Here is a 144179-nt window from a genome sequence, read left to right as displayed (position 1 = left end):
GTGATTCTAATGAAGTCTCCTAGTAATGGGGGATACAGAGTCAACTGGCCATCTCTTGTCACCAAATAAGGCTTCCAGTACCAAGACTGGGCTGCATTAATTGAGTTGTTGGCCAAGGAGGTCCCATTGAAATTCCCAAACTACCCAGGCTGCCGCTAAGACAATGGCTTGTTTTCTGAATACTGACAACAGAGCCCCATGGCTGAGGACAACACCCACACAATTCATTGCATGTGGAGATGTTGAGCTGTTGCCTACCTGGAGCCTTCACCTCTGCATTCCAATGTCTTTGATGCCGGAAGATACTCTGCAAGCTACCAAAAGAGAAATCTAGCCACAAAGCCTTTGACCAAAATCTGTTCTGACTGCAAAATATGCTTGGGCAATGGTGGCACAAAAGCTGTGGAAGAGCTGGAGAAATGGCTCAGTGGTTAAGAGCACTAGCTGCTCTTCCAAAGGACCTGTTCAATTCCCAACACCCACATGGCAGCTCACAACTGACTGTAACTCCAGTTCCAGGGGACCCTTCACTCTCACACAGACATGCAGGCAAAAGACCAATGCACATAAAAAAAATAAAATAAAAGGAAAAAGAAAAAAAACAAAGCTTGTGGAAGTAGCCAACCAACGTTTGATTTGACTTAAGGCCCACTCTATAAGATGGAACCCACAATTGACACTGCTTGGGTGACCAAGAACCAGAGACTAGATAGCCCACAAGCCTAGAGTAAAACCAATACTACTGATCTAGAAAGAAAAGTATCAATAAAATGACTCCTAATGATATTCTGCTGTACTCATAGATAAGTGCATTACTCAGTCATCATCAGAGAAACTTCTTCTGTAGCAGAGTGCTGAGGCAGTAGGATCACAAGTTCAAAGCCAGCCTTCCCTAGAAAGCAAGACACTGTCTCAATAAAAGAAAACAAAACAAAACAAAAGCTATCTATAAGTAAACATTGGACCAACTTTATCTTCTAGGTAATTGTAACTTCTGAATCTATTGATGAATTGTTCTGCAAGTCAAAGCAATTTAAACATTGTTGACTCGGTTAGTAACACATTAGCACCAATTTTTAGAACATAAATCTTCAGGGCAACTTTGAATAAGAAAGTTCCTTGTTATGTTCTTTGTAAATTTTGTTTGTTTGCTAGCTTGCTTGGGGGGTTTAGTTTGTTTGTTTTTTACTATATTTGTTTATTGATTTTCAAGTCACATGTGCAGGGCCCTGTGCGGAGGTCTGTGGAGAGCTGAGGAAGCCTTGAGGGAATGTGGAAGGTGTGAATAAAGTCCTGAGTGAAATGTGTATTGTTTGACATAGGCACAGCCATATCAAGGACCAAAGGCTCAGAACCATGGAAGTCATAAATCTTCCTCTAATCTGGAAGGGGTGAGGCTCCGAGGAAAGGTAAAAGTCTTCCTCTGTTCTGAGTGTGAATGTTGACAATGTGTTTGAGAATGAGTGTTTACCAATGATTGGCAGTGTTTGTGTAAACACTAGCATCTGTAGCTATTTACAGCTGGAGACTGTTTGCCTACAGAGACCTCCTATGGAGACAACAAGTTCCTAGCAGTGGGCATGATAAGTTCACTGAGGTTCCAGGTAGTGGTGTAGTTGGTGCCACTCTCTGAGAGTACACAGCTTTTCTGTACCTGTCTGTGTGTCAGGTTTCTAGGACCAAACTGTAAAGACACAGTAGAGGTCAAAGGACAACTTGTGGGAGTTCATTTTCTCATTCCACCTCATGGGTCCTGGGATTGGACTCAGGCTGCCAGTCTCTGTGGTAAACGCTTTTATCTGCTGAGCCATCTGACTTTCATGACATTTGTTTGTCTGAGACAGGGTCTCCTGTTTCCCAGACTGAAAGCAGACCTGACAAATAAACGCTGGTGCTCAACTGCCTTTCTCTCTCTCCTCTTTTATTTAGTCCCAGAGTCATTGGGGATGCTGCCTGTATTCAGGGTAGCTCTTCCCTTCCAGTTATAGCCCCCTGGAAATTCCACAGTCCCACAGGCATAACTAGAGGTGTGTCTCCCCTGTGATTCTAGATCCATTCAGGTTGACATAGAAGACTAATTGTCAGAAAAACCTTTCTGATCATAATAGATATGCAAAAAAAAATGCTTAACTTGAACACAGTCATTGTCACTGCCCTTGCCTTTACACTGTTTGAGACATTAATGTGATTGGATCAAAATTGTTCCATTAGTTGCATGGTATTGGGGTGCATATCCAGGGCTTTCCCACTCCGCTCTGCAGTGCAGCTTTCTGCTGACAGGGGAAGCATATAAAGGATGAACTATAGGAAGAGCAGTCTCCAGACAACTCAACTGATGGGCAAATCCAAATGCTCAAGGCATCGTCCAAGCTCTCACCCCTTATCTCTCTGTCACCATTTGAACTCTGTGAAGGTCAATGTCGGGTGTCATTCCAATAAGGGTAAAATAGTTCTAGACTGAACAATCTTGACAGCTAGAGGGAGGCCTTGCTAGAACCAAACCCAAGTTTGGAGTTACTTGAGAATGAATTCATCTAGGAATCATCTAGGTTCTGTACTTATCTCTTGACCCTGACTCAGGAGTATATACCAGAGATAAGGTGTGAGAACCCACAATTCTCTCCACCCACCACTGTCAGTGTGCACAGGGTTGACTCGAGGCTAGAGGGGATGCCTTTGTCCGCTTCTAGAACCAAAGCCAACTGCCTCAGCTTTTCTCAACAAGCCCATTCACACCTTCTCTAATGGTGTTGCCGCTAGAGTGCAACTTTCTAAATACCAGCTTAAGCAGGTCACAATCTTGAGACACAACTATCTCCACTATCTCCGCTGACATCTGGAAAACAGATGTGTCTCCAGAAGAGCACACCTTTAATCCGTCCACAGTTCCTCCATGCACAGCGAAATCAACCAACAAGTTAGCACTGCTTCTTCACTAAGTGTCTCCCTCCTGGGTTCGAATAGATAATTTATATATTGTTGTTAGTTAGCTTTTTGTTATGTGACCAAAACAACCAAAGGAAGGGATGTCTGCTGGCTTGTGACTTCCGATCATCATGCTGAAGAAGGGGCGGTGTCAGCTCCCATGATGGTGGTTAGGAAGCAAAGAAATGGGGATAGAAGGGGTCAGGGAAAGACAGAACTCCCAAGGATAAGACCACCGTGTCCTATTTCAACTAGGTCCCACCCCCTCTTTTCTACCATTTCTCAATAATAGCACGATATTAAGAATCCATCAAGGGATTAACCCATTGATTATATTAGAGAACTCAAAGACCTGACACTCTCTCTTTCTCATACTCCTTGGCATTTCTTAATCCAATCAAGTTGACAGTCAAAACTAACTGCCTTGTGTACATTGATGATGTTAAAACAATAATAGAAAAACACAGTGAAATGTCAACCTTCCTTGTACATTCGTACCATCTGTTACAGATTTCAGGAAGGTTCTGTGTTTCTTTACTGTGGCAGCATAACAAATACTATACTTCCTATCTACTGTGTCTGCAACAAGGGCCCCTTCTGTTCAGGCATTTCTTAATAGCCAGAGGCTCTTCCCAACCATGACTTTAAAAAACACATCCAACTGTCTTGCACTAACTGGGTGGGTAGAATTCAAAAGGCAAAGGCCCTCAGTGAGAAGCCAGATAGTCAGCCGGGTATGTTAATGAACACTTGGAATCCAAACATGGATGCAAGAGGATCAGGAAGTCTGTCATTCTTGGCTGTGTAGAGGGTTTGAGACCAGCCCATGTTCTGTGAGACACTGTCTCAACCAACCCACCCACCAACCAACCAACTCACCAACTCACCAACGAACCCACCAACCAATCCATCCACCAATATAATAAAAGAAGCTATATAGTGCAACAGCTGTTGGATTATCTGATGCTCTAGCAAAAGAGCATTCTGTCCTCAAATTTGCCATGGATCAAGGGTCCATATGCTAGGCAAAGGGTCAGGGTCCTGCACTTCCCACCCCTTTGTTGAGGTCCCTATATTTTTGTGGCCCTTAGGAGAAGGGAGCAGACTAAAGGAGCAATTTGTCTGAACCAGCCCATATCCAGTTTTTAACTGTTTGGCATTCTACATTTCCTTTTAAGCTATGTCCCTTTGGTTCTGTTGTGGAGAAGCTGGGGTGATCAAGGGTTAAGGACATCAGGATCTAACATGAAATGTGAGGTATAAAACTTAAGGAAGGAAGCGTGCCCACTGCCAGAGGGGAAGAGAGACAAAATGTAGGGGAGAGGCAGGCCTGGCTATGAGGAGCCAGGGGTCCCTCAGGGCACAGCCCCAGCCCAAGCAGCCTTACTAATACAGCTGGTCCTATGTAACCTGTCTTCAGCTTCCACGGTCGGACACATGAGAGAGGTGGCTCCCCAGACTGAAGGGCATGACTCTTTTTTCCAAGGATGAGAATATCTGCCATGTTGTGAGTTCCCTGTAGACCTGAGAGACTGAGATATACTCTGTTCACACGAGCCCAAGTCAAGACAGTTGCCTGCCCCAACCCACAGCCAGCAAAATCACCACAGAAAAACATTGTCCTGGGTCTTTTGTTATATTGTTTGTATTTTGCTTTGAAATAAATTGACATAGGCCAGCCGGTGGTGAAACACACCTTTAATCCCAGCACTCAGGAGGCAGAAGCAGGTGGATCTCTGTGAGTTTGAGGCCAGTCTGGTCTACAGAGCAAGTTCCAGGACAGGCACCAAAGCTACAGAAAAATCCTGCCCCCCCCAAAAAAACACCAAAAAACAAAAACCCAACAAAAACAAAAACAAAATAAAACAAAAAACTGAAGATGGGAGGTTTTGTATTTTTGTTTTGTTTTTTTCAATAGAAAAACGTACTGCACTTAATTCAGGGGTCTGTATGTGGTCCAGTGGGCACTGTGTGAGGCAGGTGTGGCGAGGCTTCCTGCTGGTTCTTTCCTCAGCCTCCTTAACTGGCACATCTCCTTAATATAGTTGGGGGGCCCAGGGGCACTTGTGTGTGCAATTACTCTCTACCTTATGTTTTGAGATTAGCAGGTCTCAGAGACCCTCCTACCCTCCCAGCCCCAGGGTTACAGATGAATATGGCCATGTGTGACTTTTTATTAGGTGCTGGAGATGCGGAAATCAGATTCTCTTGTTGCCATGGCTCATGCTTTGTCAACTGAGCCGTCCCTCCTTGACCTTTGGGTATTTATTTAAACTTGGTCATTTTTCCAGACTTAGAGGGTTTTTGTAGGATATGGCTATTGCCAAGGGAATTGAAAGACCAGTGGGCTTGGGTCATCACAGTCACGTTATTCATTCTCTATCCATTCTGTGCTATGCTCTGTTGAAGGCGCTGAGATGTGTCTCTGTATAAAACTGACAAGGCTCTGCCCTCCTAAGATGGTGCTCCACCGAGGTAAACGAAGAAACAAAGAAAACTTGGGCAAGTAACATGTGAGCTTCACAGGATCAGAGTGTACTCCATGTACCGCCTAATTTTCTGTGAACATTTAAGGGAGGAGAGTTTACTCTGGCTCACAGCTGAAGAAGAGATACTGTTGGTCCTTGCAGGGAAGGTGTGGTGGAGGAGCATGAGGCAACTGGTCACATTGCACTCAGTGTCGTTGAGTTGGGGAATTAAACAGAAATTATACTGCTTGGTTAGTATTCTCATTTTTATTCATTTCAGGACCCCAGCCCACATAATGGTGCTCATCTATATTCAAGGTGGGTTTTCTATGCCTAGATAAAATTTTCTGGAAGACACTGTTACAGACATGCCCAGAGGTGTGGTTGGTTCCACAGTGACTCCAAATCCAATCAGGTTGATAACAACGGTTAGCCCACCATGAAAGATAACTTCCACAGAGAAAACTAGGACAGAGGATATTGGAGGGCAAGAGTTCTGTTAACACCAATTGGCTAGGGTGCCTCACTAGACAGGTGGCCTTCCGACAAAGATCTGAAGCCGGTGAGGAAGTGAGCCGGATGTGTGTAGGGGCAGAAGAAATCAGTGAAAGAGTTTCTGTCTCTGTTCCTTACAGGGGCAGAACAAGCAGGGCAGACACCCATGAGAAGCTGGTCTCTCCCAGGAGCAATAGATACCCCATCACCAGCCTGTGCTTCATCACTCAAGGGAAACAGGGCTTCCTTGGGTAATCAGTGATTCTGGTGCTGCGGCGAGAAATGGACACTTTTGTCCTACTAGAAAGCAAGGATGCTTCATAGCACTGGGATGTATCCAAAAGCCTTAAGTTAGGAGCCAATGGCAAGAGACTCCCACTGTTCAAAGATGGAATAATTTGAGCATCTGCAATGGATTGAAATAAATCAAATATGTTAAAATCCATGAGTTTATAATTATATCGGGGGGAAAAACCCTCTCATAGGTCACCTTTACAGGTTGCTAGGGAACCAACTCATTTCTCTGAAAACTAGCTTAAAAAGGGAAAGAAACAAGCATTTGTCTTTTCTATATGAGCGGTATTTTGGGGGTAGCTAAACTGTTGTTGAGGGAAAGGTCTCTTTTTAGAAACAGGGCAGCAAGCATATGAAGGAGGAATGGGAGGGGGACCAGGAGGCTGCGATTCTGCCATCATAGCAGCAATGGATATGAGAGATGTCAATAGCAGGCAAAGTCACTGGAGGCTGATGGTGGCTCTGTGCTGGGTGGATCAAGCTGGCAAGACCTAAACCAGCTGACTAACCTTAACATAGCAAAGGCAAGACAAACAAATACCATGTGTTTCTGATGGGATGCATCTGAAGGTCAGCCCCCCACCACCTCGGTACCTGTGAAGTATTACCATGAAAAGCAAACCTAATAGATCAAAGTTTTAGACCTATTGAACATTTCAGGCAATACAGGGCTTAAGGAAATATGCTGAATGACACCATAGGAGTGCAATCAGCCAAATCTAGAATGTGGAAACTCAACAGGACAAATGACCCAGTTTCTCCACAAATAAATTAGAGAGGAAAAGAAAAGAAGGCAGGGAGGCTTGTAATGAAAAGAGACCCGGGGGACATGATTAGCCACCTGCAGTGTGTGGCTCATGTGTGGATATTAATATAAACAAACTAAAAAAAAAAAAAAAGGCAGGGTTAGGACGATGGTGCAGTAAAAAATATGGCTCACATACAGAGCCCCGAATTCTATCCCCAGCACCCACAGAAAAAGTGGAGTGCTGTAGTGTGCAGCTGTAAGTCCAGCCCTGGGAAGGAGGAGACAGCCTGAGGGTGCGGTGGTCAGCTAGTCTGGCCAATCATCAAGCTCCAGGCTCAGTGAAAGACCCTGTCTCAAAGATAAATGTCTTTGTTAGGGTTTCTATTGCTATGAAGAGACATCATGGCCATGGCAACTCTTATAAAGGAAAACATTTATTTGTGGTGGCTTGCTTATAGTTTCAGAGGTTTAGTCCCTTAGTATCATGACAGAGAACATGGCGGATTGCAGGCAGACATGCTGCTGGCTACATCTTTGTCAGAAGGCAACAGGAAGCCGACTGTGACACTGGAAGTAGCTTGAGTATAGAACTCAAAGCCTGCCCACACAGTGAGACACTTCCTCCACCATGGCCACACCCACTCTAACAAAGCCACACCTCCTGATGGTGCCACTCCCTATGAGCTTCTGGGGGCACAATTACTTTCAAATTACCTCAATAAGGTAGACAGCCAGTAAGGAAGACTCTTGACATTGACCTCCCACACAGGCACACATGTACACATGCACGCATGCATGTATGCACACAAAAGAACTGGGGTAATTTTGTACATTAATCGGGTGTTTGTAATATTAAGGAAGTTTTGGGCATGATAATGATATTATGGCTATGTTTCTAACAGAGTCCTTGGTCTTACAAATGCCTTCTACAATATGTGTAAAAGAAATGATACAGATGTAGGATATCCTTCTCTAAATGGTCCAAGTGAGTCAACAAGGAAGTTAGGGGTAAAGACTGGGAGGAACGGGAGAAGCAGGTTTTCCACAGTTGATAATGTGACATTAATGACAGCCGGAAACATCATTTTCTATTTTGTATGTACTAGATGTTGCATAATGTAAAATTAGAAAAAGAAACAGCAGCCCATGGGAGGAGCCATCCACACGTGGGAATCAGAGAGAAAGCTTTCCTGTGATGAGTCATGTTAATGGTCCCTATCTTCCAGCTTCAGGGTTTAACAGCTAAGTCATCTTCTAGCACTGCTTTTCTCTAGGTCGCTACTAATTGAAGGTGGATCCTACAAGACCAGTCTCAGGAAAGGTAGTATTTCTTTCCATAGGCAGATAGCTAAAACACTGGGATTTGTCTTGGAATCAGATTTGTTGAAGTGTAGATAGACTCTCCAGGTCTCTTGGCAATGACCAAGTGCTGTGTTAACACTTTTCCGGGGAGGCACTACACACATGTAGTAGGCTCATTCCAGATAGGGAACCCACAATAAGAAGCTCACAACAGACCAAAGTATGGATATCATTTAAGTCCAGTTTTAATGAGTTTTATTGGGGTTTCTTACAGAAGTATGTGGTAAGGGTAAATTACAAGAGCAGAAACAACTCAAAGACAGCTGCAGTATCAAAGCCAGCACGAGTGACAGCTCGAAAAAACTAGAAACCTGGAGCACACTGCACAGCCTGTGAGCAGCTCAACAAGTTGTAGAGTGCCCCTTCCAAGTGATTCCTTTGGTCTGAACCTCTTCCAGGCAGCTGGTCTGGTGTCTTCTTTGCAGCCTGGATTGTCTGACAATGACTCTCAGCAGCTTTATTGCTTACTCTGAGAGGGAGGAGCCTCATGAATGTGGTCAGTTTCAGGAACTTCTGAAGCTCTTTTGAGTCCTTTAACTCTGTGCTTACGGAGCTTCTCTGTCATACAGACTGTTTCAATTGCAGCGGTAACTGTTGCATAAAGCTAAGTTACTGGATGAAGCCATGAGACAGGCCTACAGGGCTTCTGTGTCATTCTTCTCCTCCCTTTCCTACTTCTTCCTGCTGGATGTCCTTCCAGGAGCAGTTACTTGCACAGACAGGTAAGCTGTGCACCATACAACTCCAGAGGACTGTAGGGATGGTATCTCCTGGATTTGTGCAGAACAGTAGTGCTCAAGAGGAGCCTGGTCTTTTTATGCAATCTCTATGTTTGGACCCCTCTGTCTTCATCAAGGTGAGACCTTGGCTTTAGTCCCTGCTAAGGTTAGTGGAAAACAATGGCCTTTAAACATTAGGTTTTCAAATTGATGTTTTTCTAGTATTTCTAACAATGTCATTGGTTACTAGCAGAATTTCCACATTCGAGTATACTGACAAACCACTTGCAGAATTTAGCAAAGTGAAAAGTTTATTTCTGGTCTAGTATGGGACTTGGGCAGAATGGGCCTTTGGTCCCTTGTGCTATTGAGTTCCTTCCATCTAGCAACTCTATCATCACATGAAGTCTGTCACTGGGTGCAATGGAAGAAGGAACAGAAAAGTGTCATCCCTGAAGTGACCTTTGATCAGAGGTGACAGACATCACCTTCTGCCACAGTCCATTAGTGAGGGCAAGGAAGGGAGCAGGTGCTAAATGCTGACTGGCTGCCAGCCGGCTTCTGCTGCCTCCAAGTGTGGGACAACACCTAATTCCACAGGAGACAACAAAACTCTGCTTAGCAGCCTCAGCCCCAAAGGTAGCAACCCCTGGCCTCATGGAGAAGCAAGAGGTTGTGCTTTGGGTATAAAGTGTCCCCGACAGATGGTGCTATTTGGGGAGGTTGGGGAGCTTTAGGGGATGAGATGTAGATGGAGGAAGCAGGTCTGTCTGTGAGGATCCTTGGGGGATATCATCTACCCTCCCCCACCCTGCTTTCTGTTCAACATAACTTGAACAGTCTGTTTCACCCCATGCCCCTGCTGTGATGCTCTTCCCAGTTGTATAGGGCCAAGGGGCTAAGCGACTGTGAACTAGAACCTCTGAAAGCACAAGCCCTTCATCCCTTGATTTGTTTCTTTTTGAGCATTTTGTCTGCGATTGGAGACCTTTCTGCAACTGTGTGAAGTTAGGTTCCTTCCTCTCCCACCACGAGGAGCTGTCCTTAGGGTGAGGCCATTTGGAGACGAAGTGGGCTTATCCTTTTCACTAACTAGAGGTCCATGGTATTTTAATCTGAGGGAAGGGATCCTCAATTGTGCTCCAAATTTTGGTGAGTCCATGGAAGCCATTCATGTATGTATGTGTGTGTATGTATGTATGTATGTATGTATGTATGTATGTATGTGGTCTGTGTGCAATTTTCTAGGAAGAGGGTCCATAGTTTGGCACATTTAAAGCCCCAGGAAACATTCTTTCTAAAATTCACAATGAAGTTTGCAGTAGTCAGGGCTTCCCAGAGAAGCAGAGTTTGTAGGAACAGAGAAAGGCAGGTTGGAGAGGAGTTGGCTCACAGAGTTAGGGAGACTGGCAAGTCCACAGTTTTCAGGGTGTGCCAGCAGACTGGAGACCCAGGAAGAGCCAATACTGCTGTTTAAATCCAGAGGCCTCCAGGCTGGAAAACTCCCTCCAACCCTAATAAGGTGGGTCTGAGTTCTCCCCAAGCCTTGGGCTCACTGAGCAAGGCACCCTCATTAGGGATAACCAGATGTGTGCTCATTCTAGTCCATCAATTTAAATGTTTGTACTAAGCAGCCATATTCCCAGAGACATGCAGAATAATGGCTGACCATGCATTTGCATAGTTCAGCTAAGTTGGTATAAAAACATGTCTTAGGATCACTCAAGCAAAAAGGTAGAGATTAGAAACTACCATTCCAAGAAAAATTCTCCACTCCCATGTCCACCTTCACTGGTCTCAGGAGCTCTGGGTCAGGTCCTCTCCTAGCTTGTGTACTCTTGTGACATGTAGATTAAATTAAATCACTTTCTTCCTGTAACTTTCATATTTCCACGCTGAAAGAATTGGGGCAGGACTTCTCAACTCAGCTTGAATAAATGTTAATGTTAAAGCATTGTATGTCTGTGGGGGATTTTGGAAATTTACAAGTAGTTCAGTAATGCTGCTTCCTCAAAACTCTTTACCCCCCTTAAACGAATAGTGTAATTGGTGAAGTGCTATTGTCCTGTGTTCATCTTACGGCCTGTTTCTGGTGTTCATCTCCAAGTTCCCCAACAGATGAACTCTGCTGACCTCACAGCTCACACCTCATTGCTTTGCAACTCTCTGCGGTGAGGAAACTGCTATAGGCACAGGCCTCATTAGCTAATGGTGTGAGCACACTGCTCTCTCTGCCTTGAGTCAGCACAGCATACCCCTCCCTATTGGGATTGTCCCCTAACTTGGGATTGTCCCCTAGCTCAGATTCTCCTTGTTTTCACAGAGAGCATTGCACATGCAAAAGGCAGAGGCAGCTGGGGAAAACTGCTTCCTCCTTCCTGCTATTTTGAAGCCTGCCTCTGTTTGTCTTTGACGTCTGCGGTACCTTAGCTCTTTCCTGGTTTTGTCCCCATTTTCCTTTATTTCACATCCATGAAGGCTGATGGTTTGGTGCCAAAACTCTTCCCTCCACTCCTTCAGACAAGTTGATTTTCCTCTGCAGAGAAAAGCTTCCTGCCCATCATTCTGCAGTGCCCCCGCCCATTTGCCATTCTGCACTGCTTCCTCCCTGCCTCAGAAAGGGAGGATATTCAGTTGTGTCATTTTGAAAGATCTCAATGGGCCAGCAATGCCATGTTAATATAAAATGAGATTATTACAAGTTGTGTCTACTGCTTTCAGTAGTGTCCCTGAAACAGTAGTGAAATGGCCCAACAATGGTTGTTCCTCAGGTCTTAGGCCACACACCTGAACCCAGAGCCTGGGATGACTGTGATACTGCTGGTTACTAGCAACTGCTTCCTTATTTGGCCACAAACTTCCCTAAACTTCATGCAAAAGAAATTAGCAGATTATATTGAGCTTTAAAGAAAAATTAAATTACGAACCTCACAGGTAAATGGATGGAACAAGAAAAGATCATATTGAGTGAGGAAACCCAGACCCAGAAAGAAAACATTGCATGTTTTTCGTCATCTGAGGCTTGTGGCTCCAAATCTCCAGATGTGAGTACATGCCCTGGAGTAACTGCAGAAAGCAGGACAGTAACAAAGGACCATAGCTGGGGCAGTGGGGTTGGGGACCAATAAAGAGGAGAATAGCAGGGTACAAGTGACCAGATAAATGGGACAAGAAGGGGGGCTCTAATTAGAGATGGGGAGTAGGATAAATACAGAAGGAGGGAAGAGGGTAAAATAACATTAAGAATGTCTGAAAATGTCATAAGGAATCATACTATTAACTATCATTAAAAAGCCTATATTTAATACTCACAATCCTATGTATAAATATACATGTATAGTTTAAATGAAGTTTTCTCATCTGGGCTCCCTCTAAGAGCCATAGACAATATAACAAAAACCCCAACACCAGGCATGAGAAACCTTCTTTTGAGGTGTTAGTCAGGGTTATTTAAGAGACTCCCCCAAATTATAAGCTATTGCTGTTGCCCTTGATTGAACCAAGAAGTGGAAGGAAGTCTCTATTCCTGAAGACACCACGTATTTCAGATGCAGAACCCAGAGGCCCTTGAGCTGCAACTGACTTGAAGAGTCCTCCATGAGGATTAGCTTTTATGGTACCAAGATGCCATGCAAGCTTCCACATGAGAGAAGCCACCAGCTGTCCTACCCAGCTATGATGCCTATGGGTTACATCAATGACCAACATGGCACAATAACCCTACAGGCGAGGTAGTGGCATGAATACTTTGGGGGTAACCAACAGTTTTCAAATTAGACTTAAGGCCTGCTCAGTGAGAGGGAAACCATGTGTAGTATTGGAAATCTAGCCAGTTTACCTGGGGCTAGTGAGCTCATGGATCCTGGAGGAGAACCTACAACTGCCACTTAACTAAACCAGCATAATTCCTAACAACAACCTATAAACGTTTGTCCTTATACCAGTAAATAAATGTAGTCCTCATCTCTCATCAAGAAACTTCTTATCGAAACAGAATGAGACAAATAGAAAAGAGCCACAAACAACCAAAAGGCAGAGTTGTAGAGCCCAGTCTCAACAGATACATTTATGAAATACCCTGTACCTAAGGCTCAGGAACATTTGGAAGACAGAAGGATTGAAAGGGTCAGACGATAAGGGAGATAGCTGTAAAGTTGTGTCTCCTAGTTACACCCATACATTCTTACCAGTGTGACTGCCTAAACATGGGCTGAACAAGGACAGCAGCAATAGACAGGCTGATAAAGATGGGGAAAAGCCCATGAGGCTTCAGCCCTACACAAAGAACTTCAGGCAACTAAAGAATCCCTAGGAAAGAACACACCAATTGGTTACCTAATAACAAATGGTCAGCCCTGCAAACATACATACAAGTAACTTTACACAGTGAGCAGGCTGTTTTTCTGTGTTTAGGAATATATATGTCTGTATATATGCATATATGTATACAACAACAATTAATGAAAAAGAGATAATGAATTGGAATGAGAGAAAGGAGGGGTATTTGGGAAGGTTTGAAGGGATGAAAAAGAAGGGGGAAATGATGTAATTAAATCATAACTTCAAAAAGTAAAGGAAATAATAAAAATGAATAAAGTTAATTTAAGTAAAGAAATTAGTAGATTAAATTAAAGCCTGTTAAAACACAGACAGATTGCTTCAATCTAAAATTACTCTTTTACTATCCACAGTGTGTCCTTCTGGTGTGTTTGATTTTCGGGCTTCCTGGAACTTTCTCTGTGGAGGGAGGGAAGATGCCAGGGAAAGGGTTGAATTGAGCAGCAAGAGCCTTAAGCTCACTGTGTATCAGTTTCCCAGCGAATTCTGCGCCAAGAAGATTTCTATCATGTAACTGTGAGCCGGACTATAAGAATTGGTGTTTCTATCTGGCAATGCTGCCTGGGTGCTGGGAACTGAACCTCCTTTGCAAGAGCAACAAATGATCTAAACCACTGAGACATCTCTTTAGCTGGGTCTGAATTCTTAGGAAAGCTTTTTTCTTTCTACTGCTAGCTTTCATTGATTTTAGAACTTGATTTGTTTTTTTTTCTTTACGTTTTTTTCTGAACATCTAATGCAAGGAGAATGCATGCTAGGTAAGTGCTGCAGCTATCCCCCAGCTGTGGTTGTTGCTGTTGTTGTTTTGTATAAGCACCAGGTTGCGTTTGGCTCCTGGATATAATCTTCAAGTACCTTTCCTAGAAAAGTGTCTCTCCAGAGTGAATTTCCCAAAAGTTACCTTGGTCTTGTGGTAAGGAAAATTGTATCCTGACTTTGCCTGTTAGGAGGTGAGAAAACCCAGACAAGTTATTTAGCCTCTCGAATCTTTATAGTGTACACCTTAAGAACTTACATATGGGGGTTGGCAAGATAGTCTGATCATTACAGTGCTTGCTGCTTAAATATGTGACCCTGAGTTTGATCTCCAGCACCCACTTAAAAGCAAGGTATGGTGGCACACATTTACATATTGACCTAGCTGAATCAATGAGTTCAAGGTTCATTGAGAGATTCTGTCTCAAAAAATAATAAGGTGGACATTACCAGATAGTAAGATCCTATTGATAAAGGGTCTTTTTTGCTTCCTGGACATAAAGAAAACGCTATGGAACTGCCTTGAAACTTTTTTCTGCTGACCAGCTTTCATGGTGCTGGGGGAGAAAAACCATCAATGGACCCTACATACCACAATACTAACCTACCAAGCAAGATATGTCATTGGGGAAATAGTGGCACTGCTGTTATAGGAGTAACCAAGTACTTTCTGCTTGGATTTGAGGCCTGCTCTACAGGATGAAATTCATGCCTTGAACTTAGCAAAAAGCCCATGGCTGGGGTGGTCATAGCCCCAAAGATGGGGAAATCGGTTAGTATTCAGGCCTGTCCTTGGGGTTCTGACAGGATACGCTCTCAGTTGCAGCCAATAAGAGCATTACCTGTGCACATTCATTATGTTCCTTTTTAAAAGGGCCCTGTCCGTGTCCCACCTCTCTCTCTCTCTCTCTTTCTCTTTCTCTTTGTCTGCTTTTCTGTCTCTCTGTCTCTCTCTTTCTCTCTCTCTCTCCTCTTCTGCTGCTCTTGTCCCCAGAGGCTAGTCTCCCTTCCCCTCTCCCCCCTTTTCTCATTCACTTTTCCCAAATAAAAAACCCCTCCATATAAGTTCTGTCTCATGGTATCTTTCTCTAGTGCACTGCTTTTAAAAATTATAACAGCATCTACTGTTGTTGTTGTGTTAATCATGGTCACATCACTAAGCTATTTTCTAAATGTTGGTGTTTATATACACAGATTAGTGCTGCTCTCAGTTTATGTCAGAGAAGCTTCTTTTTGTAGTAGCAAGTTAATTCAGAGACTCATAACTGGTCAAAGTGCTAAAAATAACTGACTATGAGTCCTCATCCTTAAACAAGATATTTATATCAACCTTCCTTCCTTCAAAGGTTCAGGGAACATCAAAGAAGAGGGGACAGAAAGCACACATGCGCTGTCAAGTGGAGAGGAGTGCTCTGAAGTGCTGTCTTCTGGATGTGGCATGGCTGTTGCACTCATGAGCTCTCCACAGCTGTGGCTATCTGTACAAGACCAACCAGTCAAAATCCAGCCATGGGTAGGGATGGATCCCATGGGGCTCCTCTCCTATCTGAGAAGCTATTGGCAGTTGACTGCCACTGTGGGAGGAAGAGTCATTTTTCTTTTGGACTGTGGCCATTAGTGGGTGGTCCATGCTGTCATGGATAGTCCCATACCTAAGTGCATATGAACTGTAAAAACTGAACACTCGGTTATAAAAAAAAAAGAAAGAAAGAAGACATAAAGTTGGAAGGGGAACATAAATTTGGAGGTGGGTTAAGGAAAGGTGGAGGAGGAACTGGAGGTGAATATGATCAAACACATTGTATACACATGAAATTCTTAAAGAATGACTCCAAAATGCTAAAGAAAAAATAGTACTAGGAAATCAAGGAAGTTACTTGTTGTCAACTTCTACATATGTTTAAAGAGATACATGTGCCACACACATGCGCATAAATGTATGTGTGGAGGGGAACTTAAAAATAAAACGAAGATGCTGAGAATGTATCTCAGTTGCTAGGGTGTTTGCTTATCCTGTACCAATCCCTAGATTCTATCCACAGTTTTGCATACATTGGGTATAGTGGTGTATACCTGTGATCTCAGTATTTGGGAGGCAGTGGTAGGAGGACCAGCAGCTCAAGGCCATCCTCTGCTACATAGTGCTCTTGGGGATAGCCTGGGTGTAACAATAAGTCTTTACTCCAAAGCCACCCAAGCCCCACTGCCATGTGGGCACTTTCTGCCAGGCCACCCAAGTTCTGCCTGCCTCCATGTTAAGGTCCCAAGTAACACACAGAGACTTATATTAGGTACAAATGCTGCTTGGCCAATGACTAGGATTTCTCATCTGCTAGCTCAGTCTTAATTATCATAAATCTATATATTTTATAAGACTTATTGGATGCCAACAGAAGCGTCCTGTCTTCCCGGGCTCACATGGTGACTCTGCCCTTTCTCCTACCTTTCCCAGAATCCTCCTTGACTCCTAGTCCCACCTATCTTGTTTTCCTATTGGCCAACAGTACTTTATTTATCAACCAATAAGACAATCATATACACAGAAGGACCTCCCCCATCATATCCTCTTTTCTGTCTAATAGAATGAAGGGTAACATATCATTTATAATAACTGAAGAAAACTATAACCATAACTGTTTTCAACTCCATCAAAGACCACAGAAGGATAATATATAAACTCTAGAATTGACAGGACATCTTGCTACCTGGACAGTCAGTCACCCAAAGTTCCTTTGTAACCTTGGGCCATCCATCTTCATCCCATAGGCCACAGTGTGTCTGGCACACTTCTCCATTTCAACAGGAACCCTTCAGTACTGTCTTATTTTGTAAGTTCAGCAGTCACTTTCTTGTGGGTCCTACATGTCCAGTTTATACAGCAACAAACAGTCCAGTCATATCATGTCCAAATGGCTAATCTTGCCATGTTGAAGGCAAACTCCATAACGAGTTTTCTCGACGCCCATCTTCCTTTCTGAGGTAATTGGTGTGCCAGGAGCCATTGTGTCTCACTGTCAAGAAAAACCCTACATCATTTAAATGCCATATATTCTGAAGTCTTTGAAAGGTTTGAAGAATATCCATCTCAAATACATCTCTATATCTAGAAAACCTAACTAACCTAATTATAAGTTCTGACTATTATAGGTGACTATATAATCTGTACTTAATTATACATATCACAAAATTGACCTTAAATTTGTATCAATAAATGAAAATCCCTACCAATGTAAAGTATTCATCTCTATATCCTATTCTCCCCCCCCTTTTTAAAAGAGATTGACTGTGATCATTACCATTTATAACCAACTCCATTTAAATGAAAACAAATATTTATAAACAATATTTGGGAATTTGGGCATTGTTCATTCCAAATTGCTTCCTGCTGGTTGGGGGCGATGTCGTGGGAATCCTGAGAAGACCCAGAAATCCTGGCTGTAGTGGTCTATGACTTCATCATCTCACCTGTTTTGGATGTAGGATCGCTTGGGCCCTTGCTTCAGGGGGTCTTGTTTGATCAAACCATATTAGTCTGGAAGGAATCCACAGCTTTTCATTTTCTGTGGAAACACAAGCAAAAACTGTTTTCTCAAGTAGCTTGTACTTAGACTTAAATTTTGAAGTCAAAGCATTTTTAAAATGTTGGATTAATTTAGCAGCATTGATAATCAAATGTATTGTAGCAGCTTTTGCTCTTTCCTCAGCAATCAAACAATTTAAAAACATCAATATAGCATATAGTATCCAGATTCTGTGAGTATTTTCCATCTTTATGTGGCTTTTTTATTGTATTTCTTTTATTTCCTTTTGCTTCTTTTTTTCCTGAGACAGAATTTCTCTGTGGAACTTTGGCTGCCCTTGAATTTACTCTGTACACCAGGCTGGCCTTGAAGTCACAGAGATCTGCTTGCCTCGGCATCCCCAGTGCTGGGACTAAAGGTGTGTGCCACCACACCCAGATACTCTTATTTCCTTCTTTCTTTTAAACACAGCATAAACCTTTAGAGTTTTTTCTTCATCTGGATCTGTCTTTATTGTAAATCTTTACCTTTTTCTGGCCACCAGTCTTTTAACTGTTAAACAACAACACCAAAATTAAAGTGGTAGCTTTCTTAGCCACTGTCTTCCAAAGAGCATGCCGCCGGCTTGGAGATGTGGTCACTGCCACTGCCAGCTGCATGAGGCATGAACCCACATCAAAAGTCTCATGCTCTACCGACTGAGCTAGCCGGGCCTCTTAAAAAGGGAGCCCTGTGGGTTTTTTTCCACTTAGGAAGAGTCAGAAAACCTCTCTTAAAGGAACGGAGTCTCTGCTTGTCTCTAGCAAAACAGAGACCACCTGAGAAAATGCTGCTAACAAGAAGACGCGCTTGTCTCTGTTCTTTTGCTGATAAAATCCCTTTTTAAGCTTTTGTGAAGTTCACATGGAAGTTCGTAACACTACGACCAGCTGCCTGGGTTCTGCTTCTGCTTGACTAGTCTCGGAAAGGCAGCTCATGGCAGCAGGTTCCCCTCTTCCTCTGGGAACCTCGGGGTGTGGGGTCATCCCACTCACTGACACCTGGGCTATATGAGATCTTATCTAAAAAATAATAAGGGCTGGGAAGATGGCTCAGTGGGTAAAGGAACTTGCTTCCATGCCAAGTAACCTGGGTTTGATCCCCAGAATCACATAACAGAGGAAAGAGCTGACTCTGCAAAGCTGTCCTCGGACCCCACGTGAGCACTGGCACTGGCACACACATGCCCACACTCATGATAAATACAATTAAAAATATTAAAATTAGGGTGGAAAGATGGCTTGGTGGACAAGAGCACTCCTTGTGAAAGCAAGAGAACCTGAGTTCAAATCTCCAACACCCACATAAAACAGGCCATGGCCATAAAGCCTTGGGAAACAGAGACAGGAGAGTCTCTGAGGCTTGCTCATCAAGCAGCCTAGCCCAAATGGTAAGTTGCAGGTTCAGCCAGACCCCTGTTTCAAAAAATAAAGTGGTGGCTGGTTATAATGGTACTATGTACTTTGGAGGCAGAGGCAAGCAGATCTCTGTGGGTTCAAGGTTAGCCTGGTCTATACAGTGAGTTCCAGGCTAGCCAGGGCTATGCAGGAAACAACAACAAAATAAGTTGAAGAACAATGGAAGAAGGTACTTGATATAAACTGGCCTCTGCACATATTCCCATAGGTGTGGGGTAACACTCATTCACAGTTTAATAATAATGACAAGAAGGAGAAGGAAAATTAAAATATAAAAAATTAACCTTCTAGCTCACATGGTTAATGTAAGTTTTAAATTGGACAATGTATACAAACTACTATATTATCTGTGATAATATATATAAAGCCATGTACAACCATTGCTTCATAAAACAGGCTCAAAATAAAAAAAAATACTGAAACTGACATTTAAAACTATCAATTTTTTTTCCTGCAAAACATCTTGAGGTCTTCCAACCACCTTCCCTCTTTCCTTAGCCTGCCTTATTTGATGGAGCTTCTGAATTCCTCCTAGCTTTTTCCTTATGACTCAGGTTCTTGTTTGGAACCTGAGTGACTGCACTGTCCATGAAACGAGGATGACCTAATGTGGGGCTTTCCTGATATCTAGTCTCTTGTCCCTCTGCCCACTAGCATGCCCACAACCTCTGGTCACATGCCCACAATAGCACTTAACACACCAAAGGAAAGATATTTATCAAACTCCTTGATCTGGGACCCTTTTCTGTGGCTGGGCCAGGGTCCCAGGTGTCTGCTGCAGGGTGACACAGTTTGGGTCCTACATGATGGCTATGTATCCAGCACTTGGCATTTTCTGCTTATTCATTCAGACAGACATGGGCATGTGTCTGCAGCTGAGTGCTAAAAGTGCTGATCTATTTTAGCTTTCCAAGACAGCCAAGGACAGAAACTGCATTCCTCCTAGGACTGAAGATGAGTTTTAGTTACCACAAGGTCAGGAAAGTATCCCCTTTCTGGTGTAGTTTCAGCCCATTCTTTTTTCTTTTGGCCATTGATAGGGTTGTTCAGTTCATTGATAGGTTGTTCAGGGTTATCAACCCTGTGATAGCAGGGTTGTCGAAGCCAGACAGCCTGTGTACAAGTATTTATCTACAACTTAGTAGTACTGTGTGTATGTGTGTTTGCAGATGTGTGTGCATGGACATGAGGAGGCCAGATGTTGACATATGGTTTCTTCCTAAATCACTCTTGTACTGAATTTAGAGCTTGCCAATTCTACTTGACTAGCTAGCCATTAAGCCCCAGGGTCCTCTTTTCACCTCCTCAGCTCTGGGATTACAGGTGCATCACTGTGCCAGGCTCTTCTTTTTTTTTTTTTTTTCCTTAATGTGGATATGTGGGGATAAAATTCGGGTCCAGCTGCTCAGGGGTTTTGTTTTTTGTTTGCTTTTGTTTTTGTTTTTTTAAAAAAACAAGATCAATGTAGCCTTGGTTGGCCTAGAACACTCTATGTATATCAGGCTGGCAATTCACAGAGATCCACCTGCCTTTTCTTTCTGAGTGCTGGGATCAAAGTCATGCAGGCCTCCTCAGCATTTCAACACTGGGAAAGTCATTTTCAGATACCTCTGCCACATGGTCTTGTGTCTGTACTGGGATTCTCAACTCAATGGATTGTTCTAGTTCATCTCTGTTACTATGATTTAAAAAAATCTTGACAGGAAGCAAAATAAAGGAGGAAGGTTGCTTTGGTCAATATTCCATTGCTGGGAAGAGACACCATGATCACAGTCACTCCTATAAAAAGGAAGCAGTTAATGGGGAGCTGGCTTACAGTTTCAAAGGGTGTGTCCATGATCATCATATTGGGAAGCACATGACCATCATGACAGGAACATGGCAGCATACAGGCAGGCATGGTGCTGGAGAGGTAGCTGGCAGAGAGAGAATGACAGCAGGCCTGGGTAGGCCTTTAAACAAATATACTCCTAGTGACACATCTCCTCCAACAAAGCCACAGCTTCCAGTGCTTCCCAGACAGCTTACCAACTGGAGACCAAGCATGAGAACATGGGAGCTTATGGGGGCTAACCTCACTCAAATCACCCCAAAGGGCTTATACGGCTCAAAATAATGTCTTCGTCATTTTGGAAGAGTTAAGGCAGGAACTTAAAACCCCAGTCACATCACATGCACAGTCAACAGCAAAGCTAGAACAAATACATCTTTCCTCGCTTGCTCTCAACTATCTTTGTCATATTTATATGGTTCAGGACCTTGTCTAGGGAATGGTACTACCCACAACGGGCTGGGCCCTCCAACATCAATTATCAGTCAAGACAATCTCCCTTCAGACATGCCCATGGGTAACCTGATCTCGACAATTCCTCATTAAGACTCTTCCCAGGTGACTCTAGGTTGTGACAAGTTGACAGTTAAAACTCAGCAGCACACAGCCTGTATGTGTATGGAAATGGCAGTAGGGGTATCTCTGGGACTCCTAGGAAGGAGTGAGTGCTGGCATTCTCTGCTTTGGACCACAGGGGTTGCAGGGAGGGATGGCCTCTACATAGCCTTCCTGAAGAGTACTTTCGGTTGCTATTGACCTAACCTCACTGAACATGCCTCGGTGACATATGTACTTTTTTGCCTTGCAAAGTATAGAAGTGTGTAGCTGCTCCATGTGTTAGAGACTGGAAGTTCATATTTATGTTTTGAATGTGGGCACCAAGATGGAGGTACTATTTTGGGGAAGTTATGAAAACTCTAGGATGTGGTCCTGGCTGGCAGATATTTGCAAGGAGGTAAAGTGTAGTTGATTATGTTTTACTCTTTGGTGATGTGGGATATCCTTCTGTATGCTGTGAATATGTGTTGCTTTTATTGGTTGATGAATAAAGCTGTTTTGACCAATGGCCAGGCAGAATAGAGCTAGGCAGGAAATTCAAACAAAGACAGGGAGAGAAAGAAGGGGGAATCAGAGAGACGCCATGTAGCTGCCACCAAAGGAGTTAGATGCCAGAACATTACCTGTAAGTCACAGCCACCTGGTGATATAACTGGTGTTTAGTAAAATGGTTTAATTTAATTGTGAGAGCTTGTCAGTAATATGCTCGAGCCATTGGCCAAACAATTATAATTAATATTAAGCCCCAGAATGATTATTTTATAAGTGGCAGTGGGGATCAGTGGGCGGGAGAGAAATGGGTCCAGTGGGACTGGACAAGATAAAGAAAAGTATTCTAGCTACACTATGGTCTTTCCGGGGGTCCATCACCCAGCTCCCAAAGAATAAGTCTTATTCTTTCTTATGAATGACCAGCCTTAGCTTGGCTTATTTTTAAGCCAGCTTTTCTTAAATTATCCTGTCTATCTTTTGCCTCTGGAATTTTACCCTTCTATATATCTTTCTTTACTTCTTACTCCGTAGCTTGCTGTGTAGCTGGGTGGCTGGTCCCTGCTGTCCTCAATCCTTAATCTTTCCTTCCCAGATTTCTCCTTTTGTTTATTCGCTCTGTCTGCCAGCCCTGCTTATTTCTCTCTCCTGCCTTGCTGTTGGCTGTTCAGCTCTTTATTAGACCAATCTGGTGTTTTAGACAGGCAAAGTAACACAGCTTCACAGAGTTAAAGAAATGCAGCATAAAAGAATGCAACACATCTTTGCATCATTAAACAAATGTTCCACAGCACAAACAAATATTCTACAACAGGGAAGGCTTTTGAAGGCTATACTTTGTTAGCCTTAGTTATCTCGCTCTCTGTTTCCTGATGTACAGATATGTGAAGAGCTTCTGCAACAGGCTCCCAATGCTATGAACTGGGCTGCCCCACCATGCCTTCTCTGCCAAGATCAACTAAAACCACTGAGTCTGTGTCCTCTATCAGGTATTTTGGTCACAGCATGCAAAAGTGCCCTCTCCAGCCACCATTCTCTCTTCAACTTTCATCCTTTTGACCAGAACCCAGGACTCTAGAATCAAAACATCCTTTATTACTATTATGGAATGATGAATTTATATGTACAACTTTTACAATGTTTCTGGGGAAAGCTTTTCTTTCTGATGTTGGGAGGAGGGTAAAGAGGCATGTTCCTCTTCCTACTTTTAGATGTAGGTGTATGTGGACATGATTCTTACAGCTGTGGCAATCTTCTTGAGACGATGAGGGACAACTCTAAGAATAAGAAGCAATTGGCTGGAGATGTACTGATCATTTATTTTGTCAACTTGACATAAGCTACAGTCATCTGGGAAGAAGGAATCTCAACTGAAGTAATCGACTCCATCAATTGGCCCATAGGCAAGTCTGAGGCATTTCCTTAAGACTGATGTAGGTAGACCTAGCCCACTGACTCCTGCCTTGAGTTCCTGCCCTGGCTTCCTTTGATGACAGACTAGGACTTGAGGTTTATAAGCTGAAATAAGCCCTTTCCTCCCAAGTTTTTGAGTATATGAGTGTGAGTATGAGAGTGAATGTGTGAATATGTATATGAGTGTGTGAATATGTATGTGTGTGTCAGTGTGTGTGTGTGTGTCTTTGTGAATGTGTATTGGAGTGTGAGAGCATGTGTGATTGGGTATGTAAGTGTGAGTGTGTGTGTTTCTAGAGATGATTAGTTCTGGCCTAGTGATTGAATGAAATGTTCTGACCCAATGGCTAAATTTATCTATTGATGAGTTTAGAGTATGATGACATTACTGACAGGTAGTGAAAAGTAAGAGATTCCAGGGGTCAGAAGGAGCATGTCCCTGGGGGCTGTGTCTTGCCCTGTTACCTTCTTGTAATTTCTTCTTTTAAATTTTCTGTCACTAAGTGAGAACCCTTGCTACCGTACACCAATGCCATGCTGCTCTGCCCAAGAACACGGGGCTCAGTGATCATGAACTGAGCCCTCTGACACTGTGAGCCAAATAATTCCTCTCACTTTATGGGTGGAGTCAGGTATTTTGGCCACAATGCTGAGGAAGGTAAGTAACTAACATTCTTAATAAGTTTTGGGGGACTGGAATGTCTGACATTTAACCAAACCTGGTGCCTGATGGGAATAGAGAGTACCTGGGAATGACTACACTTTGAGGCACACAAGGATAGGAGTCTTAGGAGTTACTATGGTACTGTTTTATCTCCATGGCCTTAGCTTCTGATTCATAGCAGGAAAAGAAGCAGAATGCCCATGATGGGACTGAACGTGATGAGCCAGACACTGGTGCTGGCTGCAAAGAGAGGACTGCGATCCAGACTTGAAGAGGTGGGGATAAACAGACACTGACAGAGTCTGGTCCGTCACCACCCTTTAGCAGAGGGGTGGTCAGTGTCTCCAGCGACAGAGCATGAGGGTGGGTCTCCATTGCCAGGATGGAGGGTAAGTCTAGAGCTAGAACTCAACAGAACTCTGACCACTGGAGGGTGGATGCCTGAACTCTGACTAGAAAAAGCCTGGGCCCAGATCCTAGGCTGGTGCTATCGACCTCCATCAGAAGAAGGAAGTTGTGCTAAAATGGTCTGTTCGTGTGTGATTGTGATGTGTACCTATATATAAGTTCTCTATCTGACTGTTCCTAACTTTCTTTCTGTGCTGGTTAGTTTTATGTCAATTTGATACAAGCTAGAATTATCTGAAAGGAGGGAACCTCAATTAAGAAAATGCTCCATAAGACCTGGCTGTAAGGCATTTTCTCAATTAGTGATTGATGGGGAAGGGCCCAGGCCATTTTAGGTGGTGCCATCCCAGGCTGGTAGTCCTGGGTTCGATAAGAAAGAAGGTTGAGAAAGCCATAAGCAAGCCAGTAAGCAGCTCCCCTCCATGGCCTCTGCATCTGCTCCTGCCTCTAGGTTTCCACCCTATTTAAATTCATGTCCTGACTTCCTTCAGTGATGGACTGCAAAGAGCAAGCACAAGCCAATTAATACCTGCCCACCCCAACTTGCTTTGGTCATGGTGTTTCATCACAGCAATAGTAACCATAACTAAGACACTCTCTTTATATGTGAATGTCTTGGTCCAGTCTTTGCTGCTGTAAGAAAATCCTTGAAGCTCAGCATGGTGGCACAGGACTTTAATCCCAGCACTGGAGGGAGGCATTTCTTCAATTGAGGCATCTTCTTCTCATGTGACTCTAGGTTGTGGCAGGTTGACAATAACAATTAACCTGTATGGTATGTGTCTACCTGCTGCTCTTTTGAACCGTCCTTTGTACCACAAGGATTTTGTGTGCTTGGTTTGGGGAGGAAATCCTCCTGCAGTCATCTTGAATATGAAGACACACAGAAATAGAAGCAGAGTCTTCACTTGGGGGGTGGCAGAATGCCTAAGTGTGACTTTAGTGGTTATCCAAGCTTCATGTAATGAGCTGTAGGACTCAGCACTTCCCGTTTGTTAGTTGGAGGGTGGGGGCTATACTAAGGGTTGATGAGAGGATCTGGACTTCTTTTGGTGCTGGCTGCTGGCATTCCTAACGAGAGTATGCCCTTCTTCTGGGGCTGCTCTTTGAGCACTTGGGCCACAATGCTCTCACCTCTCCCTCTCAGCTTTTGATGCTGATTGGAAAGAATGGATAAGTTGAAGTATAACTTATATGGGTTTTATTTCCAAGGGAAACTGGGGGGCAGTGGCATGAGTTTTGCCTCAGTGCTCTGAAAATCAAACCTAGACAGCTGACAGATTTCCTCTTGTGTGAGTACAGCCATTTGCTAAACATGTTCCAGAATTAAATGTCAGGAATGATTTGGGTGGGAATCAAGAATTTTCTGGGTCAATTAATGGGCTTTGGCTTGAGATCTAGTTTCTCTGAGACAATTCATTTCTCTTTGATTGAAGGAAGAAACAAAAACATGCAGATATTCTATTATCATTCAATTAGCCAATTCATTAATTGTTTTAGAAGCATTCTTGCACCATAACATAGCCTGGCTCCAAACTCATGATCTTTTGCCTCCCAAACCAGAGTGCTAGGATTGTAGGTATGTACCACCATGTCCAATTTGTATGACATTTTAAATGTAATTTAGTGTGTGTGTCTAGCAGGGTTTGTTGAGCACTGAGTGTCTGAAGATAAAGTTCAGGTCTAATTTGAATCTCAAAAATTTTAAATAGTGTCTTAGTTAGGATTTCTGTTGCTACAATGAAACGCCTTGACCAAAGAGCAAGTTGGGGAGGAAAGGGTTTATTAGGCTTACATTTCAGCATTCCTGTTCATCACTGAAGGAAGTCAGGACAGGAACTCAAACAGGGCAGGATCCCCCAAAGCAGGAGCTGATGCAGAGGTCATGGAGGAGTGCTGCTTACTGGCTTGCCTCACATAGCTTGCTCGGCCTTCTTTCTTATAGAACCCACGACTCGCAGCCAAAGGGTAGCACCACCCCCATAGGCTTGTTCCTCCCCCATTGATCACTAAATGAGAAAATGCCTTGCAGCTTGATCTCAAGGAGGCATCTCCTCAGCTGAGGCTCCTTCCTCAGATGACTCTAGCTTGAGTTAAGTTGACACAAAACCAGCCAGTACAAATAGAATACCTTGTATTTATTCTTTAATACTTTAACTATTTCAAGCATATAAACAATGTATCTGTATCGTAGCAACCTCCAACTCTCCCCTCAGTCCCTGCAGGCACCTCCAAATCCCTCATCCTGCTTCATGTATTCTCTCTGAGGGCAACCATGAGCAATAGCAATAACCTATGTTGTTTTGGGGGCCGCTGGAAAAGTTTGAATTTCTGACCATCATTCATTAATAATTTTGTAAGCAATTTAAAATGTGTTGGGCATTATACCAAACACTCCACAAGTATTTGTATTTCTATTTTGTAGTTTGATTGAAACTTTGAAAACGTGTCCATTGTGGAAAGTCTAAGAAATCTGAAGTGGGGCTGAAAAGATGAAGTTCTTTCGGTCCCTATGCCTGTGTTCTTTCTAGGGCAACCATAGAATGTTCTAGGGAATGTTCAACACCTCTGATGCCCAATATGGCAGACATAATATGGAGGCTAGTGAGCACTTGAAATGACACGAGAATCTTTGAGGAGTTAATTGAACTTTATTAATTTAAATGTAACTAGCCATAGATGGGTACTCGCTGCCATAGTGGACTGCACAGAACATGCCACTACCTGTTCATAAATGATCTGACTATGAGATCTCACTTGAGGCACATCTTCTGAGCAAACAGGGAGGGTAGGGCAGAGCAGCTGGAGAAAAAAAAGTAACATTTTATCCATGTAAAGGCACTTAAACTCCATAATTTAAAGGGAGGAAGGCCTCAAAGTTAGAAGTTAGCTTGGCAAGACTTCAGGAAAACTTTCATTATCCATTTCACTCCAAGATTACCAATATGTGGGCGATATTGACTGTGGAGGAGGGTGCCTGGGAAAACAAAGTGAAGTGTGTACAGAACTGCACTGTTGGCACTGTTCTTTTAGTTCTTTAGGGTAGCCTTCCACCCGGGGGATTGTTAGTTCCCTCAAATAGTATGAAGGAAAGGAGTATGTATAGAGTGAAGCTAGTTAAGCCTCCTTTTTTGATTTTTCATACTCAAAATAAGCTAAGAAAACAAATACAGTGTTTAAAAAAAAAACACCATCAGGAGTAATTTCAGGACATCGAAGCAGTACCCAGAGGGATCATTAACAATGAGAAGCTCCATATATGTGGCCTTAGAGGTGATTATTTTCCAAGGTTGAAGGACTCCAGACCTGTAGGGGCTAGATGAAGTAAAAACCTGATGAAGTTAGCTGGGCGTGGTGGCACACAACTTTAATCCCAGCAGGTGGATCTCTGTGAGTTTGAGGTCAGCCTAGTCTACAAAGAGAGTTCCAAGACAGCTAGGACTGTTACATAGAGAAACCCTGTCTCAAAAACAAAACAAAACAAAACAAAACAAATCTGATGAAATTAAGGATGGTAGGGACACTGGAACCAGGGAACACAATGTATGGATGCTGAAGTCATCAAGGATAATGACAAAGAGTGAAAATGAACAAGTTAAACCTGAGCAAGAAGGAACCCTGCTTTGGAGTCTGCTTTTCTGTGACATTCAATAAGGAATTACATGGCACTGGAGCAATCTTTGGCTTACCAGGCTCTAGGATTCTGTGCTCAACCAGTCAACCCCACTCTTAGTTCTTAGTCTCTTTGCACAAGCCCTCTCAGACACACTCAGAGGTGTGCTTCACCAATTTTCTCAGTGTTTCTAAGTCCAGGCTAGTTGACAAGATAAAATGCCCATAGGAAACACTGTTCTTGGGCTGCTGACTGACCCAGCATACAGGCCTACTGCAGTGTCATTCTGAACAGAATATTAAGAAGTCAGGAAACTTAAATTTAAACCCAGATTTTTAGGTTATTATAAGGAGGTTCATTTGTCAGTGTCTGGAGCTATATTTTTATTTAAGTTTGTTAGCTTCTTTTGTAGCTTTCAAGCATATAAACATGACTTTCACTTGCTGTGTTGCTTGGAGACCCACAAACATTTGGAGCCTGAGGAATTAGCATGCTAGAAAGGTCATGTGAGCCTTGAGTTCCTTTCTCAATGCCTACCCCACCTCTGGTCTTATTACTTGTATCATCATTTGCCATTTCTGGCAAGAAAGAAGTGGGGTAGAGGCAGTAAGCATGTTGTTCTATTTACCTGGGGATTCTAACATTAGTGCAATGTCTGACACTTGGAAAGCACTCACTCCACACATCCTAGTTGTGAGATGCTGGGTAAAAAGAGGTGGCAGAGAGGATAAAGCAATCTCACAAAAGAATACCTGGCAAAGTATAAAGGAAACTGAGCAACAGTGCACATAATTCTTCCAGTCAATTACCAGTGGTAAACAAAAAAGTTCTACTAACGAAGACTGATAAGTGATAGCCTTCCCCCCCTTATTTTGTTTTATCTTCTTCAAATGAGTCATTTGACCAGATTCAAAGGACACGCTGAGGGCTTGAAGTCTAGAGAAAAATGTAAATTAATTAAAAAAGAAAAAGAAAGAAAAGGGGGAGGGGAAGGGGTACAATTAAGATAGTTAAAAAAAATAAAATAGAGAAAAAAGAGTGCAACTTTTTGTTTTCCATGAGAAAGCACTACTGGCATCAGTAGACCGACCATACTTCAACAGGGCAAAGATGGTGTAAGACCTTTCATGGACTTGTAGTTACCAACTGACCACAACCAGTGACTCACAAAACAAATGCAGGTGACAGCTTGGCCACCAAAGGCCTTTCAGTTCCTAACTCAGACCTCAGGTTCTTCCAGATTTCTTTTGAAGATTGTCTTAACTGAATTCTTTATGGTATATTTCTACCAATCTGACCTGGCTCATTTTGATCATATGTAGTACAACTGCATACAAGCTTATATCTGCAGAAGATACAGAAACGCAATATTCTTATATATAAACCAAGTCCACCTGCCCGGGGGTGGGGTGGGTGGGTGGGGTGGGGTGGGGTGGGGTGGGGTGAATAAAAGCTGTTATTGTTCCAACCTCTCTCTGTTATTTCTTCTATGACTTTAAAGGGAGAAGGCAGGCTGGAGTCTGCAGCCCCAGGGCCTGATTACAGCCTGAAGGCTAGATTGTGTGTTAAGGTGGACTAGGAGCCATGGGGGCACAGGAAGGTAGAGCTGCCAAAGTGACGATTGCACAAGGATGCTTGGGAGAAATCAGGGCATGCTGGAACGCTATTATTTTCTTTTATCGATGAGAACTTAGTAGGTACTGTGCTGACCTGACAGATTCTTGAGACCAACAAAGTCTCTGCACTCATTGAGCTTAATAACGGTGCAGGGAGCAAGGTAGCATAAGCATAAACACACACATCACATTCACATGTATCTGTGGAGTGGAAACAAGCATGCTATTTATAACACCGAGGCAGAGCAAGAGAACAGAGTTTGAGGGTGGTTGCTATTTGAGGAGACCCCAAAGAAGCCAAAAGCGCAGAGCACGCGTGGCCGTTCTTTTTCTAATTTTCCAAGCTGTAGGGAGCAAGGTGCGCCCCCAGGAGCCCCGCCTCTCGCTCCCGATAGGCCGCAAGGTGCCATCTCCGGAGATGTCCTGCCCACCACCCCGCCCAGAGGCGGGGCTTCGAGCCCGCGCTCAGAAAGCGCCGCGCCGAAAGCGCGCGCCCAGCCCTCCCGGCATGCTTCTCGTCCTCTCATGGCGTGGCTCAGACCAGCGCCTGGCATGCTGGGAACTGTAGTTTCCGCCCGCCGCCCCGCGTCAGGGGTGGTGGTAAAAGCTGCTAGGTCGGGCTCCATTTCTAGCACATGACTAGCGGCGGTCGGGAGGCTCTACGGTGGGGTGAGGGCAGGGTCACCGCGACAGCCAGCAGGCCAGCGCCCCGGCCTCTCCCGGCGCGCGCCGCTCCTCAGCGCCGCCCCCGCGCCGCGGCCACCTCGCGCTCCGGGCGTCACGGAGCGCGCGCTCCTCCCCCTCCGTCCCCTCCCGCTCGACTCGCCGCCGCCCCGCCGCCGCCGCCGCAGGAGCAGCCGCCGCCGGAGCCGCGCGCAGCCATGGCCGAGAACCCCGGCTTGGAGAACCACCGCATCAAGAGCTTCAAGAACAAGGGCCGCGATGTGGAGGCGAGTGTGCTCCGAGTCTGGCCGGGCCGGGCGGCCGGGAGAGGAGGGGAGGGGAGGGGCGGGGGCCCGTGGCCGCTGGCTCTCGCCGGCTGGCGGTCAGTCCGGAGTTGGCCGCCGCCTCGGGGGGCGCCGCGGCCCGGGCTGCAGCCGCCTCCTGAGCGGCCAACGCGGGCACCGGGGACCGCTGGGCGCTCGGCGCCGCCGCGCGGGCGCGGCCTGCTGTCGGAGGGGAAGGGATGTGGAGCCGAGGCGGGGTCCGCGGGCCGCGCGGGAGGACGGACCGGGATGCTGCCGCCCCGCGTGCCGACCGCACCGCTGGGGCCCGGCCGGCGCTCGCGTCCTCAGCCGGTGCAGCCTCCCGCGCTGCTGCACATGGAGCCTCAGTCCCCGCGCCTACCTTGTGCGAGCCGGGCCCAGGCGGGCGGTGGCAGCCCTTAGAGGGGGGTGGGGACCAGCCGGGTAACTGACTTGTTTGAGGGTGGTGGATGGGGGAGGGTAGGATGCGCCAAGACCATTTTCTTATATTCCAGTGCTGTCCTTTGGACCAGTCTTCCCGAGCTGTTGCAGCTCATAACCCCTGTGACTGCTGGCATTTGGAGCGAGCTAAAGGTGGACAATAGTTTACCATCCATTGTGTTGAAGCTTTGGGAAGGAGATTATGCAGACCTCTGATCTTGGGTTTTTTCTTTCTTTCTTTCTTTTTTTAAAAAAAGCTCATCTTGGAGTGGGAGCGTGAATAGTAGGAAAACAATTTCTTTGACCTGTTTTGCCGAAATAAATTGCATACATAGATTCCTACGTCCTTGTGTATACCACATGCCACCAGGCTGGTAGATTTTCCAAGTGGTTGCAAAACTGTAAACATTCATTGTGGTCACTCAGTTCGCTGCTACTCAGCATGTTGCCATTGTCTCATTAAGGTGACATTAGCAGCTACTATTTGCAAACTCTGCTTATTGAGGTAGCGCTAGAGGTCTCTCTGCTCCTACTAAAACCAATGAAGTGTAATAGCACAAACTTCACTGGAACTCGACCTCTGAATTTGAGGGGGGAAGGAGTTTTAAGCCTATACCCTCTTTTCTATTCTAATAGTAGGTGATGGTTTGTATAGTCCTGTAATTTTTGGTAAGAGGCTAGTAAATACAGAGTTTGGTTTAGTAGAGAAGCAGGTGAAGCTGGGACATTTCTCAGAGCTACAAAATTAGGTATGAATTGGGAAAAACCTGGGGGAATATCTGTGGAATTCCCATTTGAGTGAGACTACAGGTCCTTTATCTCTATCCTGATCACATCTAAGTTTCCTTTTGGAGAAGTACTTCCAAACAAAAGTGAAAGCTAACAACTGGAACAGCCATCAGTCTCTATTTTTTAATAAGACTTGGTTTTTATCTTTTCTTCACCAGTAGTTTTTCTGTGTGTGTGTGTGTGTGTGAGTGTTACACCAGTAGTCTCTGTTGCTTTTTGTTGTTGTTGTTGTTGTTTGTTTCCTTTTTGAGACAGGACCTCATTGCAGAGCAGTCTGGTCAAACACACAAAATAATTCTCCTGCCTCAGTCTCCCAAGTGCTGGGATTACAGGCATGGGCTACCACACCCAGTTCCACAAGTAATTTTTCTTGAGGCTATCTTTTATTACTGTAAGCAAAACTGCATAGTTTGTGTGGATGTATTGCTCCTATTGCTTGTACATTCTTTACTTTTCTGGATGTTGGTGTAAGTTTTAGTCACAATTCACTTCTAGTATGGTGTCCTATTTGTTTAATGATACCTAATAAGGACTTTTTCATGGAATAGATCCACAGCAGGTACTTGCATGAAAAGAACAGTATAGTTGCCAAGCCATTGATTTTGTTCACAACATTACATTTTAAGGACATGTTAGGATAACTAAGACATGAAACAACAGGCATTCAGATGGTAGTTCTTTGTGTCAGACACTATGTTGTACCAAAAGTTTGCTACCTCATTTAATCCTTACTAGTTAGGTGTGACATTGTCTTTACTTTATCAGGGAAAAAAGTACTTTGACACAGAATGTCAGCATCCATGTAATGTGCTGGTCATGTCTGAGCATTCATTTTCTAAATGACTATTAGGTGCCTATAATGCTCAGCCTTCTTCATACAAAAGGACCTAAGATTCAGTTTGGCTTGAGCTTATAGTCAGTGTGTGAGAAAAACCTACACTGGATCAGGAGTGTTGACTTCCAAACAGCAGTGAGATCTGTTGATTCCTAATAGATGAATGGGGATGAACTGATCCTGAAGAGTCAGAGAAGTCTGGGCGCACATTCAGTAATTCCAGCACTTGGAACTGGGAGGCAGAGTGTTAGGAGGTCAAGGTCATCTTGGGCTACATGATACCCTACCTAAAAAATAAGTGAATGAAGGGTTGTAGTTGGGGAAGGGTAAGGGCCGGAGAAGGTGGGAGGCATTTGGAATTTTATTAAGTATTAATTGAAAAGTCCCAGTTTATGCAGTCAGCTGGTAAACAAGGAAAATAAGAAGGCAACCTTACTTATGTGAAGGGTTGTGAGTGAGTGGACAGGGTTGTAAAGAGATCTTGTAGACATTCATCAAGAGTGACTTCATAAGAGAGCTTTGGAGAGACAAAATGAAGTGATGGATCTTACAGGAAATATATATCAAACTTGAGATGGGCAGATGAAAAATTAGTGAATAACATCACAGGTGAAAAAGAGGTGTGTCTCCAAAGCTACACAGAGAAGCCCTGTCTCGAAAAACAAAAAACAAACAAACAAAAAAAGAGGTGTGACTATATTGGGGATGAACCTGAGACTTACATATGGCTTGTTGGTGTGAGAATTCATAAGTCAGGTATGTCCCTTGGAAGGTTTTGCTTAGTTGGGAGATCTGAGAAATGTATTCAGCCCAGAGAGAGATGCGGTGTCTCGATTAGAGCAGTGGAAAAAGGCATCTACAGAAATGTTTAGTTAGTCAGTGGAATAGTCGTGATCTTGTCTGTAGGAAGGGATTTTCCAAAAATTGAGACTGGACATACGGTTATAACCTGAAATGAGGTCTTGATCTTCCTCCCCTTTCTTTCTCTCCCTCTTAATCTTCCTACTTTTCCTCTTCCTTTCTTGTGTCAAGTTCACAGTAGAGGGTAAGTGAGCCTGAGTGCACCGGGGGAGGTAGGGGAGGGGCTGATTATCATTTTTAGTGGCTTGAAGCTTGAGTAAGGGAGTCACATTTTTATAGCCAACCTAGAAAGACAGTGAAGAGGAAACAGGTTTAAATTTATACCTCAGTACAAAGTTGTTTTCCCTTTTCAAACATGGAAAGGTGTGCAAAACAAATACTCTGCTAGTGTATGCTTCTAAAACAGATGTTCAGGCAACTGGAACCCATGTTAACCTTGTCTTGTTTATGTACACCTCAAGCATATGACTTTTTGTTTACTCATCTATTTTAGTGTGCATGTGCCACAACATACAGATTGAAGGAATTGACCTTTTCTTCCATGGGCAGGGATCAAACTCAGATTGCCAGGCTTGTGGAAGCTACTTTACCCACTAAGCTGTCTGGATGGCATGGATCTGACATTTTTTGTCAGTAATTAATATTAATAACAAGTTAAGAAACATGGTTTGAATGAAGCTCATGTGTTTGAATGGTCGGTCCCCAGTTGGTGAACTGTTTAGGAAGGATTAGGAGGTATGGCCTTGTTGGGGGAGATGTGTCACTGGAGGTGGTCTTTGAGCTTTCAAAGGCCCACAGCAGACCTAGTTGCACTTTGTTCTTTCCATTTGCAACTTGTGAACCAGATATGCACTCTCAGCTACTGTTACAGTGTCATGCCTGCCTGCCTGCCTCTCCACTCTGGGACATGATGATCATGGTCTAAGCCTCTGAAACTGTAAGCAAGCCCCCAGTTAAAAGCTTCCTTTTATAAATTGCTTTGCTCATGATGTCTCCCCACAGCAATAGGACAGTAACTAAGACAGAAACCTTAATACTTAATGAGTGTTTATGATGTTAAGTACTTCATATGGATTATTTATTTGGTCATGGCCATCATATGAAGTGGGCAGTGTTACAATTTCTATTTGCTCTGGAGGAAGCTTGAGGCCTACAACTCTTCAGCAGCTAGCTCTAAGTCATAGCATGGTAAGGGACTGAGCCTGTCAGCACTGTGACTAAATCAGGAAGGAGTTTTGCTCACTCTGCTCTCCCCCATTGATGGAAATTACGACTTGACATGAGTGAAGCATACCTGAAGGTTATTAAGCCAGGAAAGTAGTGAAGAAATGCTTACTATATCATAAAATTCCTATTTTGGTGTTTTCAAAGCTTGCTAATAAATCATATACAATTTATCATTGAATTTGTTTGCCCCCCACCCCCAACTTTTGCAAGGTTTCATTCTTACTATCAGGGCATTGTTTTACCAAGGAAATGTAACCCAGATTTTTGGGTTAACAAACACTTGAACATTTATACTTTAGATTTAGTGCCAAGGCTAAAACACATTTTTCATTTTTCAAATTCAGTTAGCAATTCCAAGGTTGTTTCTTTCTCTGCAAGACATTCTATTGGTAAGTAATTCTCCGTGACTTCGTACGTGCAATTCTATTATATACTACTGGCTATCTTTTTAGTTGGGCTTACTCTTGTAAGCTCTTCACTCAGCCACCTTCATCTACCTCTAGAATCAATAACATTCAGCAGACCCTTCAGAAAGGCCCCATAAGGTCTTTGCTGTGTGACCTATGTTCTGTACTATTTGCTATTTTCTAGTGCTTTCCTAAGTGAATTTCTTTTCACTTGTATGGTATAGAGTGCCATGACGTTCAACAATCCAGTCTGTGTATACAGTTTTAAAGTGTGTGAACTCTGTTGAGATGCCTAGTGGGATAGAGACTTTGCAATGTCGCTAATCATTTAGTGCTTGGTGGGTAAAGTTTCATACATACTGTTTGAGAAAAGGGACTAGATAATATACTTTTTAAACCTTTGTATTTAGGGATGAAAGATCAGCTTTTATGAGAGTTTTAGAAAAATTTCAAAAGATGATGTATATGCGTGCGTGCGTGTGTGCGTGTGTGTATGGCTATGTGGATATAAGTGCAGATACCCTCAGAATCCATAAGAGGGCTTTGGATACCCTGGAGTTAAGAGTTACAGGTACTTGTAGCTGCCTCCCATGGGTGCTGGGAATTGAACTCTCATCCTCTGCCAGAGAACAGTTAGTGCACTTAACCAGGGAGCCAGCTCTCCAGGCAGGCTCTTATTGTAAGATCCTAATAACTTCTTTTGGATCAAACTTAATCTGCTCTGCCGTTTTAGAAAGGTGAACAATGTCATACTTGAATGTGAACTAGAAGAAAGATTAGTACAAAATTCATACTAGTTCATATTTATTTTTACTAGCACATTGATATTTAGCTTTCCTAAATAATAGCAATTGCACAGAGTGTTTTCAGTATTCACTCATTCTCCTTTTAGCTCTGTTTAAGCACATTCAATTGCCTTGAAGGCACTTAATTGCTCCAACCTTTCTGATACTTCTTTTTCCCTCACTAAATTTGCAGCATGTGGTGTTTTTCAGGGATCTCTGTCATGTGTCAGGCACTAATTTTCATGAATCTCCTCATGGGGAGGGAGTATGCTTTTCCTAGTCCTTTCACTCTTGGCTTCATTTTGGCATCACCAGCTCCACTGCCTAGCCATTGGGTGTAGGCATGTATTGGGATGGGATCTGCCTGTGGGTCTTCCTCTATGAACAAGTTTTCTTGTTTACACCAGCAGTGCATTCAGGGTTAGCCATCATTTCTCTGTCATGGGGAGGGGGATGGCAAGAGCAGGAGTGAAGCTATTTTAGTTGTCTGCTGGAGGGGTTCACACAGACACCTCAGCCGCTTCTCATGCTCAATGAGTGTAAAGCCATGTTCTGCCTTTGTGTTTTGAGTGCTGTAGCTGTGACTAAATTTGAAACCTGAGAGCCTTCTTGGACTCCTTCCTCACCTTCACCTTCACTTATATGCCATGCAGCATAGCTTCAGTCTCGGTGGGGTCTGGGTTTTAGCCTTGCCTATTTATTCTGTTTCCCTGTACATGAGGCCTTAGTACCTATCACCTGGCAGCATAAAAATTTCCCAAAGTGGTGTCCTTCCTCTAGTTCACTAGGATCTTTCAGCAAGCCTGATGCTTTTTTCCCTCCCCACTGCCCCTCCTCTCCCCCTCCCCTTTAAGCTCTGTAACACTGAACTTCTTATACGCTTATACATAATCTGGAATCCCATCCTCCCCTCTTTGCCAGGGCTGTTTCTATTCTCAGGGCTATTTTGCTGACTGAAATATCCTTCTCTGTGTCCTGCTGATTAGCTAATTCCTACCTCTTACTTTGGATCAAGGTACTTTTCTTTGCTCCTGAGGGAATTTGCATGTATCTTTGTTATTGTAGTAGAGGTAATATATTGAATTGTGTTTTGTCTGTTCTCCCAAAGCAAGCACTAAAACAATCCAGTGAATACAACCATTCTAGATACCATTGGCACAGTCATTTTCCCAAAGAGAGTGTGTGTGTGTTTAATTAATTTATGCATGTGGGTATTTTTCTTGCATGTATGTGTATGTACTAATGCATGCCTGGTGCCTGAGGAGTGGAAGAGGTTGTTGGATCCCCTGAGACTGGAGTTTACAGACTAAGTGGGTGCTTCGAGTAAAACCCAGGTCCTCTGCAAGAGCAGCAAGTGCTCTTAACCACTGAGCAGCTTAACAACCCAGCAAAATATGTGTGTGTGTGTGTGTGTGTGTGTGTGTGTGTGTGTGTGTATGGTCTTACATTTTTTATGTTTTATGTACAAAATCCAGCATGACCCCTTACTGGGTCTTAAGTGGTCTTAAATAATCCATTTAAGAAAGGTCAGTTAGTAAAACTTAATGAAACTTGCCCTTTGTGTTCTGGGGAGCCAACCACTGTTGACACATAATCAGCCCATATTTCCCTACAGACCTTAGTGGTTTAAGGAGACAGCAAGAGTGAGAACCCTGGCGGAATTCCGCCCCCCTCCCCAGGTGACTCTAGAGTTGCTAGTGACCATCTTGCCTTCATACCACCAACAAGGGAAAAGGCACAGTAGTCTTTCCCTTCTAATTCCCAAATAAAATCCAAACATTTTAGTATGACAGGTAAAGTGTTAGAAGATTAAGGCATGCACTTGTTAGATTAAGGATTCAGATACAAGCCTTTTGATACTGGCTTATTTTCATTTTGCATAATGTTTTCAAGGTTCATCCATATTGTAGCATGTATAAAAATTTACTCCCTTTACCACTCCATTGTATATATGTACTGCATTTTTGCCTATCCCAGTGGTTCTCAACCTGTGGGTCGTGACTCCCGGGGGACAAACAACCCTTTCACAGGCATTAGCTAAGGCCATCAGAAAATGCAGATACTTACATTATAATTTATAACAGTAGCAAAATTACACTTACGAAGTAGCAATGAAAATAATTTTATGCTTGGGGGTCAAAAGGTTCTCAGCATTAGGAAAGTTGAGAACCATGGTCTATTCATTCTGTCAGTGAGTACTTGGGTTACTGCCTACATTTTGGCTGTTATCTGGTCACCATTTTATTTATTTTGGCCGGTTTTTTTTCTTTTTTCTTTTTTTTTTTACATAGGACCCTTATGTATCTACCTAGGTTGGTTTTAAACATGTATAGCCAAGGATGACCTTGAACTCCTGATACTCCTGCATGTACTGCATGTACCACTGTATCCAGTTTATTTAGTGCTGGGGATCAAACCCAGGGCTTTCAGCATGCTGGGCAAGTACTCTTCTGGCTGAGCTGCATCCTCAGCCTTACTATTTTTTTTGTAGCCTGACCAAGAACTTCCATTGATGCTCCTATTTCCTAATAGTGCTGGTGTTACAGGTGTGTGCATCCTTGTGTTTCCCACCATTTAAAAGTGTCATCAATTTGTTGAAAAAAAAATTAAAGGTCACTGTTCTTACATTGTTCTGTACAATGGGAAATTGTCATTTTTGCATTTCAAAATAACCAAATGCCATCAGTTTCATGTGGCTGACCTAATAGAAGTTCGTGATACAGATTCCTCCCCCCCCCCCCAGGTGTTGTTTCATTTGTTCACCATATTTGGCACCAGCTCAGGATTTTCTGTAAGCTGGAAGTTATAGGGTTGGTCAGCTTCAGATGAAGTTTGTTTGTGACACTCTGTAGCTAACTAAGGTTGGCCTTGAACTCCAGACCCTCAAAAAGTGCCTGTTTCCTGAATGTAGGGTTACAGGTGTTTTATTAGCACTCCCAGTTTAGCATTTTTTTAGTTAAAAAACTTAATTGATGCTATATGTTTAGGATAATGCTGATAATGATATATGATCAGAGGGTTTACATATTATTATATAATAGTTTAATGTCACAAATATGAAAATTGCTATATTTGCTGAAATGAATTTTAGTTATTTTGGTGAGTTATGGCATACTGGACAACACTTGACTGAGAAAAAATTAACATGAATTTTTACTATCAAGTAAAGAAGTTACAAAGTGTATTTCTAGAAAGCCTGGCTTCAGAATCAATGGTAGATATTGTCTTGTGTAACTGGCGCCATTCCTAAAGTGACTTTATTTTGCTAGTACAAGGTTTGGCTGTGGCATCACTTCCAGGTGTCTTGTTTTATCTCGAAGGTAAGGGGACAGTAAAATTGTAAAGCAGGTGTAACTGTCATTTCCATGGTTTAGCCATAGTCTTTCCACATCAGTTATGATATTGAATTATTCTGAAACAGTGATTAAAAAGATGAAAACTAGGATGCTTTTCTATACTGATGCTGCTCAGGTGTTTAGTGCACAGCCTACCAGGCTGTGACAGTGATCATTTGCAAGTGGTGTCAGAGAAGAGAGAGGTAATGACTGAACTGTCAGACCTTCTGAGTTACAGAATTCTTTATCTACCAATTTTTATTTTCTTTGAAATGCCATGTTTCAAAAAAAGTCTTACACTGCTCTAGTTAGTTTTCTTGGTTCTTGAGAATATCCATTATGCGTATGGATATTAGAGTTTCCTTTTTATAAATAAAGCCTTCAGCTTCTTAGATAAGTTAAAATTGGATGCTTTTATTCTTACACCTGTGAAGTTCTTCATCACATTTCAGGGGCTGGATCTACTATTTCTGGTATTTTCAGCATGTTTTCCCATAGTAGCCTTCTCTTCCCTTTTTTATTTGAATCACAGACCCTAGTGATTAGAAAACAGATTTAATAACATTTCATGCTTTCCTGTGTTCCAGACAGAGAACTTGGTCATAAAGTTTATAAATATGAGGGAATAGAGAGATGATCACTGGTAAGGCGCACTGGCTGTTCTTCCAGAGGACCAGGGCCCGAGTCTATGCATGCATGGGACTGCTCACAACAGCCTTGTATTTGTAACTCCAGTTCTAGGGAATTCAGTGCCCTCTTCTGGTGTCTGCAGGCACTGCATGCATGTGGTGCTCAGACATACATGCAGACAAAACACTTGTACACAAAATAAAAATGCGTTTTAAAAAAGATTCTATGAAATATTTTTTCTTATGCAGGGAGTTTTAGGTGGGGACTCTTCCCTATGCTTATGCGTAATAATTCAATGTCATGTGCTAAATTACCTGTACGTAATTTGTAGCATGCTGGTGGAGTATAGACAAAGACTATGCTTGACCGTACCTGAGGGAATAGAGTAGTTTACAGGAAGGTTGTACTTAAAGCAGCTCTGGAAGGACAGCCTTCAAGGCCTAGCATTTGCAAACATTTGAAACAGGGCTGTTACATCTGTTGTACCTTTTCAGTAACAGTGTTTGATTTGATCTTTGGAGGCTACTTTCCTGTCATTGGTTAGCTCCTGGATTTTTGGTTTGTGCTTTGAGAAGAGAGTCTTAGGTAGCTTTGGCTAATCTTGAACTTCTGATCCTTTTGCTGCATCTCCCACGTGCTGGGATTACACGTTTACCACCATGACCAGTTTTTTTGGTGGGGTGTTTGAATCTGAGTGTGCCCATCTCTTTTGCTTAGTTAAAGTGCCTCACCTTTTTCTGGCTAACACCTGTTAGACCCATAAAGTTCAGTTCCTGTTGTTTAATTCTTTTCAAAAAAATTGAAAAGTTTTATTTGGGGTATTGTATTTGTGTTTGTTTGCACATCATGTTGAAAATACTGCAGTGTAAATGCATTGTGTACACCTGACCTAGCATGTATCACTGGGCAGCAATAAGGCACATGGAGAGACAATTTGTAGGAGCTGGTCATGGTGGTAAACACATGTAATCCCAGCACGTGGGAGGTGCAGGCAAAAGGATCAGAAGTTCAAGCTTAGCCAAAGCTACCTAAGACCCTCTTCTCAAAACACAAACCGAAAATCCAAGAGCTGTTCTCTCTTCACCTTATAGGGTCCTGGGATTGATCTTAGGTTGCCAGGCTTGATGGCAAGTGTTTTTACCACTGAGCCACCAGGTTGTCCTTGGGCATTTACAGCTTGAGTGGAAGTTCCCTTGGAGGTCTTATTAAGGTCTTGTTAGTTCCTGCCATCTACTTTCATCCCTATATTTTATTTTAGCAGGAGGCTTCAGATTATCTTAGTTCTGTGGATTGCTCTTTATCTTTCCATTATATTCTGAGTCTCCAGTCCTTCAAGTCTGTGATGTTTGAAACATAATTTTTAGGTGATTAACTGTCTTGGTTTGTGTGGATTTGAAGGACTTCTAGGGCACAGGACTGAGTGTTTAGGAGGGTTTTAGGCAAACCTTATTAACAAGACATTCCAACTGAAACAGCTGAGTATAAAGAGTTCTGGAATCTAAATGTTCATATAGTAGTATCAAGCATACAGCTGAAAAGAATGTGTGCTGAAGAAGCTTTTTGTAGTTCTTCCACTTAGCAGTTAGCTATTTGAATTCTGTTTGAGGGATAAAACATCGAAGATAACGATAACCAGTAATTGTGGAGCATTTAACTGTGAGCAAAACACTTGGCTTGTAAGAATACTCTTAATCGTCACAAGTGTTTTGTTACATGGATAAAGAAAGTGAGTTAGGCAAATTGCTTAAAAACATGCAACTAGGAAGGGACAAGACACAGATTTCCAACTTTACAGCTCTACCTTTTTAGTAATCCACCCACTCTGCCTCAGGGTTCTTACTTGAAGAATGAGATTAGTACAGGAACCATGGAAAGCAGAGATACACTTTAATGGAAATGTGTTCTTAGTACAGTGGGTCCCTTAGGGAAAGCAACTGTACCAGCTGGACTGGGCGAATTGGTAAACATGGAAGTGTGTCAGTTGGTAGTAAGGGTTGGATGGGCCTGGAAGAGGCAACATGGTGCATTTAGGGAACTAACATAATGGAGTATTTCTTAAACGTGGAGTGGTTAGAAATGAGTAGGATGGGTAGGAGCTAGATTGTGGAAACCCTCTCCACCCAGGTGGTAAGTGGAGTAATTTATGCATAGAGAACTGTTCTTAGTTTGCAAGATAAGAGGTGTCTTGTTAAGAGCAAAAAGACAAGTTGGGAATAATATACTTAGAAATCTCATAGATGGTCTGAAATAGCATTGGCATTGGGACTTAAAAGCAGGAATAATTACTAGAACTATTTATTTGGTGTATTTTATATTGTATAACAGGTTGACAAACTTTCTATAAAGAGCCATAATCTTTAAAGCCCAAATAATTTACATTTTGGAGAGCTATATTTCATCAGTTGTGGCTACTCATCTCTGCCTAGTGCACAAAAGGAACAGAAGGTAGTTGGTAAATAAATGGATATGTGGATGTACTCTGATAAAGCCATGCTTATAAAACCAGGTGGTTACCTGATTTCACTCATGGGCTCTGTGGTCAGTAGTGAAACTTCAAAAATGGTTAAAGCAATGAGAGAATGATTAAGATGCACGGTTCTCAATCTGTGGGTTTCTATCTCTGGGGGCCACAATTCAGATATCTTGTGTATTAGATGTTTATAGTAATGATGCATAATTAGTAAAATTACAATTTTGAAGTAGCAATAAAATAATTTTATGGTTGGTGGGGGGTCACCACAACAGGAGGAACTGTATTAGGAAGGTTGAGAACCACTAGCTTAGCAGGTAAAAATCTTATTGCTAACCCTGAAGACCCGAGTTCAATTACCAGGACCTCTATGGTAAATAAATGAATGTCATTTTTAAAACACAATATTGTTGATGAAAGCTGTTAGTAATAATGAAGGAAAAGGAGCCAGGAAGGGAAAGAACCCCTAGGACATACCAATTTAAGGACTTAGGGAAAATATAGTTGAAGAATGGGTCTGTTGGAAACTTAGCTGTAATTCAGAGATTCAGAATAATAGGGAAAAGAGTATCCTGGAAGGAAGTAGTTGGAAGTCTGCTGTCTTGGAGAAGAGGTCTGATGATCATCAGAAATGTAAGCCGTTTGTTTGGCACTTAGGGACGAGTGAAAAATGGAAAACCGAAGAGTGATGGTGGCTGGATGCTGCTGTAAGATGCTAGGTAAGGAATGAGCTGGAGTTGAAGAAGCTGAACTAGTTTAGTTTGTCCTTCATCTAAATAATTGGTAGTAATGGAAAGGAACAACTTCAGTCAAGAGAGAAGTAGGATTTACTGCAGGCTAAACTGAATAAAATAAACACAGAAAGAAGCAAGGACCTGGCTAGAAAAGAATCCCATGGTTAGGGGCAATTGTGAGCAGGGCTTGAAGGGGTCAGATCCTTCAGGGGCCTCAGGTGGAAAGGATATGGACAAATAAAGACATGAACATGCCCTGCAGCAGGGAGCTAACAGGCTACTGAATCCTTTATTTTCTTTCTTTGACATAGTTATTTCTGGAGCAGGGCTTTGTAAACTTTTCCTGCACTGTGCCTACAGGTATTATAAAATAGGCATGCAATAAAACAATTACTGATAGCCATAAAGAAACTTAGCTTTAAATTAGTTCTTTGGTATACATGTGATTTTACCATATGTTAAAGACAAAAGTGATTTTACATAGTAATGAGTTAGATCATCAATGCTGAGAATGACGCTTCATATGAATGTGTAGCATAAAATGGTGGAAGTATAGTTAAAGAAACTGTTGGAAATTCTGTACCAATCACAAGCCCCAAATCATTTGATGGCTTTTTGTGAAACTCAGACAAGCAGTTCTATTTTTAAAAAATTCACTTTGTTTGTTTGTTTATTTATTTATTTGGTGTGTGTGTGTGTGTGTGTGTGTGTGTGTGTGTGTGTGTGTGTGTGTGTGTGTGTGTCAGAGGACAACTTACAGAAGTCAGTACTATCTATCCATCAAGTGGGTCCTGGGATTGCACTCAGTCATAAGGCATGGCAGTAAAAGCTTACAGTTAGATCATAAGCCTTAGGAAGATGCAGAAATCAAAACCTTCATACACGTAGTAGAATTGTTAGCCACTTTGGAAAAAAGCTTAGTACTTCTTCAAGGTGTTAATCAGAGTTTTGACCTAAGATTTTATTCCTGTGTATATCTAAAAGATAGGAAAGCATGCATAAGTAGTAGCAGTATCACAGTTTCAAAGTGTCCTCTACCTGAAGAATGAGTAACTAGAGTATAGTGACCTGTGCAGTGGAACAGTGCATGTCAGTGTTGATACATTGCAATATAGAGGAATTCCACAGATGTCAGCCTAGGGCTGAGTAGATGGCTGCACAAGCATGAATGCCTGAGTTTGGAATGTTGGAGACAGGAAGATCCTGAAGCTCATTGGCCAGCATAACCAAGTTGGTAAAATAGAGTTTCAGTGGGAGACCTTGTCTTGTAAAGTAAAGCAAATGCTGAGGTTAGTGAGTTGCTCGATGGATACGGGCACTTGGCACTCCAAGTGTGGCAGCCTGAAACCCTTGTTCAGGTGGATGGAGAGAGAGAACCTACTCCACAGAGTTGTCCTCTGACCTCCTCATACATGCTGTGGCACACATGCCCCCTCATATATATACACAACAATAACAAATGTTTTAAGATACTGAATTTATTATTTTATTGTACTTTAAAAGGTTGAATTTTATGTTATGAATTACATGTGAATAAAAGCAGTTATTATGAAAAGGAAAAAGATAGTTAGGCCTAGTTGTGCTTACCCAGGATCTCAGTGCTCAGGGTAAAGCAGGAAGCTGGGGGAATTCAAGACCAGCCTGGGCAACACAGATGTACTGGCTAGTTTTATGTCAACTTGACTCAAGTTAAAATCATCAAAGGTCGGGGAGCCTCAATTGAGAAAATGCATACATAAGATGGGGCTATAGGCAAGCCTTTAGGTGGAGGGCCCAGCCTATTGTTGGTGTTGCCATCTCCGGGCTTCTATAAGGAGGTGGGTTGAGAAGCCATGGGGAACAAGCCAGTAAGCAGCACCCCTCCATGGCCTCTGCATCAGCTCCTGCCTCTAGGTTTCTGCCCTGTTTGAGTTCCTGTCCTGACTTCCTTCAATGATGAAATACAATGCAGAGATGTAAAGCAAACCATTTCTTTCCCAACTTGCTTTTTGGTCATGGTGTGAGAGCAATAATAACCCTAAGACAACAGATAATAAAAGCATTTTGGTTTATGTAGTCAAAGTAGCATATGGAGTTTTGACTGCCAGTGATTGATTAATAGTTGCTTACATTTTCCATTCCTCGTGTAAGACCTGGATAAAATACATTTATTTAAAACAGTGTAAAGCACTGGAGTATTAAAAAGCTTGTTTAACCTTGAGTGGGTCATATTCTTAAAAAAAAAAAGCAAACAGCTATTTGGTGAAATTATAAGTTGGTAGGGTTTTGTCTAGGGGTTCCTTATAATCCTGCTGCTTGGGGTAGAGTACACAGTATTACTGGCTTGAACTATAAAACTGGAGTTCTAGAGCTAGAACAGTGGAAATCCTGGAAAAGAGGATGCTGCAAAGGGAGCAAGCCCAAACAATTATGTATAAAATCCTCCAGATCCTGTCAAACTGCAGTCCTGTGTATGCAGTGGTACTGTGTACACAGTATGAATGCCAGGGCCTTTAGTGGTAGAATGTTCTGAATATATTCAGTTGCAAACGACAGTCTTTAATGAGGAAACCTAATATGAAAAGCCAGTATAGGCATTTAGTGACTACTTCAAGAAGACAAACAGTAGAACATAATAAAGCACAGCAGAATGTCTGTTTGGACTGTAATTACTTTTCATATAACTTTTCATAAAAATTACTTTTCATAAAACAAAGACAGATTGTCAGACTGTAAGGAGCAAGTAAGAGCAGCACTTATTAGTGCTGGGGCTTGAACTCAGGACCTCATGCTCTGTCTCCTGCCAAAACCAGCATTTTCTTTGATTTCTTTTTCTTTTCCTCTTGAGGCACAGTCTCACTGTATAGTCCTGGCTGACTGAGAAGTCACTATGTAGATCAGGCTAGTCTCTAACGAACTTTTAGAGATTCACTTGTCTATACTTCCCGAATGCTGGGATTAAAGGCATGTGCTACCACAGTAGACCCTCAGCATTTTTAATATAAAGTGAAAGAGGTCTGAAAATTGAAACAAATTTGTTGTGGTATGTATATTCTGGACCTTACTTCAGGTTTTTGTATGTAAGGTACATATATTTGATGTTGGTATTAACATTGTAATCGAGTAGAAGGATAAGGCATAAGTTGAATGGTCTGTACCTAACTACCGCAAATAATTTTTTAAAAGATGTTTATTAAAGAGCTATTGGGGGGGGGGCTGGGGAAAAGGCTCAACAGTCAAAGAGTACTTAACTGCTCCTGGAGAAGACCAGGGCTTGTCCTGATACTCACAATGTGGCTCACAACTGCCTATAATTCTAGTTTCAGGGAATCCAATCCCCTGGGTCTGTGGTCTCTGCAGGCTTGTACACATACCTATACAATAAATGCTAATAAGAAGAGCTATTAGGAAAAGTACTGGCTTAAAAGATAATGATTGTCTTATCTTTGTTTCTTAACTGAATACTCTGGTCCAAGATCACATAGCTAAAGAGTGGTAGTCTTACTCACGTCTTCACATTGCATTGATCACCCTTGACATTAGTTAAGATAATATATGTTCATACTTGGTACACGGTGGAATGACTATGAAGACATTTGTCATATTTCAAATTCTTCCAAAAAATTGAGTGCATCGTAAATCTAGATCCAGTCCTAAGCAACACCAAATTATAGCACTGGAAACAGCAGATATGGAGCCAGCAAGAGTTTTCAGACAAACTGGAGCAAAAGGCATTACTGTTTGTTTGACAGGTTGAGACAGGGAGGGTCACTGCATTTGAGGCCAGCCCAGGCTATTATAGTGGACCTTGCCTCAAAACTCTACCCAGACCCCAAAAGACAGTGCTTTCTTCTTGATACATTCTCAATCTTTTTACAAAAGGCTCAACTTGACAATCATCAGGAGTCTATAAAAGTATGGGTTCAAAGAAAGCATCACAGCAGACAGATGTCATGATTTCCTGAGAACTTCTGGGTTTTAAAGGCACAGAGTCATGTTAGTAAATTCATTCATTACTTGAACACTCAGCTGAAGAATGACATCACAAAGAATTGATTAAGTCAGAAAGGCTCCAGAAATATACTGTGGGTTGCAGAAGGCCTTTGTGGCCTATTTCAGTGAGAATTTGCACTGCTTATGCTCCTCATACTATTCCCCCCACTGTCACCATCTTCTTGCTGCTCACCTGTGGCATCTGTGCACTATCAGGACTTTAATGCAGAAGAAAGTATTTGGGTATATATCCTAGTTAGGGTTTCTGTTGTTGTAATGAAAGACCATGACCAAAAGCAAAGTTGGGAAAGGAAGGGTTGATTTGGCTTACATTTCCACATTATAGTCCATCACTGAAGGAAGTCAGGACAGGAACTCAAGCAGGGCAGAAACCTGGAGGCAGGAGTTGATTCAGAGACCATGGAGGGGTGCTGCTTGCTTGCTTGCTTCTCATGGCTTGCTCAGCCTGCTTTCTTATAGAACCCAGGATACTCTCAGAGATGGCACCACCCACAATGGGCTGGGCCTACCGGCATCAATCATTAAGAAAAATACAGGATCTTGTGGAGGGAGGTATTTTCTCATTTGGGGTTCCCTCCTTTCAGATGACTGAAGCTTGTGTCAAATTGACATAAAAGTAGCTTGCACAGTGTATGTGTTTTTTTTTTTTTTTTCATTTTGCATCAGGAATCATTCATTAAGCTTTATTTTCAAGTAGCTGTATTGAAAGATAATTAACATAATGATAAACTGCATGTAAGGATAAACTTATGTTTTGTCTCATGTGTACATCATGAAGCTGTCATCAAATCAAGATGACAGGAACACTCATTAATTCTTTAATTTTTATTTGTGAGCGGGGAGGGGAGAAGGGAGGCCAGAAATTGGAGTTAGAGTCTACCCCTCATCTGAGGTACAGGCAGTTGTGAACTACATGATGTAGGTGCTGAGAATTGAACTCAGGTCCTCTGTAAGAGCACCAGGTGCTTTTTACAAAACACTGAGTAATCTCTGCACCTCTAATAATCACACTTTGTACTTGTTCTATTTCTAATTTGATTAGCATTCTTCTCGAATTAAATTATTCCACGATGCCGCTGTAAGATTTTAAAATCTTGAGACACAGAGTCCTTTATGAGACACAGTGTGTCTGGTGCCAGAGTAGTTTATAAGAGGGTGTCTGATCTCCTGGGACTGGAGTTGCTGATGTGAGATGCTGTATTCTTAACTGTTAAGACATCTCCCCAATCCCCAAATCTTACTTATTAAAGGAATTCTGTACTTGTGCCCCTCCCTTCTTCCTTCTCTTCCTCCCCCCCTCCTATTTTCAGCTTTAGTTAGTGTCTAAGTAGAGATGCAGTTTAGTTATGGTAGATTGCAAATTGACATACTGTCAGGGTCCTGATGAGATATTATTAACTGCATTCATCACTGCTACTTTTTTTTTTTTTATCTATCTATAACTAATAGACCAAGGGACTTGATGGAAAAGGAGGCTTGAAGGTGTATTTGCTTCTTAATTTCTCATACTAGACAATACTTGTTGGATCAAAATGATGCTTATCTTCCAGAGATGACACTGTAACACCATTTTTAACAAAAAAGAGATAATTTTTACACCAAAAAGAATAATTTTAATGTAGGAAGCCCTACATGCATGGAAGAGGATGGGCTTCTAATAGTTTTTCTCATTTGAACTCTGTACTGGATACGTTTATAAAAATATTGTCCCAGTTAGGGTTACTATTGCTATGATGAAACATCATGACTAAAAGCAAGTTGGGAAGGAAAGGATTATTTGGCTTATACTTCCATAAGTACACTGTCATTGAAGTCATGACAGGAGCTTAAACAGGCAGGGCTAGAAGCTGGAGGCAGGAGCTGATGCAGAGGCCATGGAGAAGTGCTGCTTACTGGCTTGCTTCTCATGGCTTGCTCAGCCTGCTTACGTGTATATCTCTGGGTGGCCCAACCGACAATGGGCTGGTCCAGCCCCCATCAATAATTAAGACAGTGCTCTTAAGGGTTGCCTACAGCATGATCTTATGGAGGCATTTCCCCAATTGAGGTTCCCTCCTCTTCAATGACTCCAACTTGTGTCAATTTGAATAAAACTAGCTAGCACATTTTATTAAGCAGTTTTCATGCACAGTAGATTCAACTTGTGTCTGGAAATATCTCTTGCTGTTTTTTTGATTTTGCTGACTTTAAAAAGAATAATCTGGGCAGACATTATGAAAAGGAAAGGCCTTAATATATTTTTTTGAACTTTGTAGGACAAAAGACAACTGGTTAACCTTGAAGTGACTGTTGTACAGTGGTTATACACATGCTTCAAAATCATTTGTGAGGGAGTGTTTTCTGCTTTCCATACATGAGAGGGAGAGATGGTAGGCCTTACTACTCTACTTTGAAATATGAGCCTTCACTTTCCCAAAGCACTAGAGCAATAGTCCTTACTGCTAAAAGAATTGATTTCCCACGGATTTTCACTGATTTCCCGTTTGCATTGTGTACATTATCATTGCTACACCAGTTGTTACAGTGTTGAGAGGCTACCAGTTATATTTGCTGTTAATAGTCTATTTGTAGATTAGGATTTAAATGGGTTTAATCCATTTTTAAAGTTGTATGGATTTTTCTAAACAGGAACAGCCATTTGCAATATGAGTTTTCATAGAGATTAAACCAATTCTAACGTTTATCATTAGCAGTTGAGAGCACATGTTCATATAGCAATGTAAAAACACACTAATGAGATGAGTATTTGATAATTTCCCATTAGCATAATTTCATGTTGTACAAGTAAATTACAATTACATCTCTAATTTTGGATAATATTCATTGGTTAACAATAAAGTGACAAAAAGCTCAAAAAAAAAAACTAGCTAGCACAAATATTGGATATATATAGTGTAGAACCCACTGTGTAGCACCCACTGTGTAGCTCCACAGTTTCACACTGGCAGTTCTAACTATATGGAAGTAGTCCACTGAGATGTATAGACTGTGGGGGTGGCTTGATACTTCATGATGTCTATTTATTTACAGGTTCTTTACAATAACATTTTAAAAACAAAGACAAGACAGTTCATCATAATTAATGTAATATGTACTGACTATCCAGTTGTGTTGCTTAACTGCAGGAACATGTTCTGAGGCATATATTGCTAGCTAATATTGTCATTCTGTGAACTAGATGGTGTGGCCAGTGACACAGTATGGCTTCTTGATGAGGTCAAGAGCTAGTAAACATGATGTGTATGAGACTGCTGCTGATATGTTACAGTAGTTTTAGTCAGGGTTCTCTACAGGAACAGAACCAAGGGGATTTATTTATGAAGTCAGTTTTAAAACAGTGACAACAGAGCATATACCTGAGAGGCTGAGAACCTGGTAGTTTTTAGGTCCTTGAGATTGGTGCCTCAGCAGTCAAGTAATGCCACAGTAGCTGTTTTTCACTGGGCAGGGGTCTGTGGTGAGATGTTGTTTATGATTTATTAAAGTTTGCCTGAGGATTCAGAAAGCAGTCAGCTACAGGCCATAGAAGCCAGGCATACACCTGCCTGAACATACAACAGCCAGAAGCTAGGAGATGGTGGTATACTCCTTTAATCCTAGGACTCAGGATTTAGAGGTAGAGGGATCTCTGTGAGTCAAAGGCCACTCAGATCTACACAAGAATGAATCAGTCTAAAAGAGAATTATAGCTCACACCTTTAATCCCAACATTAAGGAAGTATATAAGACAGAAGCAAGGTCTCAGAAAGGCTTTTCGTTCTCCAGCCACACTGAGGAGAGGCAGTAGTTTGGGAATTGTGAAGAGGTCCTTCGTGGATCAGCCCTTTCAGCCTGAGCTAGAGCTGAGAGCTAGTGGCTGGCTGCTTTGCTTTGCTGATATTCAGCTTGAAGCTTGAACCCCAATATCAGTCTCTGGGTCTTTTATTTTTTGTGTTACATGGGTGGGGACAGCCTGTAGTTACTCAGTTCCCAAGGGTAGTACCTCAGCAGCCCCAGTCTGGCTTCTGAAGCCGGGAAGATTCTTGGAGAGCCACTGGTCCCGAGTCCATGAAAGCTTGGAAATGCAGGTGTGAGAGCAGGGGAGGGGGTCAGCAGCAGCAGCTACAGGGCAGATCAGCTCAGAGCAGCAACTATAGGGCAGATCAGCTCAGAGCCAGAGGGACAGCCTGCGGAGAAGGCAGGTGATCTTCCTGACAGACCCTTTTTATCTGCTGCTGCCAGAGGGCCCTGTCCATGGTCAGGGTGATCAGGATGGGCCTTCCCATGTCAATCAAGGCCTTCTGGAGAGTTCTCAGAGAGTTCTCAGATGAGTAATGAAAGTATAAATAAAAGGAGTACACTAAAAAATTATAGTAAAATAAATTCATAGACCAGTAATGTACTTGTCACCAGTAAGTATCAATGTGCTTACACAGTATGTATGTATGTATGTATGTATGTATGTATGTATGTATGTATGTGTGTGTATATACATATGTATATATATCCACCTGGTAGGGTGGTAGGTTTATTTACTCTAGTTAGCATCACCACAACCAAGTGACTATGACATTATGTCTTAGTTAGGTTTACTCTTGCAGTGATAAAACTCAGTGACCAAAAGCAACTTGGGGAGGAAAAGCTTCCACATCACAGTTCATCATTGAAGTCAGGGCAGGAACCTGGAGGCAGGAGCTGATGAAGAGGCCATGGAGGAGTGCTGCCTACTAGCTTGCTCCTCATGGCTTGCTCAGCTTGCTTTCTTATGCAACCCAGGTCCACCACCCCAGGGGGTGCCACCAGCCACAATGGTCTAGGCCCTCCCCATTCATTAACCAATAATTACAATATGCCCAATGGGGTTGCCTACAGCCTGTTCTTAATGGAGACATTTTCTCAATTGAGATTTCCTCCTCTCAGATGACTAGCTTGTGTGAAGGTGACATAAAAACTAGCCAGCACACATTGTGACAAATAATATCACATTAGACCTTGGCAGTAGATGATAGGATTTTTTCCCCCCTTATGTTATGGAGTGAGCACCAGATATGTGGTGTGTTTTTGTATGGTGTATGAGTATATATTCAAATTATTATGTATTTTGGTATTTAGGTTCTACATAATTTGTTCTAGTTACTATTAGAGGCTAAATGTTTCAAATTTTGTATAGTCCTAACTAGCACAAGCAGAGAACACAGACCATTCGAAGCTCATAATTCAAGATATGAAACACAAAGGAAATAAATCTAAGTAGTATGCAGACACCGAAACTAAAATACACCAGGCAGGTTTGCTAAAAATTAAAATAAAACCACTAAGATAAAAAGCTTAATGAACATAAGAAATGAGGTCTAAAGTTGGAAATCCAAGTGCCTCCTGTGGAGAACAAAAAGGGGGTAATAAGCATTGATAATTACCTACTTTGTAAAAGTGACAGGTGCTCTTAGTAATGTTTATCCCTTCTCAGAAACACTTTTTAGGTAGTTTAACATCTCTTTTGTTACAGATAGGGCAAAATGGATGAGATGAGAGGAAAATGATGAGTTCAGTTTGGACTATCATGGGATTTGTGGCCATTATCTGGGTGGTGATCCAGGAGATAGCTTAGCTCAGGTGAGAACTATAAGTCTAAATTCCTTAAGGTTGTTGGGCTTGTGGAAAACTCCCGAATCTGTTTGCATGAATAGAGTAGTTTGTTTAAAGGAAGCAGAACTTGAAGGGATGATTCAGGTGTGGATTTCAGATCTGTCTCTGTCCATGTTTATAAATCTGTAGATCCCAAAAGTAGATTATTGGTTTTTTTTTTTTTTTATGACACGGGGACTGACTTCACACAAGGTGTCTTTATGCAGTGATGGGAATATTCAGTAAAGTACTAACAAGTACTAGATTTAGGTACTTAAGGTCGGTGAATTATATGGTATGTGAATTAGATTTCAAAGGAATTAAAGTGTTTTCATATTTTGAAATGGATTAAACTCTGGAGACAGATATTTCTATTTATTAGGAAATTAGCTAGATGTTTCCTAATAAGTGTGTTTGGCTCATAAACTGCTTGGAAAGTGTACATATAAAACTGCAATTCAGAATTCATGAGGAAACATCCAAAATGCCTGTGGTTATTGGCATTGAAGGCATATATGATAACCTGAAATGGATTTTTAGTGCCTCAGGGCTTTTGATACAACTTAGGGGGAAGAGCAACCTGGATGGAAGAGGAAGACTAAAAGGAAAGAAAGCCCGGAGGTAGGGTATTGTGGAAGGTAGGGAAATGAAAATTAGTAAGTGAATGACTTGAACAGAGTTCTTCAGACATGCAACCCAAATAAGGATTGAGATCCTCAGTTGCAAGATTGCTGATGATATTGGCAAGAATAGTGTTAGTGGAAATTTGGATAGAATGAAAAAGTAAGCATGAATGGCTTTATAAAGAAATTTGACTAATTAGGATAGTAATCAGTAAAAAATTGGAGAACACTTATGTTTTTAATGAAAGAAACAAACTTGGTGTACTTATGATGGGATAAGGATGACAAAGAAGGAATAATTCCTAAGGGGACAAGAGGGTATTAGAGTTGGAGTACAGTTTACCATCCCTTGCTCTGTGATTTTCGTAGGAGGAAAGGAAAAAGGATGTTTGGGGTGCCTGATAGGAAGTTGAAATAGTTGCTACTATATGACAATTTCTGTTTGCTCAGAATGAGGTTTTGAGGCTGAAGAAATGGCCCAGTCAGTGGTTAAGAGCACTTGTTGCCTTTGCAGAAGAGGCTACTTTAGTGTCTGGCACCCACATTGGGTTGCTCACAGCTGGTTGTAACTTTAGTTTTGGGGAGATCAGATGCCTTTGACCTCTCCAGTCACCTGCACTCATCATGAGCATATCTCCCAAAGACATAGCACATATACACACAATTAAAATAAATCTTAAGAGTCATTGGGGACCTAGTCCTCTGCTATGAAGGAGGAGGGTATAGGAATGGGACCTTGAGAAAAGTGACATTTGTGTAAAATCAGATCAAAAGACTGAAGATTGCCCAACAGTGAGCTTTAAGAGTTTAACTGAGGTTAAAGACCTAGAAGTTTTAATACTTAATGGAAATTGAATAATTTCTATTGAGGTACTTAGCAGCCCAGCTTTTGGAATGAGAATGGAAGCAATCCAGGGCTAAATTCTTTGCCATTGCTAAGTAGAAGTAGAGAAGCAAAGGTATTGATGTATGGAAACTGTAAAAGAGGCATCCAGGACACAATGGATTGGCTGGAAGGAACTCAAGGAGATAAGGGTGTCAAGTAGTCTTTACCCTTGTAGGCCAATTTGCCAAATGGCTAATTAGCATAAAATTGTTCAAACACCTTAAATCATGTTTAGAGAAGTTCATTGTTGCTTCTGAGGACAGGGACTCACCAAAGTACAGTATCAGCAGTGTTTATTAGAAAATTGCCTATTTCATGTCAACTATTGCACACATCACAGTTGATCAATGAAATACAAAGCATGTAAAATTCATCATCATTGGAAGAAAACATCTGTAGATGTTTTTTTGTTGTGGTTTTAAATAGCATCTTATTGTGGTCTCAAACTTTCAGCAGTCTCCTACCTTGGCTCTGCCTGGGATTACAGGTGGTTGTTTGGGTTTTGAGACAAGATTTCACTCCATAGTCCAGGCTGGCTTTGAACTTGTGGTCCTCCTGCCTTGACCTCTCAAAATCTAGGTTCCAGATATGAGCCACCATTGCTATGCTGTAGCTGGTTCTTTTTTTTTTTTTTCCAGGTGAGGGTGGATTCAGACAGGATCTCTCTATGTAGCCCTGGCTGGCCTTAAACTCTCAAAAATCTTCCTGCTTCTGCTTCCCACTGAGGTTAAAAGCATGCACCACCATGCCCAGCCTGTAGCTGGTTCTTGAGGAAAAAAGTTGCCACAGAATGTTGAGTCATGGTGAAATTAAAACTTCAAGGGGAAGAGTGGAAGTATGTGTCTGGCAAGCCTCTTGAACAGGCTGTTTGAATAGTTGTTGAAGACACCAGTAATATAATCAGGATTTTGATTGGAAAGGAAAACTAAGCTGAGCCACTTGACAGTCTTTAGTGAATATAAGGGATATTTCAGAAATGAGAATGAACTCAGAAAGATGTTGGTAGATAGTGTTGGAGTGTGTGGAGATAGATGAGACATTGACCATCATAGGTGGAATGTTGGGAGCTTGAGTTGTGGCCACTACAGTGATGATTATAGTTAATATTTATTGGGCGCTTTCAGTGTGCCACAGGTACTGCTCCTGTTAGAAACATTTGCTATAACTTGATTGATTCATCTAAGGAACCTTATGAGGTACTTTCATAAAGTAAAGATGTTGTGCCAGGTTTGCGGAGCCCAGAGACTAACCCAAGGAGTTTTCACTCTGATGCTAAAGCAAAAGGTTTCTTTTTATTTCAAGCTGGCCAGCTAGGATTTCACTGCATGGCGGGCAAATGAGATGCCAACCAGCCAAAAAGAGAAGCTTTTAAAGGGGCAGACTAAGGTTGAAAGCCACAAATTACAGAGTTTCCATGGTTACTAAAGGTCATACAAAGTACAGAGTTAGTCAGTAACTATATATTTTTTAAGTGAAATACATTTGAGTGAGATAAGACAGGGCATGGGCTTGCAGGGTTACAGGGTCACAGCATCTGTAAGTTATCCCCTGGGCTGGGGGATCTTTATGACCAGCAATTAGCAAAGAAATGTTAACAGGAGTGGTGGACCTTCCCTTCTCTGAGAGCAGGGGATCAGGCACCAGCCATGACACTCCTGATTTAAAGAGTTAAATTTTCCTTTACCATTAGAAGATTCCTTTTCAGGGCCTACGTTTTTAAACTTTTATTAATTTTAATATTTGGTCCCTCAAACAGGAGGAGAGAAGAAAGGGTGAGAGAGAGATACACACGCACGCACGCACGAAGAGGGAGAGACAGAGACACCTCAGTAGCATTCCCCAACTATCAAAGCTTGTTCATGTGGGGATGAATGATACAGATCCAGGCTGACTCCAGAGCAGATTCGTCAACATAGGGCAGTGCACTAATGTGTTTGTCTTGTATATACACAATTAGTCTGTGTTGAATAATTCATTTGGTTTTGTAATTACCTTAGAGGAAAACAGTAGGATTTTGATGCTCTGTAATTTGGTGATGATTGTGTTATGTGTTTTGTGGGTTAACCTAGAGCCACAGGTAAATGTGTGGCTCCTTAATTAGCAATATCAGCATCTGTAATTGAGATAATTTTTGTTTTGTTTTTAATTTTTGTTATCTTTAAATTTCATGAACTTTTTTTTATCAAAAATAAGTAACCTTGCAAATAAATAAAAACATCACACATGGAAATTAACCAGACCAAAGTATATACAACTCAGTGAACAGTTAGAAAAGGTATTTGCAATGGAAACTGTGGAGCATCACATTAAATTTTATACTTTCAGTATTGAATATACTTTATGTACTTTTCTACTTGTTTTGGTTTGTTTTCAGTACTGAGATATTTTTAAAAAACAATGCTTTTATACTGCCCCAGACTTGGTGCTTGAGAAACATTCTGGATTGGAGCCAGTAGTCTATAGTTAATAAGCCATTCTGTGATAGGCTAAAGTTTGAGAATTTATACCCAAGCTAGATGTAGCATAGAAGATGATGCCAGAATAGTGCTAGTATTATCGGTAGGGGTTTGTTGTTATTTGTTTGTTTGTTTGTTTAGGGATATACTTTGAATTGAATTATAATGGGTACCTATTATTATTACTTCGTATTTTGATGGCTGTAGTTTGTTGGTGTGACTGGGCAAAAGTATCAGTGAATCACTATTTATTGTGCATTTCTTTTGAACCTTTTTGGGTACTGGGTGTTAAGCCTAAGGCAATTGCGTGCGCTAGGTAAGTGCTCTCCCCAAGCCCAGAACACAAGCTTAATACAAGATGCATGGTGGTGTATTATTAGTATTGCTTTTCCCCTTTAAACATTTAAAATCCATGTGTTATTTCATACACAAAATAGGTCACATAGACAATAATTCTTGAGGCAATAATAAGATTTCCATGAATCCAACACCCTCAGAACTAGAACCAATAAGTTATCTGTGTTTTCCTCTGTTACTATTGCTACAGAAGTAAACACCCATCACAATTTAAAAGAAATTGCTACTTTGTGTCTCTAGATTTACCGTATGTGCTTCTATACTGGAATATTATATTGAATAATTTTTCCCATAAAACTAATGTGAAGAAAAGGTTCATTAATTCTTTTTAAATTATTGTGTTTTGGAGGTTGAAGAGGTGGCTCAGAGGTTAAGATCACTGACTCTTCTGAGGTCCTGAGTCCAATTCCCAGCAACCACATGGTAGCTCACAACCATCTATAATGAGGTCTGGTGCCCTCTTCTGGTGTGTAGGTATACATGCAGGCAGAACACTGTACACATGATAAATAAAAATCTTTTTAAAAAATTGTGTTTGTTTTTATGTTTTGCTATTACATAATGATACATAATGATACCAGTGATACCCGCAAACTGTTTGTGTATGGGGCGTGTCTTTTAGGGTTATTCTTAGTGTTACCAAATTTTACTAGATTGTTCCTGGAAAGTGATTGTACAAACATATTATCAATTACTCCACATCTTTGTGAACACTTGGAGATATTATACTCGTTGAGATATAATTCACACTGTATTAGTTTATGGAGCTCTAATTTACATACTGTTCAGGTCACTCATTTATTGTCTGCTACTGGTCATTGTCTCTTTTCTTTGGAGAAATGGCTAGCATATCTGCTGTGCTTTAATAGTGTTACTTGTCTTTTTATTACTTTTTATTACTTTTTATTATAAGTGTTAGCTGTAAAGATCCAATTGTCTCTTCTATTAGATTTATACAAATCTCCCAATCTAGTGCTTGGGATGTAATTATGTTTTTTGTTATATGATATCAGATTCCATTTGTGATGTTAGAAATCACTGATAATCATTGCCTGGACCCATGGATTTACTTAGTTGTGATGACATTGAAATTCTGTCATTCCTTCACAACTGTTTCCCAAGCATTGATGTCTCATTATCCTATGGCTTTTGTTGCTTTCCAGAAGTAGCTTTGTCATGAATACCATGAAGCATGAATGCTTACTTGGTGGCAATCCTTAACGGGCACCAGCACAACACAGAACATTGTTTTCTACCTGTCACTACTAAAAAGGGCAGTTTTGTGTCCTTAGAAAGTCTAAAAAGCCAAATTGAATCTGGAAATTATTTTGTCTTTCAACTTCCTTTCCTCAAGTAAAATTTAAACATTTCAGTTACAATGCTTGGGAAACAGTTGATAAGCCAAGGAACAAATATATTGTGGCTGCTTATCTTTATTAAGGTACAGTGTTTATTCATAAAATTCATAGATTGTAGTATTGTTTTAATTATTGGTTTGCTTACAGGTGTGTGACTCCTGCTGTGATCTGTACTTTTCTGAACTGGTTGATTTATTGTCAGTGTAGACTTAGGCTAGGTTTGTCATCTGAGAGTCTATGGTAATGTTATGTTTTTATTTTAAGTTGATACTCTTTTTTTTTTTTAACAATTTCTGTTAGGGCCATTGTTTTTTTTTAATGTAAAACGTTAATAAACTAGACCAATAAAAATGGTATACTACAGCCCAAAGTTCTATCTGTGTGCATTTTGTTTTGTTTTTGCACTTGGAGTTTGTTGGCTTCTTTTTTAATGCTTGTTATTTTTAGTTTTCTCCGTGGAGCTCTGGCTATACAATAACTCACTCTGTAGACCAGGCTGGCTGTGAACTCACAGAGATCTACTGCTTCTGCTTCCTGAGGGCTAGGATGTTGACTTTTTTTTTTATTTGAATTAGAAACAAGATTGTTTTTTACATGTTCGGATGATGACTTCTTAAATGTGGTTTTCTTTTCTTGTATATTCTTAGCTGTTGTCTCATTAAATGTTGCTTTTGTTCATTGTCTTTTATCTCTTTGGATCTTGAGTAAACAGGATATAATAATTTTCTGAACCTGCTCTTTCTTTTCTATATTTATCATTGTGTCTTATATTTACCAATTGTTGCTCCCTCCTTTTTCCCTCTTCTTTTCTCTTTTTGTTTATTCATTCTCATCTCTCTTTCCTTTTTTCCTCTCTTCACCTCTTTCCACAGAATCTCAGCATATAACCCACATTTAGGATCCTCCTAATACAGCCACCAGAGTGCTTGGTTTACAAGCATGCATCTCTACATCAAACTCCTGATTGTTCTTTCTAACTTACTGATTTTTTTTTACTTTTATTGATTTCTCTCTCTCTCTCTCTCTCTCTCTCTCTCTCTCTCTCTCTCTCTCTGTGTGTGTGTGTGTGTGTGTGTGAGTGATCAGAGGACAGTATGTGTGTGATCGAGAGTTGGTTCTCTTCTATTATGTGGGTCTTTGTGAGGGGTCTCAGCAAACAATAAGGCCAGCAGTGTTGATCCAAGTGAGGCAAGAAGGAAGTCTGATTCAACATTACTTGGTAGTTGGTGTTGGTTCAAACTTCTGGAGTCTGAAGTTTATTTTAGGCATATTTAAGTTCAATTTGGAAAAAAGTTTCTTGCTGTAACATAATCCCATGTGCACAATAAAGCTTGAGGTGTAATTACATTGAAAGTTTTTTCAAAGTATATGTGCATCTTATGGGCCAAGGGGAGGATCTGGTGTGGTCTTGGACATATAGATAAGATAGTGCAGAGTTCATCAGGCTATACACTATCTCTGTTCCTGTTTGTGAGAGTCTGGAGGAGCCAGATGTAACCTCCAGCATACAGATAATGCAGAGTTCACCCATTCCCAGCCTTCTGGGTAGAAAACAGATTATATGTGTTTCCTCTGAAGAGGCAACTCAGTGTGTTTGACATTCCTGGTTTCCCCAATGCCCATCTATCTGTAAGCACAAGAACCTCATGCTTCTACAGGTTCTAGGGATTGAACTTAGGTGGCAAATGCTTTTACCTGCCAAGCCATCTTACGCCCTCTTCTGACTTAAGTTCACAAAATCTATATTAAATCTCACTAAATCTGTAAAAACTAAAAGGTAAGTTGATACTTCTGTGTTTTATTACTGTATTTCAACTTTTGTAATTTTTCTGTTTTTCAAAATTATTTCTGATCACTTCTTACACCCCGATACTTTAAATTGTGTCTCAACTTTAAATGTTTGCTATAGTCAATTTACATTTTATAACTCAATTCCAGATCCAAAAAGGGTGAGCTTGCATTCCCTTTTGGTTCTTGCCATTCATTCTGGTTTCTGATTATGGTTCTGTTTATTGTGTTTTATTTCCTAGTGTCTAGGGTCATGATTAATTTTCGGAGTCAGCTTTTCTGTAGTAAACATGCTCATTTACCTGAATAGAGCCATTTTGAAGTTCTGACTAATTTTCTTAGTGTTTAGCTCTGCAGTTTTCATCTGGGGAGGAACTTATTTCTGTTCCCTACATGCAATGGGTGTTTTGTTTACCATCATAACTTTCTTGTCACTTGGTTGTAAGTCTTTCCACCAAGCTGCCCGAGCCCTGCTGCCATGTGGGCGCTTTCCGCCCAGGCTGCCCAAGTTCTGCCTGCCGCCTTGTTAAGGTCCCAAGTAACACACAGAGACTTGTATTAGGTACAAAGCTGCTTGGCCAATGACTAGGATTTCTCATCTGCTAGCTCAGTCTTAATTGTCATAAGTCTATATATTTTATAAGACTTATCTTATTGGACGCCAGCAGCAAGTGTCCTGTCTTCCTGGGCTCATGTGGTAACTCTGCGCTTTCTCCTACCTTTCCCAGAATCCCCCTTGTCTCCTAGTCCCACCTATCTTGTTTTCCTATTGGCCAACAGTACTTTATTTATCAACCAATAAGACATCATATACACAGAAGGACCTTCCCCATCACTTGGTCTTAGAACTTTTCCTCAGGCCTTACCTGATACAGTTGCTGTCTAGGAGTTCAGCAGCATATTATAGCAAGCCCATGCCCCCATGACAAAATGTAGTTGTTATAGAAAAGCAGCCATATCAAAACTTTTCCCAGAAGTTACTGGTTTATTATTAAGAAGGTGATTTTACTAAAAATACAAGATTTCTTAAAACTCACTGCAGTGTCATTGTCACACTTCTCCACACACCCAAACTTCAGTTCTTCAACTCTTGTCTGTTTGGTGTGTGCTTAGGTTTCACTTCTCTGAAATTATGTGTTTTATAAGTTTGGAAAGTTCCCAACTGAGGTGTATTGCGGTATCTCTAGAGCGGCAGAACTGACAGGAGATAAAAGGTACAGTAATGGGAGCAGATACAGTAAGGCCATTGGCTTCATTTTGGAAGCTGAGAAGTTCCCCAGTGGCTTTTGCAGTGTAGAGAACCAGGGAAGCCAGGAGTGTTGCTCATACTGAAGCTGTAGGCTCATGAGGGGAGGCAAGGGAAAGGCAGGCATACTACTGTGATTCCAAAGGATGGGGAATGTGCTCAGAGGCAGAAGGAAGACACTCAGACCTCGGCTGGAATTTCCCATCCTTTCTGTTCTACATGGACACCCAACTATTGACTGGTGCCCACCTATGTTGATGACAGATTTTTTTTTTTTTCACTCTGCTTACCAACATAGAGGGTACTGTCCTTTCAAACACCCTATGTAAAGACATGCCCTAGACAGTTCAGTTGATGTATAAATGCCAAGACACCTGGAGAAGAATGCATTCAGTGCCTACAGAAGCACTGAGAATAATTAGTGCTTTACCAGCTACCTGGCCATACCTGAATTTAATAAATTGACAGCCAGATTTAACATCACAGGAATTCTACACAAAATTAATTGATAAGAGTTTGAAGTCTATTTTTAAATTGTTAATCAGTTTTCCTATACCATAACAAAGTACTTCAGATAATCAACTTCCAGGAGGAAAGGGTTATTTATATTTAGCTTTTGGCTTCAGAGTTGGAATTCACAGTCTTTTGGGCCTATAGCCACACAGTATATTATGTTGCGAGTGTATGGTGGAGGAAGGCCTGTTCACTCTTGGCAGCAGATAAGCAAAGAGTTGTTAGCAAGAGGCCATACCCCCAACGGCCCTTTTTTTCTCCCACTAGATTCTGCTTCTTAAAGACTTCTAACTTCTGAGTAATACCATAGGCTAGGCTCCTTTGGGGAATACTTATCCAAATCATGCTGTTAGCCTGAAGCTCTTTAATCTCACCATCTGACTTTATTATGTACTTGTTACTGGCTTAGAACAGTGTTCCATGATGTGTCACAGTTTAAGTGTGGAAAATACTTGGTTTGTTGTTGTTTTGTTGGTTTGACTACTAGGAGTAAAGCTGTTGTAAACATGGGTGTACAGGTTTCGAATGAAAATAAGCTTCTTTCTACTGGGATAATAAATACTTAGAAATTCACTGTCTGGGTCCTATGGTAGTTGCATGTTTAGTTTAAGAATGTCAAATTGTTTTTGAATTATTGTTCTGTTGTATATTCTCCAACAATGTATGAAACTTTTTCTTGCCAACATCTGGTGTTGTCACAAGCTTTTCTGTTTATCTGTCTGTCAGGCCATGGGAGAATCCCAGGGATTTTGATATGAATTGTTCTATAAACCTGTATGAGTATGAGAAGAACTAACTTCACCAAGTTGCGTCTACCAATACATGAATGAAATAATATGCTTCTCCATTTATTTATATAATCATTGGATTCATTTTAAACTTAAAAGAAGGTGTGTGTGTGTGTGTCAGTGTGCACATGCATGAGTGTGACAGAGAAGTGGTGGGGGGAAATGTGCACCCAGGTTTGGAGGTCAGAGAACAACCTTGGGTATCGATCCTTTCAAACTTGTTTGAGATTCTCCTGGGGATTCTCCTGTCTCTGCCTTCTGTTTTGCATAGCAGTGCTAGGATTACAGATTTATACCTTACCTAGACTTTATGTAAATTCAAGGGTCTTGAACTCGGGCATGCCTGCTTGCATAGTAAACACTATCCACCAAGCCATCTCCCAGCTCCATTGATTCCTTTTTGTCAGTGTTGTGTAACTTCCTTCCCTCCCCCTTTCCTCCCTTTCTTCCTGTTTGTTTTTGCTTTTCCGAGACAGGGTTTCTCTATGTAGCTTTGTAGACCAGGCTGGCCTGGGACTCACACAGATCACTGGCCTCTGCCTCTCAAGCGATGGGATTAAAGGCGTGTGCCACCACCACCCAGCTTTGTGTAATTTCTCCATACTAGTCTTGTTTATGTACTGTTAAATTATAGAAATCCAGCTTGATTTGACAACTGTTGTCTTGCTAACTGCCCTTTTCCCCACCTTGTGGTTTTGTGCCCCACTGAATGGAACAAAGTTAACAATTTTAGGTGCTTGGGAGATGGCTCATTTGGTGTACATGTAGGGTTTATGTGTGAACCTGTACACACGAGTAACTGTGTTCTAATGGAGAAAGAATGGTTCTCTTCTATAGTTAGTTATTTGCTATATCCTTTGAGATGGTCTGGTACTGAACCTAGTGTATGCTGATTTTTTAGCTAAACTGCTGGCCAGCAGGTGCCAGTGATCCTCCTGTCTCTACCACTCAACACCCCAATGCTGAGGTTACAGATGCAGGGAGCCACTCCTGACTTTTTATGTGGGTGCTGAGAATCCGAACTCTTCCTGCTTACACAGTCAGCACTCATATCCGCTCAGGAATATCCTCAGTACCTCTTTGTTTTCTTATTTAACTAACATCGAACATAATATTTTTTTGAGAAAGGTGTATGCCCGGTGTCTGTGGCTCACTTTTGTCAGGTTTAGCAAATAAACATCTACTTTTGGGTGCAGGAGTCTGTATTTTACTGCCACTTAAAATGTGTTTTTGTCTGTGAGGCTCCAGTAAATTGTAGTTTGTATAATCCTGGATATGTAAATTTTTCAAAGGTTAAAACTAAATTTTAAATTTCATTATGTTTTCATTGCTAAAGTAGAGGTATAGTTTTGTGTTTTTATTTTTTGTTTTATGATTTCATTGGAATTACCAGTTAGATCCAGAAATTTATGTAGGTTATTTGGGGTTTTCTGTATTGACAATCATGCTGGCTGCAAATAAGGACTGTTTTGTTTGTTTTTTGTCTTGTTGCATTTTGATCTGTGTGTTTACTTCCTTTTCTTACCTTATTTTACTGCCAAGAACTCCTGGCATTATAGTGTTGAGTAAGAACTGTGAAAGGGAAATCTTTGTCTTGTTCTCAGTCTTTGCAGGAAAATATTCAGACTTGTGTTCTCAGGTATGTTAGTAATAGTTTTTGATTTTGTTTTTGTTTCTTGTAGTTCTTTTGTTTGATTTGAACTTCCCCTTTGGCTATTTTTCTGAAAGATTTTTATTATGAGTACATTTAGTTTTTGTTTTACTTTTTTTGTGTTTTGTTTTTTGGTTTTTCGAGACAGGGCTTCTCTGTGTAGCTTTGGAGCCTATCCTGGCACTCGCTCTGGAGACCAGGCTGGCCTCGAACTCACAGAGATCCTTCTGCCTCTGCCTCCCGAGTGCTGGGATTAAAGGCATGAGCCACCAACCCTCGGCGTTTTACTTTGTTTTTAAGGCAGAATTTTGGTATGTAGCCCTGGCTGTTCTGGAAACGCCAGAGAACAGCCTGCCTCTGACTTGTCTGAGTGCTAGGATTGAAGGTGTGTGCCACCATGCCCAGCTGGGTATAGAATGTAGTCAAATATTTTATGATGTTTGTTTACTAATATGATTCACAGTGATTAGTTTTTAAATATAGAACCAGTCTTGGATTCTGGTTAAAGTCCATTTGATTATAATTCTTTTTGTACAGTATGTCATTGTGTCGTGTCCCCCCCCACCCCCCATTCTCATTCTCAGAAACTATGTTCTAAGACCTTTACTGGTGCCTGAAACTATGATATGGATAGTATTATACCTTGTATATAACTTACTTTTCCCCTAGATACAAGCACTGGCTATCTGAATTTAAATGAACAAATTAGGAACAGTAAGAGATTAACGGTAGTGAAACTGCTGTAACAATATATTGTAATAATTTTATGTGGCTCATCACTCTCCCAACATACTGTATCTCATTGTACTTACTCCTGTGATGATGATTGAGGTGGTTCACTGCCTACATGATGAGATTAGATGAAGTGAGGTGAGGTGGATGAAGTCAGTTGGTCATTTTCATACAGCATTGGAATACCATGTAAGGGTTACCTGAGCATAGTACAGTGCCACCCACACAGTTAATGTGATAGCTAACATGGTGTTAATTAATTACCAGACAGAACAAAGGGATGATTTGTATGACGGGTGGCATTTTATCATGCTACTCGAAATGGTACAGAATAGTTTATTTTGTGATTTTTCTCCATTGAATTTGTGTGCATTATATGCATTTGTGCACACATGTATATTCTTATTGGCCTAAGCAGGAGCAGAGGAGGACCTAACATCTTCTGCTGTATTACTGTCTGCTTTTATATTCCCTTGAAACAGAGTCTCTCACTGAACCTGTAACTGGTCAGTTCAGCTTGGCTGGCTATTGAGTTGCTGGGGTCAGTCTGTCTACCTCCTAATAATGATGGGGCTACAGGCATGCATGGCCATGCCAAGGGTGTGTGTGTGTCTGTGTGTCAGGAGTAGGTCTGGGGTTTTAATTTCAAGTCCTCATGTTTGTGTAACCAACATTCTTACCCACTGACCCATTACTCCAGCCCCCATTTAATATTTTTAGATGCAATTGATGGTGGGTAAAAACTTGGAAAGTAAAACTCCTGATATGGAAGAACTACTATATATTGAATATTATTTGGCAATCTTTTGCTTAAGAGTTTTCACATCTATACTCATAGGGAATATTGGCTTGCAGTATTCTTGTTACTACCTTGTCTTATTTTTGGAAAGGGGCAATGTTATGATTTCCCCCCAGACATCAGAAAATTTCTCCATCTTCTGAGACCTGATAGGAAAAAAATTAAATTACAAATTTCATTATTAGTTGTAGTATTGTTAACTTTTCTGTTGGTTAAGACATAGTAGTTTGTTTTTCAGAAGCTCATCCAGTTCATCTAAATTAACAAATTTATGTATTTCCAGTTATTCTTTATTCTTGTGATGTTACAGACTATGTGTTAACTGCTGTTTTGATTTCCAGTATAAGTAGTTTTTGTACTTCTTTCTTTTTACTTTCTGTGTTTTTCTTTCTGTATTTTGTCAGTTATGCTGATTTTGCTTTCAGAGAGAATGAGAGCTTTGTTTCTTCGTTCTTTTCCTTTTATTTTTCCTTCAGTTTTATCAGTTTTTAATCTTTATTTTGAAATTGTTTTTTTATTTTATGTATGAGTGTTTTGCCTGAGTGTCTGTGTTCTACATGTGTACAGAGTCAATAGGTAACAGAAAAGGGCATTGGATTCCCCGGGACTGGAGTTACAGACAGTTGTGAAGCACCTGTGTGGGCGCTGGAAATCAAATCTGGGTCCTTTACAAGAGCAACAAGTGTTCCTAAGCACTGAGCCATATCTCCAGCCCGTATCCGTTTCTTTGCTTTGTTGTTTCCTCCTTGTTTTGTCTGGTCCCCAGCCCTTACTTTAGCAGCTCTTTTAAAATAAAAGAAAGTATTTTTAAAGTCATCTTTGTCTTTAAATCCAAACGAGTCATTTGAGGTATATATAGTTGGACCATTTCTAAAGTTCATTCTGACAATTTCTGACTTGCATGGAAAGTTAAATAGTGACAAGCTGAATTTAGCAGTCACATGAGATTGTCGGGGTTATTTCATACTCAAACCATAACATTCTGGCCGGGCAGTGGTGGCGCTCGCCTTTAATCCCAGCATTGGGGAGGCAGAGGCAGGTGGATCTCTGTGAGTTCAAAAAGAGACGAGCTTGGTCTACAAAAGCTAGTTCCAGGACAGCCTCCAAAGCCACAGAGAAACCCTGTCTTGAAAAACTAAAAACATAACAAAACAAAACAAAAAATCCCATAACATTCTGTTACTGGCTCCTCATGGACTTAAGGTCAAATGCATTCAGCACAACTTTGAAAGCCCCTATAGTCTACAGTTTCAGCTTTGTTAAAAAATCCAGCCTTCTTTGAGACTCAAGGTAATCTCTTAACTGTGAGTCCCTGTGGAATTAAAAAGAAATGAACTTTCAGTCTACAGTGGCACAGACTAAAACTCCTATTCCAAAGGGAGGAATGGAGACCTAGTATGTAAAAGATCAAAACACTGAACCCTGAGGGTGAATGCCAAGCCCAATAGCCTGTGTCTGGCACCTGAGCATTTATGTGGATCCCACTGGGTGGCCTCACTCTACAACTCTACTACTTGTAGCATACATGCTCTCTTTTTTGGACCAGCTTCACTCAGCCTTTATAGCTTCCTTCTGTAGACATCCTGCGTTCTGACATTTCCAGTATGCTGGGGTCATCATTGTAATTTAGGCATTACCTTAGCTTTTAGGTTGTCTTTGCAGTGAATCTGACCCTGCCACACATTGCATGACCTTTTCTTAAACATTGGCATAAGACTTCATGACCTTTGAACCCTTGTATTTTTTTTCATGCCTGCAAAATTGGACACCTAGTTCTGCTGTACTTCTTGGCAACCTTTTTTTTTTTTTTTCTTGAGCAGAGAACTCTTATAGAGGTGTTCTTGTTTTTCAGGCACTCTGCTGTCAAATGAAAGTTTTCCTAACAGATTCTCAGTTTTACAACTCTGAGCCTTTGGTGGATGGGATATTGCCTTTAGGGCACCATGGCTGCTGCGTAGGTGTCTTCAAAAACCGAGAAGAGGGTTTTGCATTTCTTGGAGCTAGAGTTACAGGTGGTTATGAGCTGCCCAGTATGCATGCTAGGAATGAAATCCTCATCCTCTTGAAGGTCAGCAAACACTCTTAACCCATGAGGCAAGTCTTAAGCCTGACAAAAACCATTTTTAGTGTGAGTACAACGTGCAGTTTCTTCTTTACTGCCCTAACCTCCTTAACGTTTGTAGCAGCTTTGTCGTATTTCTGTCTGCCACTTTTAACACCCCTTTCCTCATCAAATTGCACATTTTCACATATTTCTGCCCTGTTTTCTGCTCAGAATTTTTGCTAGAAATCAGGCTAAAGGCAGTGAGCATCATCTATGCGATAGCCTGAATGCTAAGAAGTCTTAAAGTTTCCTTCAAACAAATTAGTTACTTTTGAAATCAGCCTCAGGAAAATTTCCAGGCCACAGCCAGAGTGTAGCCAGATTTGTAACATGAATAGCTTTTGGCCCAGTTCTTGGTTCCCTTATGACACTTGAGGAACATAGTGTTTACTGTCTGTATTTCTGCTGACATCCTAATGTCTAATTTCCCAGGCTCATAACAGAATGGCTGTTTGCTCACTAGCACCTATTTCTAAATTCTACATTCCTCTTGCAAACCAATTTCAACAGCCTATCTGCATCACATGGCTTGCTACAGTAACTGTGCCCAAGAATCTGAAAGAAGTAACCTAAGGAGGCAGAGTTTATTTTGATTCATGGATTGAGGGGATGTAGTCTGTCATGGTAGGGAAGGCATGGTAGAGAAGCATGTGGCAGCCGCTCATACAGGTCAGGGCTGTAACCAGAAAGCAACATGTTATTTTAAAATATGAGTAGTTAAGAGATAATTTTGTTGGTTATAAGCCTCATCTGACTGGCATAAGCAAAACTATAATCTACTGGAAGCGTGAGTTAGCTTACAGATGACGGTGTACGAATTCTTGATTCTATATACAATTTCTTCCTAGAGAATTTAATGTCAACTCCTTGCTTAGAACTCAAAGTTATTATAGGTGATTGTTCTGCTTTCTGTGGTATTTGTCAAGAAACAAGATAGGAGAAAGTGAAGCAATTTAGATTTCCTACAGAAAATACACAAAAGAGAGGATACAACTCTGGATGCGCACATTTTCGAGTGTACACACACCATCACCACCACCACCACCACCACCACCATCAACAACAACAACAACAACAAAACATACACACACACACACACACAAATCCTGGGTGCAATTTGTATAGAAGAATAGATTACTGATAGCTAAGCTAAGTTTATACGAATCAGCCAACAGCTGTCTGATAAAACAATGTCAGCTCTGTGTAACCCTGGATGTCCTGGAACTCACTTTGTAGACCAGGCTGTCCTTGAACTCACAGATAACCACCTGCCTCTACTTCCCTACTGGGATTAAAGGCATGTACCACTACTGCCTGGCATAGTGTCAGCCTTTAATTACAATAAATTATTTAAAAAAGAATTGATCTGTTGTTGTTTTCTTTACTCTTTACTCTTTTTCTTTTGGGGTCTGCCAGTAGCTCCCAAATCATAACATAGAGGCTTATTATTTCTTATAAATGCCTGACTATGCTTGGCTTGTTTCTAGACAGCTTTTCTTAAATTATCCCATCTACCTTTTGTCTCTGGGCTTTTCCCTCTTCTTAATCTTTCTTACTCCGTGGCTATGTGTGTGGCTGGCTGGATGGCCCCTAGTGTCCTCTCCTTGTTCTCATCTCGTTTCCTTCCTTCTTACTTTTTTCTCCCAGATTTCTCCTATTTATTCTCTCTGCCTGTCAGCCCCACCTATTCTTTTTCCTGCCTCACTGTTGGCCATTCAGCTTTTTATTAGACCATCAGGTTGTTTTAGATAGGCAAAGAATCACAGCTTTACAGAGTTAAACAAATGCAGCATAAACAAAAGCAACAATCTTTATATCATTAAACAGATATTCCAGAGCATAAACAAATCTAAGACACCTTAAGATAATATTATACAACATTGATCGGGTGCAATGGCACATGCTAATGATCTTGAACTTCAAAGGAAGCTGAAGTAGGAGTTTGAATTTAAGACCAGCCCTGGGCTATGTAGTGTAACACAATTTATTTATTAATAAATGACAGAGACTGATATTGGGGTTCAAACTTTAAGCTGAATTGTAGTATGAAAAATAAAAGACCCAAAGTCAGGTATTGGGGATTCAACCTGAAGATCAGGGAAGCAAAGCAGCTGGCCACTAGCTCTCACCTCAAATTCAGGCTAAAAGGGCTGATCCACGAACAGACTCTTCAACAAGCCTCAAACTGCTGCCTCTCCTCAGCATGGCTGGAGAATAAATGCTCCTATCTTCAGTGTGGCTGGAGAATGAATGCCTCATAGTGACTCCTAATACTGACTTATATACCTTTCATGAGTCCTGGAATTAAATATGTGAGCTATAATTCTCTTTTAGATTGATTCAGTCTTGTCTGTGTAGATCTAGGTAACCTTGTGAGTCCTAGGATTAAATGTGAGTACCACCACCTCCTAGCTTCTGGCTGCTGGGATTAAGGTTGTGTGCCTAGCTTCTATGGCTTGAGGCTGACTTTGCTTTCTGAATCCTCAGGCAAGCTTTAATAAATCATAAATAATATATCACTACAATGTAGTAAGATCCTGTCTCAAAAAACAAACAGATTAAATAAATACCTGGGTCAGTTTTTAATTTTTAGGATTCAATTGGGGGATTGAAAAGATGGCTCAGTAGCTAAGAGCATTGGCTGCTCTTCCAGAGAATCTAGGTTCAATTCCTGGCATCTTCAGGGTAGTTCAGACCCTTCTGTAGTCCTAGGAGATAAGTACCCTCTTCTCACCTCATGTGGCACACATACACTCAGGTAAACATATATATAAAATAAATCCTCAAAAAATTGTTTAAAGAAGATTAAGTTGGTTCTAAAAAGAGACACCAATTTGCATATTAGCAGTACTAATATTTTAATACTAATGTAATCTTTATTTTTCTCTTTAGACAATGCGAAGACACAGAAATGAAGTGACAGTTGAACTCCGGAAGGTAAGGGGGGTATGCATCTCAAGAAAATCAGTTAAGAGACTATTGTAGATCACTCCTGTGGTCTCAGCACTTGGGAGGTAGAGGCAGGAAGACTGAGGGCAAGGATCATCTACTACCTAGCAAATTTAAGGCTAGGCTGGGTTACATGAGACCCTGTCTTAAAAAACTGGTACTCAGAGCAAGGGGTGATATTATTTTTTCTACGTTAAAATTGTGTATAACTTGAATTATGAAAGTACTGTGGCCAGCTAGTTATCCCTAAAACCACCCAACATACAGCCACATGGGGGCTACCAAGATGGCTTAGCATGTAGAGGCACTTTCTGTCCAAGGCTTGCAACTTGTGTTTGAACCTGAGAACCCATGTAAGGTAGAAGGAAAGAACCCATTCCACAAATTGTCCTCTGATTTTAATACATGCTCCATAGTATACTTTCCCACACATAATACATACATATATGAGCACATAATAATATTAAAGAAAAGTCCATATGATTAAATAGTTCATAATTGTATACAGTCACAATTATAACAGCCTCCATTTTACTAAGAATACTAGTTATTTTGAGAAATACTTTGCCATATTGAAATTCCAAAACATTTAAGGAAGATACTCTTTTCTTGATCCTCTTTGGTCTGTGTGTGGTAGGTGCCCTCTCTTTTCCCATGTTCTGCAATAGGAGAAGCATTATTTATTAACTAATTGTAAGTGGTGTCAAGATTGTTTTCTTTTATTTGGAACACATTAGAGAGTCGCTTTGGTGGTTTGAATAAGAATGGCCCCCATAGACTCATATTTTAATGCTTAGGGTATGACATTAGGAAATATAGCCTAAATTGAAGAAAATATCACTGGAAGTGGGCTTTGGGGTTTCAAATGCCCAAGCCAGACCCAGTGACTCACTCTTCCTGCTGCCTGCTGATCCACATGTAGAACTCTCAGCTCCTTCTCCAGCACCATGTCTGCCGGTGTGCCTCTGTGCTTCCTGCCATGGTGATAATGGACTAAATCTCTAAAACTGTAGGTTACCCCAATTAAAAATTTTCCTTTAAAAGAGTTGCTGTGGTCATGGTGTCTCTTCACAGCAATAGAACTTTGACTGAGACACCTTCATCAGATTCTGTTTTCATGTGAACCTATTTTATAGGAAACAATTTAAATTGCCTATCAAGAAAATAAATTTGTTTCTCTATATACTTGTGCTTCCTAAGACTAGATTTGGAACTTACTTCAAATCTTGGTATCTTAAATTAGATCCTTTTTTGAGTGTAACTCATTCTTAAAACTCCTTTCTCTATTAACTTGCCTTGGTGAAGCTTTTCAGTCTTAAAGAGAAAATGTGTCTATATATACAGTTTGCCTGACCTCTGGCTCCTGTTATATGAACCCTTGTTTCCGTCTTATCTCCTTACTCTCTTCTCTGTTAAGTCTGTATGTAGTGATGTACTAATGATCCTCAGACATCTGTACTTTTGGTTTCTATCATATTGTGGACAGAGTTATATAGGAATGAAATATTTTATCTAAAGTCACCAGCTGACAAATGACAAAGCTTATAACTGTCATGCTATAATATGTCTGAGTGTGCATGTTCAAGGAATAATACTTTGTAAGTTGAGAATCAACTTAAAGCTTGTTACTGGTATTTCCCACTTTTACACATTATATAAAACTTATAATCTGCTGTTGATGGTTGATCAGTCAAGTAAACTGAAAATGAGAGAAGTCTCATTTGGCTGATCAGATTCAGTATTATTTCAGTTAGTTGTAGGCCAGTAAGGTGGTTCAGCGGGTAAGGGCACTTGCCACCAAGCTTAACAACCTGAGTTTGAGTTTGATCCCCAAAACCCACATGTGGAAGGAGAGAACTAGCTCTCTCAGTCTGTCCTTTGACCTCCACCTGAGCGCCATGGCATGACCCTCTACACACAAAATATTACAAATTGAACAGGGTGTGGTAGTTCACACCTGTAATCCCAATACTTGGAAGGTTGAGACAGAATTGCTAGTCTGAGTTTGTGGGGACACCTTTCTCAGAAACCTGCAAACAGAATAAAATGACTTTCTTAGTCAGTGTTCTATTTCTGTTGTTAATTACTATACTGTTGGAATTATATTTATATGTGTTATATATTACATAATAGTTATAATTATTGCTCTAATCAATGCTAGAAAAGAAGGAAGGAATAAGAGGAAGGCTTTTGGGACGAGGAATGTAAATGAGTTGGTAGGTAGAGTGCTTACTGGTATCTAAGAAGCTCCACATTCTGTCCCAGAACTACATGAACCAGTTATGTTGGTGTATACCAGTAATCCTAGCATTTTCAGACAAGAGGATCAGGAATTCAAAGCTGTCTTCAACTACATAGCAAGCTTAAGGGTCAGTCTGGGAATATATGAGACCCTATCTATAACTGGTCTTTCTTTGTTCTGCCAGCTCCCAAATAAAAACACAGAGACTTTTTGTTACGTGTGAAAGCTTGGCCTTAGGCTTGTTCCCAACTGTCTCTTAAAACTGAAATTAACCCGTTTATATTAATCTACATCTTGCTACATGGTTAGATACTTTCCTCAGTACTGTGCATCACACTTGCTCCGTGTCTCGCTCGTGAATCCCTGCCTCTCAGATTATTCCCTAGAGTTCCTGTCTCTCCTTGGATGCCCTGCCTGTCCTCTTCTGCATGGTTGTTTGCCGTTTAGCCCTTCATTAAATCAATCAGAAGGTGACTTAGGTTGGTGAGTTTAAATAGAGACACATCTTCACCCAATGTACAAAAAGATTATCTCAATACCTATCTCAAAAAACGATATTAGAAGGTTTAGACTGTAAATGAATTTTATAAGCATAAAGATTAGTTCATAAAAATCAAAATCAATCATAAATACTGTGCAGAAACAGGATTAAAAACAACAACATTTATAGTTACTCCAAAGAAAAGAAAATTCTTAAAATATGGGAGATGGCAAGATGCTTAGTGTGTAAGGCATTTATTGACAAGTCTGATAACTAAAGTTTGACTTTCAGGACACACAAGGTGGAAGAGAACCAACTTGTAAGCACAAGTTCTAATAGGTCTTAATAATAAAAGCCTGGAGTCAGATATAGGGGAAAGTGCTGAAAGATCAGAGAGACAAAAGAGCAAGAAGCCACAGCCACCTTTACTTCACTAACTTCCCAGCCGAAAAGAGACTGAGCTCCTGCCTCCTCCCGCCTTATCACTTCCTTTCTCTACCCAGCCATATCTTTTCTTGTCTGTCTATACAGACCTCCAGACCTCTATGGTTAACTAGTGGCTAGCTCTGCCCTCAGATCTTTAGGCAAGCTTTATTTGTTAGAGTATAAAAGATATTACCACACCAACTCCTGTGAATTGTCCTCTGACCTCCTCACCTGTATTGGTCTATGAGAGTGTACACACACACACACACACACACACACACACACACACACACACACACACACTCACACACACACACTAAAAACATGTACAAGTTTTGTATACTGAAAACTATGACATGCTAATGAGAGGAAGATTTATGTAAACAGAATTAAGTATACTGTATTCATAGATTGTAAACTTCAATATAGTAAAGATGCCATCCTATATTGATCTATTGGTTTAATATCTATTAAAAAATCTTAGCAAGGTAAACTTCAATATAGTAAAGATGCCATCCTATATTAATCTATTGGTTTAATATCTATTATAAAATCTTAGCAAGAATTTTTATAGACATAGAAAAGCTTATTTTAAAATGTACTCTAGGATAGCTAACACAGTCTTGCCAGAAAAAAGGAAATAAGGAATTGGTGTACTTAGTGTTGAAACTTACAGTATATAGAGAATAGTAACCAATACTTTACTGCTATCAGGGCAGGTACACATGGAACCCATGGAACAGAGGTTAAACTCTGAAATAGACCCAAATCCATTAGCAGGTCCCAAATAGATTGCTTGCTTGCTTATTTGTGTATTTGATAGTTTTATTAATTGAGCCTAGGTAGCACATATTAAGCCTCTACCACCAAGCTATAGCCTTAGTCCCCAACTGATTTTTGGCAACATACAAAACAATTTCAATGGAAGAAGGATATCCTTCTCATCAAGGGGCACCAAACAGCCTAACATCCATATGGCACGTGAGGAAGTTGGCCAGATTGCTTGGTGGTTAAGAGCACTGGCTGCTCTTCTAGAGCATCTTGAGTCTCAGCACCTATGTGGTAGATCACAGCCATCTGTAACTCCAGCTCCAGGGCATCAGATGCTCTATTCTGGCCTCTGTGGGAATCAAGTACATACACAAACATACATGCAAGCCAAACATCTATGCACATAATAATAATACAGTTTTAAAAACAAAAAATATACTTCAACCCAGATATCACACTAAATTCAGACAATACATTTAAACACAAAACACAGTAGTATAAAACTTCTAAATAAAAATGTGAAGGAAATGTTCAGAATCTAGGGCCAGACATAGATTTAAGAATGGGCTACAAAAATATAATCCGTAAAAAGAAAAGCTGTGGGTAAGTCTCTGGCCTTTCCATCCACACCTTCTCCCCAACCTAACAGATCTAGCCCATTTCCCATATCCAGTACCCTAGCCTAGTCTGACCACTGCAACTGTGCCTGAAGCACCTTTTAGGCTTCCACCTAAATACCCAGCGAGAACTCCATTTCCTTTTCTAGGCTCTAACCAGGTGAGTCTCCCTGACCTCGACATATAGTGCCCTGTTCTAGTCTGGCCTCACCTGCCTCTGCTACACTGATTCCTAGGGTTCTTCCAGGACTCTCCCTAACTATTCTCCAAACCATAGGCCCTTTCCATACCACACCCAGCCTTTCTACCCACACTCTACACATGGGCCGGAAAGCACATCCTGTACACCAGCCCAGTCCCCTCAGTCCATTTAATTTCCATTCTTCCCAAGCCATTTCCGACCTCAAAGCCCAACCTACCCACACATCCTATGTTCTGCCCCAACCTGCTCTTGTCCATGTTAGACTCAGAACTAACAAAAAAAGTCCATATATGACAGATCAAGCCAATATCCTCTCCAAAACTTAACCCATTTCTTATAGAAATGTTTGCCAATGAGAATTGCCTAGATGAACCCAGAACCCAGACTTCCAAAGAACAATCATAGACCTTATCAAAGAATTCAAGGAAACAGCTCAATAAAATTAAGGAGAAAGAACTTGAAGGAAAATAAATGGCTAATGCCCAAGAAAACACAAATACAAAGTGATGGAAATAACAAAAACAATCCAGGACTGGAGAATGGAATTCAATAAGGAGATAGAAATATTAAAGAGGCTCAAGTTGAGATAGTGATGGAATTGAACAACATTAATAACTCAACTAAAAAACTCAAGGAAAGACTTCAAAGTAAAATGAATCAAACAGAAAAAAAAAAAAGAATATTAGGATCCACAGAAGATAGAATATCAGGAATGGAAGATAAAGTAGAGGGTCTGTATCAAATAAGCAAGGAGTTTGAAAAGAAATTTAAAAGAAAAAAGGAAATGTTGGAACATACAGGAAATGTGGGACACCATGGAAAATGTTAAATCTAGATGAGGGAGAAGAATCAAGTCAGTGACATAGAACAGAACATGAACAAAATCATAGAAGAAAACTTCCCTAAACTAGGAGACACACACCCATACAGACACAAAAAGCACATAGAACCCCAAATAGGTAAGATCAGCAATGAAAATCACTGTGGCATATCGTAAGTATTCAGAACAAAGATAGTATATTGAAAGCTGAAAGAGAAAAACATACATTATACATAAAGAAAAACCCATCAGAATAACAGTTGGTTTTGCAATAGAAACTTTGAAAATCAGAAGAGCCTGGAACAATGTATTTCAAGTCCTAAAAGACTGTGTATTGACCATCCCAGCAAAGCTATCTGTCATAGTTGAAGGAAAAAATTTTTTCCACGACATAAGCACCTAAAAAAGATTATATTCAGCTAGGCAGTGGTGGCACACACCTTTAAACCCAACACTTGAGAGGCAGGTGGCCTCTGTGAGGCCAGCCTGGTCTACAAAGCTGTCTCGGAAAACGAAGAAAAAAAAAAAAAGACCAAACAAGCCCAAGAAAATATAGGAAACAATATTTTGGGCTGAAAGGAGGAATGAGTGTAGCAGAGAGATTTGGAAAGATACAAAACAATAGTATTAAAACACAAAGTACTATTGAGAACAGAAACATCAGAAACCAACAACACAATGACTAAATTAACAAACATACTCCTATGATAACTTTACATATCAAAAGACACAGGCTGACTGAATGGATAAAGAAACAAAATCCATCCATCTGTTGTTATACATCTTAGCCTTAAAGATAGGCATCACCTTAGATTATAAGAGTGGACAAAAGTACTTTAATCAGATGGGACCAGTAAGCAGGCAGAGATATCCTAATATCTGATGAAATAGACTTCAAATTAAAACTGATGAGAATAGATAAAGGATATTTCATTTGAATCAAACAGTTAACCAAGAAGACATTACTATCCTTAACATATGTGCCAAACTCTGGTGCATCTAATTTTATTTAAGAAAACAAAACAAAACAAAAAAACAACAACCTACGGGAGGTGGCTCAATGGTTAAGAGTAACTGGCTGCTCTTCCAGAGGACCCAGGTTCAATTCCCAGCACCCACATGACAAAACACCAATGTATATAAAATAAAATAGATTAAAAAAAAACCTATTACTGGTTTAACAGTAGTTTAACATCAATTCATTAATAGGTGTTTTTAATACTCTGCCTTCCCCCATAGATAGATAGGTCATTTAGACAAAAATAAACAAAAACATCAAAATTAATTGACATCCTACATTAAATGGGTTTAACATGTATCTACAGAATAATCCACACAAACAACAAGAAAATGCATTCTATTTAGCAGTGCACAGATGGATTTCTAGAATAGACCACAACCTGGAACTAGAACAAAAAGGTTGAAATCACTCCCTGTATCTTATCATTCCACAATGCAAAAAAACTTGAAATACTACATAGCAAACAAATCTCCAGTAAATGTACAAACTTACAGAGATGAAACAACTCATTATTGAATGAAGAATGGGTCAAAGAAGAAATAAAAAAAGAAATAAAAAAATTTTGGAACTAAAAAACCTCTAGGACACATTAAAAGCATTCCCATAAAGACACTTTGTGGCTCCAAGTTTCTACATTTAAAAATCAGAAAAAGCACAAATAAAGCTGGGTGGTTGTGGTGCACGCCTTTAATCCCAGCACTTGGGAGGCAGAGACAGGTGGATTTCAATGGGTTCAAGGCCAGTCTGGTCTACAAAGTGAGTTCCAGGACAGCCATGACTGTTACTCAGAGAAACCCTGTCTGGGGGCGGGTAGGGGGAGAAGCAGTACAAATAAATGACTTAATGATATATGGAAAACAAGAACAAACTATATCTAAAACTAGTCAGCAAATCAGTTGAAATTAATATATGTAAAGGAAGCAAAACAACAAATCTGAGAGTTATTCTTTGAGAAGATAACAAATTGACAGATCTCTAGCTCAATTAACCAAAAGAAATTGAGGGCCCCCAGATTAACAGAATCAGAAAGGAAAAGGAAGTACAACAGACACCAAAGAATTCAGAATGTTATAGTGGAGTACTTCAACCTGTACTTTATTAAGCTTGAAAACCTAAAAGACAGGGTTACATTTAAATTTCTAGATTCAGCCAAGCCAAACTTAAGCCAACAAGTTAGCAACCTAAACAGACCCATAACAAATGAGCAAATGAGGAGGCAAAAATAATAAAAAGCCTTCCAGTTTAAAAAAAAAGTCCAGGGCTAGATGGAGTCACAGCAGACTTGCAAAGAATATTTCCAACCAATCTTTCTTAAGCTATTCAAAATTGTCCCAAACCCCTCAGAAGCCAGTATCACTAATACCCAGACAATATAAAGGTACAAGAAAAAAAGCAAACAAACTAAAACAAAACTACAAGCTGATCATATCTCTGATCAACATAGATTAAAAAATGCTGAACTAAGCTTTCCCATTGCATTCCCTGGGGACCCCTCAGATGTTCATACCCAGTAGTGCTCCGTGACTCCATCCCTTTGTGTCAACCTCTAGTACTCAGAGGCATTCTTTATCTGGGAATCCTCTAGCCACTGGCCTGGGAATCAGGTAGGCATTCTTCATTCTCCTTCCTATCTTCACTTTCCAACTCCCTAGTCTTATCTGCTGCCTCGTAGCAGACCACTTGCACGGTCCTACACTCCCTCTGCCTCCATTCTCTGAGTACTTGGTAGAACTTAGCAGCAGACTCAGCCTTTCTCCCTCACTCTGTCCCTTTGTGTCAGGTACTAATATCCAGAGGGACTCTCTACCTGGTATAGCAGCGGCATCTATCCTTGCCAGCGTGTTTGTATTAGTGGCTGTGGACCCAGGAGAATACCAAATATCGTTGTTTTGCTAAAGGAATGTAGCAATAAAATGACTCCTAACGACATTCTGTTATACCCTTAGTTCTGTGTCTTCCTCAGCCATGATTAGAGAAGCTTCTTCTTACAATAGATGGGAACAAATTTAGAGACCCACAACTGGACAGTGTGCATAGAGTGAGAGACTTTGGAACATGTTGTCATAAATGGGATGTCTTTGTCAAATGTTTCCCTTCAGGGCTCATGGAACTATGGAAGAATAGGCAGAAAGATTTTAAGAGTCAATGGGGATGGAAAACACCAAGGAAACAAGGCCTTCTATTCATAGCAGGACTGACACACATATGAACTCAAAGAGACCATGGTAGCATGCACAGGGCTTGCATAGGTACAAGTTAGATGCGGTTCTGAGTGCTGAGAGTGGAAGTGGACACAAGTCCCCATTCCTAACCCAGAAAGCCACCCCTATTCTTAATTGCTTGCAAAGGAAACATTAGTTTTCTCAATGGAGTTCCACTGGGTATACAAATCAAGCTTAAGGGCAGGCCCCATGTCCAGCAGTAGATGCCCAACACAGATCAAATGCAGTGGTATTTTTGGTGGTATTTTACTATAATGATTTGCCTAGGGTGCCCCCCTCATCCATCTTTTGCTTATATGTTGTGGTTTCCTATTTTGTGTTTTAATGGAATATCAGTATGTGCAAATGTGTCTGTTCGAGCTGCCGTGTTTCTTGTGCTTTTTCTTTGGCTTATATTTTTCTGTTTGTATTGTTGTATTCTGACTTTTTAATGTTACTATTTTTAGATGCCTGTTTGTTTTGTTTGTTTTTCCTGTGTGTGTGTGTGTGTGTGTGTGTGTGTGTGTGTGTGTGTGTGTTGAGACAGGGTTTCTGTATATTCCTGGGTGTCCTGGAACTCACTGTGTAGACCAGGCTGCCCTCTAACTCAGATCTGCTTGTCTAGAGTGCCTAGTTACTACCTCTTGGTTACTGATATCTTAAAAGGATCACATGATTCCTTGGAGAAATGCTCATTTAAAGTTTGGTAAGGTGGAAGTACAGAAGTTACACCCAGCCTGTAATGTACCATGAGAAAGGAGAAAGACAACACTTAACGGGTTCCAAAGACTTTTAAGAATCCACCACATAATAGGTTCACTGATTGATCAGGGCTGCAGGACAAGGATTCAGGATTCTGCCCCAGCAGGGGCAGAAAATAGGGTTTATAAGCACAAAATTAGAAACATTTGTTTCCAAGGTACAGTTACAATTTTCACCAATCAGAAGTCAAAGATTAGGGACTTGCTTGTGTGAAATGATATACAATGCAAGCCTTTCAGTCCAACCAATCAGATTCATTTGTTCTTTTCTGTTGTTAGGAACAGCCATAATGTTTCTAAAGAATCAAAGATACATAATGAATATTTCTAGTTTAGGGAGGAGGTAGTCAGCCATTGTAAAGTTCTCAACTCCCTTAGGGCTTGGAAACTTGAACTTTATTTCACTCTACAGGTAAAATGGAGTCTCAAGTCAAAATGGCAATACTCAGGCCAAGGTGCTTTTGCCTGCTCCCTTCACACATAGGCCTAGAAAATTAATTTGAGTGTTATAAACGGCCATTTTCTTTCATGTCAATGCAGTTAACTTAAAAATTAATGAATGAGTCAAACTTGGTAGTATATTCCTGTAGTCCTACTCTTATGGAACAGGAAGATCACCACAAATTTGAGCCCAGCCTGTTGCACACAGTGAGTTCCACACTAGCTGGGGCTACATAGTGAGGCTGTCTGAAAAACAGTACTAACAACAAAACCACAAAAAGAAAAAAAAAATGAGTGAATAAGAAAAAAACTTGATAACTAAAAGTTTTTTAAAACTCTTAAATACATTTGGGTATCAACAGATCTCATGGCAGAACCTATAGAATGTTGCTAGTGCTCTGTTTTAAAAAGTTAGGGAAAGTCAAATTAACAAATACTAGGAATTCTAACATTTTAATTCTCAAATTCTAAATTTTATTAATTTAAAAACAGCATAGATGTAGAACAATGAGTGTATCAGTTGAAACCAAGTGCTTCAAAACAGTAGTCATTTTGTCCATTGTCTGACCTGAGAGTGGTTGCTTGCTTCTAGATTCCCTATTTCTTAGGTTAGTAATTAATGATCTAGGGTCATCTGTGTAAGTGTCTGGAAGTTGGTTGTCTGGATATAGCCTAGTCCTCCACTGTGCTCACATGGTAGGTTCAGAGAGAACAGCCGGAGAGGACAGTCTGCAACATCTGAGTATTTTCAAGCTTTCTTGTTTAATGTTCCATTGCCAAGGCAAGTTGCACAGCTCGACCTCTGATCAGCGGAGACTATGTACTATAGGCATGGAAATGGGGAGATTTTGTAGTTTAGTATCTAACTGTCTACACTTAAGTGAAATGGCCAGTTTAGATGTGGATTTTCCCTTTTGATTTGGGAAGATAAGAAAAACCTAGTAAGGTCTAAAAACAAAATAATCAGTAGCTAAAAAAAGACTATTTTTTCCCACTTTTTTTTTTTCCAAGACAAAATAGTATTTATAGGTGAACACCAACAGACATTCAAAGAAGCAGGTAATTCCAGTTTGTTAAATGATTTCAGATTAAGAAAGATGACTTCAGCTCCTTTTATGAAACAAGAAAACCTATCAGCTGAGTACCAGATAAGACAGGTACAGAAAATATGCTTGTCAGCCAGTTCCACTTGGGAGAGGAAGAATGAAACCTTAATAAGCTTAATCCAAGATTTAAAAGGATAGTTTAACATTGAAACATGTATTATTTCACATTGGCAGAGGAAAGTGGGAAGTTGCTTGTAGGGGAACCTGCTTAGGGGCTGGCTACAGGTCTTCTTGACCACGCCTTCAAGGGTGTGGTCAGGGTGACATAGAGTAAGAGTTTCAGGTGGCTGGGTTTCACTTTCGGTTTTTCCCTTTCGGCTTGCTGTACAGACTGCTGCCATGCCAGCTGGCTAGGTCGCTCTGTAAGTAAGGCTTTTCCCTAATAAATACCCTTATATTTCTACCTGGCTCCGTATTGGTAATTTCCCACTTTAGTTGCTAGAAAAGGAACATGCCTTAATGAAATTAAACATCCATTCATAATTGAAAGGGAATGTAACAATTTAATAAGTATAGAAAGGTTCTTTCTGTGGTGGTGCACACATTTATCCTAGCATTTGGAAGGCACATCAGTCTGAGGCCAGTCTGATAGGGATAAGTTCCAGGTGACTACCTAGTGATACACTGTTCCCCCAAACAAAAAATATGAGGAATGTTCTTCCTATCTACATAAGGGTACACCTGTAGAGGTACAGATTAAGATACACTGGACTAGGATAAATATAGCTTAATTTTATTGGAGAAGTCACTTACATAAGAAACTTATGACCCACAAGTTCCAGCTCCAAGGATCCGCACCCAGCTGCTCTCTGTCACCTGATCGGAACCCAGAGAGAGCAAGCCTGACCTGGACCCCAGACCAAATCCCACACGCACACATATGCACCTGGGACCACACCCAAATGGTCGTTGTCGGTGCCACAGGCTGGTTGGATCTCTCACTACAATTCCCATTTTAGTCTAAAGAAAAAGATTTAGACTTGATACAAACTATATAGAAAGATAGCAAATATCAAGTATGCGCTAGGAGAAGGAAAAGTTAAGTACACCCTCAAGATCTATTGGCAGTGAAGCAACAAGAGCAAATGGCAAGAACACCCACCAAAGCTGACACATTGTGGTATATCATGACTGAATGTTGTCCTAAGACTGGGGAATCTATGTAGATACCTGGAAGAATAGGCGTGATGGATGGAATGTAAGATTCCTGAAAGACTTTGGGAGCTTAACTTTTCATGTGCTGAGCAGCTGGAGTAAATCAGTATGAAAATAGAAGGGATCAGGGTTAGAAAAGTTTGGGGAATGGGTGTTTCTTAAGGTTTCTAAATACCATGACCAAAGCAACTTGGGAGAAAGGAGTTTATTTCTTTTAGTTTGTAGTCATGTAGGAGAAGTCGGCAGGAACTGAAGCAGAGGCCATGGAGGAAGTGCTGCTTGCTTACTTACTGGCTTGCCCCTCATAGCTTATTCATCCAGCTTTCTTAGAGCACCCAGGACCACCACCAGCCTAGCATTGCTAGCAGTGACCTGGACCCTCCCAAATCAACTGTCAATCAAGACAGCACCCCACAGACTTGGCTCCAGACAAATCTTATGGGGGTATTTTCTTAACAAAGAGTCCCTCTAGATTGTGTCAAGTTGACAAAAAAACTAGCCAGGGTGATAGTTGTGCTGAAAGTTAATTTGTTTGAACTTTTAAATAAAATTAATTTTAGTTTTGGGGATACAATTTCAGATTTGTAGTTTGAAAGTTAAAACTTCAAGAATAATACAAAAACCACTCTACACCCTTATGGCACCTAGCTTCTTTGGATTGTTAGCACTTTTCCATATTTGCTTTCTTTCTTTTTTATTTATATATTAGACACATGCACTTTTCTTTGAACCAGCTACATATAATAGCAGGATTTCCTATTAACTTTAGTATATCAGTTCATATACCATAGAAAGAGACTTTTCTATGTAATAGTTCGTTTATCATGTCAAATTAACATAGAATTACATCATCAAATCAATAGAGTCAACTCAGTTTGCAAATTTTAAGTCAGAGCCTATCCAAGACCAGACACTGAGTTTTGTACCCCAGTCTTTCTCATCTTTAGTGACTGCATCTTTGAAGCATACAGGTTTTTTTTTTTTTTTTTTTAATTCATTGGTAGATTAGGGTTTGTTTGGTTCTCTGCAAGGTAACCTAGTTTAATCAGGAATAATGCCGAAGGTATATTGTTTGTTTGTTTGTTTCCCCCACCCCCCCTTCACCAGACCATGGAGCACACAGAGTTAATTTACTGCTGGTAGCACATTTTGTCACTTGGCCAAGAATGCCATCTGAGGGTTGCATGTATGGCTTAGTGGTAGAGTGCTTGTGCAAACACTGGGTTTTGTCTCTAGTAACCACCTCACACCAAATAAACAAAAACCAAAGAGCGCCATCTACCATTTTTTCACTATATGTTAATAAATATTCTGTGTGAAGCAACTTGAGATACATAGATATCAGTGGCTTTGCCATCTGTGAGGTACTATAGTTTAAAAGATAACTGGTATTGGTTACTTATGTAGTTACTAAGGAAGAATGATGTTTCAAAAGTGGGAATGAACTGACTATTTAGACATAATTGTGTTTAAATGTGCTAGCTTGTACATAGGACAAAAGTGGATGTTATGCACATGTGTATGTCATTTTTATTTTCTGTTTGATCTGAATTTTGCCATGTATATTAAGACTTTAAATCACTTTCAGTTGGAATCATACATCCACAAATACTGGGCACCAGAAGTATATTCAAAATTTAAGTTGAAAAATTTGTTGCTGTTAAATAATACTTAAAATGGCATAGTTAGTATTCTGAACAATTTATGTGTGGTTAAATAGAGGATGGGAAGAGTTCTTGTTTATAAAATTCAGGTAGCAAGAGTATAAGCTGGGCTGACAAGATGATCAGTCAGTAAAAAATAAAAGTACTGGCAGTACAAGCCTGACAACCTTCATTCAATTCCTGGAAGCCATAAGAGACTGTGGCTCATGCCCCTAGGAATAGTGGTTCTAATGATAGTAGAAGTGTAAGAGATAGTAAAAGTTTAGTTTAAACTGGTGCTAATTTATGTGACATTTAGTAAATTCCTATTCCTTATGTCTCCCAACTTGCAATTAGGTATTAATATTTATCCTTAAGATCTTGTCTTTTTAATAAATTGCCTCAGGCATCTTTTAGCAGTAGGTAGATGAAAACTGCTTGATGCATAGTACTGTACTCTAAGTACCCTTGCAGTGTTGATCAAAACACTTGTGCTTAATGGACTGGGGGTGGGGTTCCACACAATTAGTGGAATTAAACCAGTTAGTTTATTGTTAATTTTGGCATCAAAGACAGTTTCATTAACAACAGCCTTCAAGAACTCTTAAACATTTATTGATTACCTTTCAGAACAAAAGAGATGAGCACTTACTGAAAAAGAGAAATGTTCCCCAAGAAGAAAGCTTAGAAGATTCAGATGTTGATGCTGATTTTAAAGCAGTAAGTTACCCTCATTTTTATAATGTGCCTGTAAATATTTTTGTCAAAACCAGGGGACGTTATTGTAAATTTAAGAGAAATTAGATAATGATAATTACAAGGCATATTAATTCATAACCAGATAGACTAGTAAATATTTTTGTTAATATTCTCTGCTGAACTACCTTTCTTTCTTTTTAAGCAAAATGTAACACTAGAAGCTATATTGCAGGTATGTTGTTAATTTAATATTACCATCCTGAAATGGTTTAAAATCTTTTTTTTTTTTTTTTTTTTTTTTTTTTTTTTTAATGTCTGAAATATACACTTCTTGTTGCAGAATGCCACAAGTGATAACCCTGTAGTCCAGTTGAGTGCTGTCCAGGCAGCAAGGTAAGAGCTGAACCATACCTTCCTTTGGAACTAAGCATGCAGAAGTGGGGTAGTGTTCAGAGTTTGAGAACAACAGCAATTAATTTCTTATATTTCTTTTTATAGGAAACTATTATCCAGTGACAGAAATCCACCAATTGATGACCTAATAAAATCTGGGATTTTACCAATTCTAGTCAAATGTCTAGAAAGGGATGATAAGTAAGTCTGAATTTGTCTACTTACTTTTTTCAGTTAACTTAAAATTTAAAGCCTATATTTTACCAAAGGGTTCAGTGGTAATTTGCTTTCACTAGGCTTAGATTTATTTTTGTTTTAAGGTAGTATAGACAGTAAGCATTTAAAGCAGGTGCTCTGTCACTGAGCTGTATGCCTAGCCTATGTTTTTTAAATTGTCATACATTTCCTTGTAATTTTCTTACTTACTCTGATGGGATTTAAACATCCCAAATAGTGTTTGAGTCACTGTATGCTTATGAGTCTATATATAGATTAGCCTCATGACTAGTCAGCATGAATGGTTTCCAGAACCATGTGGCTCTTCTTGCCCTGGGAACAGTCCCACTGATCACTGATCCTCTGGGTAGTCTCTAATAGCACCCCAGCCATAGTTAGTTGTTCTGTATCATGTGACGGCACTCTGCTTACCCAGAAGAGAAGGGAGGGATGGTAGTTCTTGACATCTTGGAAACATCTGTCCTCATTCCATTTGTATATAGACACTTCTCAGGGCTATGTATTAAATTCCATCAGTTCGAATTAACTTGGTTTGAACTCCAGAATTCTTTAAAATGAATACTATTTTTGCATTTTGAACATATGGCCTGAAACAAGATATTTTGCTAAATATCCAAGAAATTTTTGGTTGATTAAATAAAAACAGTGGTGTATAAAGTGCTGTTGCTAAGGGTATTTGTATTTAAGAACACCTTATACCTCCACAGTAGCTGCAATCCTCCCTCTACCTCTAGGCCTAACTGTGTCCGTTAATGTATTTAAGATAACCTCAGCAAACACTAAAATGCATTGATGTGCAGTAAGGAATGAAAACAAAGCCACTTCCTTTTAGATTAATTTGACAAAGAGTAAGCCTAGATTTGAATTTTCATTATTCTCCTAGTGTCTTCCATCTGTCTGTACAATGTGGTTACAGGCCTATCTGTATTCTGCCTGCTGTATATGTCTGATTTGTCCCTGTTGCCAATCTGCTCTATATGTGTTTGAATATGCCCCTGTCCTTGTCTGTCCCAAACAAAGGGCTTTTGCTCTGTATTGGTCAGTACATAAAACATGACATTGGAAAAGGGATGAGGAATTTAACATTGTTCTCTTACAGGCAAATTATGTTCAAGAGGCAGAATTCCTAGTAGGCTAGCAGACCAAGTACACCGTCTTAAGTGATCTCAAGGGGGATTATCCATTGAGCTGTGAGGTCTGGAAAGTCTCAGTCTCTTTGGGAGCAAGAGATACTTAGATTAAGATGTGTGACTATACTTAACACCTTTAAAAATGCTGTATATTTTCCATAGCAGAGTTTATTTGAATAAAGATAAATTTTATTCCAGCTGGTTAAAAGATTAAATTCCATATTACATCTGCCATTAAGTCTCCTTTTTGTTCTTGGTTCCCAGCTTTGGTCCTCCCACTCCTGCCAGGCATCCCATCTGTAAAAATTAGATGGTTGTGAGAAAATGTACATAATTTATATAAAGTATTCTGCATTGTTTATTTGTTTCATTCAGCTGTTTTTATATCTTTATCTTTTTTCTACATGATGCTTTAGAAGACTTTCCTTGGCCTTGTATCTTCCCATTTTCCCATTCATGGCCCCTGTTTTCAGTGTTTTCTTAGGACTCCTTTAATAGTTTGCTAACTCTTCCCACTTCCAGTTTGGTGTAGTGTATATTATTTGTTACTTCCTGTCTCATCATCACGTTAACATCCCCTAACCCCAGTCTCTTTCATACCTTCTCATCCCCTGCCTTCTGCCAGAATTGATCCTGTCATCTCTTGTCTACTCCACTTTGTTTGTTCTCTCTGACATGTAATAATCATTTTCCATCTGCACTGCTGCTGTAACTGATCATTTGTTTCCCTTGCTTCTTCAGTGTTTGTATAAAGATTTTTCTTTATATTCCCTAGTTTTTGGCTCATTTTGTTTTTTGTTGGCTATATGCCTTTCTTCTCCAGTGTTCTTTCCGACATTATATTCTTCTATCTGTGTTACTTCTTTTTAGTACATCTCTCCTATACCAACCTTTAACCTCTTTTACCTATTTGCGTGCTGTTGATTCTGACTCTGACCTCCCCTCCCCCATCCTCATGTAGGGCAGGCAGTACTCTGCCACTGGACTATGTCTCCAGCCATTGTTTCTGCTTTTGCTTTTGAGTTGAGGTTTTGTTCATTGACCTGGATGGGCCACTTTGAATTTGCTCCTTTACCATCTCCCCCACTACCACCTACACCACCCAATTGCTTTGTATCTAAAATTGCAGGCCTGCACCTGGCTTTACTCCCTTCCATTACCCTTTCCTTTCTTCTGTCTGTGTCTCTTTTTTTTCTTTTCTTTTAGGTTTTTTTTTTTTTGAGACAGGGTCCTCATTGTGTAGCCCTGACTATCCAGGAGTTCACTATGTGGACCATGCTAGCCTCCAGTTGACAAAGATACACTTGCTTCCCAAATGCTGGGATTAAAGGTGTGTGTTACTGTAGCTCTGAAGCCTAGAATTTGAGATACAGACCATATCTCTCCAACAGTCACAGTTTTATTTTTGTGCATCCTTAACTTCAGCTTTCTTGACCTGTTTCTTATTGCCTATACATATTATCAGCCCACCTATGATAGCATTTTTATCAGGTTGTCATTGCCTGCTGTTTAAAGTCAAATTTAGAAGAGTAAATTTGATTTTTACTTTCTTTGCTAGATCTCAAATTATAATGCTTTAACAGCAGAATTATGCATGCTTGTAATAGCTACAGTTTTGTAATGTAACCCAAATGGTGTAGTGTACTCAGGTTGGGCTCCCAGTTTTAAGACTACTCTGGAGGCCTCAGCTGGTATTAAAGTGATATGAAAATTTTGGCTGCAACTATCAATGGCCATCAAGAAGGCAGGTTGGTGGTGATTTTGGAGAAGCAGTCAGATGGTTAGGTAGAGATGGGCAGCCAGTGACGAATATAACAAGTGAAATTGAAAGATCAGGTAAGATGCTTGTGTAGGTTTGAGTTAATAAGTTAAGGTGGTAGTTTCATGTCTAAAAGGATTATTTTATTTTTAACAGTCCTTCACTACAGTTTGAAGCTGCTTGGGCACTAACTAATATAGCATCAGGAACCTCTGCACAGACTCAAGCTGTTGTACAGTCTAGTAAGTCAAATCTTTCTTTTTAATGATGACAGTGGGTTTTGTACTAAAGACTGGATTTCATCTTAGAATATTTTGAAGTTACAGTATAAGTATTTATGTTAATGATTTTTTATCTTTTCCATGAGAATACACTTTTATCTTTCAGGGTAGAGACCATCCCCTGATAACAGGACTGAAATATCTTGTTTTTAATATTTTCTAAGAATGACAAGGAGCTTAGGCCTTTCATGTTACAGCATATACTTGTTTTGGGGAGTAGGGTGTGGTGGTGCAGGGTCTTGGTGTATAGCCAGGTCTATCTTTGAGTAGTCCCTGCCTGACCTTAAACTCAGGATAGTCTGGCTTTAGCATTCTGAGTTCTGGGATTACAGGTGTTAGACCTGACTCACATACACTGGTTAAATTTTTTTTTTCTTTAATTGTGATAAATTGTGAGACAGGTCCTCAATGTGTAGCCTTGGCTGACCTGAAACTTGTTGTATAGACCAGGTTGGCTTTAAACTCACAGAAATCAGCCTACCTCTGCCTCATGACTGCTGGGATTAGAAGTGTGTGCTTCTGCACCTGGCACATTGGTAAACTTGCTTATTTCAAGATAAACCACTATGATTTTATGGCTGAAATTAACATAACTTTTCTGATCTGGTGCTGGTTGTAGTTGTAAACAAGTTTTAATAGAAACTATAAAGTTAACATCAGCATTTTATTTAAATTATAAACAATTTAAAAGTGGTGGGAATATAAAATACTTTGAACATTAGGTTTTTTTTAAAGCTACTCCTGGAATTTGCCATGTGTCCCCAGTTACACCTAGATGAAATGGGGAGAAAAAGCATGTGTGCAATGATTGGTACACAGATGTTCACAGCAGCATCAGTCATAGTTACAGAAGACCCTTATTAATGGAACAATAAAATGTATGCAGCAGAATGTTACTTAATAGTCTAAAAGAATAAAGCATTGGTACCTGTGACATAATAAGTGAACTTCAGAGTCACGAAGTAAAAGAAACCAGACATTTAAAAAAAAAAAAAAATCACATTTGGTGTGATTTCTCTGAAATGTCCAGAAAGACAAATGCATAAATAAAAAAGTCATCTATTGAATGATTGCCTGGTTCTGGGGTACGAATAATGGAAGGGTAAGTGGTTAGTAGTTAGTCAAGATAGGAGAGCTCTTTGAGAGGTGATGAACATGTAGTTCTGCCAAAGTCCTAAAATGTAATCTGTACTGACAGTGATACATTCTTTTATTTTAAAGCGAATTATTTTTAATAAAAAGGCTGAGTAAATTATGTGTGACAAGTAGAGCTAAATGTCCTAGAGCTAGCACAAGAGTAGAAAGTTTAGTGTGTAGTAAGAAATTTAGGGACTAGAGAGATGACTACACAGTTAAGAGCAGTGGCTGCTTTCCCCAGGAATCCAGGTTCTGTTCCCAGCACTCACATACATAGTAGCTCACAGCCATCTCTAATTCCAATTCTAAGGGATCAGATAACCTTTTCTGGCATCCACAGACACCTGTGGTGCCAAACACCCATACACACAAAAAATAAAGATAGAAAGAATAAGAAATTTGATTATTTTAAATTATAGGCCCTCCCTCCTTCCCTCCCTCTCTCCCTTCTCTCTGGTTTTATTAGATTACATCATTTGATTTCATATGGAAGTGATAAGGAATAGTATGTCCATCACCCCCCTACACACACACACACACACACACACACACACACACACACAGAAGTGTTAGCAGGCAACAAAACCATCAGTTGTCTACGTGTTGCATGTTTGGGATGGGAACATGTAACAGGAACTTTTTGTTGCTTTTTGTTCTATTGTTTTTCAAGACAGGGTTTCTCTGTAAAATAGTTCTGGTGTCCCAGAACTAGCTCTATAGACCAGACTGGCCTTGCCTCTGCCTCTGTCTCCTCTGCCTCCCAAGTTCTGGGATTAAAGGCGAGTGCCATCATGGCCTGGTTGTGGTGGGAACTTTTTAAAAAGTTGATTTTTTTTTTTCTTTTTTTAATGGCATAGTAGCATGTTTTGGGCTCTGTTTGGTGCTTTATTACTCAAGTATTATCATGTTAAAATGCTGAAATTAGTTATTTTTATGTATGCATGCCACATTTATGCATGGACAACTATAGTATGTGTCTGACTTGTGAATATTAAGTTACTTGGGCTGAAATCTGTGAACATATTAGATAACCCAATTTTTCTTACATACAGATGCAGTGCCACTTTTTCTGCGACTCCTCCATTCCACACATCAGAATGTTTGTGAACAAGCGGTGTGGGCTTTGGGAAACATTATAGGTAAGCTGAATTTAGGTTTGAAAAGGCTTTAGTTGAGAATCTTAAATTAACTTTTTTCCTACATTGGCATGGCCATTACTCACTATGTTTCCTCTGAATTTCATGTGAGTTGATTGTATTCATAAACATTTGTAAGGTTGTTACTTAAGTGTAAAAGGAATAATTTATGTTGTAGTAGTTAAATTTGTATTCCACAAATCAAAGTCACAGACACTTGGTGTCTGACTAATGGTGAGGAAACATAGGACATCAGTGTCCCAACATGAGCCATTGCACACATTTCAGACTTTCTCATCCTGACTGTAATTTTTTTTTTAAATACAATTTTCATTTCTGTAGGTGATGGTCCTCAATGTAGAGATTATGTCATATCACTGGGAGTTGTCAAACCTCTTCTGTCCTTCATCAATCCCTCCATTCCCATCACCTTCCTTCGGAACGTCACATGGGTCATTGTCAATCTCTGCAGGAATAAGGACCCCCCACCGCCTATGGAGACAGTTCAGGAGGTAAATGCAGAATTGTAAAGGCGAGATGGTTTATATCCCTGTTTATGCTTTAGGTATTAGTGTACAGGGAATATAATGAGCATATACTGATTTCTTTGAAAGTATGAAGTTTCTTCTGTTTTAAGTATAACATACCATATGTCAAAATATTGAGTGTTGTATAGTAGCAAAAAGAAGTCAGTCCATTTTAATGCATATTTTTCATGGCTGTTTACATGAATCAAAAACATGAATTCAAATGGGGGGAGGAAGTCCAGTTTTGCTGTACTGCCTGATGGATTTAATAAGAAATATGCAAGTAATTTGAGTGAATTTGCATTCAGTCCATTGATTTCTGAGAAAATTGATGTTCTTAGAAATGTGGTCTACTTTAAATTTTAAAAATCTTACATAACCTTTATTCACTGGACTGTATAGAGAGTCAGTGACTCTGCATCTTTATAATCTGTGTCTTTATCCAGTGTCTGTCCCTTTTTGTTAAGACACTTTACTGAGTGTGAGTCCCTAGCAGCCATTCTTAGTTGCTCTAGATTTATAAAATATCTGTTAGGCTCAGGGTCAACAAACAAATCTTATACTTGGTATTGGTTGCAATTTTCTTGACTAAATCTATTGTTCTACTCAAACAGTTTATTAGATAAAAATTTAGATGATAACTGAAAAGTAATTTCTCTTAACTGTCACTGTATGCCTGTGTGCTAACATCTCCATTCTCACCTAACATTTTATGTCATAAATAAGGTTTCTTGAAATAATTAACTTTCTTTTAAGGAGTATTAAACTTTGTCAGATTTATTTGGATCTTTTAATTAGACATTTGAAATTCTATTTTTGATTTTTCAGATTGAATTTACTAAAATAGATATTCAAAATAGTTCACATTATGTTTTAAGTAGTTACTACTTTCTGTGTCACAGTTTGCTTTTATTAAGACATGTCCATCAACTAGTGTTGCAATTTATCTTCTTTCCTCAGATTTTGCCAGCTTTATGTGTCCTCATATACCATACGGACATAAATGTGAGTAAAGTGTGTCATTGTGGGATTTGTTTCTTGATGGGACCAGAAGGGCTTTTTAAATGAGTGCTAGAGTGCTCCCCCTTCCCCTGTGCCCCCCCCCTTTGCCCCGTGGTTTTGGAGAATGAGAGTAAGTTTGAATCAGATTGATACAATTTTTGTCTTTAATCTTCCAGTCAGCAAATACACTGGATGGTTAATCTGTGAAGTGATTAAGGATAGATAGTGCGTGTCTCTGTCTCTCTGTCTCTCTGTCTGTCTGTGGTTTCACTTTTCAAATTTTCAGTCAACTGTAGTCAATTGCAGTCTAAAATGTTAAATGAAAAACCAGAATAAATTATTAATATGTTTTCATAATTTTATAGTACATGGCCATCATCGCTCTATTTTATCATTAATTATTGTTAATTTCTTAATCTGCCTAACTTGTGGATTAAGCTATCTGATATGTATGTATAAGAAAATACAATCTATCTGTGTATGTGTGTAAACATACATATATGCTGTGCTATCTCAGGAATCCATGTGGAGGGGGCAGAGGCTGCTGTAGTATTTTTTTTTTTTTAACTACAAATATTTATAAAATGGTAGAATTTTATGAACCACTCTGATCATACAATAAACAGTTGCCCATAACAGACTTGAAGCCAGATCCATGGCCTCTACCATGATCTCAAAAATATACGACATGGTGTAAAAACAAACAAGAAAGTATAATAGAGAAATAGCCAAAATCCTGATTATGGAAGTCCATATAATTTTATTTGGCAACTTTAAAAATAACACCAAGGAAGTAACATTTGAAACAAACAGTATAAGAGCCAGGTGTGGGTGTTATATGCACCTGTAATCCTAGCACTTGGGAGGCAGAGGAGAAGGATTAGGAGTACAAGGCCAGCCTGAGTTACATGAGATTTTGTGTCAAAAGAAAACAAAACCCATAACAAAATAAAATATTTACAGTGTTATGAGTACAAGGAAATTGAGGCAGGCATGGTCAAGATGACATCTCTCTTTGGTTTAAAATGTATGGGATACGATTTTATGTTCTTGCTATATATCAACCCGTTTAGTTGATAAAAAGTCCTATGAGGTGATATTTCTGCCTGAAGTCATAGAGTTGACTCCAGTAGTATTTTTGTTTGTTTGTCAGCTTGAGCATCATTTCAGGAACACCAGGAAGAGTGTTGAAAACTTGAAATCATTGAGGTTTTAGAGAGTACAAGTAGACAGTGTCTCAAAAGCTTGATGTCAAGTTGATCTGAAGTCTTGGCTCCTGTGTTTAAAAAGTTGGGCTTTGCCTGGAAATGAGTGAGGCTGTGAATGGTTTTCAGATGGATCAGTGACACATTTATATGTGAAACACATGAGAATTGATATTTGTAACAGACAGCTAAGAAAAAGTTTTACATAGGCAGAGCTATTTTCTTAGAATAGACTTGAAATTGATGATGAAAGCATGAACAATAGTAATAGGCACAGCTAAGGAAAGGAAAGTGACCAGAATTATAGAACTTTTTCTGTGAGAGTATTTTCCAGCATAGATGAAGCTTTGCAGATTATAGGGGACTGATGAAAACACGGACATTGAATAAGAGTCCATAGGTGAGGCTGTATTTTAGAAAGTGCTAAAATTCAGCCCTGAGGAATTCCTTGTATTTGAGGTTTAGAAGCAAGGGAGGAAGGACCAACAAAGCAGTGTAAGTGTAACAGATGTTAGATCCTAGAACCTGTGTCTGCCTCCCTCTCTCTCCCAGAAATTAGGTCATATCCCTCTGCTGTCCACCCCTAGAACAAAGGACTGACAGGCACCTGCTGTGTCTCGAGGATAGGGGGGGTAAGCAAGCCCCCTACCAGCCACCCAAGTGGAAAGTTGGTAAGAAAGCACTCTCTTGTGGCCTTCATACCCTTTCACCAGCAGCTGCAAGAGAAGCTTATGGTCCTGCCTAGTTCCTGCCTTGTGTGCACAAGGTCATAGGATAGGAAGTCTGCCTGCCCCGCTGGCAACCTATAAGAATCAGAAACTCACTTTGAGGATTTTTGAGGCTCTTTGCTTCAGATCCCCTGTCGTACTTTTTATGTCCTCTGACTCTCCTACTGAGACTCCTTTGGGAATTGAAGGGGAGGCTGTCTTTGTTTAAGGTCCCATCATGATGGCCTATGCTCTGTCTCTCTTAATGTGTTCCCACTTCAAGGCCTAGTCATGCAAACACACCCCCCTACCCCCCCCCCCCCGTCCCATTTGTGGTTGTGAGGCTTTCTTGTTCTCTTTCCTAATTAGTAAAACTCATTCTGAAAGGTATTCTTATGTTGGCTCCTTTGATGAACCCACTCATTCTTTTTTCCCTTTAATCAGAGCAATAGACACAAAATTTTAATTGGATAAGGCAGAGATCAAACAGATTGTAGATCATACAGGGCCTTGGATAAAATATTAAGACTCACAGAACCATTTTATATTGGTGATAACAGAGTTAGAAGTAAGTGGTTGAAATTATATTCTGGATTTATAACTCATACTTTCATAAGGAAAGTATAGGTTTTAGGGGGATTGTAGAGTTGGAAAGACAGACTGGTAGTGCATTTTTGGTAGACATAGGAGAAAATTAGCCAATGCTAGAGCTAAGGATTAGGAAATAAGAAAAGCGTGGAAGATATGCTTTAGATATGCTTAGATTGAAAGTTTTCTGGATTTGATATGTATAGTGAGAAGAAGAAATGAGGAATAACAACTTCTAACTTAGATTTTAGGATGGATATGACAATACACCAGTATTAGCAAAAAAGAGGCACAAGGCAACAGGACTAACACTGTGTGAGATGATACCTAATGCGAATGAGAGAGGGTTATGGACAGTTAGGTGTGTCTATACCATTAGTTGCCTGTTGTGAGGCATTAGAAATCAAACCGCACCTGCTGTTGAGGAGCATGAGAGAATCTGCAGGGCCAGTTTGTATGTCCGTGTCTTACCTGTTGTGTTGCTGAAAGTTAATTTGCAGTTGTAATTCTAGAGTATCTGGCTTCTTGCCTGTTTTGAATGTGTTCATGGACAACGCAGTGTCACATAACATCTGACACCAACCTAATCTCTTAATACTAGTAATATACAGGAAAGTCATCAATTTTAGCACATCATTTATGTGCTGACACTTGGTATTTAGTGACAGTTGACTTAGGGGTCCAAAAAACCACCTCACATTTTTTGATTTAATAGAATGACTCATAACTCACAAAGGTGCTTACACTCATGCTTGTCATAAGGACACAGGTTAAAAATCACCAGGATATAAATTTCAGTATGCCTTATAAACCTATAGCTGCTGATGCTTCTGTTTCTTTTTGTTGGTTTGATTTCCTGGTTACTGAAAGTAGTATGTTAAAATTTCCTAATTTCTGGGTGTTGGTGGTGAATGCCTATAGTAACCAACACTGGGAGGTGAAGGGAGGAGGATCAGGAATTTAAGGCCAGCCTCAGAGACCCTATTTGAAAAACAGTTACAGAGACAGGGTAGTGGTGGTGCATACCTTTAATCTCAGCACTCGGGAGGCAGAGGCAGGCATATCTCTGAGTTCAAGACCAGCCTGGTCTACAGAGAGAGCAAGACAGCCACAGTGGTTCCACAGAAAACCCTGTCTCAGAAAACCAATAAATAAATAAATAAATAAAATAAAACAAACAAACCAACAGTAACATAACAAACCGCTCTTAGTATTATTTTTCATATATTTTTCTTGTATATTATCTATTTTATAAAGGCATTTGCAGTATTATTTGGTGAATAGATGTTTGTAACTGTTGTATCTTCATTGATTTAATGTCATAAGGTAATGGGGGATGTCCGTCTTCAATAAAGTACCTTTGCATTGGTTTTTAGCTGAAGTCTACTGTTCTCTTAACAGAATTGCAACCTCTATTTTCTTGTTTATTTAGTGTAGGTATGCCCTTAGTTTTATTTTTAGTCTTCTCATATTACTTTATTTAGATGTATCTTGCAGAGTTTGTAGAGTTAGTTTTCATTTAAAAAGCTAATTGAGGGCTGCACTCAGGATGTTGTTGCACAGTGGTAAAGTGCTTGCCTAATATATGCAAAGTCCTTTGTTTATCCCCTAACAACAAAGAGTTTACTTCATGTTTTGTTCCAGTAACCATCTGTATACTTACTTCTTTTTAAATACCTTTCCTTTCCTCCATTTAACTGTGCTGGAATTAGTGAGCTTATTCTTTTTGCTTAATCGTTCTGTTTTTGCATCTGTAGACTTAAGTCATTTGCACATTTGGGGTATTTTTCACCATTGTGCACATTTTTCTTCAACTCTTTTTTTAATAGCTTAAGTATTTGTCTGCAGCTAAGCTTGTTAACCCTAAATAATGAAAATGTACAACGAATACTATTGTAATTTTTGGTTAGATTTAAGTCAGACATTCATTAACAAAGAATCTTCATATATGAGTACCCAGAAATATCTGTAAGCCATTGGTCGCAATAACTGTCTCTGAATATCACTTTACTTTGGAAGGTTTTGGAAAACATTTAAATTAAAATTCCGGAGTTTTACCAAATAAAGTTGTAACTAATAAACTATTCTATATTCAAACTAAGATGATTTTTATAAAACTTTCCTTTCTAAAGCAATAGTAAAAGAAACACGGCATTTTATAAAATGTGGTCTGAACAAGTAACAGTAAAAGTAAATGTATACATAACTCCCACCTCCTTAAGACAAAGGCTGATGTCTTCTCACAGTCTTGGGACAAAGGCAGAGAACAGCTAATAAGCTACTTCAGGCAGGGAGGTACTGTAACCAAGCTCTAACAGTTGAACACGGACACTATAGGTGAGTTTGGGGAAATCTGTACAAAGGATCCAAATTCTTCATAGAAACTGATGAGAAGATGAAATGGCTCCTCCCAAGTAGCCATGCTGCAAGACCTGGCCCAGCCCTGCACTCCCTTTTGTTACACTCCGAGTACACCCTTGTGTTCCGCTCCAGGGGAGAACTTTTCCCTGGAGAAGTCCAGTGTCCAGGGAGTTCCTTGACTGTGAATGAGGTGAGCTCAGATTCCACAGGGTATTTTAAGGCTTGGAGTCAAAGTATTTTTCCAGCACAGCTAGGCAGAGTCCATGTGTTGATGACCTGTCTCCAGTTTGTTCTAATTTCTCACCATGTATGTGCAAATTTCATACTACAGACCTTCCCTGCATCATGGTAATCATGTCTATTGTCCATCTTAACTTATGATCAAATTTCTGGGCCTGGAAACAGTCTCTGCATTTAACAATAATACCCACATACAAAACAATCCACTGTTACAACTTACATGGTCACCAAATATTATTGACCTTCTGAAGGCTGAGAAAATGTTTTTAACCATAATAGTTGTACATCAAATTCACACCCAGACCCCTCAAGATCAAAAAAGTTTTGCACACAAATAATAACACACAGACACACATGCATACACTCTTAACACACTTCTCACAGAACTGCACTTTGGGAAACTCAACATGTTGAATGCCACTGAAGGTATTCTTTGCTAAACTCTTTTTCCAGGTACTTTTGTTTGGAAGACCTATCATCATGGGGCACAGCTGTTTTCAACTCTACTTTTTACTGGGACTTTTGATGACACAGATGTCAGCTTTGTTGTTATGTTGCATGTTCTTTGGCTTTGCTCCTTTCAGTCTTTTTGTTACTATTGTTACTTAATGTCTTAGTGTTCTATTGCTGTGAAGGGGCACACAACCACAGCAACTCTTATAAAGGAAAACATTTAATTGAGGCTTGCTTACAGTTTCAGAGATTTAGTCCATTGTCGGCATGGTGGCATGCAGGCAGACATGGTGCTAGAGAAGTAGCTCAGAGTTCTACATCCATATCCTCGGGTAGCAGTATGAGAGAGACACTGGTCCTGGCTTAGGCTTTTGAAGCCCCAAAGCCCATCACCAGTGACATGGTTCCTCCAACAAGGCCACACCCACACTAACACGGGCATAACCTCTTATTCCTTTGAAAGTATAGGCTTGTAGCTGTATCATAATATAAAAATGCATTCAATCCAGCTTCAAAAGTCCCACAGTTTATAAGAGTCTCAACACTGTTTAAAAGTCCAAAGTTCAGCTATGCAGTGGTGGTACATGCCCTTAATCCCAGCACTGGAGATAATACAGAGGCAGGTGGATCTCTGAGGTCTAAGCCAGCCAGGTGTACAGCGATAGTTCCAGGACAGCTATGGCAACACAGAAAAATCCTGTCTCAAAAAACAAAACAAAAAAGGCAGATCCTGTACTTCCAACACATAGTGGCACAGAATATACATTACCATTCCAAAAGGGAGGAAAAGGAGCATAGTGAGGAAATACTGTACCCAAAACAAGAATGAAAACCAGCAGAGCAAACTCCAGATTCTGCATTTCTGTGTCTTGACGTCAAAGGGCTCTTCAGAACTCCAAATCCTTTCCAGCTTTGTTGACCACAACACTCTTCTATCTTGGGCTGGTTCCACACCCAGTCTTCTCTCTTCAGCATGTATCCCATGGTTCTGACATCACCAACATCTTGGGGTCTTGTAACACGAATAGTAAAAACCCAGAGACAGATACTGGGACTCAAGCTGAAGATCAGGAACGGAAAGCAGCCAAGCCAGTAGCTCTAACCTCTATCAAGCTGAAATAGTAATCCTGTCTCCACGAGTCCTCAGAGGCAAATGCTCTTGAGTTCCTGTCTCCTCCTGCCTTACATTCCTTTCTCTGCACAGTTTATCTTCACCTTCCTAGTGCTGGGATTAAAGGCATGAGCTCTGTTACTCTTTTGGACTGATTCACTCTTGTGTAGCCCAGGGTGGTCTTGGACTCATGGGGATCCATCTGCCTTTATCTCCTTAGCCCTGGGATTAAAGGTATGTACCACCATTGCCTGGCCTCTGTGGCTAGCTAGTATAGCTGCTGGGATTAAAGGTGTGTATCACCCTTGCCTGGCTCTATGGCTGTGTCTGGCTTTGCATTCTGAACCCTCAGGCAAGCTTTATTAAATCATAAATAGTATATCACCACAGGGTCTCCAAGGTAATCCAGGCTTCACCTTCACAGCTTCACTCAATGGCTTCCATGCAGGAATACTCTAGGGTTCAGCAGCTTTCCTTAGCCAAGGAGGAAGATTCCACAACCCATCTTTTGTATTCTTGATACTAAAGCCAGAACCACATGGCCAAAGCTGCCAAGTTCTGCTGCTTGGTGGGGCTGGAGCTTGGCCCCCTGTCCAATTACATTTGCATCAGCTTTCTATTTTCAGTGGTTTCCTTCACTTCTTAAGGTTTTCTTTAATTTCTTGTCACAAGTTGGAAGCTTAGCTGGGTGGGTCCTGCCTCTAGGTCACCAGTTCCTTTATTCCATTTAGCATCATACTTTAAACTTCTTATGTCCTTAAGCACTGGACTTAGCCCCATTATATTTCCTGGTGCCCCTTTTCAAACTGTACACGTTGTATTTCTCCTTGTTCAGCTTGCTTGTTCATCATAGGTCTGCTTAAGAGTGACTACTAATAACCACACGACACATTCAGTACTAGCCTCTGTTAATTGAAAACTCTTCAGTCTACTATCAGGCAGATGTGGGGAGGGGCAAGGCTAGAAAACAGCCACATTCTTTGCCAGAATATCACAAGAATGGTCTCAGGGCCACTTACTAATATTCTTCTCTTCTGAAACCTTGAGCCAAGCCATCATAATCTACACTGCTCTTAGTACCACTGTCTTCCCTGCTCTTATTAGTTTGGCCTAGTAACATCTGCTTAAAGCATTCAACTGCTTTCCTAATCCAAAGTTCACATTCTGTGAACAAGCTACTGGTCAGGCCTGTCACAGCAATACCCCAGTTCCTGGTACCAATTTCTGTGTTAATCACTGTTCTATTGCTATGAAGAGATATCATGAGCACAGCAACTCTTATAAAAAGAAAGCATTTTATTGAGACTTACTTAGAGTTTTGAGGTTTAGTCCATTGTCACCATGGTGGAGAGCATGGTGACATACAGGCAGGTATGGTTTTGAAGGAGTAGCTGAGAGCTTGCAACTTGATCCACATATATGAGACTGAGAGAAGAGAGAGACACTGGGCCTGCCTTGGGCTTTTAAAACTTCAAAGCCCACCCCCAGTGACACGTTTCTTCCATCAAGGCCATACCCACTTCAATGAAGCCATACCTCCTAATCCTTCAAAAGCAGTACCACTCCCTGATAACTAAGCATTCAACTATATAAGCCTATGGGGGCCATTCTCTTCAAACCACCACACCTAGACTGTATTCTGTTCAAACCACCACACTTAGATTGTATGGTTTCTTTTGATGTAGTTCTTGAGTTCCTTCTGATTTTCTCCTCTGTTATGTTCCCTGTGGCAGTTTCTGTTTCAAACAGAAACAGAATTTTTCTGTTTGAAACATAATTGCTCCCCTTCCCTCCCATTCATTACTCTTCATCTCACACAGGCTTAGAATAAGTCCAGATCCACACTAATATTTAAGTGGTTTCTTCTTATAGGTAATTTGAAAGAAATTGTGTTCTCATGATTCTTAGCAATACTAATCGTATAGATTATGCGTGATTTTGTCTTCTCCTCTGACTTGTATGCCTTCTTGAAGGATATTTGAATTCAGGTGGCTGCTTTTAAAAATCAGGCAACAAGATGTCTTTAATTTGGATCATCTATAGAAAGGCCTCTGAATTCCAAATGGGTTAAGAGTAGTACTTAGGCAGCTTTGAAGAAACCAAGGAGAACCATATACAAGCTCTGTCCAGCATCAGTTAACCAGATCCCATTGGCTGTCACCCTGTTTGGTTTAAAGTCGAAAACTTCAGGTGGATGGGAATGCGGCTTAATTTGGGTTTGGGGTTCTTGTGCAGCCTAAGCTGCTCACACTATATAGCTGAAGGTGGCTTTTCCTGCTGGTTCCATTTCCCACATATTGCACCATTTACAGTCAGCCCAGTGTGATTGTATTTCATGCTTTTCCTTTGAGGGCCTGCATCAAGGTTCAAGGGCTGAATCATTCCTTAACCTCTTCACTTTAGTAGTCTGAAAAATTGTATTGCTGAACATACTTAAAAAACAGTAAAGTGGCCCAGGTGTTGATGGCGCACACCTTTAATCCCAGCACTTGGGAGGCAGAGGCAGGCAGATCTCTGTGAGTTCGAGGCCAGCCTGGTCTCCAGAGCGAGTGCTAGGATAGGCTCCAAAGCTACACAGAGAAACCTGGTCTCAAAAACAAACAAACAAAAAACAGTAAAGTGGATACATGATTATTTTGGGGTCTAGACTTGAAGTAGCACAGTGCTTTGACTTCATAATTGTATATGAAATAGATCATAATTATTTTAGTGCCTAATTTTTGGGCTCAGGGAGAATTTTCTGCTTATTGAACAATCTTATTTATTTTATGTTTGTGTATTATGTATATGTATGAACACTGCACCTGTGTGGAGGTCAGAAGATGACTTTGTCTAGTTGGTTTTCTACTTCCACCTTTATGTGGCTTTCAGGGATTGAACTCAGGTCACCAGGCTAGCTTGCAAACTCTTTGCTTGCTAAGATGTCTTACCAACCCATTATTTCTATTTTTATCTATCTTGTATATAAAATCAAACACTGGAAAACAAGTATCCTAGACTTCTGTCTCATGTTTATGAAGGGTGATCACAGGTAAGCCCTGAGAGAAAAATCGAATTTATATGTAAAAGGATGCCTTTGTCACTAAGTTAAAACAGAAAACTTATTTTTCTGTTACAACTCCTGAAATACCTTTTTCCTATTTGTACTTTTTATAGATTCTTGTAGACACTGTTTGGGCTCTGTCGTACTTGACCGATGGAGGAAATGAGCAGATACAGATGGTTATTGATTCAGGGGTTGTACCATTCCTTGTGCCCCTTCTGAGCCACCAGGAAGTGAAAGTTCAAGTAAGTATTTTTATTTTATTTTTTCTAAATCATATAAACCTTTTCTTTTTATGATCAACCTTTCTACAACCAACCTTCAGTTAAGTCCAACAATATGTACCTCAGGATTGTTCTAGCTCATCTCCTGAACCCAAATTTCTTCATTTGCTTAATTTTTTAGCATTTCATTTATTTATGCCGTTAAACATAGACTTGGATGATTTCCATTGTCATTTCAACTAGACAGAAATGAAACTGCTGGTCTTCTCATATTGCTTCTCTTCTAGTATCCTGTTAGGAGACAGCGTTGTGCTTGTCTGCTGCTTACATTCCCCTTCATCTCTTCTGTTGGATCCTGGGTTCTCATTTGCTGTTGGATGCTTAGGTTCTTCCTTCATCCTCTTCTGTCTTCTCACTTAAGCTCTCAGTCTGCCTCTCCTTAACTGTCTCTGGCTGGGAGAGTCTTAGTAACCTTCCAACTGCCTACTCTCTGACTGCTCCACATGCTACTCTGTCACACTGCTGACCTAGGATAACATTAAACATAGGACTTTATTAAATGATAAACACAAATGTGTGCTGATTCAGGACCATATTAAAATCTGTGGTGCTGGTTTGGTCATAAATAATAACTTTTTTAAAGTTAGGACTTTATGATTTTTAGTTTCCACTTCTCAAAACTTTTTTAAATTCTATTTTTGTGTGGTGGTTGGGGGAGTTGTTTTTGTTATTTTTTTAATGTATTTTTGAGACAGAGATTCCTCTGTGTAGTCCTTGGCTTTCCTGGAACTCTGTAGATCATGCTGGTCTCTGAACTCATAGAGATTGGCCTACCTCTGCCTCCCAAATGCTAGGATTGAAGGCATGTGCTACCATTGCCGTGCCTAAAAACCTTTTTTCTAACAAATTTTCACATAATTTTTCTGTGGGGTTCCATAATTTTCCACATGAGATTACTGTTTTAAAAGTCATTGCTTAGTTTCGTTATGGCTTTGTTGTAGGGATGAAATGAATGTTAATCATTTGTGCCTCATATTCTCTCAGAGTTATGAAAAATATAGAAATGACAATTTCATCATTAACATACTTAAAATGTTTCTCCCAACTCTAGACTGCAGCACTCAGAGCAGTTGGGAACATAGTGACTGGCACTGATGAGCAGACCCAGGTGGTTCTTAACTGTGATGTGCTGTCCCACTTCCCAAACCTCTTGTCACACCCAAAAGAGAAAATAAATAAGGTAAAGGCGCACACTGTTCCTCCTTTTGTCTGTGACTGTTTCTTTGTTGTTATTATAATATGTTTTCTCATTCAGAGTCATGACACTCAAGATGAGAATGATTTTTAAGTGAATCTTTTATAATTGTACAGTTTCAGTTTCCTTTATTCCTACTATCATCACAGAATAAAAAATATTTATATGTTTATAGGTTGAGCAGTATCATTAAATTAGTAACCAATATGCAAAAAAAAAATCTCTCACTAAAATAAGTGGTATATAAAAAAAAGAAAAAAAAAAAGCCTGATCATTTACTCCCCTACAAAATTAGAATAGACATTAGGTTGTCATACCTACTTTTACAGATCACAAAAATTTATTCTTTTAAAAGTTTTGAAATTGATTTAAAAATTTATTATTAATTGTATAATACATAATTAAGTATTTAAGTAGTTTTATGGTTCACTTCACATAGCATGTTTTTAAAGTTCATTTAATAGAATGTTTTAGAATGCTCTGTGTGTGTCTAGAACCAAAGATTACTTTTATTATTTTTGATTCTGTGTATGGGTGGGTGGGCATGTGCATGAGTTCAGAGGCCAGGAGAGGCCAGAGGCATCAGCACTCCCTGAGCTGAAAGCACAGGTGGTTGTCAGCCACCCAGTATGGGTAATAGGAGCTGAGTTCTGGTTCTGGAAAAGAGCAGTCCATGTTCTTCACCATGGAGACATCTCTCCAACTTCCCTACTTTGTATTTTGAAGCAGGGTCTCTCATTGAACGTGAGCACTACAGATCCTTTTGTCTCTGCCTCAACAGTGCTTCAGGTACAGAACATGCCACTAAGCCTAACTAACCTGGATGATGGAGATTAGTCAGGTGATCGTCTTTGCAGGGCAAGCATTTTTACCAACTGAGCCACCTCCTCTAGCCCTGACTTGATTTGCTTTTATGGCTAAATAAGTTATTTTGTTGTGTGTATATACCACATTTTTTCCTCATGTCCCTGTTGATTGACACTGGGGTAGTTTTCACCTCATGACTGTTGAAATAATGTTGCAGAAAACACTGACATATCACTGAGACTTCACTCCTTGATTTAATTTCCTTTCTGACATAGCTAGAAGTTGCTGAGTCATGGTAATTGTATGTAGCTTTTTGAGGAACCTTCAAATTGAGTTTTGCTTTCTCTGTAGCTGTGTTTAGAGATGCTTGTCACCATACATCTCAGCATAAGTGCTGAGCACCAGAGCCTAACACCTTACCTACTGGTCCTTGTCCCCCACCTCATGCTTTCAAATAAATTAAAGCTCCTTACCAGAAGTAGTGTGACAAGTATTTGGAAATCCTATTCTTCAGGCCCATCTTTCACAAGGAGCTAATGTAAAGTACCCCAAGGGTAAAGATTTGGGTCTGTTTTATTTGCTGCTGTATCTCCACTGCTAGAATAGTGCCTAGCTTATAGTAGTAGGCTTACAGATTATTAAATAAATACTGGGTTAAGTGGATGCACTTAATTAAATGGGAGGTCTGAACTGGCTAAGTCCCAGGTAAAAATGATAGCCAAGTAAACCTGACAGCATGAGTAGGAGCTCTGGAACCACATGATGGAGGAAGAGAACCAAATCTAAAAGGTCAGAAGTCTTCTGACCTGCACATGGGTGTCATGGCATGCAAGTGCACATCTGTTTACTTGTGTACAAACACCAGACTCATATAAAATGATAGTAGGTAAAGTAAAATGGGAGGTCTTAACCAGTCACGTTTTAGACACTACTCAGGTTAGACACTCCTTGGGAGATTTTGTTACCAAATATTTAAAACATTAAAGAGAAAACTAAAACATTAAAGGTAGTTTTTCCAATAAAAGTGGCCCATATTTTGTTCATTTCAGGAAGCAGTATGGTTCCTTTCCAATATAACAGCAGGCAATCAGCAGCAAGTTCAAGCTGTGATAGATGCTGGGTTAATCCCCATGATCATTCACCAACTTGCTAAGGTCAGTCATATCATGGATCATTATTTATTTTAATTGATTACAACCCGGACTTTTGGATAAAGAATTTATTTTGTGAATTTGTTTTTACTCTTCAGGGGGACTTTGGAACACAAAAGGAAGCTGCTTGGGCAATTAGCAACTTAACGATAAGTGGCAGAAAAGATCAAGTAAGTTTGAAAAAATTTAACTGGTCACCGTTACTAATTCCAACAAGCGTACTTCTTTCTTAGTTTTAGAAGTTACTGAATGTTTTCGTATCTGTACTGACGTTTTTAGAGGGAATAAAGAATTACACTCATAAAACCCTGTCTTATGTTGTATTGTCTAGGTTGAGTACCTTGTACAACAGAATGTTATTCCACCATTCTGTAACTTGCTGTCAGTAAAAGACTCTCAGGTGGTTCAGGTGGTTCTGGATGGTTTAAAGAACATCCTGATAATGGCTGGGGACGAAGCAAGCACAATAGCAGAAATCATAGAAGAATGTGGAGGTAAGTGGAGTTCTACAGTACTAGTTCCTTTAAGCTTAGTTTATTAGACAGTTGTTATTAAGTGTTCAGAGGATTTTGCTGGTCTTACCTTATTAGCATTACTAAAGGATTTTCACAAAAAATACAGTAGTTCGTACTTTAGAAATACTGGTCATGGGGCTGGAGAGATAGCTCAGAGGTTAAGAGCATCACCAACTGCTCTTCCAGAGGTCCTGAGTTCAGTTCCCAGCAACCACATGGTGGCTCACAACCACCCCTTATGAGATCTGGTGCCCTCTTTTGGTGTGCAGATATACATGGAAGCAGAATGTTGTATACATAATAAATAAATAAAATATTTTTTTAAAAAAGAAATATGACCAGTATGGAGTCAATTTTCCTGGAGATTGATGAATTTTAGAAAGTACTCAGTATTACACTGATTTGTTTTCCATTGCCATATCAAAAATATCTGAGGCTGAGTGCTTATAAAAAGGTTTATATAGGTCAGAATTTTAGAAAGTGAAAGTGTAAGACAGAATGGTTGTCCCAGTTTGTGTATAATTTATGGGTATGCATGCCTCTAGTGAAGTCTTCCTGACTGGGGCAACAGGACAGAACACATGGGAGAGAATAAAGGAGAGACCCAGGGACAGATTCAGTGTTTTGTAATAGCTTACTATTGTAAAATGAAACTAAAGATGGTTCTGCAAAAGTTTTGCTAATTTTTCTAAGTACCAGACCCCCAGCATTGAACCTTCTTCAGTAGGCCCCATTTCTTAATGGTTTTCAAAGCCTTCCCAACAAATCAATAGTGAGGACCAAAGTACTGCACAGTGTACAGGAGCATGTTAAAAAGTCCAGTGGACTACTAGAGTAGATAAAAGCTTTGTTTAATCCATTTCTCAACTCTAGACAAAGCCAACACATTTTTTTATGTTGTACATATTACCATGTGTCTGGGTGGACCCTTCTTTGAGAAGTGGTTGCTCAATTGTGTGTCTTGTTTAAATTCTGTAAGTTGGAGAGGCTTTTGGGTTCAATACAAAAGTGTGTTGAGATAATAGGACTGAAGTCATTAAGTATTGTCATTTCTAGTAAGGACATGATGAAACTTGTACTTAAAAACTCTGTTCTTAAAAGGTACCATATGTACTAAAAAGTTTAGTGATTTGTTTGATTGCATTTTTGTTGACTATATGGATAGTTTATCCAGGTTATGCTTTAGAGAACATAAATGCAGTAGCACCACAGATCAGTAAAAACAAAAAGGTTAATGGAAATTTTGCCCAAGATCATATAAATAGCATTTATATAAGCAAAACTCACATGGAGCTTATCGTACTATTTGTGCTCATTCTTGTGTTAAGATGTCCTATTTTTGTTTTTGTTTTTTGCCATATTATGTATCTTAATCGCTGAGCTTTTTTGTTTTGTTTTGTTTTGTTTTGTTTTTTTTCGAGACAGGGTTTCTCTGTGTAGCTTTGGAGCCTATCCTGGCACTCGCTCTGAAGACCAGGCTGGCCTCGAACTCACAGAGATCTGCCTGCCTCTGCCTCCCGAGTGCTGGGATGCCTAGCAAGATGTCCCATTTTTAAGATAAAAATTAGCTTTATAATCAAATTTACAGAAAATTTGAATAACTTAGAGAATTCTTTCTCTTTAATGTTAAGCTGTATTTTTCCCTATTGGAGTAATAATCACAATATATACTATAATCTCATAAAGCATTTTTTATTTGTTAGTGTTGATTCCCATTTCTCCATTTTTTTTTGATTTGTATATTATGTTTTAAAAGTCTGCTATTTCAATATGTTGAAAAAGATACCTCCAGGATAAATAGTAAGGTTTTAAATTTATAAACTTGTACATATGGTACATGAAGTTCATGGTACATTGGAAATATAAAAGATATTCTCAGGTGAGCACAGGTGTGCAAGACTATATGTCGCACTTGATAGAATCAGAGGATCTGAGGTTCAAGTCCAGACTGGACTACAGTCTTGTCTTACATAACCTGAAAAGGAGATCAGTCATGAGTGTTACGGGAACTTCCTTTTCCTGCTCCCTATACCTGTAGGTCATAACCTTCACTTTTGTTTATTCGTTTGTTTTGTTTTGAGACAGAATTTCTCATATAGTTCTGGCTGTTCTCGAACTCACTCTGTAGCCAGGCTGGCCTCAAACTCACAAAGATCTTGGCTATCTCTGTCTCCCTGGTCCTGGGATTAAAGGTGTACGCCGTCACTACTCCTGTTTACTTTTTTAAATGCAGTGTTTTTGATGTAAAGCTTCTATCAATTAAGTTCTCAAAACTTACATTCAGAAAACAGGGGAAGAGGAAAAGATACTATATGAGATAGTGTGATTATATTGAAACTTTTTGGGAGGTTTTCAGACCTTGTACTGGCATTAACTTGTTGCTCTTTGACCAGAAACAAACTCTATTACATCTCTACTGGATGGTTTTGGTGGTTTTTTTCTGTTTCTCCAGAGATCAGGGAATCTCAAATGTTTTTAAGGAAAAAGGAAATAATGGGATGGTGGTTTGGTTTTTATGTGTTACTTTAGACTGTCATCTTTTTTTTTTTTTAAGATTTATTTATTTATTTGTATCAGCATGCACACATTTATTCCAGAAGAGGGCATCAGATTCCACTATAGATGGTTGTGAACCACCATGTGGTTGATGGGAATTGAACCCAAGTCCTCTTAACTGCTGAGCCATCTCTCTAGCCTATAGACTGTCATCTTTAAGTGGAGACAAGGCATATTCTGAGGTTCATAGGGTTTTTCTATAATTAGATTGTGCAGATTCGTGATTACCTTAATTATTTTTATATTCTTTGTCAGGTTTGGAGAAAATTGAAGTTTTGCAGCAACATGAAAATGAAGACATATATAAATTAGCATTTGAAATCATAGATCAATATTTCTCTGGTGATGATGTAAGTAAATACTAAAGTACAGATGTCTGCGTGTAGATTGATATAATGGCCATTTACTTAGAATTTTTCTCTTATTGTTAGTGTGCGTGAAATTTGTAATGTTTTCTGTTAGATACTCCATTAATCACTTTTCTTACATACTTTATCCAAAATTTCACTATAAGGTAAAATTATAAAAGCATTTCTTGTTACAGTTTTAATCTATTTTCTGGAAAGAAATAATTCTGGAAATGACATTCAGATAGATGAAGTATATCTGCAGATATAGGAACTTAAGCCAGGCACTTTTTAAAAATGCATATTGAATTGTATTTGTTTAATTTCTCAATAAAATTATCACTCATTTATCTGGGTGTTTTTAGGCAGTTAAAATATTCATTTGGAGTTTCCCCTTTATTTTTATAGATTGATGAAGATCCTAGCCTCATTCCTGAAGCAACACAAGGAGGTACTTACAACTTTGACCCAACAGCCAACCTTCAAACAAAAGAATTTAATTTCTAAGGTCTATTAAGTGCAGCACCTTTTATTCAATACAAACACCACCAGATGGCCACCAAGCGATAAGACAGCAAGCAACAGAAGGCTCCCAGCTCTCTTGCCTCTTCGTTTTGATGCTTCTAAAGCAAGCCATGTCTCAGTCACTTTGCAGTTGCCAAAAGTCACTCTCACATGGACTGTAAATGCATATGCATGATTTCCTAAACTGTTTTAGAATTCTCCTTAACAGTCTCAACTACCCTATTTTTCCATGTTCCCTGGTGCCACATGCTACAACTGCAGTCTCCAGTTAGAATGTTCCATAGTGGTGGCAATCGGCTGTCCACTGATACTGCTTTGGAAAAAGGTGCGCTGTGGATCAAGACACTTTGGTATGATGCTCATTCATATTGGAAGACTACAGAGGTGCAGTGTGATCTGAGCCTCCATTATTGTCCTCCACAAACATATTTTCATATTCTTATGTGGAAGAATTAAAGTACAAACCAAATGATTTTCATTGGTGGAACTGACAAAAAAAAGTAATAACTTAAAAACAAGAAACTTGGTTATTGATTAAAAAGATAAGTTTTTTAAAACTGTACTTCACTACCATGAATTGATGTGTTTATTATCTGCCTCAGAAGCCAGGGTTGGAGCAAGAGCTTTAGATATAAATGGTAATTAATGCTTCCGCCATTATACCTAATTGTTGAGAACAGCAAACCCTATTTGACCACTCACTTCAGCCTGTGTGTTCCTGCTGTTTTGAATAATCAAATGCTGTGCATGGTCTCTACCTGAGCTGCAACCTGTTACAGACTTGAACTTCTGTTAAGTTGAAAGCAAGAGTCCCTGACTACAAACCATAGGTAAATAAATGAATAAGTCAAAGCAAGGATGGAAAAGGTCTAAAATACTCATTGCTGATGTTTTAAGATAGTCTTGCTTTCAGCTTCCGGGAGTTAATTTTGTTTTGTTTTGTTTTACTTTGATAATCGGATATGGTTGATTTATATTGGGTTTAAACTGTGGAGCTTTCATGTTTACTGTAATTTAGTCTTACAACATTTTTTACTTAGTAACCAGTACTTTTGATAATGTGGTGGCAACAAACCAGCAACTATTCAGAAGTGTTACAAGACTTCATTCTTGAGTATTGGGGAGCTCATTCCGATCCCACTCAAAGCACCTGCACATGGTAAAGAGAAACCAAGGATCTGTATAGAGGAATGATCTGCAGTTATTGAACTAGCCTGATTTGCAGTGATCTTTAGCTCTGCAAAATCTCATATTACTGTGTAAAGTCATTGCTTTTGGCAAATTGTCTGGCCCAGTTATTAATGAATGAATATGGATTTGAAATTTTTTTAAACTAAATAATTTGTGCTGTCACAGAAATGGTTTTGTTGCTCTTGTTCACTGGGTATAATTTCCCAATGCATTGATGTGAAGGGATAGAAATCTAAACTAAGTTAGTTTTCAGATGGGGGGTGTGTTTACTGTGATGAAGAGGAGACAGATGCCATCAGAGCTTTGTGAATCAGCTGGGGTGTTTTCACTGATAAACAACACATAGCAGGTGTGCTTCATTACAAATATATGTATCTGCCAAGGTGGAGCCACTTTAAAGAGTGAGTTTTGTCTTGTATCTAAAATGGATACAAGCGTATGTTTAAACTGCAAGATTTTTACTTGCTAGAGAATCTGTTTTAATATAGTGGTTTGGCCTCTGATTATTTATAGGTTTTATAAATTTTAGAATCAATTTCTCTTTAAGGTGGCTCAGATTTTTCAACTCTTGTGCACATAAAATTGAGTTGAAGTTCATTGTGCCTTTTTTCTTTACCCAAATTTTGAGTTAAAGCTTCATATGGTAACTGCATCCTGTTCAAACACTTGTCTAAATTTTGAAACTGTGTAGTGTTCACTAAAAGTAGGAATAACAAAGTTGGAATGAATTAAGGTCACAAATTTTGGTGAAACCCTTAAAGTCCAAATCTTCTGGACAGTGTGATTGTCCCCTTCCAGTGTAGTTTCTTCTGGACCCTTCCCACTCAACTGACAGTTACCTTTTCAGATTTGCACACATTGAGATTAAATTGGGCCTCTACTGTGATGATTCCCATTTCCTCTCTCGTCCTAAGTGCAAACTAACCTTTAAATAACATTAGCATCAAGTAGTGCAGACTTGTGTGCATCTGCTTGATTCAGTTTGCTGTGACCTTACAGTTTTGAATTGGAATCACACCATTTCGTAGATAAAGGAAACTGAGTGTATTGCTGCACTTTTAAGTTTTCAAAACAGTGTTTTAAAATTGCATTGTTTTTATTTTTTTTTAAACTCAGTTTAAAAATGACTAAAATGTTCTTTCAAAAGAGGCATCTAAACGTGTTCCTAATTTTGTATATGGGCTTAGGTTTTGTAACCAATAAAAAAGCTGCTATCAAATATGATAAAACATTGAAAGATTTATTTCTGAAAATAAGTGTTTAGCTTTGTTTTCTGTGTGGTTAAATTTAAATTTGAAATTATCTTCAAATGCCAGCCACAATAATGGTAAAGTATGAGCGACTGTCACTGTATTTTGATACCACCTTTATGCCATAACCGTGACCAACCAATAGCTACTCTAGAAGTATCAACATGTGTATAATTCCCTAAGCTGTCAAAACACTGAACCAGAGAAGTCAAGTCCAGGTGCTGTCTGTACTGATCTCTCTTCCACTCTCAGCCAGGTTCCTTCCTGGCTTCTGGTGGTGACAGCAATCCTTGGTTTATAGGTTCATCCCTCCATTCTCTGTCAGTTTTTGTGTATTGAAACACTGTAAGTTGGGGGGGGGGGTGGACACTTGTTTGAAAAGATGATGTAGTTATAGTTTTGATGAAACAAACCAACCATTCAGATTAATTCTGCCTAACCTTTGAAGGCATGAAATTGTAACAGAAAGTAGTCATTGAAGCAACCCTGGAAGCGTTCCCTGTAGAGGTAGACGTGTAGCTCTGAATGAAATTGTGGATTAATTAGAAGAACAAAGGAGCAGCCAGACTTTTGAGTAGGAAATATTCTTCTGTATACTGCCACTCCAAACTGCTTTAAAAGAAGCCAGTGTACAAGTAAATCAAGAAGATACTACTATTTCTCCATCATTTCCTTAGGAGCTGCATCCATTAAGGGCTTTCATTCCAGGTAAACCAACAGCACCTGGCTTTCAGATAGCCTTTCTGTGATAGTTAAATTTTCAACATTTTTTTGACCTGAGTTTTAATCCTCTGGAAACATTTAATTAACTCTTGGGGGTGTAATTTCTCTTTGTTAAGGTGATTCTTAACTCAGCTGACCCCTAAAGTGCTCATGGACCCACCTTGAAGCTTAAAAGAAAAATTTTCATGCAAGAGCAGAAGACTGGGACAGGAAGACTCTCAGAATGTACATAGAGACCAGTCATCAAGAAGGGTTTTCTGGCTGTTCGGTGGTGGCTCACACCTTTAATACCAGCACTTTGGAGGCACAGGCTGGGAGTTAGAGGCCAGCTTTGCTCTACAAAGCAAGTTCCCAGACAGCCAGGATTTTACACAGAGAAACCCTGTCTTGAAAAACCAAAAAGCGGGGAGGGATGATGGGAGGGCTTGGGAAAAATGGGTGTAGGGATAGGGGATACAATCTGTCCCCATTATTGCTTGCCTCAAAAACTCATTTCAGGACATTTCAGGGTGTTGGGTAACTGTTCTGAAGGTGTCTTCCTGTGCACTGTGAGATGACTAGCCTCATCTGTGACTTCTACTCAGTAGGTTGTCGTAGTACCTCATCCTCTTCCGGTCCTGACAACTAAACATAACTGAATATAGACATTGCTAAATGTCCCCCAAGGGCCCAAACTTCCGGTCTAGTACACCATTAGTCCAAGTCAACTCCTGTAGAAAAGGCCCAGCTGAAACAGTTGCACAAATGTGTATGTTGTGTGAACAGTGGTAGTTTATTGTCAGCAACTTCAGTGAGTTAGTGTTGGCCCCAAAAGTCAGCATAGTTTGAAAACTTTTGTTTTATGTTCATCACTTCCGAAGGCACACAAGAAAGAAGTTCCCTCGGGAAGCTTAAAGTTTATTATGTAATACAGGAGAGACATAGAGAGCTTGAGTGGCATGCTCTAGGTCCTATTACAAATCCCAAAACCATTAAATAAGTAAAAACTACCATTCCTAAGAAACCACATTGCCAAAAAAAAGGTAAAAGAAAGAAACCACATTGCCAGGCAGGGGTGATGCATGCCTTTAGTCCCAGCACTCGGGAGGCAGAGGCAGATTTCTGAGTCGAGGCCAGCCTGGTCTTAAGAGTGAGTTCCAGGACAACCAAGGATACACAGAGAAACCCTGTCTCAAAAAAATCAAAAACGAGAGGCTGGGGGGGGGGGGGATGGAGCTTGGGTTGAGGAGGGGATGATAAATCTCTGGAAAGGAGTTTCTTCTGCAGTGCCCCTGCTTACCATAAAAATTATCATCTACCTCTTGAAAGGCTCCCTTTCAATGATGGTGTCCAAAGACAAGACCTTGTATGTAAAGCTGAAATATTAAGGGAATGTCTTCAGGGAATAGCAGCTTTTACCAGTTGTATGTAACTGTAAACCTAGGTGTGTGTTATAGAACATACATTTACATTTATGTGGTAGTTTAGAGATAAAATCAGATTTTTGAGGCAGCCATTTTATGGGGTAGGGTAGAGAAGTAATGAGTCACTCCAAAGAACTTAGTCTTCGTTGTTGGCTGCTGTTGCTATGGAGTTCCTTCCTATCCCTGAACAAACTCACCTCTCTTAAGTGGCCATCATTACAAGTGTGCTTGGAATTACAGTTTGGCTTTTTTCATAGTACAGAAGGCACTGTTATTCTTACAAGACCCCCCACAAACACCAGAGCACCCATGTGTGACACACACCCCACACACACACCGTAAAGGCCTTATTGAACCTGCTTCCTGTCAACTTAAACAGTCTATGGACCCAGTTTCATTCCATCCTCTTGACAGTTCTAGTGTGGGGAGGAATTTTCAGTTACTGTTCACCTCTAACTTAGACTTAAATTTACAACCTAAACTTCCTTTGCCTTGCCTGTCTGAAATTTAATAAATTTCATACTATTTCAGTCCAATTTTCCTTATAAAATGTCTTTATCTATGCCATGTCAGTGTCTTCGTTTTTTTGTTTTTTTAATTATTTTGACTAAGCCTTAAGAAACATAAAATCATTATTGAGCATCCACGCTAGGTACTATTCGAGAGCATAAAATAAACATCAGGAGTCGGCCTGGTCAGAGAGGTCAAGGCTACTGAGTGTTTCCACAGGTCAGCTGTGCTTTTGATTCACTGCTGTCCTCTTGACCTGGGAAGAAGCTCTGCTCAGCTGTGTTTTCTCCAAACTAGGAAGCTGACTGCTCAAAAGCAGGGGTTAATTGGGCAGGTTGGCTGGAAAATCTGAAGGTGGGAAAAGTGCACAGAGGCATTGTGGTGACCACAAAAGGGAGTGAAGGATTGTGATTAAAGACCAAGGGAGAGGAGAATTAATAGGGCCAAATGGGCCATGATAGCTAGGGGCAGACAGCACAGCCTGGTGGCCATCCATAGGATTTCATCACTGTGAGCAATGGGAAATTGGCACAAGAGGGCTAAGAGGAGATGGTTTTGGGGCTGCAGAGATGTCTGAGCAAAGAGCACTTGCTCTTGCAGGAGTCCTGGGTTTGGTTGCCAGCACTCACATGACACTTTACAGCTGTCCATAACTCCATGTCCAGTGGACCCAGTGCCCTCTTCTGGCTTCCGTGAGTGGCAGACACAGATACCTAACCCACTTACTTATGCAAAAAGATGAATGTTTAATAAGGGCAGTAGCTGGTAACAGTTTGATGATTAGATGATTAGTCACATTAGTGAGGGCGAAACAGGTAAAGATGAAGTGCACGTGTCAGAAGGTGCTTGCTTGGCAGCGGTACACACTGGGGTGGTGATGCCTGGGATGTGCAGTCTGTGAAGAGGAAGTATTAGGGTGGTCCTTGGTTTCTGGATGTTTCTAGATCTGAGGGAATGGAATTAACTTGAGACACAGGAAAGAATCAGACCTAGATGTGCCAAGTAAATTAAGTTGATTTGAAACACTGGAAGGACTGATGAGGAAGTCACCGGTCAGAAGGAGCTGTTGCAGTGTGGAGGTGAAGGCAGAAACCTCTGAGACTGAAGAGCAGGGGCAGACTAGGATGACTTTTAATCTAAGCTTTACAATTTTTTTTTTTTTTTTTTTTTTTTTTCCGAGACAGGGTTTGTCTGTGGCTTTGGAGGCTGTCCTGGAACTAACTCTTGTAGAGCAGGCTGGCTTCAAACTCACAGAGAAACAGCTGCTGGGATTAAAGGCATACCCCACCACCACTGAAAACTTTTATATTTCTTAAACTGGGTATATATGTATGTGAGTGCTGTGTGGCAGTGGCCAATACAGGTCGTTGGACCCCCTGAAGCAGGAGTTACAGGTAGTTGATGAGGTGGGAACTGTACTCACACTCTCCGGAAGGGCAGGAGCCATCTCTCCAGGCCCTTAATCTAAGCCCTTTCATCTAGCAGAAGACAGGTTAGTTAAGTGTATTGCTTTTCTTGCTGATGTGATAGAAAGACTGACAGTAGCAATCTAAGAGAGAAGGGGTTTGCTTTGGCCCCCAGTTCGTGGGCACAGTCCATTGTGGCAGGGAATTCGTGGCGGCAGGGGCTATTGGCAGCTAGTGAAGCTTGCATCCACAGGCAGGGGGCACAGTGAAGCATGCCAGTGCCTTACTTCTCTTTCTTCTGTCCTGATCCCACCCTGTGGAATAGCACCTTCCCACTGTCACTAACTTAATCTAGAGAACCCATCATAGGCATGCTCAGAGGTTCATCTCTCATGATCTTAGAGCCTGGTTGAGAAATACACCGACCAAAGTAGCAATCAGTTTTCTGTTGACTGGCAGGATTGGCTCTGCTCCCGCAGTCAGCAGTTCTTGGACAGCTGGAATATGCCAGATCTGCAATAGGTGTCAAGTATCCCACACCAGACAGGCTGGTCACAGCTGCCGCCCTTGTGGAGTTTATGTTCTAGTGCAAGGAAGTAGTAATAAGAAGCAAAAAGACCGTTTCTGCAGATGTTATCTGCCACAGAGAGTGACTGGGGCGAGTTTTTTTTGTTTGTTTGTTTGTTTTTGTTTTTTGTTTTTTTATCTTGTGCCAGCAATCTTTTTGACAAGGTGTACATAACAAAACTCACCTCCTAGCCAACCATTTTAAGGCATCCAGTTCAGCAGTGCTCACCTTGTTCACACTGCCATGAAGCCAACCTGCAGAAATGTCTGTTGCAAAGTCGGAATTAATTCCATTGAACAACTGCCCTCCCCTCTTTCCCAGAATCTGCCTCCAACCCGGAAACCCGGGAATCTAGTGGGTGCTAGGCAAGTGCTGTGTTGCTGAGGCAGGTCCCCAGGGAAGGCATACAGCTTTTGACTTCTGAGGGTTAAATATTAGAAACAGATCAGGCAACTGCATGAGATTTAGAAGCTCTGAGGAGCGCAGGGCAGGGATGGGGGTAGTAGCAAGGTGATGCTAGCCTGTGGTTGCTGCTCTCAAGAAGTCAAGACAGGAGGATAATCTTGAGTTTGACCAGCCTGGGCTGCCTACTGATTTCCATTTTAGCCTGAGCTATGTAGCTAGACTGCATCAAACACAAACGAAACAATGGTTGAAAGGCGGATGAAGACTGTAAAGATCTTTGCTTTGGTCTCTTTGGCAATACTTGCTAGGCCTCTACATAACTTTTGGTCTCAAGATTTAGAGTCTCTGGGCAAACTCCCCACTATCTGAACTTTCACTTTGTGGCTTAATCTTTTTGAACGTTGTTAGACGTTAGACTTGTATATCTTGTGGAAGCATGAGCCTGGGTCCGGGAACAATCAGGAAGGAACTGGACTGCACAGGCAGGCCAAGCAGGATTGGCGGGCTATCCCCCTCGGAGGCATGCCCTTGAGTAAATTCCGCCCACAGAAGCCCGCCCAAGAGTAGGTCCGCCTACAAGAAGCCCCGCCCACAAGAGTAGCTTGCCTGCGGTTCTGGCGCTTGAATAAGCCGTGCACCCATGGGTGAGGACTGGGCCCTGGGCCCCGCGCTGGGCTCCTCTTTGCTTCTGTGCTCCGCGCTGCTGGCCGCGGGGTGCGCGCTGGGCCTGCGTCTGGGCCGCGGGCGGAGCGTGGTGGAGCGTGGTGTGCTCGCCTGGCTGTGCTATGATGCCCTGGTGCACTTCGTGCTGGTAAGTGTTGCCCTGTCGCTGCCTGCCTCGGGTTCCGCCCCGGGGAGGAGGGCTGGGAACCTGAGGGCCTGACGTCCCAGGAGGCCTGAGGGAGTCACCTCTGCATAGGCTGATTCCCTGTACAGACTGAGCCCTACCTCCCATGTGCTACCTGGTCTACTATCAAAGGTATCCCCCAGCTGAGAATTGCTAGGGAAATTTCTCCTCCTCCTCTCCCTGAACCACACTCCTCATCTTATTTTTGGGGGGTAAGATGTATCTAGAAATGCATTTCTTGTAGCTTTCCTAATTTTGTATAATATAGGTTTTTAAAGTATGTCCCTATGAATATCTGAATTTCTCTGAAGTCTGTTAAGGAATCTTTTTCATCTCTAGTTTTATTATTTTAGGTCTGCTGTCTTTTGGTCAGTTTGGCTAAAAGTTTGTCAATCTTGTTAATCTTTTCAAAGAATCAGCTTTCTGCTTTATTGGAACTTTTTTATTTTTGTTGTTTATTTTATTAGTTTTTTTCCTGGTTTTAATTATTTCTTCCTATCTGCTATTTTGGAGTTTGGTTTATTCCTGTTTTTTTCAAACTCTTGAGATGCATCATTAAGTTATTTATTCTAACTTTGTTTTTCTTTTTAACATAGGCACTAAGAACTTTAACTTTCCCTCTTAGGACTACTTTATTTCATCCCACAAGCTTTGGTATTTTGTGTTTTCATTTTCATTTAATTCTGAGATCATTTTTTAAAATTTCCTTCTTGATTTATTAACTACCCACACATTCAACAATCTGTTGTTTAATCTTTAGTGTGTGCATTTCTGGTCTAGTGTACTCAAGCTGCAACCAGAAAGCAATCAGATTCTGTTTAAGGACATAACCTGAATGGCCTCTAGCTCAGTTTCCCGGAGAGGCCTTGTCCCCTCTGGAATCTCACGAGCCAGGTTTCCACTCCGTCTTTTCTCTCAGTATTCTAGTCTTCCAAACCTTTGCCAGAATGGCCTGTTAAACTTGGCTTAGAGCATTGTAGGACTTTTCTAGCCAAGGTTTCAAGCCATTCACATTCTTCTTACACTGCAGTTCCAAAGCCCAAGAACCACAGGGTCAGGTTTACCAAGTTTCTGTATTAGTTACTTGTGTTATTGCTGCAATGAAATTCTGATGAGAGAAATTAAAGCAAGGGTTAGTTTTGACTCACAGTGAGGGGCTGTGGTCCACTGTGGCAGGAAGGAGTGGCAAGAGCAGGAGAGCAGGAGGCAGCTGCAATCATCAGGTCCACAGCCAGGAAGTTCAGCCCATGGCTCATGCTGACAGAATGGTACCACCCTGGTGTACAGTGGGTCTCTTCATCTCAGTTAACCTAGTATAGATAATCCCTGACAGGGAATGGTTCCCATGGTGATTCTAGATCCCATCAAGTTGACAGTTAACAGTTAAGATAAACCATAATGTAGCCTTAAAATTCACCTAAAATGAAGTGAATCACTTTTTTCATTTCTTTACTTGGTGTGGGGGTGGGGGATGTACCTGCCATGACATTGCATATGGAGAGCGGTGGACAACTTGAGAGTCTGTTCTGTCCTTCCCACTGCTGGGTTTTAGGGATCAAACTCGTATCCTGAGGTTTGGCTGAAGGGCCTTTATCCACTGAGCCATCTCGCTGGTCCCTCACCCCACTTTATAAGTAATCAATTGTACATAGGTAGTTCTACTGAAGTATACTCCATCCACAGGTAAAAATATAATCTTAAATACCTTTAAAAAAATAAAATCTGATCTACACTTCCTCTATTGTGAAGCTAAAGTCCATAGTCTTGAAATAAAAAGAAAACCCTGTGTTGGGCAATGGTTTAGGTCAGTATTGCCAGTTAAAGGTGCTAATGCCAGGTGTTTGCAAAGATGAAATTCCTTTTTCCCCCAATGATTTCCTAATATTATGTGCAGAGACTAGAGCAAGGTTCTTTCTCTCAAAGCCTTTGTTTAAAGAATTGACTTTTAAGCTACACAATCTCCCAAAGAACAAGGGTAGTAAGACAGGTACAGTGCGAGTATCTGTCACCCCAGCGCTTGGGAGGGAGGCAGGAAGATGAGAAATTCAAAGCCCTCTTGGTTACATAGTAAATTCAAGGCCAACTTGGGCTACATGAGATCCTGTCTCAAAAACAAACAAACAAACGAAAACAGTCCCACTTAAGGAAAAGTTATAGCTGTAACACTCCAGAAATATAAAAAGGTATTAAGATTCTCAAAAAATGTATTTGTCTGTCACCACCCTGTTTAAGTTGACTTTTCAAGCACAGATGGAGGTAACATCGCACACGCCTCAGTCCATGGTACCTGGAGGTCTGGTCTGATGTGTGGAATGGGTCTGTTCCCCCTGCTCCAGATATGAAGGAATTGCCCCCCAAGGATCATGTCGCTGTCTAGTTCTTCCCACCTAAGGTATTCTTTTCCATATATGGAGTGACCACTGACAAGCACAAGCCACTTGGTTGATAATTTAATCTCTCTGAAATTGAGGCATACCTTTCAAAGTCTAATAAGCCCACATTAATGGACATTTGTGGTCACTAACAGTGCTTTCGCTTGTGTCTTTGACACCAACCTGAAATCAGTGCGGAGGTGCTTGAATTAGCAGTGAGGCCTGTAAGGAATGTCCTTGCCTGTATTGGCTTTGGTTAGCAGTTTGCTCCAAGAGTATGTTGTTTTCTTTTAGTTGTTTCTGCCTTTAATGCTATGGCTGTCCAAATCAGCAACTTTAATTCATCAACTGCAGCTCAGACACTATCCGCAGCGGTTGGGCCACAAGAGCTGCAGCCTGAGGGAATTCTGTTCCCTCTGGCCCCAACTGTTTCCCTGCTATGAAGGGAACTTCTGTAAATCTCTCTCCCTCTAAAGAACTCAAGATTCAAAGGCTGAAGTAGAATTCTGCTCCTCAGAGAGGCTGAATAGCAAGTTAAGTAGCTCACCTTCTGAGTCTCTCCAGAAGCCCTCTGCTTCTCCTCAACCCTCCTTATAAACCCTTCTGCATGGGCTGGAGCGATGGCTCAGCTCTTAAAGGCTAGGCTCACAACCAAAAATAAACCCTTCTCCATCTGGATACTCCCTGCCACTTCCTGTCAGCTAGTTGCTGACCCAGCCTCCTGACTGCAGGGGAATTTTATTTAATGAAACACATCTTTGCATCATTAAATGTTCCAGAGCATAAACAAAAGTAGCACACCTTAAAATAATATCCTACGACATTTTCCCCTTTTTGTCTAAAAAAAAGAAGGTTTTAACCTTAACTATAAACAATAAGAACAATTATCAAGTAAAGATTACATTCTTAATGTAATAAATTCTAGTTCGTTTGTGTCTGGCAATTTAAAAGGAAACACTCCATTATCTATCCATCTTCATGAATCTAAAATTTTATACCCAATTACTCTCTGACTGCAGAGACTGATGTGGGGAGTTTGATGTGGGGAGACAGGTCTTAACTGTGGGCATGGCCTGGGCTGTTTAAGTGTTGGATGGTGAGGTGGGATTGAGGGGTCACCTGTGAGGTGGCGTTGAGGGGCGAGGGTGAGAAGCAGCAGAAGTAGACTGGTGGAGAAAAGAGCAGCAGAGTGTGGCAGGAGGAGAGGGAGCTGAGCAAGAAACAATTTCTGACAGAAAGAAGCTGAGTCGGGAAGTTGAGGGGTATGAGCAGGAGGTTCAGGGAGGGGTATGGACAAGTGCACAGTGGGAACAATCTTGCTGTGTGCTGGGTGCCCAGCTACCCTGGGCACTAGCTTGTCCTTTGATCAGCCTCCTTGGGATTTCTTATTAACATATTGTTCCTGCAGTGCTCTGTTTAGGCTTGTTCTTCAGGATAAAGGGCAGTTGTCGCCTGGGTTTCATTTGCGGTGTTCAGGCACCTTAAACTCCTGGTTTGTTGGTGTGCTTAGGTATTGCCTATTTCTAGTTACTGCCACCAGCTGCCCTCCCCATTCCGCTGCTGTCCCCCACTGAGTGTGCTTTCCTGCGGAAGCCCACCTCCAGCTCTCAGCATTCCTTATTTGCCTGCTCTTTGTGTAGGACTGAGGCCTTCTGGGCTTTCCCTGTCCATGTCTCCATGTTGTTGTATTTATTCATCTCATGTTTAGGCAGCCATGTTGGTAAGACTTTATAGGTTTAGATTCTGACATTCCCAGGAGACACAGCTCACAGCATGTTTTTTAAACACATAAACAACAGCAAAGCAAACACAACAGAATCCCTGTGCTTTTGTTTTTAGACACAGGATCTGGCTCTATAGTGCAGCTGTGTAGCGCAGGTTAGTTTCAAACTGACATTCCTCCTGCCTCGGCCTACATGCTGAGATCATAGACCATGCCACAACATACAGCTTTGAAAACTTTTCATGCCACAAAATGTTTTTCTTATATTCTTGGTAATGGAGAAGATATGGGTGAAATATCTCAGTCCCTGGTGATTCCTTATAACATTAAACCAAATTTATTTTATTCATTTCATTATATTATTGGTGTGTGTGTGTGTGTGAGTGTGTGTGTGTGTGTGTACACATGTATACATTCTTGGCCACCTATAACTTTTTTGTTGTTATTACATTTATTTATTTATTTATTTATTTATTTATTAGGAGGGGTGCGCGTGTATACCGCAGCATGCATGTGGAGGTCAGAGGACAGTTTACAAGCATTGGTTCTCTTCTTTTACTATGGAATCCTGGAGAGCAAGCTAGTCAGGCTTGGCAGCAAATGGCTTTATCCACTGAGCCATCTCCCCAGAATCCCATGACTTTCTTCCCTCTTTTTCTCAGTATGTACTGTAGAAGGTAAAGCAGCGCCAGGCCCACCTGCTGCCATTGACCAGCTAATCCTTACAGGTGACTGCTTCCAAACAGCAGCCAGTCCGGGAGTTATCTCCTCTAGAGTTGGTGTGTTCCATCCTCATCTCTGGTCCAGTCACCTGTAGCCAAAAGCGTGGCCTCCCATAGCTATTGTGGTGGTTTGATTGAGAATTCCCCTCCTCAATAGATTCATAGATTTGTATATTTGGCCCACAGTTGGTAGAAATGTTTGGGGAAGGATTAGCCTTGTTGGAGGAGGGAGTCACTGAAGGCTTTGAGATTTCAAAAGCACACATCATCCCCAGTTATCTCTCCAACTGCCTTATGCTTATGGATCCAGATGTAAACCCTCGTCCTCTGCTCCAGCGCCAGGCCCACCTGCTGCCATGCTCCTTATCCATCCATTGTCCTAGTTTGCTTTCTGTTGCCACAATACTCTGAACAAAAGCAGAGGGGAGGAAAGGGTTTCTTTTACCTTCTGCCTCCAGGCCTCAGTCCATCAGTGAGGGAAATCAGGTAGTATAGCTCAAGGTAGCAGCCATGGCGGAAGGCTGCTTTGCTAGCTCACGGGCTGGCACATGGTCAGCTAGCTTTCTTATGCATCCCTTCACCTATCTGGCTGGATGGTGCCTCCTGCAGTAAGCTGGCCCCCTGTGGCAAGCTGGGCTTTCCCACGTCCATCAAGACAATCCCTTACAGGTATGGATGGAGGCCAGGCTGGTGTGGACGATTCCTCTATTGAAACTCTTCCAATGATTATGGCCTTTGTCACCCTGACAGCTGAAGCTGACTGGCATGTCCTTAACACATGGAAATCAATGTTCTCTTCAAAGGGTGGCTGTAAACCTGGGAGTGATGTGGGCTCACTCTTCAAATCTCAGTGCTTGACTGAGATAGGAGAATTTTGAGATGAAGGTTAGATCAAGTCACAGATTGAGACCCTGCCTCAAAACAAATGAGCAAAAACCTGCTATAAAGATTAAATGCCATTTGTGATTTAAAGCAGTGTTTCTCAACTTGACCATGTAACAGTCACTCTAGGATTGGCTGCGATTCTGCACTGGTGACAAACTCCCAGATGAGACCTGGGGTTCTTGGACCAGGGCTGCAAGGACACAGGGTGCCTGGCACTTTCCCAACCTCAAAGGGTGCAGTTCCCTCTGCCTGCATCCCTCAGCATCTCCCTGTGCCCTTTTGATGCTGTTTGTGTAGCAAACAGTCTTAATCCCCATGTCCAGTCACGGTGAGCCTCAAGACTTCCCATCTGGTCCTTACCCTGAGAACAGCTGTCTCAGCAGAAATGAGGATTCCTTCAAGAGGACAGATGTTCTCCTGTCCTAAATCCAGCACTAAGCCCGATAGCATGAGTGCAGCAGCACTAGTGTGACTGACACCAAGGTTCCACAAGAGCCATCACTAGCCGCTGGTAATGTCAGGTGACAACTGTCTGCTGGGGCTGGGAAAGACTGCATCAAAGGAGAGTGGTCATTTAGTGGGAAAATGGCAGCTGGCAGTGGACATGTCTAAAGTCAGTAAAGCCTGGGGGAGGGGCTGCTGCAGCTGGTCCTTCCATGAATGGTGGTGCAGGCTGTTGCCATGACAACCCTGGTGTGATTAGGCTTAGACACTTGGTCAGATCTGAAAGTACTAATATGTGTCAGCGGAGTTCACACCCCACTCTCACTCTACCTCATCTCCGTGTAATGCTGGAGTGCCACATTGTTTTCTGAGTCTTTATTCAAATACTTTCCCAGCAAAACACTCCACAATAAATTTGCATACAAAATAGCCTATTTTGTGTCTTAATTTCTGTAAAGCCATTTTTTTTTCTGCTAAATGTCTATTTGAGGACTGAAGTGAGTGCATGCACCATTTCTTGTAAAATTGTTATTTAATCCTAGATCACAGGCAAGACACTGGCTTCTTTTGAGCACTGACTCCCAGTTTCTAGAAATCTATAAAATACATTGTTACAAGCCACAGGTCTGGAATAACAGAAGAGAAAAATGAGGCAGGATTTTGTTAACTCCATCTGCCGTGGTACATGGCCCTTTCAAGTGACTTTGTTAGCTGCTCAGTTAGATGGAGTTAGCTCACACCTGTTTTAACCTTGCAATTAGGAAATAACCCATTTTTAGGCCAGCTATCTTGATATCCAGAAACTTAATTTTTTTAAATAGCTAACTTGGAATAACTGTCTTGGCAGCCTTCTGCAGACCTCATTAGACAACAAGAGAAAACTTGCCCGGTGTATGCCACGTAGACCCCGAGGCAGCAGGATGAGCATTTCGATGCTTGGCCATTTACCATAAGAGCATGTGTGGGGAGCAGAGGAAGCCCTGAGTGAATGTTTATTAGTGACAAGGCCATGTCAAGGGCCCCAGTGCTCCAGACCCTTGGGAATAGCAAAGCTTTCACCCTGCCAGGTGCAGGGAATTAGCACAGCCTCCCTGTGGTCTGTGTGTGAATGTTGACAAAGTGTACGGAAAGCATTGGCCACACTCCCAGCTATGAGTGTCTGTCTTCATTCCCTCATCACCCATCAGGCTAACATGACCGAGCTGTGCAGGATGTGTTGGGCATGGGCAATATGTTTTGATTTGGTTTCTATTTTTCTCCTTTGGGAATTTCATACCCTATATTTTTATAATAGTCTTTGCTATCCTTTTACTCCTTCCATATCCTCCAGCCCCCATCCCACCTACCCAACCAACGTCATGTTCTCTCTCACTGGTTTACAGCTGGATAACATTGGTAATTACTTTGCTTGCTTGGTTGTGTGCATACTACCATCTAGTGCAATGGACACTAGCACTAAGTACACTAGTAATAAGGACACTAGCACTAAGGACACTAGCGCTACGGACACTAGCACTAAGGATACTAGCACTACGGACACTAGTGCAAAGGACACTAGTGCTATGGACAATAGCTCTATGGACACTAGCACTATGGACACTAGCACTATGGATACTAGTTTTAAGGACACTAGCACTAAGGACACTAGCGCTAAGGACACTAGTGCTATGGACACTAGCACTATGGACACTATCACTAAGGACACTAGCCAGTAGGGGTGAAGCTTCCAGTTGAGCACCAGCTAGATTTCTCCATGTTCTGTGCCACAAGTATGTGGTGTCTCCCATGATAAGACCTTACTGTAAGGTTGTAGATGCTAACCAACAGCACTGGCAGTAGCATGTAGAGTTTGATGGGTCTATGGGTCCCATTTTGCCAGCAACTCAAAAAGTTGCCCATTCTTATTACGGGGGGTGGGAGTGGTTACTTGGTAGCATATGATGTCTAGTTGGGGTCTTGTCTTCTCCATTACATCGACTCCATTTAAATGTCTTTTATATGTATGTGTTTTAGGAAGCTTCACTAGTAGGTTTCCATTTGGGTTTTTATTGTTATTACCATGTGTGCATATGCCTGTGTACCATGGCGCTTGTATGGAAGTCTGAGGACAACTTTGTGGCCTTGGTTCTCTTTCCATATTTATGTGGGTTTTGGGAACTAAACAGGTTACCCAGCTTGTACAGGAAGTGCCTTGACCTGATGATTCATCTTATCAACTGGATTTCTGAGACAGGGTCTCACTATGCAGCTCAGGCTGGCCTGGAATTGGAGATCCTCCTGCCTCCGCCTGGTTTTGACATAAAGTGTGAATGCCACCACCATGCCCAGCTAGTTTCTTTTAAATGTATTTTATGCACATGGGTGCTCTTTCTGCATTTGGAGGAGGGCATCAGATCCCATGGGCTGCCATGTGGTTGTTGGGAATTGAACTCAGGACCTCTGGAAGAGCAGCCAGTTTTCTTAACTATTCTGACGGTCTCTCCAGCCCCTAATTTTTGTATGCTAACTATCCCAACTGATGTAAGATAGAATCTCAATGTAGTTTGGATTTACTTGTCCCTGATGGCTAAAGGTGTTGAAGGTTTTTTCACATGCTCATGGCCCCTTTGTACATTACTTGAGAAATGTTGTTCACTTCACTTGACCATTGTTGATTCATTGACTTGTTCTTTTGGTGTTAAAATTGTGGTTAATCTTTTGGTTCCTATTAAGTTCTTCATATACTCTGGCTGTTAATCCGAAAGGCTGGATATGGGGTGTGTGTTGTGGTGAAAGTCTTACTGTGTTGATTGTGAAAAGGTACACAGTTCATACTTTAGAGTCTAAATCACTTTAAGGGTGGAAGAAGCAAACATTACAGTTCATTAACACAAAGTGAATTCATGTCAGGAACCATGTGGGTCTCTTTTAACAATGTTGGTCCCTGGAGAATCACACTAGATGGTTTCTGTTGTAGTTCCTATGTGGTTAGAGCCCCCAGGAGTCTTTAGAGCCAGGGTCACTGGTCTCATTCTGTAACCAGATTCTGCCTCCAGTGTCTTGCTGAGTTTGTTGTTGGGGAGAGTACCTGGGGATCAGTATATATAGCTGCTGCTGTGGTGGCCTTGTGCCTACTTATTTGTGTTTCTCCCAAGTTCTTTCAGGGCCAGAACAGGCCAGGCTTAAGTCATGGAACTGTCCAGATATACCATCTGAAAGAGATGACATCTGATGGGAAGGTCTTAGGTCATTGAGGGATATGTAGCCCTCATGGGACCCCTTGGCAATTCGCACAAAAGGATTTCTATAATAGGACCAAGCCTATCTTGAGATGTGGTTTTTCTCCACATACAATCCACCATTCTCCATCCACCACAGGCCAGGCCATCTGGACCCTAAACTCCTGCAATGGTGAGCTGAATAACTCTTTTTCCTCTGAAGTTAGCCCTTCTCGGATGTGCTGCTATGGTAATACAAAGCTGGCCAATGTGATTGCTGGGAAGGTTTACCAGCTTTGGAGTTGCCTTGAGAGGAGGGAGAGGGCTTCTCAGCCCTTGCTATTATTTGAGGGACGGATCTCACAGTTACTAATAGTTGGTTTTTCCCCTGGCCTCGGTGGCAGCTTTGTGAGATGACAGTATACTGTCTCAACTCTGGTGTAGGTTGATGCAGTTTGCTAATCTTCACTTTGAGACACGATCTCATGCATCCCAGGCTAGCCTGAAACTGACCATGTAGCTCAGGCTAGCCTTGCTGTCCTGGTCTTCTTGCCTCCACCTTCTAATGCAGTGATTCACAACCTTCCTAATGCTGAAACCTTTTAATACAGTTCCCAATCATAAAATTATTTTCATTGCTATTTCATAACTGTAATTTTGCCATTATTATGAATTGTAATGTAAAATATCTGAGTTTTCCCAATGCTATTGAGTGACCCCTGTGAAAGGGGTTGAAACTCACTGGTTGAGAACTGCTGTGCTAACACATTTCCTACTACACCCAGCTAGTTTACTAACCATATCTAGGTCTCAGATTTACCTTTCTCTCTCTCTCTCTCTCTCTCTCTCTCTCTCTCTCTCTCTCTCTGTGTGTGTGTGTGTGTGTGTGTGTGTGTGTGTGTGTGTGTGTGTATTACCAACTGAGTAGGTTTGTTGCCCAGTCCAGTAATCAAGAGTTCGAGTTAAGAGTACACTCTGGGGGCTGGAGAGATGGCTCAGAGGTTAAGAGCACTGACTGCTCTTCCTGAAGTCCTGAGTTCAATTCCCAGCAACCACATGGTGGCTCACAACCATCTGTAATGAGATCTGGTGCCCACTTCTGGCCTGTAGGGATACATGCAGGCAGGACACTATATAAAATAAATAAGTATATAAGTAAATTTAAAAAAAAGAGTACAGTCTGTGTTTGCGGAGGACTCAAACTATGTTCCTAGCAGCCACCTAACCCTTCAGCTGCAGGGGATTCAATACTGTCTTCTAGCGTCCACAGGTACCTGCACTCGCTTGCGCTCACATGCACACAGACAGACAGAGGCATACAATTAAAAATAAATCTTAAAATCCTTTAACTGCTCTTGGTTTTGCTAGGTAGTAGGGATGGGGCGTCGGTCCCTGTGCATGCCGGGCAAGTGACCTACCACTGTGCTGCATCCTCAGTCCCAAACACTTTAGATTCTGTCTTTTCTTTTTCCTTTCTTTCCCCATTTCTTTCTTCCTTTCTTTCGTTCTTGCTCTCATTCTCCACTCCCCATTCTTTTCTTTCATCTCTGGCTGGCCCATAACTCACGTTATAGCCTACACTGGCTTTGAACTTGTGTGCGGGTACTTACCACCATGCCTGGCCTAAATCTCCTGTAAAGAAGATGCACTTTAGATTGACTCAGGCAAAGCACATTTACTAATTAGGTGACCCAGAAAGAGTGTCAAGAAAAGATAACATGAATCAGCTTCCAATTCTGTGTTAACAGAGATTAGGATGGGTAAGAAGCCGAAGCACATTCATGAGAAAGGGTGAGAGAGGAAAAACAGACAGTCACAACTGTGGATAGACAGACGTCTCTCACTAGCAAGTCCCAGTTCACATATGAAGCAAACTAAACTAATACAGTGTGGTTTTGAGACATTCAGGTAGGAAAGGATCTTCCACTATAGCTTTACCACTAAATGACACAGGGTTAAGATACTGGGTCAGTTAAAAAAAAAAAAAAAAATCTGTGGTCCACTGCAGTGAACACCACTTCTACAAGCACGGAAGGAATGACGAATGACTTGAGTGGCTTTTCTGGTTCTAGACTCCACTCACAGATAAAACAGAGGAGTCACATACATGTGCTTGCAGAACCAGGATGGGAATTTAATCCATCCATGTTAGCAAGCAAAATGGACAGAAGTTGGTCATTGAACGCCGGAATGAGAGTGTAGAAGCTTGGGGAACTCTCGTGCTCTTAGCAAGGAGTCTCCATGACACAGATGAATGAGTGGACATCTGCTCTCAGTCCATTACCGGTCACAAATTTGGGTAACTAATGGAAAAATGCTATACCTATGTATAATAAACATCATTTTGTTTTGTTTTGTTTTTTCCAACAACTGGCATTATGAAATCAGAAGCGTGTTCTTATATAGAAAAGAAATAAGTTTCTGTACACGAAGAGGGCTTTATTTTGTATGAAATAGAGCAAGCCAGGATTTACTGCTGGGAGGACTGGGTGGGGGAACAACTGGTGTAAATGTGTATAAATGTGTATCGTTACAGGGTGAACAGTCTGAAGAAGTAGGTAGCCCCCGAGTGGTAAAACATAGTACCAAAGAGAACAGAGGAGGTGGACAAAGTGTTGGTGTCATGTGAAGCTGTTGGGGGTGGTGGTGGTGAGGAAAAGCTATTGACATGCTGTAAAAATTAGTCAAGGGAACCAATGTCACATCAAGTAGACCAGTGGATTCTAGCTGTTCAACTTTTGGAAGTGTAGGTAAATAAACTCTTCCACGATTCATGCAGACATTTTCATTACTAAGTCAAAAGAGAGCCTCTGCATGTTTAAAGCCTTCCTGAATTTGCCCTCATGCAGCACAGGTAGAGGGTTCAACTCTGCTATAGACATTTGCTGGCCACATGCATTTTATTTATAAGGTTAAAAAATGAACGGCTTCGAGAGTCTTTTCCATGATTTAAGATCCTTGGAATAATCTACAGATAGTTTTTATTTTGTACAACAGTCAAGCACTCTCCTTGAAATTTCTTCTTGTTTTTTCCTACATAAGAACACACCTCTGATTTATAACGCCAAGCATTAAAAAGTAACATTTATTATTAGGTTTGGCCACGTTCATTTCCCATTCTGGTTAGCCTCCAGAGATGACATGGTGTGGTCCTCCAGGCCACTGCCCAAGACGTGGACACCTTACAGAGGGGAAGGGGGAGCTGCTGCCATGCAGTGCCTGCCATGTGTCTGCCGTGCCGCGCTGTGGTGATGAGGCTAAACAGAGCCTGTCTCCCTTTTCTTCCCTCTAGGAAGGCGCTTTTGTCTACTTGTCTCTAGTAGGAAATGTTGCAGATTCCCAAGGCTTGATTGCATCTTTATGTAAGTAATTAAAAACATTTGCATTTGAAATGTCTGAGGAGATTAATTGCAAGAATGGCTGTGGAGGAACTGAATGTCTATATCACATGTTGTATGATTCCGTTTACATGTCCTGTCCAGAACGGGTGAATCTAGAGAGACAGATAGCAAATTTATGGTGGCCTGGGGCTGGGGATGAGAGTCAGGATGTGGAAGGGAAAGTGGGTGACTGTTAGTGGGTGCGGGTTTCTCCTTTGACTATTCTCAGTTAGATTGTGTCTGTTCACATCTGTGAATGTGCTAAAATTGGAATTGTATGCCATGTGAATTACATGTCAGTAGGCTACATAGTAAACAGTATATGCAGCTGGGGCGTGGCTCAGTGGTGGAGCACTTGCCTAACATGTGTGAGCCCTACACAACCCTGTGAAACAAAGAAAAGACACCAAAAGGCCTGCAGGATTTAAACTGGGTGCTTCCCCCATAGATGTTTTGTATAAATTTACTTTTTAAAATTTTATTTTCACTTCTGTGTATGTGTCTGTGTGGGTTTGTGCATGTGAGCAGTGTCCTCAGAGGCCAGTGGAAGGCATCAGCTCCCCTGGAGCTGGAGTTATAGGCATGAGCTTCCCCATGTGGATGCTGGTAGCTGAACCCAGGTTTTCTGGAAAAGCATACATACTCTTAACTGCTGAGCCACCTCTCCAGTCCCCAGTTTGCTATTGACTGTGTGTCTATACCTGTCTTCTAAATAATTCTCACAATTCCTCCTTCCCTGTAGAGCTATCAGGTAGTTTCCCATCTTCTTAAACCCACTGTAAATTGACCAAGACTTAGTCATGTGATATTGACTTCCCAGTGTGCTCTGAATCAGTGTGGTTAAGTCAGGGAGGCAGGAGCCAGCATCTCTTCCTGGCTTTCAGGTTTGGCATCTGTAATTCTGCATTGTCTACTGCGTATCTTTCTTTTTCCTTACTTTCTTATTTTATTATTTTACTCAGCTTTTGTTTTATTAATTTATTAAGCATCTGTGTGTATGGTGTATGCAAGTATATGCGGATGTGTGTTTCAAGTTCTTATTTCTTTTATGATTTTTAATTTTAATTAATTAATTTATTTAATCTCTCTCTCTCTTTGTGTGTGTGTGTGTGTGTGTGTGTGTGTGTGTGTGTGTGTGTGTGTAGGACAAAGGACAGTGTTTGGGAAGTGGTTCTCCCCTTCCACCATGTGGTTTCCCAGAAATCAAACTCAGGTCATCAGGCTTGGTGGCAGGTGGCTTTACTAGCTAAGCTATTTCACCAGTCCTAATTTATTATCTTATTTTATGTCTTAGTTTTTGGTGCTGAGGATGGAGCTATGACCTTGCTCATGCAAAGCACAGGCTGTGTTATTGAGCTGTGTCACCCCCAGCCTTATTGTATTTCTGTCATATCCTGAAATCACATGCTCACACCAAGGTCTGTCCAGACACTCTTGTTCACTATGAGTGTTAGGAAATGTCTAAAAAATGGAACTATCAATTCAATCAGTACTTCTGAAAACAAAATGTGCCATCTTTGATCCCTCTCGTTCTGTGTTCAGGCAGGGATCTCAGCTCCCTTGGACCAAGTCCTGCTACTGTACCTCCAGGGAAAGACTCATCTTGTCTGTATTAAACTTTGCATGAGGGTGGCTGCAAAGTCATGAGGCTCGAGGACCCAGCCTGAATCACTACCCTCCCTTGTGCGGGTTCCGCTGGTCCCCTTTGTCAGAAGGCATGCTGCAGCTTTGACACTGGCTGCCTTGCTTTGGGCATCATAGAAAGTGAACAGCCCAGATGTGATCCATGGAAAGTGAACGATTGACAGGGTCTCTCCGTCTCTCCATCTTTAGGGGAATTGAACTTTTAATGATTGACAGGGTCTCTCCCTGTCTCCATCTTTAGGGAAATTGCCCTTTTGAAAGCAAATGCTAAAGAGCAGCTGCTGATCTGAGGGTCCAGGCCCAGACTTCCCAGAGGCTGGCCATGGCTTCAGGCTGTAGACCACCTTCGTCCCCACCCAATGGCAGGGCATGTAGCAGTGGTGGGGCTCAAAGCCTCCTCCAGCTATGGCCTGGCCTCTTTCCCTCTGAACCACCGCCTTCTGCAGTTGTCAGTAAGAAAATAAATGGAAATGATCATGTCATCATGATTTTTAACCTGGTGTTGGACCCTTGGTTGTTCTGCTTTAGCAAGGTGGGCAGTGGGTAGAGTTCAGTAGCAGAGGGCATTGCAGGGGTTCACACAGGGTCTGGTGGGACGCAAGGCTACCATCAGGCCACCCATCGCCTTCTCTGCCATCTCCAGACTCTCTCCGGCTCTTCGCACTTACATCTAGCTGCAGACATTTTGCCTCCTGGCCTGGGGCTCTGCTCTGGGGCACCCATTCTTTATCAGCCATTCCTTGGGGTATGAGGCCTGGACTCAGGGTGCAGTATTCTGTTTGCCACCAAGTGGGGTGGCACACACCTCTAATCACGGTACTTGGGAGGGTAAAACAGGAGGGTTGCTAGTTAGAGGCCAATCTGGACTACATAAGACTATCTGACCTAGTGACCAAGGCAAGGTCAGGCAAACACGCGTTAGACTGTTATGGCTGCCGAAATGGGGAGCTGGTCCCTTCAGTGTCACCAGCAGTGGGCAGGTCTTCCCCCCTCAATTAATGATATCAAAACAGTCCCCAATCCCCACCCCAGAAGCCTATCTCCCATGTGATCCTAGGTTGTGACAAGTAACAGTTAACACTGTTATACCAGGCTTTCTTTTGGGTCACCAACCAGCACCCAAATCATGACAGGGAGACTTCTTAATAGTTATGAATGGCCAGCCTTATCTTAGCTCTTATTTTAATATATTTCTATTTACGTATTTATCTTGGGGCTTTTATTTATTTATTTATTTATTTATTTATTTATTTATTTTTTATTTTTTACTTTTTTGGTTTTTCGAGACAGGGTTTCTCTGTGGCTTTGGGGACTGTCCTGGCACTAGCTCTTGTAGACCAGGCTGGTCACAGAGATCCACCTGCCTCTGCCTCTCAAGTACTGGAATGCCTTGGGGCTTTTCAACCTTTCTTTCTGTATATTTTATCTTCCTGCTATCTCTGGCTGGCAGCTGTCTGGCTTCTGGCCCATCACATGTCCCCCCTCTTTCTCCTTGTTCTCTTCTCCTCTCCCTCTCTCTCTCTCTCTCTCTCTCTCTCTCTCTCTCTCTCTTTTTGCTTTGTTTTTCGAGACAGGGTTTCTTTGTGTAGCTTTGGAGCCTATCCTGGCACTCGCTCTGGAGACCAGGCTGGCCTAGAACTCACAGAGATCTGCCTGCCTCTGCCTCCTGAGTGCTGGGATTAAAGGCATGCACCACCAACGCCTGGCCGCTTCTCTCCTTTTGAGTCTAGATTTCTCCTCCTATTTATTCTATCTGCCCACCAGCCTCACTTATCCGTTTTCTGCCTAGCTATTGACTAGTCAGCTTTTTATTAGACCAATCAGGTGTCTTAGGCAGGCAAGGTGAAAGGAATGCAACACATCTTTACATAATAAAACAAATGCAGCATAAACAAATACAACACACATTTACACAGTTAAACAATTATTCTGGAACACAAACAAATGTAACACATCATCTTTACATCTTTAGCAAAGGCAAAGTAAACAAATGTAACACATCTTTGCCCAGTTAAATAACATTCCACAACACACCACCATCACACTGTGAGGTAGTCTTGTGTGTGTCCAGGAGTGCCTGCACACATACTTATACACACTAGAAGAAACCTCAGCAATCCTAAGGAATGGATGGCATCCACCTCCTGAAACACAAGGTATCTCATTGCTAATTGATGGCCCAGTGTGCCAGCAGGCTTCCTGTATCCGCTCTCTTCCATCTTACCAGTTCTGGGATTGCAAGTGTGAGTTGCTTGCCTGGCATTTTTACATGGGTGCTGGGGATTGAAGGCAGGTCCTCATGCTTGAGAGGCCAGAGCTTTGCCAACTGAACTATCCACCCGTGCTCTAGAACCATCATTATTAAATATTGTGTCTGCAACATTTGACTGTGTTGAACTAATTTAAAATCCTGCAACTTGTAATGAAGAGGGTCAAGAGTAGAGTGCACATACATGAATATGCTTGGAAACTGTATTTTACAAGTAGAGAAGCTCTCTCTGTCTTATGTCAAGGGTGAGGGACACCATAGTCCCAGGCTTCCCTTGCCCTCCACAAACATGGTGAAAGTTGTGAAACAGTAGTCATTTTCATTAACTGGCATCAAAGGCTTACTAGTCATAGACCAGTAGGTTAGGGTAGAGGACCCAGAACCAAAACCATGCAACATTACAGATCCCAGATATTGGACAAAGTGATAAAAACATACATTGGGAAAAAATTGCAACCTGTTCAATAATTGTGGGAGGAACACTGAACAACCCATGAGGAAGAATGGAACTAGCCCCCTCCCACCTTGTGTAAAAACCAACTCCAATGGATCAAGGGCCTTAATGTAAGGCCTGAAATGCTAAAATGCTAGAGAGATGGAGGGAAAACACTTCAAGATATAGGGTTTTCCAAACAGAAATCCAATAACACAGGAAATAATATCAACAATAGGCAAATGGGATTGTGTGAAGTTAAAAAATTCCTACTCAGTAAAGGAGTGAGGACATCCCACAAAGGAAACATAATCTTTACCAACTATACCTCTGGTACAGATTAACATCTATATCTATAAGAACTCAAAGAATTTATCAGGACACCCAGACCACCACCCCCCTCTCTCTTTCTCTCTCTCTCTCTCTCTCTCTCTCTCTCTCTCTCTCTCTCTCACACACACACACACACACACACAAACCCTATCTTGAAAATCAAAACAAAACAAAAAATAAGCAGCAAAACCAAATCATCAAATCCATAAATGGGCAAGTACCACATTTCTGCAAATCTGGATTAAAAGCTGTATATGGCAAGGAAGTACAAAGTTTCTATTTAGGGAAGAAATGAGACCAGCAGAGAAGATAATGGGGCATTGAGCATGAATAGAATAAACTGATGTGATTGACTGAAATTGTCCTATTGTAGCCCATTCATTTGTACCCTGCCTAAAAAGTTAACAACAAAAGATGTTTGCCAGTTGAGAGACTAAACACAGGTATTTTGCCTTTAGGGAAAGAATATGGCAAGGCTGATGCAAGATGGCTATATTTTGATTCAACCATTGTGTCAGTGGAAATTCTGACTGTTGTCTTGGATGGGTTTCTGGCATTGGTTCTCATTTATGCCATAGTCAAGGAGAAATATTACAGGTAAGTTCACTCCTGCCCAGTGTCCACATGACATTTGGATGTAGTTGCAAGCATGTTTAGCCACAAGACAAAAGCTTTATGTAAGACTTTAACATGTCTAGCTTCATCATGAAATCTCAGAAATGAAAGAGTCCTCCCAGCTCTTACTCCCCCTTTCCCACCACTTTTACAGATGATTAACAGTGATTTTTCTTGATTCCTTTAACCACATTTGCAGACACATTACAAATTTACATGGATACTGTGTGAAACATTGATAATATTTGCATGATTGACTGTGCCAATCACAGGTAATGAAGACCCTTTATCTGCATAATTTCATTACTCTCCACAATACCCTTTGAGGAAAGATGTTGTCATCTTTACAACAGATGAAACTGGCTGGTGTTGAGTTCATAGCCAGGTCTCTTTGAGGGTCAGTGGTGACCTCACTAAATCCTCCTGAGAATGGTACAGGGTACTCAAGTGTGCTTAGAACTCTAAACACTGTTAGAACAATGCTGTGAAGGGCAAAGTTGCTTCTGCAGGCAAAGATGGCATCTTTGCTATCTAGGCTGACTTGGTCCATCAAAGAAGCAGCACACAGAAGCCCATAGGTTTCTGTAGTAAAGACTGTTGGTACTGCCCTAAATAGAGGATGCCATAGCTCACAGAGCCAAGTTGTCCCAGCTTCACTTTGTATCTTCTCCCTACAGGCATTTCATACAGATCACCTTGTGCGTGTGTGAACTCTATGGTGGCTGGATGACCTTCTCCCCTGAGTGGCTTCTTGGAAGCCCCAACCTCAACACCAAGAGCTACCTCTACTTTTGGGTGTATTTGGTGTTTTTTAATGGTTTATGGGTTCTGATCCCAGGACTGCTGCTGTGGCAGTCATGGAGGGCACTGAAGGAGACATATTACCAAGGGGCCAATTTAGAGAAAAAACACTTGTAAATTCTCAAAATGTTGTATCCTGATGTTCTGCTTTATGAGTCAGAATTGACCAGACATTCCAATCAATACTTCATTTTTACAGTGTTGTTTCCAAATAGCCATTACAGATGGGTTGGAAGGTGGCAAACTTTGTTGTTTGTTTTTGTCCTTTATTATACACTAATGTAAAGAAAAGACAGGACGTGGGGTGTGGTGTTTGCCCAGCACTCACAAGACCTTGAGTTATACTCTCAACACTACAAGGGGCTGGCGGGTAAGTTTTCGCTTGTAATAAGATCATATTAATTAGATGCTCTTATGTCCTGCATAATTGTTATGCCATATTTGTATATGAGTATTGAAGAACACTGTAAGGAGTAGCATTAATTTTTATTAAAAAAACAACAACACACACATTTGCTTCAGCTTTTATTCTTCTCAGTGGTCTCTTTGGGTTAGGGTTAGTGGTGTAAACCTAGAAGTAAAAGGAATGATTCCGTTTTACACTTATGTTTTTTTTCAAATTTGTGTACACAGTAGAAAACGGTAGCAGTCCGTGGAGTGGTGTGGAGTGGAGTGTACATGTACACGTGACAAGCTGAGGAGGATCATGGGTTTGAGGCCAGTCCGGCTGACATAGCATATATCCTATCTCAAAAAAGAAACAAAAGGGGAACTCACATTTTAGACCAGGCTGGTCTTGAACTCACAGAGATCCACCTGCCTCTGCCTCCCCAGTGCTGAGATTAAAGGTATGTGCCACCAGAACCAGCTGGTAAATTTTACAATGTAACTATAAAATCCAAAAGATGTCACACAGTGGGATTTGTACCCTAACAACTGGATGACTGAGAGGAGTGGAGCACAAGCTTGGTATCTGTGCTGTGTACCAAGATAGGACAGGGCCCCGTTGTGTTCCAACTTGCTGGAACAGTTCTCTCTACCATGTGGATCACAGGTATTAACCTAGGGCATCAGGCTTAGTTGCAGACACCTTTACCCTCTGAGTCAGTTGACTGATTCAAATGTGGCTTTATGCTCCAAGGGGTTCCCTGCCTTGGGTGGACAGTTGTGGAGGAGGCATCCAGAAGAGAGACTAAGACGTGGGTAGCCCCAGTGGTGGCCTGTTGGTCATGCCACACCTCCCATGGCAGAGTCCTCTCAGTGGGTTGGAAGTCATCCCTAGGAGTTGTACCTTGTAACTTAGAGATTTGATCCCCAGATACAGACCTCACAGAATGTCTGATGTGGGCACCAAACCCGGCAGTAATTTTTCTCCACCAATGTTGTAAACAGATGCTCACACTATGATGAGCACACACTGTACTGAGTGCACTGAAAACAAAGAAAACGAATCCGATACTCATAACATCACCGAACCTGACCAGACCAAGCATTCAATGGTAGGAGCCCATGGGGACATTCTCATTCAAACCACCACACTAAATAATTTCCGATCACTGGGATCTGTTCATTATACATGAATAGCCTTTAATGTCATCACTTGGCTTGGCGCTTATGCACTGTGTTGTTTTTTTATCTACTGATTGGAACATGCAGCTGAGAGTCAGCAGTTACTTGTCCTTTTGTTGTTGTTGTTTGAAACAGGGTTTCTCTGTGTAGCCCTGGCTGTACTGGAACTCTCTCTGTAGACCAGGCTGGCTTCAAACTCAGGTATCTGCCTGTCTCTGCCTCTGGACTATTGAGATCAAGGTGTGCGCCACAATGCCTGTCCTGACAGCAGTTAGTTGTAATACTGTGGTTTTCTGGAACATTCTCAGGGATCCTCACATTTTCGTATATACTCTGCACTTGCTGTGTCATGTCTCCACAAGTGTCTTCGTTGATGAAGCATTTTCTGAAAAGTCCAATAAAATTTCTTCTCATTTCTTGTCTGTGTTCCTGTGTTAAGGATGAAAGTGAATTGACCTTTGACCTTTGTTGGTTGTGTTTTGGTTTAGGTTGTGTGAGTGGGATTTAGTTAGAACTGGATGCAGTTAGCAGTTTTCTCCCATGTGCCTCTGAGTGCCCAGGTCACCAAGCGCTATCTCCATTAATCCACTTCCTGTCAGGGATCTCACCACACATACTGTGTTCTTTGTTAATAGTGACATCTGGTGGCTGCAGGTAACAAGACAGCACAGGGTGGCAATTTGTGGTGGTGCCAACTTTATTCCAATACAGTAAACAGTTGCTTCTCATCGCCTCAGCTGCCTTTCCTTGGAGACTTCTTCTTCAGCAGCTCTCTCCCAGATAGCCCCACACCCAGTTGGCACCTTGGCTCCAGGAACTTCAAGCTAGTCCTGTGGCTCTGGGCATTGCCCTCCCTGCCTCTAGCCTCCTCCTAGGGTGGTAGGAAAGCTGCTGCTAACAGCCTGGCTGGGAAGCAGTAAACTTGACCTGGGGGGTTTGTGCCCTTGTCCACACTGAACCAGGACTAGCTGGGATTCTGCATTTAGCAGGCTGGTGATTTACTGTGTCCCTGGGCAGCAGGTGGCCAGGATATTTTTAGCATCTGAAGTCTTTGGGGCAAGGCAGGAGAAGGGTAGAAGGGCAGTGAGATCTGAGGACATTGGTTCTTCCAAGGTCTGAGCTCAAAAATCTCCAGAGACTGGGCCTTTCCTCAACACCCTGTGGACTCTTGAGTTCTGGGTGTTGGGGGCCCACTGTAAAAGCCACACGTTCATCCATCCATTTGCCGTTTCCATGTCTTAGGCAGTAAGTAAGGACTGGGGGAGGGAAAGTGATGGCTTTGGGATGCCAAGCTGGCAGGCATCCAAGGAAAGCCTGACTGTTGTTAATATCCAGACACAGATCTGTTTCTCTTCAAAGCACTGTGTTCAGTGTATTGTCTAGCCCTCATTAATCCCATGAAACCCAAGGACAATTGTCTTATTCTATCTACCAAGAGGCCCACCTGATGCCATAGGCAGGGGAGGTGAGATATGAACAGCCACCATCACTGAGCCAGAGCCTTGTTGGAATTACTCTACCAGCAAGACCTGGCAGAGGTGTGCTTCCCTGGCTCTCTGCCTTCTCCAGAAAGGCTGGTACAGTGCTTAGTCTGTGATCCTGTGAGGATGGGTATTCAAAATTCTTTACTCATTGAGCTTTCCTCTTCCAACTCATGCAGTTATCTGCCCTTCAGTCAGCCCACAGAACAAGTCCTGTACCCCATCATCACTGCCTTCATGTGAGGGGGCCAAACTCAGAACAACTGTAAAAGGAGAGGGGTCAGCGGCTCCCTGACCCAGCCAGCAGAGGACCAGGGGACAGCCCTAAGTCTGGAGGAGAGAACCTCTAAGTGGGAGAGCCTCATTCCCTGGTCCTGGCTCCTCTGAGTTCCCCTAGCTGGGTCCCCCCAACATAACCATATCTGAAGACCCACAGGCCACACTGGTCAAGAAAGCTGGCTATGAATGAATCAAGAGGGGGACTCATCTCCCAGAGACAACAGTGCTCTGTCCAAGGGAGTCACCTTCATCATCACTTCTGTGGGCACCAAGAGGCAGAAGCTGTGCCCAGGTAGGTGGATCCCATTCCTGTTGTGCAGGAAGTCCAGACAGACAGCAGCAAGACTGAGGAGTGTCTGGTTTCCTCCCAGGTACTCAAAGCTGGCTGCTCAGAACCCAGAGAACAGCACAGATGGGCCAGAGATATCTGTCAAATTAGGTTCTTCCAAGAACTGAAACCCAACGCTGAAAGATAATCTAGAGAGACTCCTGAAGACCCCGAAGGATTCAGACACTTAAGTGACACCCTCCTTCTCAGAAGAAGGTGGGGCCCTCACTGAAGGTGGGAGCACCTCTCAAAGGAGTTCTGTGTGACAATCAGCTTATCCTGGCTGACTGCAACCTGTTGCCAAAAATGCCACAAAGTATAGGTAGTGCTTCCAAAACATGGGGACCTCATGCTGGAACAGTTCCCTTTTCCTTTCAGATAACTATAGAGCCTGTCCATGATCAAGTGTTGAAGGCCCTGAAAGGTCTCAGTGACTAGCTTGCCTACTTTGTGTTCTCCACAAAGTACCTGGTGGCTTCTACATTTCTGTCCAATGGATTTACTCCCAAATGGCCAGTGGGCAGGGATCTTGGGCTCTTGTGCAGGTCTAGAAAGCTGAGATTGAGGGGAAATACAGGGGACGAGGATCAGATTTTTACTGTGGTATAAAGTCCATAGGACAATGCATTTCAGAAAAGTGGATGAAAGTGTGCTGGACTCGCAAGGCCGGGACAGAAGTTGCTGGAATCACTGATGGAGAGCCAGTGCTTCAGAGTAGGGTATGATAGAGTAGTAAATGTGAACAGGGAAGTTTCCATGTCGGGGCTGGAAAGATGCTTGGCTGCTAAGAACTTCATATAAGCATGGCAGCTTTTCCTTGTGCATTCTGGAGATCTATGCTCAGAACCTTGTTCTTCTAGGACAGGCACTCTACCCCCTCTACCCATCTCACCAGCCTCCCATGTTAGTGTCTTAAGGACTCTGTCCTTGATTTAAGCAAGTGGGACTTCCTCAGCTGGATGGAGAAGTGTCCAGTCCAGGAAACCCCGCTAGAGGCCATAAAATTTCTGGAAACTGAAATGGAAGCCCCTGAGGAGATTGAGTGTGGCACAGGCAGTCCACAGAGTTCCTTCCTCAGCTGTCTCCGTCATTCCCAGGCTGGCAAGGGGCTAGTGTGGGTTTGATTGTGGTTCTGTGAAAACCTGTGGGCCCTATAGTTCTGTGAAGCCCTTGGATCCCACCTTCCCGCTGAATGGCTACAGATTTCACAAGTGCCACTGTTGGTAGTTCCGTATTCTTTTCCTCATCTTGTCTCCAGCCTCAAATCATTCATCTGTTGACCTCGAAGCCTGAATTAGACCCAACCAGTTGGACGGAGCATTGTTGATTGGTGGTGAAGGCATCAAAATACAAGAGCCAGATATGGGGAAGCAGCTCAATGGCTGAGAAATTGCTTGCTTAGAGATGCAACAAAGCAAAACAAAATCCAGATCCTTTTCCTGCTAATGCCAGCCCATTGTACTACATCCTTCGTCTGGAAAGTGTTGTCTGTTTGCTGGTCCAGTGTTCTGTTCCCTGTTGAGTCTCATGGTCTTGATCAACACTGCATCATTTCCCCTGTCTTACAGTGGCTTTGACCATTCTCATATCAAAAGCCCTGATATGTCCTGCACTGGAAAAACCTGTTTTATGTTGGTCAACCCAGCATCTTCCATGCTTCCTGGAGCCTGGAACCCACTTTCCAAGTAACTTGACGTCAGTCAGCACGCCTGCTTCACAGGTTTCAGGGACCCAGGCCACTGGTGTCTCATGATGCTGTCAGCTGCTTTGACTTGTGACTGCACTCTGCCCCAGATGGCATAGACTTGGACTGACCCCTGATGACATGGAACTTGAGCCCATCTCCTCCTGAACCAGCCCAGTCTGGCCCATCTACCCAGCCTGTGCCCACTCCACACTGCCTGCCATTTGGTCCGTACAAATGTTGTAGTTTGGCTACAACTAAGGAATCCGAATTCCTTAGGTGTTCATATTTATCACCATCCTTACTGTCATTCTACAGAATACAGGACACACTGAAGCCCTGCTCACCTTCCAGCTGAGACCCCCAAGGACAGTGACTCCTAGATCCTTACCTGGAAAGACAAGAGTTAACTGTCATTCATCCTCTAACACAAACTTCCCCTCTTCCCTTCTCTCAAAATAGGCATTTGGTTAAATAAATACTCAGTGTTTACCTTCTTATGACTACACAAATATTGTTTACACTGAGCTATTTAGGGTAGTGGGTTATATTTCTGTTTAGTGCAATTCCCTCCTCTCAGGTTATAATTCTCTCATATTCTCTCTCTCTCTCTCTCTCTCTCTCTCTCTCTCTCTCTCTCTCTCTCTCTCTGTTAGTTTTCTGCATGTGTATCTATAATTGAGCTCCAAACTCTTTCAAAACTGAAAACTTGTGCTGAGCGACGAGGGTCCTGGGTTCCTTTCCAGGATAGGAAAAAAAGTTACCTAAATTGGTAGGTTTATAATCACACTTATCATCTCAGATCTTCAGTTACTGAGTCAGGATGGTCTATAGAATGAGACCCTGTCTCACAAAATCAAAGCAGAGCTAGAGTGATGGCTCAGTGGTTAAGATCACTGGCTACCCATCTTGCTCAGGATCCAGGTTGTTCCCAGCACCTACATGGCAGCTCACAACATATGTAACTCCTGTCTGGAGGTCCTGATGCCCTGTTCTATCTCTGTGGGCACAAACCATGTTGTAGATATCCATACATTCAAGCAATCGCACATTTTAACTTAAATTTTTAAAAAACCAAATTGAAAGATTTACTGGTATAATTAAATAGGTAGATGTTTGGTAGGTTAGAAGCCTCCTAGGAAACAATAGTTCTCTGGTTCCCATCTACACTGGTTGCTCTGGGGTCTTTGCATAGCTTTGTTCTGGAAACACATTGGCTTTCTCTAGTGTTGACATCAGTGTTGCCTGAATTGCTGTCTTCACCTTGGTTTATTCTTTTGAGGAAGTAAGGTAGTATGCGATCTTTCACATCTGAAAACTGTCATTGTTTTGTCATCACAGTGGATTCATAGTTTACTTGGGTATAAAATTGTAGGTTGAAAATAATTGTCCATAAGGTGTGTGTGTGTGTGTGTGTGTGTGTGTGTGTGTGTGTGTTCT

At 41.1% G+C, this 144179-nt stretch overlaps 2 protein-coding genes across 2 annotated transcripts; both read left to right on the top strand.

The window, feature by feature from the left end:
- Positions 1-30262: 30262 nt before the first annotated feature.
- On the top strand, positions 30263-112697 carry Kpna3 (karyopherin subunit alpha 3). The gene is made up of 17 exons (XM_027390380.2): positions 30263-30625; positions 70945-70989; positions 85519-85608; positions 85790-85819; positions 85928-85980; positions 86086-86181; positions 89263-89348; positions 91577-91663; positions 92003-92172; positions 93148-93192; positions 103011-103142; positions 104233-104361; positions 106233-106337; positions 106433-106504; positions 106666-106828; positions 109661-109755; positions 110161-112697. Exons 1-17 carry the CDS (start codon positions 30311-30313, stop codon positions 110257-110259), a joined length of 1812 nt encoding a protein of 603 aa, XP_027246181.2. The 5' UTR covers positions 30263-30310; the 3' UTR covers positions 110260-112697.
- Positions 112698-118312: 5615 nt separating this feature from the next.
- Ebpl (EBP like) lies at positions 118313-138148 on the top strand. The gene is made up of 4 exons (XM_027390383.2): positions 118313-118544; positions 131216-131285; positions 136441-136579; positions 137275-138148. Exons 1-4 carry the CDS (start codon positions 118374-118376, stop codon positions 137513-137515), a joined length of 621 nt encoding a protein of 206 aa, XP_027246184.1. The 5' UTR covers positions 118313-118373; the 3' UTR covers positions 137516-138148.
- The last annotated feature ends 6031 nt before the right edge of the window (positions 138149-144179 follow it).

This window comes from Cricetulus griseus, assembly GCF_003668045.3.
Source record: "Cricetulus griseus strain 17A/GY chromosome 1 unlocalized genomic scaffold, alternate assembly CriGri-PICRH-1.0 chr1_1, whole genome shotgun sequence".
In the NCBI taxonomy this organism is placed as follows: domain Eukaryota; kingdom Metazoa; phylum Chordata; class Mammalia; order Rodentia; family Cricetidae; genus Cricetulus; species Cricetulus griseus.
This window is presented reverse-complemented; position numbering and strand designations above follow the sequence as displayed.

Bases quoted from the DNA above. Each gene is read 5' to 3' on its own strand.
- Ebpl (XM_027390383.2), top strand. From the start codon at position 118,374: ATGGGTGAGGACTGGGCCCTGGGCCCCGCGCTGGGCTCCTCTTTGCTT. The intron at 131,286-136,440 runs GTAAGTAATTAA...TTTTGCCTTTAG, and splicing joins AGGCTTGATTGCATCTTTAT to GGAAAGAATATGGCAAGGCT. The intron at 136,580-137,274 runs GTAAGTTCACTC...TTCTCCCTACAG, and splicing joins GTCAAGGAGAAATATTACAG to GCATTTCATACAGATCACCT.
- Kpna3 (XM_027390380.2), top strand. From the start codon at position 30,311: ATGACTAGCGGCGGTCGGGAGGCTCTACGGTGGGGTGAGGGCAGGGTC. The intron at 91,664-92,002 runs GTAAGCTGAATT...TCATTTCTGTAG, and splicing joins GGCTTTGGGAAACATTATAG to GTGATGGTCCTCAATGTAGA. The intron at 106,338-106,432 runs GTCAGTCATATC...TTTACTCTTCAG, and splicing joins TCATTCACCAACTTGCTAAG to GGGGACTTTGGAACACAAAA.